We start from the raw sequence: 144,179 nt of genomic DNA, 5'->3' as shown, positions 1-144,179 counted from the left end.
TTCCCAATAAGGATCTAGAGGGCTGGCTCCTAAAATATTCAAACATTTGTATCTCAAAAATGATCAACAATTTTAAATAGGTGTAAGAACAAAAGTTGTCAGTATTCTTAAGACCTTTTCAAAGAAATCAAGAAAAATGGGCTGGCCCCTTAAATTAGGGGCCAGAGCACTCTTAAACTCTATTACAAATACCTTAAAAACGATAAAGATTTTGTAATGCATTATAGAAGCAAAGTTGTTGATCGTACCAATATCTATTAGAAAAAAAATATTGCCACGCCCATTTATTACGTAATTAGGGATTTTTAAGGGCCAAAGAACTTAAACTTTGACGCAATATAACTAGAGAAGTAGAAATATTTTGTTAGACATCATAGAAGAGAAAATGTTTGAATTAATTATTTAAATCGATTCCACATATCAAAACACGAATTTTCTGTTCCCATTAAGAATCTATAGGGCTGGCCCCTAAAATATTCAATCATTTGTGTCTCAAAATGATCAATAATTTTAGATGGGTGTAAGAACAATAAATGTTAGTATTTTTAAGACCTTTTCAAAGAAATCAAGAAAAAGGGGCTGACCCCTAAATAAGGGGCCAAGACACTCGTAAACTCTATTACAAATAACTTTAAAACAATAAAGATTTTGTAATGCATTATAGAAGCAAAGTTGTTGATCGTAACAATATCAGTTTGTAAAACTCATAGCCACACCCATTGATGACGTAATTAGGAATTTTTAGGGGATTAAAACATTAAATCTTTAATGTGTTGAATGTGAAATGTGAGTGGAAATTCTGAAATTTCATTGATATTTTAATGGTATCGTTTGAAAAATTGAACGGAAGACCTCCTCGTTACTCGTAACGAGATCGTATTTAGTTATTATTAAGGTCTTCCGTTTCCAACGGAAGACCTTATAGTTTTCGTACTGTTTCTTATTATTTTTTTTTTCCAAATTTTGTGCACGAGATTTCTCGAAAACTGTTCAACCGATTTCAACCATTTTTTCACAGAAGATGGGACTTGATGTAAACTTCATACATTTTTGAGATTTTTCCTGTCGTCACTTCCGGTACCGATTTATCGGCCATTTTGTACATTTTTACGACCTATTTTGTGCAGAGCTGATCTCAGAAACTATCAGAGATATGACTATGAAATTTTCAGGATAGGTAGTCTATAGTTTGAAGTTGTGCACTATTATGTTGTTTTACGCCAGTGGCGCCATTTCGTGGAGCTCGCCTGGGCACGAAAATTGGGTACGAATTTCTATTCAAATTTTTCATACGTTTTGATCTGTATCTTTTTATCAGTTGATATTTTGTTAAGACATATATAACAAAAGTGGTAGATAATTATAAGTTCTTTCCAACGAAATCAAGAAAAAGGGGCTGGCGCCTTTATTCAGGGGCCAAGACATTCGTAAACTCTATTACAAATAACTTAAAAACAATAAAAATGTTGTAATGCATTATAGAAGCAAAGTTGTTGATCGTAACAATATCTATCAGAAAAAATTATTGCCACGCCCATTTATTACGTAATTAGGAATTTTTAGGGGCCAAAGTACTTAAACTTGGACGCAAGTCTATTACAAATTACATAAAAACGATTAAGATTTCGTAATGCATTATAGAAGCAAAGTTGTTGATTGTAGCAATATCTATCTGGAAAACTCATTGCCACACCCATTTGAGTGTGTGGGGGAGATAATTCTGAAATTGTATCGATTATTCATGGTATGATTTAAAACAGAAATCGCAAGAAAGACCTACTCGTTACTCGTAACGAGATCGTATCTAGTTATTATTCTTTTTTTGTCTCACAAATTTTGTGCAGGCGATTTCTCAGAGATGGGACGATCGATTTCTCTCAAATTTTCAGGACTGAAGCCTCGTTATCTGAAATTTATACCGCTGAAACAGATTTTGAAAATTCACTTCCGGTCGGAAGTTATCGTCCGTTTACGATTTTAAAAAGTCAATTTTGTCGCTCAGGTTTTTCAAAAACGAGCAAAGATAGAGAGCTGAGAATTTCAGAGATGATAGATCTATCGATTTCCTGGTGCACCTCGGTATAGAGAATGTTCGCCGTCACTTCCGGTCGTCACCGGAAGCAATTTTAAAAAATGAAAATTTTCAACTTTTTATTTTTATATATTTTTTCCAATAAGATGATAGTGACCCTTTTACTGATTCAGAATATGTAATTTGTTTCAAAATCGATCAAGGCGTTCTCGAGAAATTAAGCGTCAAAGTCCTGAAGCGAGAGTCCGAGTAGCTCAGTCGATATAGTCGTGGACATGGCCCAGGCGACCCGGGTTCAAGCCTCGAGTGCCGCAAAATTTTTTTCTTCATTTTTTTTGCTTAGATCAACGATTTTATCTTTGAATTGATAAGTTTAATCTAATCTATTCAAAAATCGGACGGAAGACCCACTCGTTGCTCGCAACGAGATCGAATCTAGTTATTATTATTATTTTTTTCCACAAATTTTGTGCACGAGATTTCTCGAAAACTATTCGACCGATTTCGACCATTTTTTCAGAGAAGATGAGTCTTGATGTAAACTTCATACGTTTTTGAGATTTTTCCTGTCGGCACTTCCGGTACCGATTTATCGGCCATTTTGTTCATTTTTACGACCTATTTTGTGCAGAGCTGATCTCAGAAACTATCAGAGATATGACTATGAAATTTTCAGGATAGGTAGTCTATAGTCTGAAGTTGTGCACTATTATTTTGTTTTACGCCAGTGGCGCCATTTTTTGGAGCTCGCCTAGGCACGAAAATTGGGTACGAATTTTCATTCAAATTCTTCATACGTTTTCATCTGTATCTTTTTATCAGTTGATATTTTGTTAAGACATATATAACAAAAATAGTAGATTATTAAACGTTCTTTCCAACAAAATCAAGAAAAAGGGGCTGGCCCCTTAAATTAGGGGCCAAGACACTCGTAAACTCTATTGCAAATAACTTAAAAACGATCAAAATTTTGTAATGCAATATAGAAGCAAAGTTGTTGATTGTAGCAATATTTATCAGGTAAAATCATTTTCACACCCATTTATGACGTAATTAGGGATTTTAAGGGGCCAAAGTTCTTAAACTTTGATGCAATATATCTAGAGAAGGAGACATATTTTGTTAGGCAATGTAGAAAAGAAAATGTTTGCATTGATGATTCTAATCAATTCCACTAATCAAAACTCCAAAGACTGTCCCCATTAAGGATCTATAGGGCTGGCCCCTAAAATATTCAATCATTTGTATCTCAAAAATGAACAACAATTTTAGATGGGTGTAAGAACAAAAAATGTTAGTATTCGTGAGAACTTTCGATTGAACTCAAGAAAGAGGGGCTGGCCCCTTAAATGAGGAGCCAGGACACTCGTAAACTATATTACAGATAACTTGAAAACAAGCAAGATTTCAAATATCTTTGGTACTTAGCCTTTTTTACAAAATTGATACCAGCGAGATTTTAGTCACTGTAAGTGATTGAGACACAAACTTTTATAAATGATAGACAATCATTTGAAGATATATTTAACGGGTTTTCTTTTGTCAACCGTCACTTCCGGTACTCACCAGAAGAGTTCAAACAATTCATTTTTTTCACAAGTTTAACTGATTATCTTTGGTGTTTCATCTGCTATGATTAACAGTAGTGTACACTAAACATATGTATAAAAAACCCTAGCTTTTATTTTCATAAACCTCTATTGTTCGTCCGTTTTCGGTCTCGAGACAAAAAACCTAGATTCACCAAGATCGCAGATTTGGCAGAGAATATCGATATTTCATCGTATCATATGAAAACAAAATCGGACGGAAGACCTACTCGTTACTCGTAACGAGATCTAGTTAGGGTCTTCCGTTTTCAACGGAAGACCCTCTTGTTATTCTATTGTTTTTTTTATTAGGGTCTTCCGTCTTCAGCGGAAGACCCTTCTATTATTCTATTGTTTCTTTTTCACTTTTCTTATTGTTATTAGGGTCTTCCGTCTTCAGCGGAAGACCCTTCTATTATTCTTCGGTTTCTTTTTCAATTCTATTATTAAGGTCTTCCGTTTCCAACGGAAGACCTTATTGTTTTCGTACTGTTTCTTATTATTATTTTTTTCCACAAATTTTGTGCACGCGATTTCTCAGAGCCTATTCAGCCGATTTTGACCATTTTTTCACAAATGATTGCCAGAGGTCATAATTCTAGACGTTTTTTGAAATTTGGAAATCGTCATTTCCGGTACCGAGTTACGGCGGATTTTCTATTTTTTACGACCTTTTTTGTGCAGAGCTGATCTCAGAAAGTATTAGAGATATGAATACGAAATTTTTAGGATAGGTAGTCTATAGTTTGAAGTTGTGCACTATTATATTGTTTTACGCCAGTGGCGCAATTTCCTTTAGCTCGCCTAGGCACGAAAATTGGGTACGAATTTTCATTCAAAATTTTCATTCTTTTGATCTGTATCTTTTTATCAGTTGATATTTTGTTAAGATATATATAACAGAAGTGGTAGATAATCATAAGTTCTTTCCAACGAAATCAAGAAAAGGGGCCGGCCCCCTTTTTTAGGGGCCAAGAGACTCGTAAACTCTATTACAAATAACCTAAAAACGATAAAGATATTGTAATCCATTATAGAAGCAAAGTTGTTGATAATACCAATATCTATTAGAAAAAATTATTGCCACGCCCATTTATTACCTAATTATGGAATTTTAGGGGCCAATGAACTTAAACTTTGACGCAATATAACTAGAGAAGTAGACATATTTTTTTAGACATCATAGAAGAGAAAATGTTTGAATTTATGAATTAAATCGATTCCACTTATCAAAACACGAATTTCTGTCCCCATTAAGGATCTAGAGGGCTGGCCCCTAAAATATTCAATCATTTGTATCTCAAAAACGATCAACAATTCTAGATAAGTTTAACAACAAAAAATGTTAGTATTCGTGAGACCTTTCAAATGAACTCAAGAAAAAAGGAATGGCCCCTTAAATTAGGGGCCAAGACACCCGTAAACTCTATTACACATACCTTGAAAACGATCAAGATTTTGTAATGCATTATAGAAACAAAGTTGTTAATCGTAACAATAACAGTTTGTAAAACTCATTTCAACACCCATTGATGACGTAATAAGGGTACTAAAATCTTAAATCTTTAATGTGCTTTATGTGAAAAACCAAAACTCTTTGTTAAGCATTTTAAAGGATATTGACAATCGTATACATTTTTTGAAATGGAGTGGCTGAAGGGACTTCTGAAATTTCATTGTTATTTTAAACGAATCGTTTAAAAATTGAACGGAAGACCTACTCGTTACTCGTAACGAGATTGTATCTAGTTATTATTCTTTTTTTTTCTTACGCATTTTTGTGCACGCGAGTTCTCGGGAACGGCTTGGCTGATTTTAATGAAACTTTCAGAACTAACACATATTGATCTGAACCTTATTGGAAATTTTTTATATTGATGACGTCATTTCCGTTTTAGAGATATTGACGTTTTTACGATTTTTAGAGGGTCGGCTTGTCCGGTGATTTTCTCCTAAACGAAAACAGATATTTGATTCAAATTTTCAGGGTTTGTAGACCTATGTTTGTGGAGATGACAGAAGCATTTTCATTGTTCTGTGACAAAAAACACCGAAGCTCGCCTGAGCTTAAAAATTGAGATAAAAAGCGTCATGATTTTTTTGTGGTTTTCTTTGAATATTTTTTTTTCTCAAAAGTATTTTGTTAAGACTTATAGAACAAAAAAACTTTAAAAAGTCAAGAACTTTCATTTGACATTAGGGAAAAGGGGCTGGCCCTTTAAATTAAGGGTCGAAAGGGCTCTAAAGTATTCTAATAATATCTTTTTAATGTGAAATATTTTGTAATACTTTATAGAAGCAATTATGTTCATCGTAACGTTATGTACCTATACATGACAGTTGTTTACTCCTCTGTTACGTATTTAGGGATTTTAAGGGGCCAGCAGTCCGAAATTTTGATCTTATATATCTGAAAATGGAGAGAAATTTTGAAAAGCAATGTTGAACAAAAGATGCTCCAAATAATGTCGTTAACAATTTGCAACCATAATTTTTTTGTTATCCGGTCCCTAAAAGGAGTTATAGGGTCGGCCCTTAAAACGATCTCTTCCAGACATCTCGAGAACGGTACATAATTTCTACATACTTGTTGAACAAAATGTGTTTAAAATGACAAGAGCTTTCTTTTTATATCACGAAAAAGGGGCTGGCTATTCAAATTAGGAGCCGATAGAGTTCTAAAGTCTTTTAATCATAACTTTTAATTGTTAAATATTTTGTAATACATTACGGAAGCAATTATGTTAATCAAAATGTTATGTACCTATACATGAAAATTGTTTACTTCTATGTTATGTAAAAAGGGATTTTAAGGGGTCAAAAGTCCGAACTTATCATCAACGTCCCAAAATTAAAAAAGAGCAATTTTAAGGAGCAATATTGAACAAAATACGCTAAAAAATGTGATTAACAATCTGCAACCAAAACTTGTTTGTTATCCGTTCCCACGATCTCTTCCAGATAAATCAAGAACGGTTACAAATTTCAAAACTTTTTACACAAAATGTATCGAAATCAAAAGACCTCTTATTTGATATGAAATAAAATGTGGCTGGTCCCTAAATAAGGGATTCAACGGGGTGTATAATCCTTCATACATCGCTCTTTTAGATCACATCTGCATTTCCTGATATGTTTCGTTGATGAAGATAAAAGGCAATGTCATTTCCTCTTCTAAAAATCGGACGGAAGACCTCCTCGTTGCTCGCAACGAGATCGTGTCTAGTTATTATTATTATTATTATTCTTTTTTTCCTTACACATTTTGTGCAGAAGATTTCTCGGCGATTACTCGTTCGATTTCTTTTAAATTTTCAGTAAAGATGCCCCGCCGTCTGAAGTTTGTACCGCCGGAACTTTTTTTTAGAAATTCACTTCCGTTCGGAAGTTATCGTCATTTTACGATTTTTAAAAGTCAATTTTGTCTGACAGGTTTTTCAAAAATGAGTAAAGATATAAGGCTGAAATTTTCAGAGATGATAGACCTACTGTTTTTCTGGCGCAACACACTCAAGAAAATGTCCGCCGTCACTTCTTTTTCTCATTGGAAAAAAATGTAAAAAATTAAATTTTTCGACTATTTTATTTTTTAATATTTCTTTTTTATATTTTAACAGTTGATAGAGACCCTCTTACTGATTCAGAATATGTAATTTGTTTTAAAATCGATCAAGGCGTTCTCGAGAAATTAAGCGTCAAAGTCCTGAAGCGAGAGCCCGAGTAGCTCAGTTGATAGAGTCGTGGACATGGCCCAGGCGACCCGGGTTCAAGCCCCGAGTGCCGAAAAAAAATTTCCTATTTTTTTGGATAGATTGACAATTTCGTGTTAAAAGTCGTCTTCTCTACTCAAAAATCTCACGGAAGACCCACTCGTTGCTCGCAACGAGATCGAATCTAGTTATTATTATTATTCTTTTTTTTTCTTACCGATTTTGTGCAGACGATTTCTCGGAGATGGCTGGGTCGATTTCGCTCAAATTTTCAATATAAACGTGTTTTTATCTAAACCTGATACATAATTTTTATTTTTTGAAAACACACTTCCGGTCGGAAGTTATCGTCCGTTTACGATTTTAAAAAGTCAATTTTGTCTGTCGGGTTTCTCAAAAACGAGCAAAGATATAGAGCTGAAATTTTCAGAGATGATAGATCTAGCGTTTTTCTAATGTACCTCGGTCATGAGAATGTCCGCCGTCACTTCCGGTCGTCACCGGAAGGAAATTTTAAAAATTGAATTTTTCGACTTTTTTATTTTTTAATATTTTTCTTTGAAATTTTTACACCTTATAGTGACCCTTTTACTGATTAGGAATATGTAATTAGTTTTAAAATCGATTAAGGCATTCTCGAGAAATTAAGCGTCAAAGTTCTGAAGCGGAGTCCGAGTAGCTCAGTCGTTATAGTCGTGGACATGGCCCAAGCGACCCGGGTTCAAGCCTCGAGTGCCGCAAAATTTTTTTCTCTTTTTTTTCGCTTAGATCTACGATTTTATCTTTGAATTGATAAGTTTAATCATATCTATTCAAAAATTGGACGGAAGACCCACTCGTTGCTCGCAACGAGATCGAATCTAGTTATTATTATTCTTCTTGTTTTTCCTTCTGACTTCTTTTTTGCTTTATATCTCAAAAACTATTTAACCGATTTGCAAGAAATTTTCAGGGATTATGTTAAATAGTTGTCCCTTGACGACTTTAAACTTTCAGTCATTAAGTCACTTCCGTTTTCTAGTTACGTCATTTTTAAAAATTTCAAAAAGTGATTTTGTCCATGACTTTTCTCGTAAACGGTTGTTTATAAAGAATTGAAATTCTCTGTGATTGTAAATCTGCGGATTTACTTATGGCAAATTTACAAAAAATATTATTTTGTCACTTCCGGTCGAAACCGGAAGTGATTCTAATTTTTCGGAATTTTCATTTTTTTAAGCGAATAATAAAATTATATGCATGTTGTAGAGTTTGTAAAGCTAAATGCAAAACTGAAATTCGTTTTCAAATCGGATGATGCATTTCAGAGATATCGGGGTTTAAAAATTGATCTTTCCGGAAATTTAGATTCCGTGTTGTTGGTTTTAAAAATAGTGCAAATTTCAAACTGAAAGTAATTTCTACTGAAAACAATTCGTACTTATAATTAAACTATATATAAAACACAAAATTATATGCATTTTGTAGAGTTTGCAAAGCTTAATACAAAACTGAAATTCGTTTTCAAATTGGATGATGCATTGCAGAGATATCGGGGTTTAAATATTGATTTTTCCGGAAATTTTGATTCCGTGTTCTTGGTTTAAAAAATAGTGTAAAATTCACACTGAAAGTAACTCTTGCTGAAAACAATTCGTGCAGGTCATAAAACCGGACTCTGTTTTTTAATAGTTATTTAAAGTGTTTATCGATACAATTTCGTTATTTCGATCGATAATTACGTTGTAAGTTTTTATTAGTCTTATTAGTTTTAATCGAAATAATTATTGTACGATTCCCCATTTCAACTCGCCATGTTTTGACTGCGAACAAACAGCTGATAGCGGTGTGTCCACATTTTTAAAAGAAGCAAGGCCTGCAATACGTCGATAGTGGAAATTTCAGCTCAACTAACGTATGACATATTATAAAGGTATGTTTCAATACAGGATATGTCGTATTGACTTTTTCTTTTCAGAGTATTTGCACTTTTCAATCTAATCCAAGATTCCTCTGACTCTAACCTCCGCTTTTGAATTTATTTATTGCGCAGAAAAACGTGCGCTAGTTTTGGACTGATTTACCTTATTTTTACGCAAATTCTGTGAAAACAATTAGTACCATTAAATTCTTCATGCAATTTACTACTGATATCGCCTCTTAATTTGCCTCAGACTTTCTCCGAAACACGCTACCGACTTTGGAAAATCAAGTATGTTGAATTTACATCGAGATCGAGAGTCGCCATTTTTACATGTAAACAAAGTGGACCACATGAATTTACGGGACTGGTGATGGTGTTTAAAAGACTATCCGAGGCAAGTGAAGATAGGATATCAGTAGTAAATTGCATGAAGAATTTAAAATTAAAAGCGGTGGGAGTCCTAAGGTACACAAGAATAGAATGTTGTAATTAGAGTGCATGTTTGCATGATGATAAATTTACCCTAAATATTTAAATATAGCAGATCTTTACCATATCGCCTTTACTTAATTTATAAATTAAAAAAATTCAGGCTTGTGTTTAATTAAATAAATATATTTGACAAAGTAAATATTCAATCTAATTAAAATTAGACCTTTTGTCTCGCTCTCTGTTATATATGGTTATTGCTTGTGTAACAGGCATGTAAAACAGAGTGCGAGATGAAAAGTCGCAAATTTCATATTATATCAAGCTCAGAATTTAGAACAATGTTCCATGATATCTATTAAACAGTCTTCTCAAGATATAAGTATTTCACAGAATCATTGTAATTTGAGAGATTAGATTATCTTTTATACATATTGATTCATTTTAGGTAAGCTTTACATGCATATCACATCTACATAGTATGTAAATAATTTTTACTGCATGTGCCTCAGATAGATCTATCTCTCTCTCTCTCTCTCTCTCTCTCTCTCTCTCTCTCTCTCTCTCTCTCTCTCTCTCTCTCTCTTTTAATCTTGGCAAAGACTCATGAAACTGTCAGAGGGCAACTTAATTTTGTGACAAAAATATCTCGATCTTGTAAAAGAAATCCAAAGTGCATTGAATTTTAAAATGAGCATGTATTATTAATCCCTCATTTTTATGCGCATTATACATAGTATTGCTTTTAAAACATGTAATTCGTAAGAAAAAAAAAACCCTCGTTAAATTTATTCGCAATAAACCCCAGTAGAATTGACAAAACATGGTATACACGTAGCAGAAGCTTATACTTTGACACTGTTTGGATTGGTAATATTCCTTTGTAGTTTATGAATTGAAATATTGCTGTCGCACTTCAAGTAAAACAAAATCTCTCGCTCACTCCTGCTCTCGCTCTCTCTCAATCTGATATGTCTATACCCAAGAAATTATTTTAATGTTATGATATTATGACTTGATATGCACATTTTTGTTTTTGTACTGGCTAAATGTTAATGTCATATATTTGGATATGTCATACTTATAACACTGCATGGTCAGTGTATTTTTTCCAAAAATATTATGTATATGTTAATGTAAACACAGCTATTACAAGTACATGTATGCTAACACAGCTAATTTATTTTTTTTATTTCAGCTTAAAGCAGACTCTTGTTACCACATGGCTTTTACCTGTTGATTCTTGTGGTTTCAGCTCTTGAGGTTAACCTGTCACCTCTACCCACATGCATATTCCTTGCGTTCCAAAGACTATCTACCGGTAATTCAAATTAAATCGGATAATGCATGAACAATAATGGAACTTTAAGAAAGCATCATGCCCTATTGTGGTTTGTTCATGTTTGATAAGAAATTATGAAAAACAAAATTAAGGCTGTTTAAAGAAATATAATTGTTGTGAAAATTTGTTTTTCAATAAAAGTATGCAATTATGTTTCCTTCATTTTTTATTTTATAAAGATATTTAGATGTGTTTACATAGTTGAAAAATCACCCAACTCTTTCAAATTTTCTCCATAAGATTACATGTAGGATATGTAAATGTACATTTGACTTTTGAATAACACCAGCAATGATAATTACTTTTTAAATGAGCAAGAAACAATCTATTTTCACCCTTTTAAGGTATATATGCATAAAAAAGTAGAAAAAAACATGTCAAATTTGAACATTTTTAATGGAATTCTCCTCCGCCTCCAGCTACCCGGGTGTGTTTGAATTTAATTTTATTTAAGGCAGATGTTGAACTTGTTGATCTTACTGTTTTATCATGGTTAAAAAGAGACAAGAAACCAGAATAGATTAGATATTTAAAAAATATGATTGTTAGCTTACTTTTTTTCATGGAAAAAAGAAATCACATGCAGGAATACTTGTCTATTTAATTATTAAAATGCTACAAATCATTCAAGAAACATAAAAAGATCAAATTTTAGTATCATTGATGATTGTTTTCAAACATGTGTGAGAAATGACTCATAGAAATTGCCACAAGTTTCAGAAAATTAGGTAAAAGATTTCAAACCATGACTTTTTATGAAAATCAAAAGATAGGGGGTGGGTATACATGTAAGGGCATTTCTAAGTTATGTGATGCTTTTATCAAGATAATATCATGTAGATGTATGTTGTATTGAATAAGGTTTCTTATTAAAGGTGGTTGAACAACAATTGACCTCTAAAAGGTCAGGTAAAGATGTTTTACTATGGAGAACCCTGTAAAACTGTGTTGAGTAAAAGAAATTGGAAATGGTGGGTTCACTTAAATGGCCATATGTTTATTAAACCTCAATGGAATTGTCAATATGTGGTATACTTTTTTCTCAGAATTGCATTAGCTTTCTTATTCTAAGACAAAGACATCTGTTCATAAAATGTACTAAGTTAGGTAGCAAGGGACGATTCGGATAAAGTACCCGTTAATATTTTTGTAAAATTAAGGTACATCACTACACCTAGACTTATACTTTTTAAGACACTACTTCACAAGATGGCGATTTAAATATTTTGTTGAACTCTTAATATCGTTCGATTGGGTTGTACATACCGTAATAGCTTAATGGTTAAAGTATTGGGTTTCCAAAGCGTTTGAGTTTTAGTCCGCCTGGAGCTTTTGTTACTGTTTATTGAATTAAATTTTTGAAAATGTAATTGTTCATCCAAATTTGCACATTGTTTGCCTATTTGACTTAAACACTTCTTATCAATTATGATATCTATCATAATCAAGTAATTTTCTGCTGATTTGAGAAAATATTTCAAGGTGTTTTGAGCCACCTTAAGAGATGCTGCACTTGAAGGCTTATGAGTGTTGCTAAGATTCATAAAATGAATTTTAATGATCATCATTAGAGGGATCTCCCTTGTTGGAATTGGTATGCAATATGAAAACCCCTAATGTTTAATACGTACATGAGAATTGAATGGTGAAACTTGCGGCTAAGACTGTTGTGTTGACTTTACACTGTGAAATTGCAGGTTACAAATGGGAGGTTATATAACTCGAAATTTATGTGGATGGGACATTATATACCTATTCACTGGGTATGAGGATAATAGCAAGTTTATTGTCCTCCAAGACAGCCACTATTTCATGGGCGAAGCCAAGTGAAATAGTTGCTGTTGAGGGGGACAATAAACTGTCTGTCATCCTCACACAACACAACAGTCTTAGTCTGTCTTTCTGTCAGTAAATAGCTATAGATATCTTAATTATTATCCTGAAGAAAACTTTATTTGTTGGCGATGCAGAATTTCTTGATGATAAACAAATTAGAATTATCGGACTTTGAATTTAATGCTGTGATCGGATTATACCAGAGGTGTTCCGAGTTTAAAAATGGGAAATTGTATGCTGCTGGTGAAGACTTTCGTTGACTATTCATTATGGACAGATAGCATAGAAACTATTTCACAGTTAGATGGAATAGCATGTTTATTAATTGTAATTTTACATAGGAAATATTCACAGAAATATAATAAACTTTACATTGCTAAGTTTCTGACATTTGGTGGTGCAACAAGCACAGTTCGGAAGGTCAAAGGTGACATCTTTTGTATCTGACTCCTTTTCAGCTTTATAACTCAAAAAGTTTATAACCGATTGAGATGAAACTTTGAGAGATTATTTGCAACTATTATGCCTCTAAGATCCCAAAGTTTCTTTGAAAACGACCTTTCCGTTTTTACGTTACGTCATTTAAACAAAAAATTTTAAAAAGTCAATTTGTCCGCAGCGTTTCAAAAACGCTTTAAGATAGAGGCTTGAAATTTTCAATGGTTATGATTTTGTCATTTTACCTCTGTAATAAGCCTCGAAATGAAAATCTGTCACTTCCGGTCAAAACCGGAAGTGAATGAAATTTTTCGAAAAATTTAATTTTTTGATCAAGTCAAAAATGAATATCTGTTTTGTAGAGCTTATTCAGCTTAATCTAACACTGAAAGCCGTTTTTAAATCGGACGATGCATTAGAGATATCGGGGTTTAAAAATTGATATTTCCAGAAATTTTGATTCCGCGTATAGCATAATGTTCAAAGTAAAATTAACTTGTACCAAAAATAATTGTTAAGTCGTACTTGAAATTAGTAAGGTTTTTGTTAAGTCGTACTTAAAATCATTCGGATTTTGTTAAGTCGTACCAGGAATAATTCGATTTTTTTCATCTTTTTATTTTAGTTACTCTTGTTATTGGTTTAAGAGCTATGCTTCTTACATGAACTTCCAGCTTTACTTCCGACATTAACGGAAGACCCACTCGTTGCTTTGCAACGAGCTTTGCTCTAGTTTCTTCTTATTATTTTTTTCCACAAATTTTGTGCACGCGATTTCTCAGAAACTATTCGGCCGATTTTGACCATTTTCTCACAGATGATTGCCAGAGGTCATAATTCTAGACGTTTTTTGAAATTTTGAAATCGTCACTTCCGGTACCGAGTTACGGCGGATTTTCTATTTTTTTACGACCTATTTTGTGCAGAGCTGATCTCAGAAACTATTAGAGATATGAATACGAAATTTTCAGGATAGGTAGTCTATAGTTTGAAGTTGTGCACTATTGTATTGTTTTACGCCAGTGGCGCCATTTCTTTGAGCTCGCCTAGGAACGAAAATTGGGTACGAATTTTCATTCAAAATTTTACGACCTATTTTGTGAAGAGCTGATCTCAGAAACTATTAGAGATATGAATATAAAATTTTCAGGATAGGTAGACCATAGTTTGAAGTTGTGCACAATGTAGTTTTTTGGCGCCAGTGGCGCCATTTCTATGAGCTCGTCTAGGCTCGAAAATTAAGTACGAATTTCAAATCAAATTTTTCATACGTTTTGATCTGTATCTTGTTACGAGTTGATATTTTGTTAAAATATATATAACAAAAGTGGTAGAGCCCATTTATTACGTAATTAGATATTTTTAGGGGCGAAAGTACTGAAACTTTGACGCAATATATCTAGAGAAGGAGATATAGTTTGTTAAGCATTGTTGAAGAGAAAATGTTTGCATTGATGATTTTTATCGATTCCATTAATCAAAACACCAATGTCTGTCCCCTTTAAGGATCTAGAGGGCTGGCCCCTAAAATATTCAATCATTTGTATCTCAAAAATGAACAACAATTCTAGATAAGTGTAAGAACAAAAAATGTTACAAACCGTAAGACCTTTCGAATGAATTAAGGAAATAAGGGCTGGCCCCTTAAACTAGGGGCCAACACACTCGTTAACTCTATTACAAATAACTTTAAAACGATAAAGATTTTGTAATGCATTATAGAAGCAAAGTTGTTGATCATCACAATATCTATTAGAAAAAATTGTTGCCACGCCCCTTTATTACGTAATTAGGGATTTTTCGGGGCCAAAGTACTTAAACTTTGACGCAATATATCTAAAGAAGTAGACATATTTTGTTAAACATCATAGAAAAGAAAATGTTTGAATAAATGATTTAAATTGATTCCCCTTATCAAAACACGAATTTCTGTCCCCATTAAGGATCTAGAGGGCTGGCCCCTAAAATATTCAATCATTTGTATCTAAAAAATGATCAACAATTTTAGATAGGTGTAAGAACAAAAAATGTTAGTATTCATAAGACCTTTTCAAAGAAATCAAGAGAAAGGGGCTGGCCCCTTAAATTAGGGGCCAAGGCACTCTTAAACACTATTACAAATAACTTAAAAACGATAAAGATTTTGTAATGCATCATAGAAGCAAAGTTGTTGATCGTTACAATATCTATCAGGAAAAATCATTGCCACGCCCATTTATGACGTTATTAGGGATTTTTAGGGGCCAAAGTACTTAAACTTTGACGCAATATATCTAGAGAAGGAGACATATTTTGTTAAGCATAGTAGAAGAGAAAATGCTAACATTGATGATTCTCATCGATTCCATCAATCAAAATACCAATGTCTGTCCCCATTAAGGATCTAGAGGGCTGGCCCCTAAAATATTCAATCATCTGTATAAAAAAAATGAACAACAATTTTAGATACTTGTAAGAACAAAAATTGTTAGTATTTGTGAGACAATTTCAATGAACACAAGAAAAAGGGACTGGCCCCTTACATAAGGGGCTAAGTCACTCGTAAAGTCTTTTCACATACCTTAAAAACGATCAAGATTTTGTAATGCATTACAGAAACAAAGTTGTTGATCAAAACAATATCAGTTTGTAAAACTCATTTCTACACCCATTGATGACGTAATTATTGATTTTAGGGGACTAAACTCTTTAACCTTTAATATGCAAAATGTCAAAAAGCAAAACACTTTGTTACGGATTTTAAAGGATATTGACAATCGTAAATATTATCTGAAAGGGAGTGTTTGAAGTGGAATTCTGAAATGTTAATGATATTCAATCGTATCGTTTAAAAACTGAACGGAAGACCTACTCGTTACTCGTAACGAGATCGTATCTAGTTCTTTTTATTCTTTTTTTTCTTCTAGACGTTTTTTAAAACTCAAATATCTTGCTTGTTTGTTGTCCTATAAAGTTCAAATTTGCAGAGCTTATTGGTAGTTACTATTTCTCAATATCTATGGAAAATCGTTGATATCGACACTTCCGGTACCGAGTTATTCCCCTTTTCCCCCAAAATATAGGCATTCTTGTGCACGCAAAGGCTCTGAAACCGCTCACAGCCTGTGTTACAAAGTCACAAATCTTCAAAATAGAGAGTTTGAACGTTGTCCTCCGAGTTTTGTTTTTACAATTTTCCTCCTTTAAAGTTTCAAAAAATTAATTTGAATTTGTGTTTCAAAAAATGCTGATTTTTTGTTGTGTTTTTGTTATGTAGCTCTTTAGTTTAAAATTTTCTCTAAACACATATAGAACAAAATATGTGCAAAATGTCAAGGGCTTTCACTTGACACCATTGAAAAAGGGCTGGCCCCTTAAATTAGGGGTCTAGAGCACTTAAAAGTCTTCGCTTTATAACTCAAAAATGGTTAATATTTCGCTATAGCTCTCGATAGAAAAGTTGTTCATTATTGTGTTATCAATGTCGTTACAAAACTATTTTGTACCGGTAATGCGTATTATGAGTGTAAAAAGCTTGTCTTGTTAACATGTACCTGTATTCATTTGGCAAGTAAGCGAATCGTCTTCGTGCGAATAACGTACATATATTAACAGCTGAAAGTGTTCCAGCATATTCGGGATGCTTTGATTCATTTGAAAAAGTGTCTAAAAAGTATACGTGTACATGTTTTTCTTACAGCCTTTTTTTTTTGGAGTAACCTCTGTTTAGGTCCTATAGTGGACAACCGTTAAGAAAAACAAAAACGAGAAAATATAAACGTTCTTTTTCTTATCTAGTGAGATACATAAACTAGATTTTAAAAAAAGATAACTTCCATGAAATGGATTTGAGTCATTTTACTGCAAGCATTTCAAATCGACCTAAATTCCTAGTTGTGTGCGTCATTACATAACCCATCTCGCCCGCGGCCGAGAAATTCGATCGCCAAGGTCGCGGCTGGACTACCTAGCGGTCAGCGGTTATCTAATACACAAGAATCGCGTCTGTCATATGTGATTTTACTTAGCAGCAAACACAAGAATCGTACACAATGACATTAAGGCTTACTCTTCTTAATTTGAATTAAACGATAGAATAAGAGATCGTTCTGTTTAATCATAAACTCGAACTGAAGCAGTATCAGACAGATAGATCAACTGTGGGATTAAAGGGGAAAAAAACTTATATTAATTAGAGTTTATTCATCATACTGCAAACATTGTAAATCTTCCTGGGTTCTGAGCTTTTTATGTGTGTTTTAACTTTACGTAAGTTATCCGATCCCTCATCCGCGGCCGAGGAAATCGGTCGCGGCTGCACTACCTAGAGGTCAGCGGTTATCCAATAACAAGATATATATACAAGAACTGTTTCAATTTTATGTTCTTTTTGTTCACCTTTAATTTATTGAATGAAACATTAGAATGTGAATTGAGAAGCCCCTCTAAAAATTGATTAAAGCGATATTGTTCCAAATCAGAAACATCATCAGACATAAATCAATAGTGAATTTGTAATTCTAAAATGTTCTAAAAACTATACATGTACTAATAATGTTATAGATAAACAACGAAAAACCACAAAGATTAAACCTTCAAATGATCACCCCTAGAACATAGCCAAGGAGATCCCGCGCGAGTGGACAAGTGATCCGCGGTAGCTCGTGTTCTTCTGCATGTACTTGATCACACGTGCATGTTTATTGATATTTTGTACGATTCCAACTATTTGTTTATTCGAGATTTTGACCGGTACATGTAAGATTGACTTGTGTTTCAATTTAAGATTTTTTTTATTTACCAACGAATATTTCCGCTAGATACTGCTGAGAGGTTTTATAGATATCGTAGAAAGTAGTTGACGTCTTCATAAGGTTGCACATAAAATGAGAGAGAAGGAGAGAGAGAGAGCGCGCGCTCAAAATTGGAAGCATTATTTAGCCGAATTAAGAAAATGAAACAGTCTCCAAGCGTTCAAGGCAGGATAAAAAAAATCAAATATCAAATTAACACATGCGGTAGAGGCAATTGCAACTTCTCTGGCCTTTCTGGCAAGTTTGGAAAAACACCTCGAATGTATTAACATCACCGGATGTTAGAATATTATACAAAATGGAGTCGCTTCCCATTAAAATAAGTATCGGCAAGAAGTTTTGTATGTCGTTTCTGTGTTATATTTTAGTGTATATTGATACCTTTAATGAAATATAGCTCACATCTCAACAGATCATAAAATGTGTTGTAATTATATCAAGTTTAAAAAAAAGGGGGGTCGTCATGGACGCCTAGGTAATACATTCGAAGTGTTTTTCCGAGCTTGCCAGAAAGGCCCGAGAAGTTGCGATTGGCGGTAGAGGCTGACACGATAGAATTGAGGGATTTAGTGATTATTTTTAGAATGTTCACATGAGTTTTTAAACAAGATTTGTTTAGATTTTATCGGTTTCATGATCACAGTGCAAGGGATTTTTTTTTTCAAAATGTGGCGAAGACCCATTTTTGGCGACTGCTTAACATGTGTACATTTTTCTCCTCAATGTATGTCACCTTCCCACCCGTGTGTTTATTCGGTCAGTCTATGCTAAGTCAAATGAATCCGCTCCACGTGCGACCGAAAATCTCGTGTCGCGTCAGCGCACATAGCCTAGAATATTGCCCCTGGGCTGCAGATCAGCAATTGATAAATAATTGAGTAACATTTGGAAGGATGCTTTCAATGCAGCGGTCAATTGTTAAACAATAAGTGTTTAAATATTCGATGTCAATCAACCTCACATTAAAGGTGCGATATCGTAATCTGAGAATGTGGCTAAAAAATTAACCTGTTGAACACGCTAAACTTCTATAGTTATGAACAGAATAAAATATATATTATCAGAGACTTAAATAACTTAATAAGTTATTTATGTCTCTGGTTTTATAAGTTAACAGTTTTAAGTCAAATATTAAATAAAATTTGTTCTCAGGATTAAAAGTAATGATATACGACTACATTAATCAATAAAGTCGGTCGATCGTCATTAAATCATCAGAGTACTGCAAGTGTCGACAGTTTCTTATTTCTTTGAAATAATTGTAGTAGTTCAATTGACTTGCAGACTATAATATAGCGACTTTTCTGCCTCCCAAAAATGTATGCATTTAATTGCGATAGATATTTGTTCTTGGGGATTTTACTTATTGTTATATGCACATTGAAAAAAAAAATCATTGAAGTTGTGTAATATGAGGTTGTAATGCAGATTAAAACTCAGCTGAATATTTTATTTTTAATCTAGCTTGTCAAAATGGGAGATTGTTAACTTGTAGCTTGTTAACTCTGAAAAAGTCTAGAACAGAAGAAATAAAGTCTTTATAGCTTTCGCTACATCTTCTTATTTATGTGTACGCGTACATAAAGCTATTTTAGATTTTTTTTTACTGTATAAAAAAGTGTTGTTTTTCCTAACCTTAAATTTAAATCTATAGAAATTCAATATCTACATGTAACATCTCAATAGCTTTGATAGCTTATTACCGCTTGGAAATCATTTAGTGATGCAAATTGACAAATGCCCATGAAAAGACATTATTGGACCCCAAGGGTTTCTTATCCTTTCCGACGATGATGAGAAGAACTCAAATGTGCATACAAATCATACATTTACATGTATATTTATATGTGATATGATAGAAATAATTGAAAAATATAGGTCTTTTTTGTGCCGCACAAAACGGGCGAAAGAGATTTTTAAACCCCACGAAAAAAAATTGAGGGGGGGGGGGTTAAATAAAAATCACCTTGTCCGTCCGTACGTCGTGTCCGGTCTATATCTTTCTGATGGAGAAACACTGGAAGTGTTCTTACTTCATACAAATAATACTCATGCATTAACTGACGAAGCTTCAGGACCTAAACCCAAGGTCATTTGGACAAAGTAAAGGTCACTGGCAGGAAAAGTGCAAAATTTGTTTCCGGTCCACTTTGGAATTTCTTACTTCACACAAAGATTGCTTATGACCTGAGGGTGTGTAATGATTTGTTCCTAAGTAATTTAAGGAGAAACATTGGGAGTTTCTATTTCATGTAAAGATTCCTGATGACCGATGATGTGTCATGAACTTGACCCAGGGTCAGTTGCGCAAGTTCAAAGTCATATTAAACATGTGTCATGTCTTGTATTAATGGAAATGAGTAAAAGCTAGAGTTTGTCATAAAGATTACTTGTGACCTGTAAATATACCCTGCCTTGTCTGACTCACTAATTAAAGAAAACGAACCATCCATTATTCTCTAATACAGAAATACGTGAGTAATGACTTCTTTCTTAGCGGGGATATCATTTGTGAGCTTGCTAACAGTACCTTTTAGATGGTCCAGTGGGAGCAATGCCCCCTTTCTCTCAACCAAAATTTCCCTTAAGTTAACGCTTAGAAAATTGATTTTTGGGTCATTTCCCCCACCGCCACATCCACACTTTTATTATAATTAAATTAATTCTATACATGTACATAAATGATGTACTTTTTAAAGTTATCCTAAACTAGAAGTAAGTTAAACGAAGAACTTGCCTGGTATGAAAATAATACTTTGAAATTGAGTCTCGTTTTCGATTTCTTGAACTTACTATTATCATATTGATAATCCAGTATAATTAAAAACCATTTCCCTTCTCCTTACACTCGCCAGGTTCTGATAGACCTGTATCAATAACAGACTATACCCACTTGACCTCCACATTTGCATACAAATTTAATAAACACCTACTTAGCAAAGATATGCCTTTATCTGTTTGATGAGTAGTGCAATACTCAATCTAGAGGTTACATAGAAAACAGGTATGAATTAATTTTTTTTGTCTCCATTTGAAGAGTTCCAATCAATTTTCTAAAGCTCTAATTCGTAAGAAGAAATTGTCATGTAAAGATGACCTTTTATCAATACAGGGTCTGTCAGGCTCTGACAAGTGTCAGGAGAAGGAGGTATTTTAATGAGACTGATGGACAATCCTTTCGCGACACGAAGTTGCGACGGAAGACCTACTCGTTGCTTTGCAACGAGCTCGGCTCTAGTTTATTCTCAATAACTGTATTTATCTGTAAGGTATAAATTTGATTAATTATGTCAGCATGTAAGAAAATTATGTCTTCATCCAAGATAATTATGTCTACATGCAAGATAACTATGTTGACAAATCATTTAAGATAATCTAATAATAATAATGGTAAAATCAATCACTAACGTGGTATGTGACATCATAGATAAGGATGCAACATAATTTTGCAACATGCGACTTATAAGTGTTGACATGGAAGATGATTATCTAGATATACAACATATTTATGTCGACATGCGACTTAAATATTTCAGCTGACGACCTATTAAACATGCAAGATATTTATTTTGACGTGCGAGATAATTATAGTGACATGCCACTCATTTATGTCAACATGGGAGTTAATAATGTTAACATGAAAGATATCCATGTCAACATGCAAGTTATCTCGCATGTTGTTATAAATAACTTGCATGTAAACATAATTATCCCAGATGTTGACATAAATATCACCCATGTAACATAATTATCTTCCATGTTGACATAAATATGTACCATGTCAACATAATTATCTTCCATGTTGACATAAATATCTTATGTTACAAAAGGTTCAAAATGGTGATACATCTTTATTCCATTTACTTACATATACATTATTATTTAATATATCATTTAAGAGTAGTGTAGTTAAACTCTGCTATTCTTTTCTCATACATACTCTTTATTTTGTACACATATATACATTTTTCCATATATATATAACCATTCCTCAATGTTGAATATTCGCTTCCATTTATTTTCTTGAACCGATTTTTGAAATTTATATCAATGAATATTGAGTAGTAAAAATTGTTTTTGTAGATCTTCTTTGTTATAGATGTTGTAACATGATTTTTAAAAATAACATGTACATCATGCATGTTGACGTAATTTATCTGGCTTGTAGGGGCAAAAATATATCGCCATAATAAACAACTATTCTCTTTCTCTCTGTCTCTGTCCGTCTCTCTCTTTCCCTCCCAATCTCTCTCTTTTTCTGTGTTTATTTGTTTACTTTTATGTTTATCGCAAATTTAGTTTAAACATATTTTGTCGAATAAATTCAATAAGGATTGGACACTGGGATAGCCTATCCCTGTATAAGCAGATTATAAGTACAGATGTACTGTACTTAGTATGTTTACATCATAACATTCACACGTGTTGTAGTTGATTAACAGAAAATTTTCCAGAGATATGATCAATCATACCAAAATGTGTTCACTATAAAAAAGTAAACAACAGTAAATATATTAACCTTTAATCAACTGTTCAAGCTTGTTGTTAATAATTAATTAGATGTATATTCTGCTCCACTTATCAAATTCGAACATATTGTAGCGTTAAATCATTAAGTTCCCTGTTCATTGACAATATTGGGTTCTGTTATATCATCATGCATGTTTACAGCTGTTTAAGCTTAAAATGTATAACTTGGTCTGTCTTTTCTTTTAGTTTTAATAATATTTTGCTCTATTTAACAAGGATTATAATATCATAGAAAACCTAAGGAGTATTTTGCATCACTTTTTATTTTGTACAAAAGTTTAAACACTGTAATGACACTTCTAGTACATTATGAAGTTTGAAAACGAAAGTAATATTAATTATAATCTGTGTATCTACACATTAATAAAAGTCAATAATTCCTTATACAATTACTGAACATTTTTACAAACGAATACAAACGAACATTACTTAGAATGACTTGTAAATACTAGACAATCTTTCCATGCTATTTGTTTTCGGATTCAAATATTAAGTCATTGCATATCACATTAATTTTTTTTAATGATAATTCTTAGGCGATTTTAAAATGTTTAGGTTTTGTATGATATAATTCTTGTAGCCATCAACTGAATTTAATTTATTTCACCATATTTTGTATATCTGTTTTAGATAATCTAAGACCTAGTATAAATAATATATGCTTATGCTGTAAATATCTTTATTTTCAATTAAACATATTAACTAAATTTTAATCCTGACATATTTTCATTATTTTCACAAGTTCACATCTATTAAATAAAATATTAAATGATAGATGAAAGCAACATTGAGATTAAAAATTTGGTTTCAATCCAGGTTTTTCAATAATTGATTACATAAGCGGTTAGTGTGTACGGTAAAGGCTTTATCTCATGTAACCAAAACACGGACGCTTTGCAGAGACTCTACCTATGATGAATCGAAGTATTGAAAGTACTAGATGCTAGACTTGTTTGATGTGTGCCTATTTTAAAACTGGGTGACATATTATCTCTATTTTAAACTATCTTAGCGATTGTACTGTTAAACGAAGCAAGCGTTTTACTGAATTTTGAGTTGAGTAGGGAAACGACAAATCTAATGACAACAATTAAATCATTTACTGGATCAGCACTTTGAAAGAAAAAACATATTGACAAAGGGAACATGTCAGTACATTACAGACGTTTCAAAACATATAATCTTGACATTATTCATATTAGTGGATAAATGTAGTTTGAGCACAAAGGTATTTATGAGTATTGCAATATCAAGCGAAAAGTGTGGAAGCAAAAACTCGGGACAGAGTATAAAAAATATTTCTGAAAATCAAAATTGTAATTCTTTTATATTTTTTTAATCTTTGGTTAAAATTTAAAGAATACCATATGCTCACATATAGTACTTTCTAAACAATGATATTTTACAAAGAAATTGAAACGAAAATGCGAAATTTTAGAAAAATTGCTGTTTATCAAATTTAAACTGGTCCCGATTGAAAAAAAAATTGATCCCGATCAGATTATTTTAAAACTGAAATTTTACAAACACACTGCAGTTTATTCTGCGTAATTGATATGAATTATCAAGTAAATGAATGTCCAAACCATTTTACAGCTTCACAACCTGAAATGTTTGCAAAACATTCTAGCATTATATGATTTCGTTCGGGATCATTTTCATTACAGTCGGGATCGGTTCGATTTTATTTAATTTTTCTTTAATTTCACTATTTCGTTTCATTTCTTGTTGAAATATGATTGTACAGCACATGTTTAATGCGAGTAACTGTTTATTTGCATTTTTTTCATAGACTTAAAAAACATCTACAATTCTTGTTTTTTTTTAATTTCATTAATATTTTTTTTTAGAAAAATATTATAAAGTTTATATGGCCGTCTTCATAATGAATTTATAGATAATTGTATTGTGCATTAATTGATACCAAATTCTTAGCTGTAAGATATCCTGTTCGCAGCTAAAACGATGTTTCCGGTTTTTTATTTTAAAAAAAATCCGATATCAGTGTCATTTTTCTATGATCATTTCTCGAAAACGATTCTTCGTCGATCCATCAAATAACGCAATGGTGTGTCGAGCCACCTTAAGGAGAGAGAGAGAGAGAGAGAGAGAGAGAGAGAGAGAGAGAGAGAGAGAGAGAGAGAGAGAGAGAGAGAGAGAGATGCCCTTCATAACGTTAAAATCTAGATGCCAGGCTCGATGACAAATCATCAGCTGTATTATCTTTAGAAACATCAACGAGTTTTTCCAATCATACCATGCAATGAAGTTAACAGGATCATAACCAATTATCTCAGAGTCGATGTACTGTCTATAAGAATTGGTCCAGAAAAGTATATTAACCATCCTGCCGACCGGTAATCATTGTCTTTAAGTCAAATCTATTTTTTTAGCTTGCAATTTTACATTTCTGTCATCATAAGAAGAGTCCTTAAAAATATAATTTTTACAAAAAATATAACGGAAAAAATTAAATATTACAAGTAATGTAACTTTTTATTACTTGACAAAGAAATTGCCAGAATACACAGAGATATTGAAAGGTTATATACATTTAAACCAAAATAAAAGAACGATGAAGAAGATTGTCTACTATGTATTAAAGGGGCATGGTCACGATTTTGTTCAAAAATTAATTTTCCGATTTTAGTGTTTACAATGCTTCATCAAAGCATATTTTTTAAACTTTGAATGCTATTCGTTGAGATATAAGCACGTTACAGGGCTTACAATTCTTTGCTATGTAAACAAAGCGTTTGTTAACATTTTGAATGCTGAGGTAAAACTCCCAATTCAAGACCTAAAATAAATGTGTTAAACGTTAAGAACTGTTTATTTATGCCTAAAATAATATAAAGATAGACAATTGAGCTTGAAAAAAAAATTGTTACTGGTATATTGAACCTATGTAAACAAAAACAGGGCTTGAGTCTTGTTTACATAACAAAGAATTGCTAGCCCTGTATCTTGCTTATAACTCTTCGACTGACTATCAAATTTCATCTGATCATACGGAATGCATTTTTTAAACATTGTAAATAATAAAAACAGAGAAATAGAATTTGACAAAAATCGAGACCATGCCCCTGTAGCGTTTTCCGGGTTCGAAGATTCGGTTGCTCTGCCTGAGCAATTATAATACAAATCAAATTTTGCAATCAAAGCGTTAAATCAGTAATATGTACAATTCGCTCCTTTCTACTTGAGCGCTCGCGCTTCCTCAACAGAAATTATTCTGTTATCAGCCGACACAACACATACAATAAAACCTCGAAAGCCTTATGCAGGCACGTAAGGTATTTATTTTTGTTCTAGGTTTCACCCTATTAACTGCTTCGTTCGCACCTCGGCTGTCTGTTCAGAACTCCTCTGAGAACTCAGAAACTCTCCTTATATACCGTAAGTCAAGTGATACTTGGGGATCTAGAACAGGAAGTAGTACTCGACTAGTATTTCAAGCGAATATGATTTTGATTCCGACTTTCATTTCACCCCTTTAACGAATTATTCTAAGTATGGACAATAACCTACTTTCTTTGTAATTGTTTGTACAAGGTGAACTATAATTTTAAATACAGCTAGTAAAACACGGTTATAGCGAACACGCTTGTAATGAATTGACGCTAACAGCGATTTTCATTCCCCTTTAACTTTATTACATATTGTTAACTAGACGGATATAACAAATAACGCTTATAGCGAAATAAAATTGCCTGTCCCTGGCACTTCGTTATAAGCGTGTTTTACTGTAGATTTAAAATCAGAAAAGTACTAAACTTGCTCCTTTTCAATCATCAAATTGTCACTACACTGGTTAATAAATTGTGCAAAATATAAAAATGATGCAAACCTTTCATAATGTATTATAATCATTTGAAACAAAACAAAAGAAAAATATAATTATATATATATATATATATATATATATATATATATATATATATATATATATATATATATATATATATATATATATATATATATATATATATATATATATATATATATATATATATATGTGTGTGTGTGTGTGTGCGTTTGTATCATGCCGACACCTACGACATGTACTAGTTTACACACGTGCAACTTACTACATTTTCAAAACCTACGACACAAATCCGTGTAGTAAGTTTGCAGAACCCCGTAAATCGGGTTTTTCGACCATGATTTACCCAGAAAATACAAAATTATAAAAAGTGTGAGTTTCCGGTTTACACATGAATTTTGTTACACACGATATCGAGTCTTAATGGGGATGTTACACACTTTGCCCCCTTGCCACATTTGCGCATGCGCAAATTCAACTTCCTATGGAAATAATGGAAACGCAAAAGAAGGTACGATCACTTATTTCTTTCATGAAAAATTAATCTTTTGTTGATTTTTACACCAATGTTCTATCGAATATATAATTTTAGATCATTTGTTTAAATGCGACATCTGATTTTTCGTTATTCTGCAGCTAAATTGAGGAAAATTTACATGTCTTTGTGTGTGTCACCTCATAAAGTTGTAGATGGTTAAGATGGTTTTCTTTTACGTTTAACTGGGTTTAATTTCGGTAGTAGTCAAACACATGTAGTGTGTGCTTTTTTTAATTTGTGTTTTAAATAATCATTTATTTCATTACAATTTTAGTATACCATTGAAATTTTTGATAAACTCCCAAAAAGTTAGAATTTCCTCTAGACTTTAACAAGTTGCATGTAGCACAATCGAGAATTATGTGCCACCTGCATGTTCTTCTAAACATTTTAGGGTTTTAATTGTGAAAATGTGTTGTTATTAGTTCGGGTAATTAAAGAATAATGAAGAAAAAATTAACATTAACTTGGAACTTTTCAAATTTAGACTCTCTACAGTATATACTTTTTATCAAGAGGAGAAAAATATGGATTTCCTCAAGGGGGTCAACAATTTTTCATAGGCCTTAACTGGGGAATCTTTTAATTATATTCTCTTTTGGAATTCACAACAAACAATTAATCATGAAGAAATAAACAATATGTTTCTTAACTTTCAAATTTACACCCAACACATTTTATCCAAAATAAAGAAATATTTTCTGTTCAACGGCTTTAATTGTGGAGTTTCTTAGTAAAGTTCTCTTCAATCAATCAAGAAAAATTAGCAAATTGTTGCTCTATATTAATCACATATTAATTCTTTCATTAAATTACACCCTCATGAGAAAACTCTAAGTTTCAATTTAATGCCCCCCCCCCCCCAAAAAAAAATCAGTACGGTAAATCACTTATAAAAACCCTTTAATTTCATGAGCTTAATTTTTGCACCATAATTTACTCTTCCTTGCATTAAAACAAAGAAATGATTATTAGAATAATTATTAGGAAAAATCCTATTATTATTTACATAAACACCCATGGGGAAACCCAAACTTTTCATTTTAACGTTAAAAAATCAGTAATGTTAAACCCTAATTTATCCTTAATGACATTAATACAAAGTAATAATCAGTATTAGTTTAAGGGAAAGGCTCATTTACAAATTGCACCCCAAAGGAAAAACCGTGTTTTTCATTTTAATGTTAAAAATCAGTATTAAATTGAAAACCCCTTTTATCCTTTTTTTTTGAAAATCCTATTATCATAAACTATGACCCATATGAGGAAACACATTATTTTCTTTTTATCGTTGAAAGATCTGACAGGTATAGTTAAACATTTAGGAAACCACATGCATCTTTCAGGACCAGAATGTACACCCTAATTCCCCCTAATGACATTATTACAAACAAATAATCAGCATTAGTTTGAGGAAAACCCTTTTATTAAGAAATTACACCCCCATAAGAAACCAATAATTTTTAATTTAATGTTTAAAATTTAATACATGCAGTAAATCACTTAGAAAACTCTCTAAATTTTTTTTTTAATTATTATTTTTATCATTTGCACCCTTATTTATCTTTCATTACATTGATACAAAGAAATGATTCTAATAAGTTTAAGGAAAGATCCTATATGTAGATATATATATGAAGTTTGATCCCCATGAGGAAACTCATTTTTTTTTTCATTTTAAAATTTAATAAATCATTATAAAAACACCCCCCCCCCAAATCTTTCGGGATCAATTTTTACACCATATTCATCCTCATAATTAATGACATCAATGCAAACTTGTAAAACAAAAACAAAAAACCTACAAGAAAGCTAAATAAATACTGAATCTTGTAAACACTCTCCAAAAGTAAAAAAAATATTCTTTAACAAGGTAATTATTTAAACAATTTTACTCTGCTTCATTTTCAAATTCATTGAAGTTTACCTCTTTTTTTTTTTAAATTGAAGTTTATTGATTTGAGTGCCTGTAATACATATGAGAACAATTCTTTGTATACGAGTTGACCTGTATACGAATTGGTCTGTGTACGACTTGACCTGACAGTGTTACGACATATCCGGTAAAAAAAATGTCACAAAACAAACCCCTCCATCCTGCATGCTTTATACGAATTACTACAGCCCCCCAAAAAGGAAAGAAGCTACGTAAGAACTGTAAGTCGTTTGAATAATTAGTGACAATCTTGTAGGAAAAGTTGAACGTGTGAACAAGTGTAGAACCTCTCTGCGTTTCGTCAGCATGTGCATGTGTTTAACAGCTGCACTTGTAATGTAACGTGATCAAGTCCAGCACAATCTCCTAATTTAGCTACATAGCTTGGTTATAACACTTTTTTTTTTTTTAAATTGACATTTTAAATAACATGTCTTTTTTTCTTGTATTATTTTCATAAAATTATTTTGCTAAATAAATGAGAAATGTTTGGAACATATAAGTATGATTTTGATCAACGAAATCGATGCAATGCAATGATAAACAATAATTATTACGTAACCGTCGATTGACTAGATAGAATGGTCTTTTCTTAAAATGACACATGTCCAACTAACCCGGTTAAATGATAGAATTTGTGCCCTTTACTGTAATTCTTAGTAGCAAATGAAAAAAGAAATATCTCGGTTGTATCTTGCCTATATTTTCATTTGATTGGTCTCAAATACCTACAATGTTGCTCATTTATAATCCCATTTTACCACATTAACGGTTTTGGCAATGAAATCACTGGTCGCCATGTTAATGATAAAATCCGAGATATTTCGAGTGCAAAATGGCAGGCAAATTCAAACAGAGATACTTTTTGCCTCTGCTGGGGTTTGAACCAGGGTCCACTGGCACGCCAGTCAAGCACTCTACCGAGCGAGATAAAGGGTTAACCCACTAGCCAGAGCTAGTAGGAATGCAATATACCTGACTCTACCACAGATATATTAACAAAATGCCTTTGTATGACCCATTATATTAATAATGAATATTTTGTAGACTTAATTACATATGCATTTTCAAAAAGGTTTGTAATATAAATGCTGTGTTTTACCCCTGCAGATTGTTTTTAACAGACTTAAAGTCGATGCGAAGCAGATCCGCTTTGCAGCTGCTACATTGCAAGTATATGGGACAAATTCTTACTGTGACCTGAGCGTAGCCTGGTCACGGTAAGATTATTCTTTCTATAGATTGACCAGTACTGAATAGGGTATAGATTTGGCGGTGCTTTAAATGTTCCTGGGTGTTGTTTTGAAATCTTTTTTTTTCTTTGGATGATGTACGCTATATTATTGCTGATAGTAATGCAATATTGCTTTATTTAGAATTTTGTCCTAAAAACTTATATTGGAAGCCATTTTACCATTTACGAATAAATCAATAAGTTCTGAATAGCATAGCTGTTTCCATGGAAATCGAATGCAGATAAAAAGTTTTAGCCCTATTTAAACACCATCAATTGAACCTATTGAAAAAAAGGTTTGATGCATACCAACCAGCTATTGGCAATTCTTTTAACCTATACAGTTAATTTAATTTGCATGGATTTAACAAACAAGATCACTATAACAATACTTTAGACTACATGTAGTTTCTAAATTCTAATATCTTGTCGGAGTACAGTTGCCGCACCTCCATTTATCATTACTGTGGTTCAATATGATTTATTTAAGACTTAGTAAGAAAATTTAATGAATTCCAGAAGTAATTGTTTTAATCTATTTCTTCATATAATCCTGAAACAGACAAAAACAAATTGAGTTTTTGGAATTTGTAAAATGGCAGCTTAATAAGATTTTTCATCCTTCTGCATTTTTTAAAATTTATATCCTGCATGCTTATATGGGTATGTAAGAATAATACCAAAACAACTTTTGATAGAAGAAATCTTGTTACATGTGAAAATATAAGGTGTCAACAGACTATTTTATGCACATAATAACGTTGCAATGACCTGGCAAAGCAAAAGTTTAATATTGGTTGACTAATGTAAGACTGTAGTATTGAATACGTACATGTATATGACCGCAAAAAATGAAACTACTGCAAAATTTAAACAAGCATTATAAGTGTATTATATTAAAGGTAATGATTTTTTCTCCAACGTTTATTTCCATAACTATTTGCTATTCAACATATGAACTATTCGGAACTGGTCAACGACTGTATGAATAAAATTAAAGATTTACTATAAATTACAAAAGAGGTAGCCTAAGGGGACATTTACTTTTAAGTTGAAGTTTCTGACTAGCTTAATAATAATTCGGATGCTAAAAAGTTAAAGTCAAGTGAAGAAAAAGAGTAAAAATAGATATCAAAACAGTTTCTGTGGTTAAGGAATAAGGTGCACCATCCAGTCTTTAATCTATCTTTCTATAGACTATCAGATGATGAATCAAATTGCCTTAAAAATAAGCCCCTTTCTGAGTTTCACATCACTTTATAGCAAGATACAGGAATGCCTATTGGGGGCAGTCTGCAGAAATCCAACCCAGAATATTGGTAACAAAAAACACTAAATTCCTCTCTGACACAAACAAATAAAACTATTTCAGGGGGAGGGGATTGTAGCAGCTCATCTCATGACTTGAGGGTGGTACATTTAAAGGAAAAATTCAAATTCTAGATGGGGAGGGGGTGGTATATCTGGATGGAACAATGCATACCGGTATAAAAAATGGCAGGTGAATAAACAAGGATATTTTGCAAATAGGGCACATGTTGAAACATTAGATTGAAGTCATCATGGTAAATAATACATGTAATTCATGAATTGTTCATGTCTAGTTGTCTATTTCTTGAACACCCAGCTAGCTACATGTACATCATTTTGACTATGTCTGTGGTTATCTGAATCTAAGATCAAGCAAGAGGAGATTTGATATTACTATTGACCCAAATTGTTGTTTTAAAAATTACAAGAGCCTTTTTTATTTATATTACAGAGATAAAACAAATACATACATGTATGGAGAACTCTCTCGGTAGTGTGCGCATGATGTATGAGTTGTCTAATTGTATGGTTTAATTTCAATTTGGTTGGACTGACAATTTATGAATATGAGCATTTTTACTTTCTAATTTTCTGTCTAAAATGTTAATTAATTAAACCTTAAAATGAGTTGTTTAATCTGCGCAATTCTCATCTGGTTTAAGGTTGAGGCTGACTTTAGTTTGCATGGTTCATGTTTTTGTGCATTCTGATCGAGTAAAATACAGTGTATTTCAACCTTTTATGACTTTTATATAGATATAGACATTTATTAAATTGAACACAATAAACACATGATAAACAATTTTTTTTCAACAATTTTTCTGTGGTTTGGTAGGTGAGCATTGCCATTGATCTTGCTTTATCGTCGACGTTATGATAAAATGAAGCTTTGTAGGAGTATATAGGAAAAAAGAAAAAAGTAAAAATCGTAACCCTTTGAAATTGTATACACTAAATGATGGTATCTCCAGGGTTATTTTGCTTCATTTTGAATGAATCCATCATAGCAATTAATCTACATTTGTAATACATGTACCCAAAATACATGTATATAGCAAAATTTATCAACTGTTCATATTTTGAGATGACCCTTACTTAAACTAGATGGATGAATTTAGTATTTTTTACATATAAGGTACAAAATGATATTGCTAATCGCGATATCACAATTCAAAGAAAATCTCTATTGTAGTATTTTTTAAAATCTGCTACGAAGTGCGGAAAATGAAAATTCTCTAAATATTCCTATAGAAAAATATACCTGTATTTTGAGATTGCCCCCAAAAAGAACCAGATGGTTGCTTTTTCTTTTTTTTAAAACTAGAGCTGATGTAAATTACATATGGTTAAAAATAAAGAGGTTTTCTAATGGGTTTTTTTTTATGCACCCCCCCCCCCTTCCCCAATCGACCAGCTTAAATTATACTTGAGTTCAGGAAATCAGGGACATATACATGTATGTACACTCAGGTGCCAAAAGTAGGTCAATTTATTTTTTCTTCTCACCATATATTAATTGAAATTTTTTTTTTTTTAGAATTGTTAAAATGAAACCCTTTGACCATGTACATTGAAAAGACTTGGATTGATACATTAAGAATTTTTCTAGCTCTTTTTGCATCTTATTTGAATATTTTTCCAACCTTCTATTACTGAAATTTAATATAAACAGTTCAAAGTAAGATTTTTCGGCTCATACATTGCAAAAAATATATAGTAGAGCTCTTAAAAACTATCTCAGTGTTGTGTTTGAAATATTCAAATTTTACAAATGAGTTGTCAAAAACTAATGTACGACAACAAGTGGAAATTGAATCTACTATGCTGGAAATCAATATCAACTTCTTCAAAATCTGACCAATAATCTGACCTGAAAACCTTTTTAAAAAAAGTCTTGTTTTCGATGAAATATATAGGGAAAAACAAAAAATTGACATACTTTTGGCACATTAGTGGACAATCATGTAATAATGCCTGATATTCATGGTCTGTGTGTTGCCTCTTTACCAATCTTGTGCAGTAAGTTTCAATTGAATAACATATACATTATTTTATACATGTGAATCAACCCACCTTGTGTAATGAGTTTTCTTGCAACCAACATTTACCATGGTTGGTTGCATTGCCAACAATTTTATGTAATTCATATGCACATGTAGTGTCAATTTTCTTGCCAATGTAATGTATATTTCCTAGACACATATAGCAAGTTTCCCAATTACACCAGTATAAATTCACCTCACAGATGTAGTGAGTTTCATTGCCAATTAATGTACATTCCTACACACATGTAGTGAGTTTCTTGTCCATATTCATTTAAATTACCACACACATGTAGTGAGTTTCCTTGTCTATATTCATTTAAATTACCACACACATGTAGTGAGTTTCCTTGTCCATATTCATTTAAATTACCACACACATGTAGTGAGTTTCATTGCCAATATACAGGTAACTCTCAATGGCTCGAACTTTGATTGGATCGAAGTTCTTGATCGCTGGAAGTGAGTCTAGGGTCCCGATTTTTTCCCCTATATAACTAAGCAAATTTACTATTGATTTCTCAAACTCTTGATCTCTCGAAAACCCTAGCTTGATCTCTCTAAGTCAAACTGCAGTCCCGTTCATAATCTATAGTTTCTTACTCTCGATACCTCAAAGTCTCCGTGTATCTCCAAGCGCTATACCTAAATAACACCTTAGACGCGGGACTTGTGTCACGAGTTGTTTGTTCAGGCGGCACTTGTCCTGCAAGGTGATAATTGTTTGATGACTGACTATACCAATACCTAATCTATAATTATCACAACCGTTTTACGATAATTTGGAGACGCAATGAAAATGAGAAATTAATTGAGATGAAACGATAATATTGAGCCATGGTCAAATTTTAGAATTATAAAACTGTTATAAGTATGCTTATCAGCATCATTGTCATTGTAATGATTATATTGCTGAACAAGTTCTTACAGCTGGTGAAGGACCCTTACGGTGGGAACAATGGGTGATACTTAGTTATCACATTTATGACATGTTAATCGTCTCGCACTCCAGTAGTACTGAGCAATTTGGTCTTAATATGATGCATAAAATAAATAATTATATTATGAATTTATTCAATAGTTGTTTGAATTTAGTTTTAAAAACATCCAGTTCTGTATATTTTACTGAAAAGAAAACGTTGTTTAAGCATGAGCGTAAAGTTAGCACTAATTAAATGGCTTAATCATAACATCCGGTAAGACTAATTTTAAAACCCATTGGTCAACCCAGAAAATTCCGAACTCTTGAAAACTCGAACTCTTGAAACTTCAAAGTTTTTCCTTGGACCCATGGACTTCCAGCTATCGAGAGTTACCTGTACAATCCTACACACATGTAGTGAGTCTCCTTGTCCATATTCATTTAAATTACCACACACATGTAGTGAGTTTCATTGCAAATATACCTTTCCACACACATGTAGTGAGTCTCCTTGTCCATATTCATTTAAATTACCACACACATGTAGTGAGTTTCCTTGTCCATATACATTTCCACACACATCATGTACATGTATAGTGATTTTCACTGAATTGGATTTCATGTGATAAATCAATAGTCATCATGAGGTGATAATGATAATAATAATTAAGGTGAAAAGGTAATAATTATCCACCTTATATACATTTAGTATAATATCTCATAACTCACATTAATGAAGTATGGCATCTCATATAACTCACATTTTAATTTGTATTGGCATTCATGTACAACTTCTTCTTTTTTCTAGCTTATGTAAGTTATAAAGCAGTCAACTAAAAAGATGGCAGCTTATTCAAGGGGGAAAATTGCAGTAAGTGAAATTTTTAACATTGTACATACAGTTGAACTTTTAAGGTATATTTCAAACAACAGTACATGTGTATCGAATACCATTGATATGTTAAAGTTATTTGGGTGTGCATATCTCTCATTCTTTAAGTAAACATTTTACCGGTGATATCTCAAATTCTCATATTTAGATGTTTATTCTTGTTTTTGCTTAGTGTGACATATTGAAGTTTTCTATAATTGTCATACAGTCACAATATATGCTCAAATTGTTTTATCAGCAATTTGAACAAAATCAGTTGCTCGGTCTGTTTTGTTTGTAAGTGAAATTATCACAACAGAAAAGTGAATTAATCAATGGTTTTATCAAATTTATGATAATAAAAAAAACAATGCGACAGTATTAAGTATTACAGTCCCTTAAACCATCTACTTTCCCATTTTTTCGTGCATTCACCATGCGCTCACCATGCATTCACCGTGCGCTCACCGTGCACTCACAGTGCGTTCACTTGCACTCTTCACTCCGCTCCTTTTGTGCACACCATTCAGAAAGCGCTCATTGTGCGTTCACCTTTGTTCACTTATCGTTCACCGTTCACTTATCGTTCGAATTCAGTCCGTTTTCATTCATTTTCATTCGGAACTTCAAAAATGAAAGAATCGATCTCAGCAAAATGAGGAAAAAAACCTTGCGTTAAGGTGAAAGGAAACTAATATTACACATAAAGCATCATTTTAATTAGAATTTAATCCGTGGAATTTAAAGTACACATTCTTGAGCAGGTCTGTTTTTTGCTGTTGTTGTTTTTTATCACTCTCCTAAACAGGCATTTTTTTTGTTGATCCGAAAATGGCTTAAGTATGCAGTTACTGTGAAAATTTTATGTTACACAATACAGCGATAAATTGATACACAAATAATATTTAAGGATTCATTTTAAGATAGTCAGTCCAGTCATTTAAAAACAGAAGAATTCAATCAACTAACGATTCGACACATATATATATATATATATATAAATATAAGAAACAGACATTGTATTTGTGTATTTTTCACGATTCAAATAATAATTCCTTCGATTCCAAATCACAAACATTATATATATCCATGTTCGACAATAAACTGTCTTACTGAACAGATCAACTTAAGATAGTAAACATAAATGCGTGTTAATTTATAGATTAACAATGGTTTTATGTATTATTTAGACATTTTTATCATTACATTACTCGATTATCTGTTGATAAAATTAATATTATGGTCTTAAATTTGGTTTTATTTAACTGTTATTCCTAAACATGCATAAATGGTATGGTATAACTTTAAAGATAATACAGGATAGATATTATTTGCAGGATAGTCGATAGGATAGGACTGTTTTGTCAACTTTCAAGATAGCAGCACTGTACGTGTAGTTTATTAGCATGTTTTTCCTGATTTCCGTCAAAATACAATGTAAGGATAACCATCGAGACACTCCGAATAAATCGTTCATCTTGCGTTCACATATCGTTCACCGTTCATCGTTCAGAGCTTCATGTGCACTCTGCCTTCGCTCATCGTTCACCTTTCATTAGCGTTCACCAGATTCCGTTCAGCGTGTACGTAGAATGTTTCAGGGACTGTTTGTGTAAAATTAGCATTCTAATTTATGTATAAAATATATCTTTTTTATGTATGCACGGTGTCAGGGCTCTTCATTAACTTTTTTTCCTTCTTGTCCATTCGGACAAGTGATTATGACCGAGTAATATTAATGAAGTTTTTATTTTGATCTTGAAATAGTTGAAAAGGAGTTTGCAAACCAAAATGGAAGGCCTTAAGATAATTTGATTTTAAAATCAATGTGATAGTTTAAAAGACAAATTTTGCATATTTTGAAATAAAACTTTTTTCTAATGAGTAATTTATTTATGTGCTAGAAACAACGAATAAGCCCTAAAAGAGAGGCAGAATTTATGTGTCAGAATTTATGTGTTGTTCTGGACTGGACTGTGATGCATTAAAAGTTGAATTGATCAACAGAAGAATTGGTGAGTTGATACACATCTATTAGTACTATACATTAAAGTAAAAGACTCGAATTTTTGGGCTTTTATATCGAGAAATCAGAAGAGAACTGTCTTTTGTTCTTTATTTTTTAAACATCATTGGTATTTGAAGATTACCAGTTTGTTTTTATTTTTTCTCAATCAAGCTTCGCTTATTAATAATCAACGAAAATTCCTTATAAAAATTCGGAATCATCTGGATTTTTTTTATTCTACAATCTTGCGCATGTGCATTCCATTCACGCTAAATCACGGGAGGCTCTTTAGTTTATGTTTCCACAATATCACACTTGCATGGATAAACTCAGAAATGATAATACACATATGTTTAAATTTTCATTGAAAATTTGCTATATCCTGAGAGTTTGAATGTCGACATGTTGTGTAAATTCGAAGTGAGTAAAAAACATTGGTAAAAAAGTGTTGAATTCTTCATTAATATGAATTAAATTTTTAGAAGAAAGGTATTTACAGCCTCAAAATGGTTTGTTATGAATAATTTGACTGTTAATCACAATGCAGCTTCAATAATTTTCTCCAAAACCGTTTTGAAGCGATTATGCAATTTTTTGCTACATTACGGTTATATGAGAGGCATTTCAACTGTGGTGAAGGCCTGTCCCGAGACACAGTTAGATTATTCTAACTAAGCAGAGTGTAGTGAAATTAATAGCATTATTGTAGGCTTAAAGCTTGGTTATGTAAATATGGTGTGTCGATGTATCTATTTCGTGAATGTCCGATATCATATGCAATATGTCAAACCGTGCATGCACGGTCAGAGTCTAGTGTAATAGAAAATAATATCATTTCTTTGTTTTTATGTACCAATCTACTCAGTTTCACACATTTGTTTCCCTTGATTATGCAGATCCTTAAATGAAAAATGTCATTAGTTTCTGGAACAATTTTAGCCCCTTGCATTTGATAATCACAATTATACAAATAATTCCATAATAAAAGGCATTTATAAATAAATTAGGTTTTGTACATGATTTGTGAACGCACTGTACAATCATGTAATGCAAAATATTCACCAATATTTTTTTTCTTATTTTAAGGATATGGGGTTTTTGCAACTCAAAATTTTCCAAAAGGAAGCTTTTTGGTAGAATATGTTGGAGAGAGAATTGTGCCCAAGGAAGCAGAAGAAAGCGAAAAGAAGCGCAAAATAAAACATACTAGTTATATGTTTTACTTTAAGTGGAATGGTCTGAAGTGGTAAGCAAATATAATATATTTATTGTGATTGTTATGAGAGAGAGAGAGAGAGAGAGGGAGAGGGAGAGAGAGAGATACAATTGTTTTATTTACCTATTTTAGATTTCTTGTAATACAACTTTTTCTGGTTCTTATGAGAATGTGAAATTGATATCCATATACAGTTTACTAGATGCTGGGAATTGTACAATTTAGGTCAGATTTTGATGACAGAAAATTAATTAGAATTAAATTAATAAATAAAAATTGTGTTTGAATATTCTCACCACCCTGGCAATTTGTTTTTAGAAATTGCAGTGTTTGCGGCAGGTTATGAGTTCTGAGAATTGGCAAAAAACCATTGTTACGTACATTTCAACTAAATATGGAGATGAAAATGATATCCTGTATAACTATTTGCACTTTATAAAGGAAAGTAAAGTGAGCATGAGATAAAAAGTTTTATACAATGATTAGGTATTTTCTATTACCATCTATTACCATGATTACACTATAATTCAGTGATTAAATCATTCTGACATCTTTGCTTGATGACTAAAATAACACCATGCATACGTAACAGGATTGGAAATGTAATGACGGCCAAACAGAGATTTGAACCAGGACATCCAGAATCACTAGATATGTACTCTACCAACTGAGCTATATATAGCCACCGATGATCAAACCAGTCCCACTTTCACACATATATGTGTAAATTCATTTTCATTAAATACCGGGTGCAACCCTGCAAAAATCTATAAAATTGCTTTTTTTGTTTGTAGCATTGATGCAACTAACACTGAAAGAAAGGGGAAGTATATAAAGGACGAGGAAGTCGGAAGTCCGTTGAATAAATGTGTTATGCGCCTTTTGGTTACCGAGAATTATCCAAGGCTCTGCCTCTTTGCAAATAGAGATATTAAAGCTGGAGAAGAGTTAAGATATGATTATGGGGAAGCCAACCTACCTTGGCGACAAGTATGTGACAATTTTAATAATTGTTGATGTGTTAATGTGATTTAAATGTCAAAAGGATTTCAAAAAAAAAATGCACATGGTTTAACATTTCATATTGTTTTTTACAACAAGAATTAGTATAATCAGTGAATCAATTAATTTTTAACCTGTATAATATTGAGTTTACTGCGCGAGAGTACATGTAGTTCAGAACTGCACAGTAATAAATACTATATAATTTAATAATAAATTGTTACAACTATTGTTCTCTTTAAGATTCACCTGATGATAATCCATTTGATGATAACCCATTTGATGTCAACCAGGACAGTGAGGAGAACAATGAAGGTTACTTTTACTTAATGTTTCTAGTGTTCATTTTGATTTGATACATGTACATGTATTAAAATGTATTTAATATTTATGTGTAACATATGTCATAACAAATACTGGTACACATTTCCTGCACATGTGGTGAATTTCCTTTCCATTTTGAATGCATTTCCCACACATATGAGTGAATTTCTTCGCCAGTATACATTTACTACACATGTAGTGAGTTTCATTGTCCATATTCATTTAAATTACCACACACATGTAGTGAGTTTCATTGTCCATATTCATTTAAATTACCACACACATGTAGTGAGTTTCCTTGTCCATATTCATTTAAATTACCACACACATGTAGTGAGTTTCCTTGCCAATATACATTTCCACACACATGTAGTAAATTTCCTTGTCCATATTCATTTAAATTAACTTTTTCAGTGTTTTTGCTTGTGATAACATATGATAACACAATTGATTTTGTACTATACAGTCCATTAAATTCAAATAACGTATGATTTGGGCGCAAGCAGGGTTTGCTTATTTATATTCAAATATTTAATTGTACAACTGCTGGAAATTGTCAAATCCATCATAAAGCCCTCGAGCTTCATTGGATTTGATCATGCCCCGACCAAAATTATCACCCCATAATACATGTACTGAAAGAATGATTCCTTATTCCTTAATAACTACCACACACATGTAGTGAGTTTCCTTGCCAATATACATTATCTTCACACACGTAGTGAGTTTTCTTTTCAATATACATTAATCATGCACATTTAAAAAGCAGACTTTGATGAAATTGATTTCGCTGACAAAGGTGTGTTTATAAATCATGTTTTTATTTTCTGTCTATTCCCCAAGAATTTTCAAGGCTGTTTATTGATGTGTCTTTTCTTCAATATAGAAACTATTGATACTGAAACAGAGAGTGAAAAAGAAGTTGATGATGATTCCAACACTGCATCCCCTATGGAAGGTACTTTTCATTCAGTTGATTAGATCCAGATCTTTTTTAATATTCCAGAGTTAGGTAGCCTATTAAAGTAGAAGGTATTGCAACAAATGTTTCAAATATAAGTAGGGTGTGCACTGTTCAACCTGCCAACTGTGCAATCCGGTACACTGGACATTCTGACCTCATACTTGTATTTTATTCCCAAATTTTTTTTATAATGTATCTAGGTTAAAACACTACACTGTAAGTTTCATAACCTGAGGTTTTATTTGGTCAAAGTACTTTAAGTAATTCAACACATTACATAATGTACATGCACAGTAATTGCTTGTTGGCTAGGTTACCGGTACAAAGATGTCCTGTAAGGTTAAAAGTTATGGTCGTTTTAGAGCATAGTTAACTACATTTTCTAGTTAATAGTAAATAGTGTATACTGTGTAATTTCATACCTTTTGTGCTACTTGAGGTGAATTTTTATCGAGATGTAATTAACATTGTATATTGTATTGCAGTTCCATGTAAAAGTAAAAAGCTAAGCACAGAGAGATCATCATGCCCACCCCATGCAAAACCTGAGGCTCAAGGACAAGGTATTATCTTTGATTATATAAATTTAAAACTTTTTACGGACACCACCTGCCAGTTGCCATTAGTGACAGTAACTTAATTGCATATAAATTAGGTATTGTAGATTCTTCAAGTTTGTTCAAATTATGGTCCCTGGGGGTAGGGTGGGGCTACAATGGGGGATAAATTATATATAGAGAAAATCTTTAAAAATCTTTTTCTCAAAACTATTAAGCCAGAAATTCTCAAATTAAAATGGAAGCATCCTCAGGTAGTGTAGATCCAAGTTTGTTCAAATCATAGTCACTGGGGGGGGGGGGGGGTAGGGTGGGGCCACAATTGGAAGATCAAGTTTTTACATAGGAATATATAGAGAAAATCTTTAAAAATCTTCTTTTTTAAGACTATTAAAAGTATTTGGCCAGAAAGGCTTAAACTTGTGTAGAGGCATCCTTGGGTAACTATGTAAATTCAAGTTTGCGAAATCACAGTCCCTAGTGGTAGGGCGGGGCCGTGATGGCGGTTTGGATTTTTACATAGGAATATATAGAGAAAATCTTTAAAAATATTCTGGGAAAGTTTTCGGTCCTAAGTGTGAAAGCACGGGTTATGCAGATTTAAGTCTGATGAAACCCTGATTCCATAACGAAAAGTGGTGCCACAAAATGGGGGGGGGGGGGCTATTTAGGAATAAAGAAAAATCTTCTTACAAGTACAACAACAAAAGGGGCTTGGTATTTACCCAAAATAAAGAGGTGGATAAAAATTGGCAGATTTTCAAGTTTTTACTGTACTTAGTTGTCAAGATATTTTGATACTGTTATGCTAATTTGATCAGAATTAAGGCAATTGTTGCTCAGGTGAGCGATGTGGCCCCTGGGCCTCTTGTTTAAATTCTTGGATACAATGAATGAATGAATATCTTTTTACTATATTTCATACAGTTTTAACATTCAAAGGAAGGATACCAATTTTTGAATAAAGACTATACATTTGGGCTGAAGAACAAATAACCTTAATGACAAAAATATGATAAAGATACAGCAATTTTAAAATAATAAAATCTTATTTTTTTTCACAGCCAGTGTTCAACGTCACACATGGACTGCTGTAGAAAGGCATCCTTGGAGCGACAGTTTAATAACTTTATCAAACTAGGGAAAACTCCTGGTCAGCTTGACTGTTTAAACGCCATTAGGAAGGAAAAGGCATTATCAGGCTTCACTTGGCGCAATGTGAAGTTTGCTGTCAAAAACATAATACCTCTCGTCTGAGAAGTTGCAGAAAATGAAATTCCAGGTGGTCGCAACGTTAAATTTCTATGTGTTATAATTATGTTACCGTAATGAAGTTCGAATGCATACTGTTTGTGCTGTATTATCAATTTGTTAATAACATTATGCCAGTATCTAAATTTAATACAGGGTGCATGCATTTGTGACAAATGCTTATTGGCTTATACAAATGTACATTTATTTTTTTGTCTGTTATTCTACTTCCTATTCCATGAAACATTTTGAAATGGCAGAAATGGGTAGACATTATTTGATATTTTAATTGATAAAATATGATCAGAAATGTAAAGAAGGGCACGCATCATGCATGATAATGTCAATAATTGATTGAAATTATTTGAATTCATAAACAAAATTCCATATATCATGAATTACTATGAAATTATGTACTTTTAAATTTTAGCTTAAAGTTGTTTGATCCTAAAATAAAATGAATTATAATTAAGATTCTGCAGTTGATTTATGTTTTGTTTGAAGAAGTGTTCAAAGTCCACAGGTCTAGATTTTACAAAGCAAGTGGCAAATAGGAATTTATTTAATTTAAACAGTATATGTTTTTAAAGAAATGAAACACATGAAGACTTTTCAATTCAATTAGATTTTCTTATAAATTCAGTCTTGATAGGGTGTGTAAAAATTAGCAAGAAATCCTAATTATTTAAGTCATACAGTGATAGTGTAAAGTGTCTTTTATAGGCAAAACAGTTAATAAAAGCATACAAGTTGCAATGGTACTAGACTGTGCATGTCCTTTGACAAGAAATATTACTGTCTCGTATATGTTTCAAATTACAATACTTATAACATAAAATGTTGAATGAATTTACATAATTGAATTATATATGTAATTAACATAAGATTCTTTGTATCGAAGTAGGGTCTGGTGCTAAATATAATGTAATTTAAATAGAAAACATGCATATGTGGAGAAAAGTGTGAAATGCAGTCTAATCTTATTTATCCAGAATTCACTTAGTATATATTGTTCTCCACAAATTTGACAATATATGCATCTTGAGTATACCATAATGAATTGATTAGATTAGCCTGAGTATTAGAATTAGTATTAGAATAATTCGTCTTGCAGCTTGCTGAAATTATTAGATCTCTCTCTCTCTCTCTCTCTCTCTCTTTCTCTTTCTCTCTCTCTCTCTCTCTCTCTGTTCAGTAATAAATGGTTTATGTGGTAAATTTCCTTTGAATCTTCAATTGATCACATGACTAGCTAGATGTACTGACTTTGGGGTAAATTAGGAAGAAATACACACTGTAGTGAGTTTCTGGTGTGTATTCACAATGAGTCATGTGACCTCATGTAGTGACTATCAGGTATAAAATCATAAACTTTTACAAAGAGATTTTGCCTATTTCAAATAGCAGAATAGTAAAAAGATGTCTTATATTACTTAAAAATATTAATATATATTGAATAGCACAACTAGAACAGAGTGTAGTGAATTTCAGGTGTAAAGTCTGATGTAGTGAGTTTCGGCATAATGCAAGTATGTGTGTGTGTGTGTGTGTGTGTGTGTGTGTGTGTGTGTGTGTGTGTGTGTGTGTGTGTGTGTGTGTGTGTGTGCGTGTGTGTGTGTGTGTAAAGGTGTAAAAGAGTGCGATAAATTAAATCCAGAGAGAGAGAGAGAGAGAGAGAGAGAGAGAGAGAGAGAGAGAGCGAGCGAGTTGCCCTTCATAACGTTACAATTAACGTTAAATCTAGATGTCAGGCTCGAGGACGAATCATCAGCTGTATTGTTTTCAGAGACATCCACGAGTTTTTCCAGTGTAGCCATACTATGTAGTCATAACCATTTTTCTCAGAGTCGGTGTACTGTCCATTAGGGTTGGCGTAGCCACGGTTGCCGAACCAACATCCTGATCTGTACTTGCTGGCACAGTTTTCGCTCGACCCGTCGTTACCCTTGTCCGGTGTAGAGAACTTCATGTTATCGCTGTATGACAGGCTTTCCTCTACAATCACATTAGTTTTGATATGTGAGTTCATTATCATATATATAATAAAATTATTATACTTACATTGTATACATGAAGCTCATTTTAAAATATTGGTTTATGATGTATTGGTTCATATATATGTTGTACATTCTAAAATCTTAAGTTTTTAAAATAAAATTATAAACTTGGTCAATATCTATGTATTGTCATTTGTCAAGCAATTAGTCAAACAATACTCCAGTATCACATGTTTTTTGAAAAACTGAATAAGTAAAGAAAATGACATGAATTAAATTCAAAAACTGGACGTCTAGAACGTTTAGAAGTCTAAATAATCAAATGGCATGTGTATGGTTTTGTTCTGTTTTTACCTTTCTATAAAAATATCAATGAATGGCGAGTGCGTCACTGCTTTGTGTACAATGTGCTACCTACCTGCATTCCCACTGTACTCATTTATTATATCTATCGCGTTATCACATTAATATATTAATTTAGCACACATTTGCAACCTAATTACAATGAATTTTGATGAGAACGGCAAAAACGCCGAAAACAATTCTATACTTATAAATTAAAAATTCAATTGATTTTTTTACCACATTTAAATCAACATGAAAGCATGTTTTATATTATCATTATATAAATAGTGCCTGTTTGGGAGGGTAACAGTTGAAATTGACACCCCGAGAAAACCATTGTCAACCGACGCGAAGCGGAGGTTGACAATGGTTTTCGAGGGGTGTCAATTTCAACTGTTATCCTCCCAAACAGGCACTATTTATTTTGTTAAACTGAATGTCTTTTTTAAAATTTTTAAGAAAATTTTACTGCTTTTATATAGGAATAACGTGAATTCTACAGCGAACCGTACGCGCATAATTTTCGCGCATGTAACATTTTTTAATGTTACCCGTTGCCAAGTGCGTTGCTAACGCTGAGGGTAATAGTAAATATTATTAACTGCGTCTTAACCAATCAGATTTCAGTATTTAACATGAAAGTATAACAATAAAAAATGTTCCCTTTCGATTAGAAGTTTTCTGTCTCATCTGTTAATGTTAAGCCTCAATTGATATACCTTTAAGTCAACGTTTGAAAAAAAAAATGTTTTGTATTAGCTTATGAAAATGTCAATTGAAAAATTCCGTTTTTCGACTTATCGTCTGAAATTGATTGATCGTGCCCATTTTTATTTTTGAATGTAAAATTAGACCCCCCCCCCTCCTTTCCTTGTCAAAATAATTACATTCTCCCTCTATGACACCAAATTATTTATATTATAGTATTAAAACTTTTTTAACTTAACAAATATTCTTCTATTGTAATAATCTCGATTATAAAAAAGAGGCAATTACTGGGAACAAAAAAGCAAAAATGTATGAGTATTTATAAAGCTCAAATTAATAATGGTAAGTTTCGGTCTCACCGAGACGTAAAATCGGTGGGTGGGGCAAGGATAATTTTGTCCTATTTAACATAGACCATTGTTATATTCAGTAATATATTCTCACTATATAACTCTATATAGATGAATAGTCAATAATTGTAATATTAGCTCGTCCGAAAAGTATTGACCGGTCAATATTTTCTTGATATTGACCGGCTAGGAATAATATCTAGAGAACATTCCCTGTATTTCAAATAATCGCCTTTGATTTGTTGCCGTAAATAACTCTTCGCGACTCTTTGTTAAGCTGAGAAAATTACGGCGATCTGTTTTTAATTACTTTCCTAAATTTTGGTTTGTTTCTTCATATAACAAAACAAATATTGACTGGGGTTGAGGGCAACATTGATTGTATACATGAAGCTCATTTTTTAAAATATTGGTTTATGATGTTTATGTTTATGATGCTTCGCGTCGGGCAATATTTTGTCTCTCGGGAGCTAATATATTCAATGTTGCCCGAAAACAATTACTTTCCTAAATTTTGGTTCGTTTCTTCGTATAACAAAACAAATGTTGACTGTGTTTTCGGGCAACATTGAATATATTAGCCGCCTTGGGACGAAAATATTGCCCTCCGCTTCGCGTCAGGCAATATTTCGTCCCTCGGGAGCTAATATAATCAATGTTGCCCTCAACCCCAGTCAATATTTGTATAATATCGACTGAAGAAAATGTTGGCTGTTTGTGAAAGTAATACTGATATCAAGAACCGGGTTTTCTTAGCATCCTTGATAATTAGGCTTTGAATCTAAGGCTAGTCTAATAGCAATAGTTACATGAACCATGAAAGTCAAAGTTATTCCTGACAAGCATTTCCACCATTCAAACCTGCTTTGAGCTACCCAAAATACTTTACCTGCCCTAGCATCGATCTTTCCTTAAGCTTCTTAATCCAGCATCGAGAAACCTATGACTCAGATTCAGCAAATCGATTGCATTAAAATCACATGAAACAATTTAGAAGTTAGGGAAGCAACGTCTCTCAACATATTCAAGAAAAATATTACTGAAAGTATTCCTCAACCTCCGAAATATTTTTCATTCGGTAAACGCACTATCAATATTTTGCATACCAAATTGAGACACAGTTGTATTTTGAATTGTGATCTGTACAGAAGAAACATTATTGAATCACCTAATTGTATTTGTGGTCAAAAGGAGGATGTTTATCATTTTTTCTTTGTGTGCAAGAATTATGTAAATGCTAGAAACAATCTATTTAAACTACTTTGTAATATTATTTTTTCAGCAGTTCAAAACTTTATTAAAAATAGAGTCTGGAAGATTTAATAACTAATTTTTCTTGTTTATGCTATTTTATACTGCATATCAACACTATTTATCATATATTTGCAAATACTTTGTAAAGGCATGAATATGAATATTACTATTATAAAGTTAATAACTATAAGTAACATGTAATATCAAAATGATAATTGTGTATATTGTGTATATTATCATTTGGAAAGGAACACGTAAGTTGTAAGGACTTGTTTCCAATCCTCTTGTGTAATTACACAATAAAATATGTTCAAATCACATGAAACATCACCCATCCAAGTTTGGCAAAGATAGAGCCAATAACTTAAATATGGGTATGGCCATCAAATGGGCAACTGCTCCAAAAATTTAAAACTGTCCCCAAATCCATAGCCCAAGTTCAGCATTCAAGCCTGTTAAGTGTCCAAGTATAATAAGATGCACCATCCATGCAAGTTTGGTGATAGGAGTGGCAATAATTTAAATATAGCCTTCAAATGGCACCTGCTCCAAGAACCTTAATGCCACAGTGGCTATAGCTAATCTTTCCCAACTTCATCTCTGTTAGCTAAAAAAGGATAAAGGGGCCACTGATGTGTGTTATGGGGGCTCATCCTTAACGACTTTAATTTACATAAAAGTCTGTTCAGCCTAAGCATTTGGGAAGTGGTGCTCGGGTCTCTTGTTTTAAGTTATACTTATTTTACAATAGCACTCCGACTTTAAAAAATAAAGCAAAGTAAGCAAGTCTCTGCAAGTTTCTGCACCATTTATTCATTAACTTGATGAATCCAATCACAATTTTTCAACCTTTCCAAAGAGCAGAAAAACATCATCAAATGAATTTTTCAAAAAACTTTGTCATTAATACAAGGAATCTTATTATACATTTAGATTTTAGCCTAATGTTTAAAAAAAATCAAATTTACATTTGGTATATAAAAACATTCCATGTGTTTTCCAAAGCCCTGCTGAAAAGGCCCTAGAAATTGTGAATGGATTGGTGTCTTAAACAAATATAGAACTTACTGTACTATTGTACATCAGAATATATATCTAATAGCATCATAAAACAGATGTAAATTCTTGTGTACATATACAATATGAATCACAAAAAGCAATAAAAGCTGCATTACCTGAAGCAAAAAAATAAAATAAACATGCAATAAAAATGGATAATCTCTAAAACAAGTGAAAGCTGTGTGCTTCGATTGAAGTGCAGAAAAAGCATAATTTTCAACTGTGATAAAGATGAATATTTTTTAAATTTTTACCCACAAATAGATAATAACTATTTTTTTTCAATTTGATAAGATCTTCACCAATAGTTTTTTCCCTATTTCATTTTAGAACACTACCTGCCCACATAAGGTGAAAACCAAATTCATTCACAAATGACTCCTTTCATCATCTTGTATTTATTGTGAGCCAATAAATTTCTCCTCTACAGAGACATGTTCTTTTCAACAAAATTCTAATTATCAGAAATATTTTTCTAGAACAATTGCACATTACATCAAACCATGTTAATATTCATCTTAACTTAATGAAAGTCTAAGATCGGATGGTAAGAACTTTCAGATAGTAAACAGTACAACATAAAAACATTACACCATACACTAATAAAGCACAAAAATTCCAGACTTATGGATTAATACTAAATACTGTGTTCTACAGAACAATCAATTAAAATAACACTTTTTTATTCTCTTTTCCATCTGATATTCAAATAATACTGGTACATGATGTAGAATGAAAATAGCTTCACCAATCTTTGTATTCATTCTTTTTATTGCAAAAAACAACATCAGTATAGAAACACATAAAAACTTGTGGATTCTGTTTGCTCTTGCTAACAGAGTGTAAAAATGGTAACACCTAATTCTTGATGTACTCTATAAATGCCACGCTCTATATAAAACAAAAACATAAAATGTAAAATAAAATTATTTACTTAAAGGTATTACAAAAATTCCATAAATCTTGCACAACATCCAACATAAAGCCATCTCAGATAACAAAGTTTGTCATAAGTTTAATACTTCCTCTTAGGCAAGTAATAAATAATCAAATAGAGAAACATCTCCCTGAATTAGCCAGATGATTGGAGTCCCTAGTTTGGCTGAAGAGTAATTCTTTGGGGTTTCTACTGTGGAGAGAAGCCAGATGGACTGTTTGGGTCACTGTCAGGGCTCTGGGGGACAGATGCGGGGGAGAGGACATTGCGGAACTTGTTGTGTAGACTGTTGAGCCAGTACCTGTAATTGGAGTCGGCTTGGTTGACAGGCGTCACAGGGGGCGTGTCCCTGAGGGGTGGGCGGGGCCTGACGGGGGTCCCCCCGGGGGATCTATTAAATCAAACAGGTGAAATTTCTATACCAATGTAAATATCACATAAATCAAAATAACTGAAGGAGTGAATAGTTTACGTTTTCATGCAATCTGATTTTAAAATTTTAAATTTGGTAGAGGATCTAGAGAAGAACATCTCTATCTCCAAAACATAAACAGTCAATGTATCTCTCTATGTTATTATCTTACCTCTCATTGGTTGTTGTTTTCAGGAGTTTCATTGGATTATAGGACAATAGCTCTTGGTGAAGACTGCTTAAAGAGCCAATAGATGCCAGCGATGTAATGGAACTACAAAGGAATGACATATATATTGTAGTCTGTGCATTAAAATGGTGTATATGCTACAGTATTAGATAAAGTAAAGGTTGAGATGAGTCTTTCATTTACCATGTAACAAATAATTACCAATAAATATGTCCATAGCACATGAATGCCAAGGCTATATCCGAAAGAATAGTAAAACTGTATGTACTAGGTGTAGACTAAGGTCTTGGTTAGAATATCCTGTTATGAGTTACATTGTTCTCATTAATGTGTATCTCTGTATGAAGTTTAATTGAAACATTGTAGTTCATACAATAGTAGACACTTTGAAAACTAAGGTAAATGCAAACTGAGAAATCAAGAAGTCAAAGTCATGAGAAAAATCAAGGTCAGAAAACTGTGACACAGCAATATTGCTCTCTTAATAGATTCAAAACACTGGATACATTAAACATCACCGAAAAAGGGCACTGCAAAGGTAAAACATTGAACACATCACAGAAAGGAGACAATGCAAAGGTAATTTAAAAACACAAATTACCCACCCCATCTCAGTCTGTGGATCTTTCTTTTTCAAATTCAAAGGTGTAGTTACCTGGAAATCAGTGTAATTTATTTAGTTGTTGTAAGAAAAAATTCAAAACATATTAATAATCAATAAAAAAAAGGTTTCTTTTACAGAATTGATGAGACCAAAGGGTAAATATTCCATGAAGCATTATAATTCTCATACACACATGAATTAAGATGGTGGCAATGTCACCTAGATATTCTGATAGTGGCAATATTACTTGTATATTCAGATAGTGGCAAACTGGCAATGTTACCTGGATATTTGAGTGATTTAATTCCTTCAGCGGACCACTAGAAGCAGCCTTTCTCTCTGTCCTTGATCTCTCCAGGGGCAGACTTCTTTGTTGTGCAGGGGTTACTGGGGGTGGGGGTGGGGGTGGGGGAGGGGGTGGAGGAACTGCTACAGGGGCATCTTGTCCACTCTTCTGACACAGGGTCTCCGTTATGTTTGGGGCAGTGGTCTGTCTTTTCTTGGACTGCCTCCCTTTAACCTTTGGTGCTGCTGTATTTATTGAAGATTTTGACATCTGCCTTTTTTCTGCTAATCGCTTTGATTTCCTAAGACCTTTAGATTCTACAAACATAATGCATTTTTGTACATTGATGCCTTACTTAAAAGTCATAATTTCGATGTTGAGTCACTGCCTTGGTAAATCGATAGGACTTAAATCAGTCAGTCACTTAAGGAGGCCGGATGGTCAACTAATTAACCAGCAGATCTGCCTTTGTGTAAGTTTTAAATATTATACATTCTGGGCATTAAACTGTTATTTAATGAAGAAAAATTCAAGTATTTTTGTGTTAAATTTAAACATTTTGAAATTTTTATATCTTTATACAGAGCTCTTTGTTTTAGGAGGTACATATAGCCTAAAAATGGCCCTGGCCATCAAGGCCTCTTTATCAAATTGTTGAATACACACTTTACATAAGTTATGTCCCTTGGCTGTCATCTTTTAGGGGACGGGGGGAAACTATACATTTCTCACTGTAGCCTTTTAATAGTTGAGAGTTTTTTAACTTTGTAATTTGACATTAAAAATCCATTTTTGTCTTTATTTTGATCCATAGACTGAAGAATAATTCATAATAAAAGATTTTATCACAGAATGCACAAATATTTGGTAGCACAAAGAAAGTGAATTTTGCATGTTTTTTCTTCTGTTTTTGACCTTTGGTTAAACCTTGCAAAGGAAAACAACTTAATTCACTTTTGGCAAAGTGAGGATTGATCTATCTTCTGCTGTCTTTTACCAATGTTTGTTTCTTCTATCACCTTAATTACACTGAAGAGACATTACACTTTGGCAATACAGCTTTTCTTATTTCATCGTTACCAAGGTTATAGTCGAAGGCCTTGGACATTCCTGTTTTCAGCTCTTCCAGTCTTTGGTCACACTCCCTGTCTGACACAAAGGAAACGTTTTCTTCACCCTTAATCAATGTCATCATCTTAACCTGTAAAAAATAAAAGATAAATCTGATTTTTGGTTCTCATCATGATTGATTTTGTAGCCTTGCATTGTGAACTAATCTCCTGTCTTTACTTAGATCTGTACTCTAAGCATATATAATGTAGTTATAATACCGCTATCATCATCATCATCATAAGAAGAAGAAGAAGAAGAAGAAGAAGAAGAAAAAAGTCAATTGAACTTTGCATTCTGTTTGTCGAAAGCAAATCTGAGATACTGTAGATTTCTTATTATACGCGAGTACTTAATTCTGCGATTCAACCCTTTTGCATCAAATTGTGAGAATACAAAATCGTGAACGCCAAATTTTTTTCAGAGTTTTGTTTAGTTTACATCTGTCCAAAAAATTAAAAGCAAGATTATAAAATCAGCGAGATGTACTTTTCGCGATGTTATGCGAATATCAATTCCTCACGTTTAATTAGGAATCTACAGTTACAGTAGTCAAATGAAAAATCGAAGGAAATACTGCAGTGTGTGACTGTATCTAACAGGAATTAAAAAGGAACTTTGACTTTGTTAAACCAACATACAAATAAAAGCAAAAAATATCAGCATTAATTTATAAATGTTTATTTTTAACTTTATGTATGGCTTTGAGTAAAGTGTTTCTGGAAAAATAAATCTATAAACAAGTATAACAACAGTTGATAACATTTATTAAACTGTACCCAGACTCAGGCAGTCTCGTTCCTATGGCAACTACAAGAATTAATCCTAATCTTAATAAAGGTGAACATAATACACAATATTTCTCAAGCTTACTTTACAATTCCTTTAATATGGAGCCCCAATAAAAAAATATAAATGGTACTCACATAATTAAAGATATCATCAATTTATATATGTGTCTATCAATAAATATTCATTACATAACACTAGGGATGGGACGATCCACCGATGCACCGGTGCATCGCGGTATTTATTTTGACGATATTTGGATCGATACATTTACCATTAATACAACGATATCTTACCGAACTTTTTTTATTTTTCAAAAATATCCGAGCTTCATATATCGGCTATTTTTAGTCCGCGCGCCTAATATGAAAGTACAAAGATGGCGGAAAACCTCGTAAAGTTGTCAAAACTGTTAGGAAGCTAAATATGGAGTGTGGAAAACTTTTGGAGTACTTGTTTATGAAAAACTAGTGTACACGAGACTAAAGTAATTTGTAAATTGTGCAACGCTCATTATGAAGATAACAAAATAACTTTGGACATGCGGTAATACATCGGCAGGTTGAATAAATTTTAAACTTTTATTCATGTTTTCATTTAATTGCAATGTATCGTGATATGTATCGTATCGCATCTCATGTATCGTGATATGTACCGAATCGGCTCAGTACAGTATCGTCCCAGCCCTACATAACACATCAAATTGAATTAATGCCTTTAAAAAAAAGATAAATTGATAATTGCAGTATAGTAATTATACCCTAGCCTTTAATTAACATAGTGTTTGAGTTTCCGTCATCTCTGAAATAAAGCTCTAGCAGCAACATGAATCCAAATCATTACCTTCAGGAATGAAAAAGGGCCCTCATTTTCTTTTTCTTCTTTCATTTTCTTTTTCAGGATTTTTTTGTAGACCTGAGGGTTTTTCTCCATGTATGATATCAAATTCTAAAACAAACAATTCAAAAACTGGTTTGTCTTTTTATCACAATGTACATCATGTACTTACTCATAACTGTCAGGAACTTGCATCTCATTTTGAAATTGTGTATGTAATGGGAATGGGTAAACGATGTATATACATGTATATATATAAAAAATAGGTATGTCAGAAAATAAAAAATGTTATCAATAAACATGTAGGCGGATGTAGAATGTTTGCTACTGATGCAAAATGGTAATGTTTTGGTGTTTATGAAAGATTTCTTTAATGCATTAAACGTGGAGATGTTTTTCAAATATCAGTATGCTGTCTCCTGAATACAGCTAGCTAACGCATGTCGTTTGATGATTAAATTTATTCAAAAACATGGTGAAAAACTACAAGAAAAGAAAAAACAATAAATGTGATGTACAGAGCCAAAAAATAGATAATGTCATGAAAATGTGTAAATACGTATAATGAAGCTTAAATTTTATCAGTATATTAACATTACATGACTGAGAAGTTCACATATACCTAGTCTAAATGTATACATGAAAATGTAACAAACTCCCCTAACCTAAACCATAGAAATATGTATGAAAAAACTACTGTAAATTATCAAAATACATAGCCGAGAGTAAAAAATATAACCTAACAACAAAAGACTCAAAGATAATGACTTTCAGATACTTACATTGTTGGCAGACTAGAAAAACAGTGCATGACTGTGCAGACCTGAGGTAGGACGACGAGTGATCCAAAAAACCCGTGCAATATACAAGTTAGGAAATAGAAAGTAAACAATAAAAGAAAAAACCAAGCCGTACCGGATAAAAAATTTCCGGCTACAAGACGGCACACTCCTCGCCTGATATAGAAAATATCACTCTATATTAAACTTTTAAGCACCCTAAATATGACAAATTGTTAAGTTACATGTAATATAAATTGAAACACAGTCCATTTTCAAATTGAAACACAGTCCATAAATTGAAACACAGTCCATTTTCAAATTGAAACACAGTCCATTTTCAGTCAATTATAAGTAAGATTCACTAAACGATCACTATTCAAGAATTACGATAAGTTCAGTAATTGGTCGCACATAGTTTTTAGGTTCACCATTCACGATTACACGAACTGTCACTTTACGCACAAGTTCATCATCACTTGGTAAAGCCTTAGTAACTATACCGATTGGCCAAGAATTGCGGGAAAGTTCTTTGTCGCAGATTAAAACTACATCACCAGGCGATAGGTTTCTTTGATGTGAATTCCATTTACGGCGCATCTGTAGAGTGTTCAAATATTCATTCTTCCACCGTTTCCAGAAAATTGATGCAAGATGTTGAACTCTCCTCCACTGCGTCTGTAATAGCTCGTTTTTGTTTTCATGATCAGCGAATATCACATCCTTATTGCCTGTTTTCTGAGTAAGAAGAGTTGAAGGGGATAACACAAGGGGATTTTCAGGATCTGTAGACACTGGCACTAGAGGTCTTGAGTTGATAATGGAAGAGGCTTCCGCTAAAAATGTAGTGAGAACCTCATGAGTTAAACTCCTAGATCCATAATCAAGAAGGATCGCATCCAATATGCGTCTCGTAGTCCCGATCATGCGTTCCCACACTCCTCCCATGTGAGAGGAGTGGGGAGGGTTGAAGATCCAGGTCGTTCTCTGTTCGTTGAGAAAGGTATGAAGGTGTTCTTCTTCCACATTGATGACATTGACTTTCAGCTCCTTCGCAGCACCAATAAAATTTGTTCCCCTGTCTGAACGAAGGACTTGAACAGGTCCACGTATGGCGATAAACCGACGAAGCGCATTTATTTAATAAATGAGGAGGATGTCATTTTTTCCACAACTTCAATATGCACGGCCCTGGTAGTGAGGCAAGTGAATAGAGCGGCCCATCTTTTACTATTTGCTACACCACCTCTGGTACGTCGTGTAATGATGTTCCATGGTCCAAATATATCAACTCCAACAGAAGAGAATGGTGGTTGTCCAGGTATGAGACGATCCGCGGGCAAGTCGGACATTTTCTGATGTTCAGGTTTTTTCCGAAGTTTTCTGCAAGTGACGCACTTATGAAGAACAGATGAAATGAGTCTTTTACCTCCGACAATCCAAAATCCAGAAGAACGAATATGACCCTCTGTTATATGACGTCCTTGGTGTCTGACATCTTCATGAAGTTTTCTGACAATAAGAGTGGTAACATGATGTTTTGCAGGCAAAATGATTGGATTCTTGAATAAAGGATCATCATTGTATTTTTTCAAGCGACCACCAACACGCAAAATCCTTTCACTGTCGATGTAGGGGTCAAGTTTCTGAATAGGACTATTTCTCGACACAGGCTTAGAGTCTCTAATATTTTCAATTTCCTCTAAATAGAATTTTTTCTGAATGTCTCTAATTATAACTGTTTCAGCGTTGTGAAGAAGTTGAACATCACTCAATTTGCTCTTTGGGTTACGACAATTCTGAATGAAACCATAAACTTTAGCAACTACAGCAACCAGTTTGTTCCACTTTGAGAATCTTGTAAGGAGTTCATTGTCCAGACCCACAGCTGTTTTTGTTTCAATGTCAGTTTTATTACAGCGGATTTCTTTATCCTCTTCGGGGCTCACTAAAGGAAATTGTTCAATAGAGGGCACAATCTCCAGGTTTTCTATGTTTGAAAGCCATACACACTTTTCCATTTCATTTGGAAGAATTCCTCTTGTGCTCACATCTGCTGGATTCATTTCACTGCGAATATAGTACCATTGGGTTGGACTGCTGAGACTGTGGATATGAGCAATGCGGTTAGCTACATACACAAGGAAACGTTTTTTCGTGTTGTTAATATATCCTAATACAATACGACTGTCACTGAAGAACTTGATGTCGTCTATTTTCACTTTTAACTGTTCCTTGGCTATTTGTGCTATATCGGTAGCAAGTACTGCGGCACATAGTTCTAGTCTAGGAATTGTATGTCCACTAACAGGTGCCACTTTTGCTTTTCCTAGAACAAATCCTTGAGATGAAGAACCATCTGAATACTTTGCCTTTAAATAACAAACAGCAGCTATGGCTAGTTCAGACGCATCACAGTAAACTAGCAACTCCCTTCTAAGCGCTTCACACAATTTGGGAACAATCACACGAGGAATACGTAAGTTTTCCAAATCAGGTAAGTTATTTTTCCATTTTTCCCATTCTTTGAGCAAATGTTCAGGTGGGGCTTCATCCCAGCTGGAGGTGTTTGACACAACTTTACGCAGAATAATCTTGCCTTGTATAACAACAGGAGCAATGAATCCAAGTGGATCATAGAGACGATTCACAACTGAAAGTACACCTCTCCTTGTAGATGGTTTGTCTTCACTAGAAATTTTGAATCGTATGGTATCTGTTTGTAAATCCCATAGAAGGCCAAGACTGCTTTGAGTTAAGACATCCTTCTCAAAGTTAAGGTCCACAATATTCTTTGACAAATCATTCGAGTCATAAGCTTCCATTACTTCTTTTTCATTTGAAGCGAATTTATGAAGTCGCAATCCACCATACTCTTTCATGGCATCTTTAGTCTTCTGTAGAATGTTAATCGCTTCACGAGTAGTTGCACAAGATTTCAATCCGTCATCAACGTAGAAGTCATTCACGATAAAGTCTTTCACTTCCTGTCCATAACTTTCAGCAGCCAAATCACCAATACGACGTAATCCATACATTGCAACAGATGGGGAAGAACGATTGCCAAATACATGAACTTTCATTCGATAAGTAATAAGTGGTCTCTCAATGTCATTATCTCTGTGCCACATAAAACGTAAATAATCCCGATGGTCTTCATCAACCAGGAATGAATGAAACATGCTTTGGATGTCGGCAACTACAGCTACATTTTCTTTCCTAAATCGAATGAGAATTCCTAAGAGGTTGTTTATGAAGTCAGGTCCCTGTAACAATTGTTCATTTAATGACACACCCTTGAATTCAGCTGAGGAGTCGAAAACTCCGCGAATTTGATCTGGTTTACGAGGATGGTAGACTCCAAACAGGGGAAGATACCAATGTTCTTTGTCAGGTGGTATTATCGGAGCTAATTCTGCATGATCACAATCGAATATTTTCTGCATGAACGCAATAAAATGTTCTTTTTTTGTGTTGTTTTTTCTTAGAGAAGCATCAAGACATTTGGCCCGGAATAACGCTTGTGAGTAGTTGTCTGGAAGTTGTTCACGATTTTGCCGGAAGGGCAATGGCGCAGTCCATTTACCCTCAGTAGGATCAAGATGAAACTTGTTGTCCATAATATTCAGAAAAGTGTGGTCTTCAATCGAGAGACCAACTTTGTTGTCATCTGATGTTTTCGTGAAGACGTCTGTTTTCTCAATTACGGTCTTATTCGAGGTGATAACAGTGTTTTTAATGTTTAACATCTGTGTACATGGTTCCAACATTGTAGGTCGACCACTTCTGTCTACGTAGGTTCTGCTGACCTGTAATGGTGGAATGTGTTTTCCAGCCAAACAAATGTCTCCAATTATAGTCCATCCTAAGGGAGATTGTTGAGCAAAGGGAAATCGTGATGGTCCTAATCGCTGATCAATGACGTGATGGGCTTCTGGAAGATCCCGTCCAATTAGCAAGAGGATCTCCATAGATGGATCCAATGGATGTAGATCTCGAGCAATATCCTGCAAATGTGGATAATGAAGAGCGATATCCGGAGTTGGTATCTCTGCCTGACTATTGGGTATACTATCACACTCCAACACAGGTGGTAACTTTAATTGTCATTGATCGATTCTACGATTAGGTTGTCAACAATGCGTCCTCGTGTTGCAATCTTGCCTGAACATGATTGCATAGTATAGTCCACTGCCATGGTCTTGATACACAAAGCGTCGAAAAGGTAACTTTTACCGAGAGTTCTGTTGCTTTGGTCGTCCAACATGGCGTAAGTGAGTATCGATGATTCAGGTTGACCTTGAACAAACACCCGCACTGGTACAATCCTTGCACACGACTTTCCACTGAATTCACAACAAATATCGGTACACTTGGTAGTGACGGACTGGTTCACAATTCCAGAAGAGAAGTTTTCCTCCTCGCCATGGGTTTGTGGTGAAGGAAAGTTCCTCGACATTTGACGGTAACTAACATCTTCATGAAGAGCGGTACAATGATAGTTACTTTTACACACATCACACAAAATTCTAGCTTTGCAACGATTAGCGAAGTGGTCTGATGTTTCACAGCAACGAAAGCAAATGTTATGATCACGTAAAATATGTTTACGGTCCTCGATACTTTTGGTTCTGAAAGCTTTACACTTGTTTATGGTATGTTTGGATCCTTTGTGAATCAAACATATATGTCCAACGTTTGCTGTTTCAGATGAAATGTCAGTTTTGTGAGTAAACACAGTTTTGACTTTTGTATCTTTGTGGTCAAATCGAGGTTGTTTAGAAGTATCAAACATCAATCCAGGATCATTTTTGATGATGCTCATCTCACCAATAAAAGACACAAATTCACCAAAAGGAGGGAAGGCTGTTGAATGTTCTTTTTTGTAATTGACCACACGATTGATCCACTTATCCTGGAGAAAACGAGGAAGTTGTTGAATTGTAGGTTTCAATCCTAAGGATGAATCAAGGTAAGAAAACATGACACTGTATTCTGGAATGCTTTTTACGGCTTGTATCTCACAAAGTAAGTCATGGAGTTCATACAACTTCTTTGGGTCTGTGAAATTCGTAAAAGCCTGTAGTCTAGATTTCAATGATGATTCAAGTAATTCTGGAGAGCCAAATCTTTCATCCATACGTTTCCAAATGTTCACTAAACATAACTTTGGATCACTTGCATAGGACGCTCTAAGGCTCATGATCAATCTGTGAGCTTCTGAGTTTTTGTTCGTACAGTTTGTCAAAAGAGTCATTTCTTCTAACGGAGAACAGCAGATTTCTGACACCATTGTCTTAAACTGTGATTTCCACACCACATATCTATCTGATTTGTCATCAAAACGTTGTTGCTGAAAACTTTCCAACAATAAGTTTTTCTTGAGAAGATAATTTGAGGAATTTGAATTGTTCTGTAAAGGTAAATTCAAAGCAGTTTGTAGTGGAGTACGGTTATCGTTGTCTCTGCTTTGTTGATCATGATGACAGACATCTGAAGTATGTACAGGATGATTTTCTTTGTCTGAATCAGGAATCGCTTCCTGCTGATAATTAGTACGAACTCTACGACCAGAAGGTTTCACATCTTGGTTTAATGTAAGATTATCAACAAAGTTTCTTGTCTTCTGATCACCAGATATACTTGGAATAGTGGGCATGTTGGGTCCTAGATCTTCATGTTTGATACTTTCTATCTCCGCTTCAAGTTCGAATTCCAGCTGCATATTTGCCAGTTCGAGTTCTGCTTGTTTTTGAAGTAGATCTAATTCTGTATCCAGATCTTCCTGTTGTTGTTGACTTTGTGCTAAGTGAATTTTCTCTTCTACGGCGATTTTTGATTTCTGTTTTTTAAGTTGAGCAGATTGCTCAGCAATTTTCAGACGAGTTTCTGCTTCTTTTGCTTTTTGTAGGGAACGCACTGAGCGTCGGTTAAGTGATGTAGATTTGGAAGTATTGTGGGATGTACTCGAATAAGTTTCCAATTGCACAAAATCAATGTCATCTTGTAATTTTACTAAAGCGTTTTTAAATTTCTTATCTATGTTCAGAAAGTCTCTCTCAACAGAAGCCAACTTTTCAATACTTTCTTTAGTGTATGTATTAGACAGGAATTCACTAAATTCTTGATAAATGTCTTGATAGCGTTTATGGCTATTTTCAAGGTCGGTTTTTGATGATGTTAAGACCTTTATTTCTTTACTGCAGGATGCTATATCCATTAAAATATTCTTTATTTCATCAATGCAACGTGAAATTATGAATTCATATCTGTTCACTTTATCCAGATAAACTTCTTGTGCTTTAGGTGTGAGTGTTCTTACTCTTCTTGATGTATTTTCTGGAGTAGAAGTTTCTCCCTTCTGAGCCATGGTTGATTTCTGTATTCTGCAATTTTTTCACTATGCTGTCTCCTGAATACAGCTAGCTAACGCATGTCGTTTGATGATTAAATTTATTCAAAAACATGGTGAAAAACTACAAGAAAAGAAAAAACAATAAATGTGATGTACAGAGCCAAAAAATAGATAATGTCATGAAAATGTGTAAATACGTATAATGAAGCTTAAATTTTATCAGTATATTAACATTACATGACTGAGAAGTTCACATATACCTAGTCTAAATGTATACATGAAAATGTAACAAACTCCCCTAACCTAAACCATAGAAATATGTATGAAAAAACTACTGTAAATTATCAAAATACATAGCCGAGAGTAAAAAATATAACCTAACAACAAAAGACTCAAAGATAATGACTTTCAGATACTTACATTGTTGGCAGACTAGAAAAACAGTGCATGACTGTGCAGACCTGAGGTAGGACGACGAGTGATCCAAAAAACCCGTGCAATATACAAGTTAGGAAATAGAAAGTAAACAATAAAAGAAAAAACCAAGCCGTACCGGATAAAAAATTTCCGGCTACAAGACGGCACAATCAGTTACGGACTGTTAAAATTAAAGTTAGTTAAAATACCCAGTAAATGGTTTATTTTGACAGTAGGTAGCCAATTATATAACTGAACAATAAAACGGTTGTTGATGACTGCGGGAGTTGTGGATGAACAAGTTATGTTACCTCCAGGGCTCTCTCCGTCTCGGATACCGTCTGTTTCTCATAGTCTTCCTCCCCCAGCTGATTACAGAAGACAGCAGTCATGTGACACGGCGCATCAAATTCATCCATGTTTTCTATTCCTGCCATTTTTAAGCTGTCAGAAAACAATACATTCCAGAATCAATACTTGTTTAATTACTTCAAAGAAAGCATGTCATATTTATAGCTATGATACGTACAATACAAACAAAATAAAGCCTCAGATGCCATCAGTTCTTTGTATTGACCACACACAACTTTTCATGATCTATTTTCTTCTCAATTTTCGCTTACCTCTATCCCAGAAAATTATACTGATGTGTGGGTATGTAATTTTTTTATGTTTTATACATGATACCAGAGACATAAATAACAGAGATTGGCACAACTGATCGAAATCTTGCGGTCCCTATTGTAAAGTATTCCCAGTCTAAATCGGTATATATCTTTCTAATAAATAATCATATTGAAATATAAACAGCTATTAAAACCTATTACCAAAACATTCAAAATATCGTATTTTCATGAGTTTCTGTCATATAAACCATATTAAATGAGGAGTTTTAGGAGGCAGTTGGCTACCCGTCATCCGATATATATTCTATATATTAATCTTATTTTTGTTTCAAAAATGCATAAAACCTATGCACATTTTTCATAAAAACAATATATTTTTGGTTTAAGATCATTAATAATTGTCTCAGTTTACTATTATGTTGTTCTCAAAGTAGGGTGCAAGGTCCCGTAACATTTTTCAACAACAAAACACCCTAATGGAGGAGTTGCCAATTAATCTGTTATTTATGTCTCTCAAGTTCAATTTATTATCCTTGAGCTTTACAACTCATCGGAATACAAATTATAATACATATAAAATTATATACAAATGTGCAATGTGCAGTAAGTGAGTGGACATATTAAGACAATATAATCATGTACAAATGTCTCTGATGTTACATATAGTTTTTAATGCTTGTTATAAAGAAATGGATTTTTTGTAGTTATACAAAGATCCTAATAATAGTGCTCTAATCCTGGAGCCTAATTACAGTAATTAGTGTCCTAATATTGGAGCCTAATGGATGCCCTAGATGCATTAGGTGTCTTGACATCTAGAGAGAATGTGGGGTAGCAGATATTGACAGCCAGTGGATTAACTGTAGAATGTACTTGTATTTCTTGTTCTTTTAAAACAACTGTTACAAAAGAATTAACTAAGTGTGTTAGTCTTCATTAGATTTATAAAGATCTACCACTGGATTCTGAATAAAACAGAGAATTCACAATATTTTGTGATGCTGGAACAAGGATCAAAGGTCCCTAAGCATTGACCCAGGTTCCTATAGCAGAAAACCATTGCAGGTATATTTTAGTAGACCTATACATGATGCTGGACTAAAAATGTAAACATATAGAGCATAATGAGTCTATATGGTTAAACCATGTGGGGGGGGGGGCTAATTTATAATTACTGTCTCTGTGAATTGCAAATTTTAAAGTACAAATAGAAGTCCCTACCTCCTACCCCCCCCCCCCTTTCTTGCTCTGCGCATGCAAATTTATTTAACAAGTTAAAAGTTCCTATTGAAATAAAAAAACAACAACAATATCATTATTCCACCTCCCAACCACATCTCATGTACTCCCCAGCTGTTGATTCTCGCTGAGATTAGCTTAAAAGACACATCAAACTCTGATCTCCTGTATAACTAACATGGTATTCAATAGAATGATTATTCATATTGACTGTAAACCATACTCGCCTGTGTTTTACTTTTCCTACACTTCAAATATTGCGCCTTTTCCTGCTTCCTTCGATTCTACTTTGATCATGTGACAGTCTGCATCCGGGCTTTCTGTCATGTTCATGGGCGCTCGTCGCCATATAAAGTTGTAAGTTGCAGTCGAAAGATTGCGATTTTTGCCATTAGAAAGGGCAAGGGAACTTTTGTTTTGGGGGCAAGAAACCCCCAAAGTTTTCAGAACTCTAACTATCTAACTTTTTATCTGATTTAACAACATTTGTGTCGAATAACTTTATTCTTAATTTTGGTCGGTAATCATGGAGTTGTAAAGATGTCGTCGCTCGTAGTCTGCGTCTCTCCTATTCACGAAGGAGCGGCCTTTGGGTCTGGTGTTATTTCATTTAATTGGGGGGTTTATGTTGGAGGAAAATTGCAACACAATGGACAAGAAAAACAATCGCCAACTGTCAACAGCTGCTCAGAAACAGGGCAATGGTAACGACTCGAAAAGATTACAAAATAATGGTGAGCATCTGTGCACAATTCTCTCCGGTTCATATCCCTTCTATTCCTCAGTACTGCATTTAATTTTAAAAAATGGGAGGTGACAGATCATCAGACGAGCATGGCTTTGATTTGCATGCTCCACTGGCATTGTTAATTTTGGGCCTATTTTGCTTTTAGGCTTAGTTATGACATTATGCATCATAGCAACCATATTTTTAAAATGGCGTTTAACTTATTAGTAAACTTACTGTAAATAAATGTAACCTGTAGGAGTTTGTTTCATTTTCAGGGGATGGCTCAGCTCTTCGTCAATTTGGTCGTGGGGGGAGAAGAAAAGAATATAATGGGAAAAACCTGTCAGAAAGCAGTCCACGTAGACCCACCCCTCAAAAGAGTCGCAACATGTTTGACAAGCGGCCTCGCTCACGGGGAGGCCAATACAGTCAGGGAGCTGAAACAGCCAGAGAAGACGTAAGAAATTTGAAATCTAAGGGAGGCAATTCCAGATTTAGGAAAATTGCACAACACCTTGAAATAGACCCCAAATCTGCAGAAGTTTACCATTTTAAAATATTATAGACTGGACTGGAATTTTATTCTGTGTCACAAAGAAATAGTGAATGAAATGGACCTGTTTAATCAATTTTGTTGCAGACAATGTAATTTTTTGATGGAAGATTTAATGGTATTTTATGATGTGTGGAGTGAGAGTCAACATTGTTTATAGAGACTGAATGTCACTACTTGTTAATATTTCGGGTATGATTAAAAAGTGTGCACAACATTTGAATAGTTTTAAATATTTTTAAAAAGTCTAAGATTGTGGTGTAACAATTCTTTTATATCATGAGGTGTTGGCACTGGAAGAGATTTATTTATCTATAGGTCAGTGAGTTGTAGAAAAACTAGGACTTTGCTTATAGCTACATGTATGACCCAATTCTTATTTACAGCTGACAGAGGACTTTTCTCCTGAACTGGATTTAATTTCTGGAAGAAAAGCCAATTTAAATCATCTGCTGAACTTCACATACAGCAGACACAGTGGTAGTGAGAAAACAAGAGGCCGTCCTGCATGGCACTTTGACAGTCATAGTTATGGTAGAAAAAAGGGATCAACTAAAAAGTCATTATACAACAAAGAGCAGTACCTGCAAGCCAAGTAAGAACTTCCCAAGTTTGTCATAAAAGAATTGTCAGGTGTACATTAAAGCTGAACACAACTTATAAATACTATTTCTTTTTCTTTACTGTATAAGGCTAATATAGGAGCTTTAAGTATATTGGACAGGAAAGCCATACATGGCTGACAATGCCATGTATGAGTCATGTTCACGTTTAAGTTATAATGCTAAAGCTGTGTTGCAGTGGCAGCTGATTGTATCTTTATTCTTTTTTTTTCAACCAGTCGATGAATTTAAGTGTTTTGATGTGGATTAATCACAGATGATAAGCTCTGACGTGTTTCGTGTTTTAGTTACCAGTTTGTTGTGAAGGATGATGGTGACTACTCTATACACTCTGTGGACCCTGATGTTCTGGTAGACTGGGATGCCATAGAATTGATTGTATGTGTCTTTGCAAATCTGATACATGTATATTATAAGCAGAGGGAAATTTTGCATAAAATGTTGAGATCCATCAAGCTTTCATGAATCATGATAGAGATTTAAAACTGTTTTAACTCAATTGTAGCGCGTCTTTGGCCATGAAGTAACTCCTTGTCCAATATGTCTGGAACAACCCATTGCAGGTAATTGAGTGATTAGGTTTATACAATGCAGAATGTATCATAAAAAAAAGACTATACCTTTAAATTTAATTTCTGCAGTTCTCTGAGTGCAGTATAAAGTTGAAGGAATTTCAGCTATTGTGATGATTTGTGGGTTTGTACCTTGTATTGTTAATTTCTAATGATGAGTTCAGATAATTTGTGTACCATGTATTGTTTACAGCCAAGATGACGCGATGCGGTCACATCTACTGCTGGCCTTGTATCCTACATTACTTGGCCCTCGGAGAACAAACATGGAGAAAGTGTCCAATCTGTTACGAGGCTGTGCATGAAAAAGACTTGAAGAGGTTAGCTAATGCAACACAAACACTGACAACTTTAAAATGTTGTAAATAGGTTTATAAGTATTTGAAAATAAGATTGTGCATTGGTATCATTATTAACTTTTGATCTTTCTTTTTAAGACTATTACGGCTTATAAGCACACATGATAATTTTCTTGACTTTTAAATGGTATTGAATATGAGAATAGGAATTTCAAACATCAATTTTATCTGAAAAAAGTGGCATATGGGAGAAGTTATTATTTTTGGCAAAAAGAATTTCAAAAAATTCAATAATAACATGAATGTTGATCAAACATATAACATAAATAGATGTATACTATGGACTATAGTTTGGGTGGCCTGTGGCTAATAGGTTGAGCTATCAAAACACAATGGAAATGTTAAAGATTTTTGAAAATTTAAACTCACTTGTCAAGTTTTACTTTGGCAGAGCATAACTCTGTTGATAGATAGAAATCTACCTTAATTGAAAGTTTCTTTTTGTCTTCTCATTTACCATGGGCTTGTAGAATTGCTTTGTGAGTCCTTGCTATTTCAAGAAAAAATTTTACCGTTCCATATGTTTGTGATATATTTACTTGTACATGTTGTAGTACACGCACAGAGAAGGTGCCTTCGTATGCTGTAGGACAGACGATCACCATGCAACTAATGAAAAAGGAGAGAGGAACTATATACGCCATGCCAAAAAGTCTCTGGGAGAAGAGAGAGGGCATCATGATGAGAATAAATGGTGCGTAGTAGCAAGCAGTGAATGTGAATGACACAAGGATTTGGGGGCTGGGGTGGGGTGGGGTGGGGGTCAGGCAACTGATATCTTGTGTGAATCAAGAGTATTGCATCACATTTCTGAAATAGTAGGGATATTTCACATTCTACATATTTCCATTACAAAAGTAACCATCTTCTACTTGTTGCTTTAATTTTGACCTGTATTGAAAGAGTAAAATGAATGTTTCTGTAATCATTAGATGATGCCAGGAAGTGTTCAGGGATGAAAATACTAACAGCAGACGGGGGCTATATAAAGAGTCAAATCACTGACGTGGAACGCTCTGAATTAGAGCGCAAGAATAGAGAGGCAGAGGTACAGTACATGTATTTTTATCTCATTCAGAGGTTTATAACTTTCTGATTAACATAGTATTGCAAGTGCTTCACATCAGTATTGCTGAGAATTGCAATCTCTGATGATGTAGGGACTTCCACAAGGGGAGGTAAAAGGCAATTTTTCACTGTCTGAATGGTCAAAATAAGCTGCTTCAAATTTCATACTAAGCAAAAAAACTACTTGAAGTTATTCTTAAAAAAGCTTTTTTTTTTTAAAAAAAGCTTTACTTCAAAGTTATTGAAAACTCTGTGTTTTACATGTTTGTTTTATTTAGAACATAATTAATCATTTATGTCTGTATTGTATTTTCAGACTTCGGAGGTGGCCTTTATTGACTCAGCACTTCATCATTTAAAGGTTAGAGATAATCTCTTGTTAATGTTCAGCATTGTACATTATTTTAAGTACTGTAAAACGAGAAAATTTGGCGCATACGTATTTTAGCGCAAACGCAAGTGCCAGTACATTAGCGCAATTATATTTTAGCGCATGCATCTTTTCTTCAAAAAATAATACAAAAAACGTTGTTGTTTGATAAACGATCACGCCCAAAATTTAGTTCTGTGTTCATTCAAGCACGCGAACACAACGACTTTGATTTCTATCTCGCATGCACAGTAAACTGTCGTTGAGAACAATACACTTACTTTTGTGTAAATCGTCAGTAGATAGATATGAAAACTTCATTTATTATCGATGATGTGTAATTTTTGTTGGTAAACAAATTTGAGTTATTGTACTTTGAATTTAACGTGTCGACTTGGATAACACTAGAAGAGTCCGAAACTAAATGCGAAATCGAATGCTACATTTACCATGAGTTTCGATCACCATGAGAGAATCTTTTTCACAGTAATTTTACATTTAAAAAACACAAAAAATAGGTATTGTCTTGATATCTTTATATCCACTAATCAGAGATCAAAGCCATTATGACCAATCATATATTGTCAGCGTTCACGATCGCCACGCTTAATCACATTTTCACCTCGAGGCGCTAAATTGAAGTGGCATGGGGAGAAGCCCGATTTTTAAAGTGCTAATGAGAGATATTAAAAAGCAATTAAAACTAAATTAACTAATCCATGTGTATGCACTTATACCCGATAAGCCATACCGTTTACCTGTGTAATTGTTTAAACAAACAGAACCGACAGCATCTGATATTTAAATGAACACTTCTATATAGCCTTAAAAATGGACTGACGTTATTGTTTTGCAACTTGCAGAAATTTAATACATATGGAAATCGTTGGCGCACTATTAATTTTAGCGCTCAGAGGCAGTTGCGCCAAAGGCGCTAAAATTTGTAGTGCGCCATATTTTCTCGTTTTACAGTAATTGCATGTTCTGAGACTAATTGGAATCCTGCACTTTTAAATAGTTTGTGTGAGGCTAATTGGGATCCTGTACTTGTGAATAGTTTTGTTTATCTTAGACTTATTAGGATCCTGCACTTTTGAATAAAATTGCTCATAAGTTGGTTCTTTGTTCAACTCCTGTACTTTGTTGACAGGCTAGAGAGGAGAACCTGATGAGGAGACATTCCTCTTCATCATCCGTGAGTGAACCTCTTCCACAGTCAGAAATCTCCAGCCCCCCACCCACACAGGTCTTTACTCCCACACAGGTAACTACTGTACATATACTAGATGTATCAGTAATTTGCGTGAAATTCTAGTAAAAAATTCCTCTCCCCCCCTTACCCAGGTCTATTCTCCCATACGGGTAATAAGCTGAAATGTACATTCAAGTTAAGATATGTATAAATCATATATGTATAAATCTTCTATCAGAAATCTTTCACTCCCTACCAACCCAGACACCTGTTAGAACAAGTGCTCTTGAACATTCTTTCAATCCTATACTTATCAAGGGAATGTTGGCAAGCACCTGCTCTGCAGGCCCCTTGGTCTATACTCTCATATAGGTAAATCTTCTTGGATGTATACAGTGATGGGCCAGTTATCGGCAACAATCGAAAGTTGATCGCTTAATTTCTCCCAATGTCGATTATCAACAACAATTTTCACAATCAATTAGATTGAACAAAATAAAACTGACATGAAAAAACCTTTTGCGCAATGTGGGGGGATCTTAATGATAATTGATAATGACAGGGCAACCTGCAGGATTTGATTCCGTATTCTTATAACATTAGTAAGTCACATTATGGAACTATTTAGGCTTCCACAAGAAGAAAATGTCTAACAACCAAAGCAAACCCTGATTATTTCTGATAATCGATTCTGAAAATTTTCCCAATATCCCATCACTATGTACATACAATATACAAATAAGTAGTTGCCTCATGTAAATCCATGGTGTGTCTTGATAAGGAACATAACATTCTAACATTCTAGCCATGCAAAATTAACCGACAACTGCATTCTCAAAACCTAGGCAGGAATTGTTTTTATCTTACATATTCTTTCTTTGCTAAAATTAGCAAAATAAATACCATAGATTTAGTTAAGTTCATAGGCTTTTTGATTTGTGCATAGAATGTTACCCAGTATGCCTGTGCCTTTGCTGATGAAGAGGTGACTGAAAGCTGGCCTGATGTTGAAGTAGAGACAGACACGTCTACTGACATCTGTTCTGATGACATGGCAGGGGTGGATCAGGCTGGGGCGAATCAGGCGGGGGTGGATCAGGCAGGAGCAAATCAGGCTGGGGTAGAGTCCTTGATGCCAGAGGACGCCCTGCCCCTGGAGGAAGCCGCAGAGAACCTGGAAATCCCCCACCTGGATGGGGACACCCCTCGACACATCAACAATGCGTTCTACTTCTACCAAGGTAGGAGCCTTTAAACCAAGTTCTGGAGTCTGTACTGATTTTTCTAATTGGAAATTCCCTGTACTCTATGACTTACCTGTTGGTCGGTACACATCGGATTTATTATGAAGGTTAAGATTCACTGTTCAAAATTAAAAGTAATTGATTTGATTTTGACTTTGTAAGAAGCATGCTTTTATCTTTATAGCTGAGGATGGACAAAGGATTTTTCTGCATGCCTTGAATGCCAGGTGTTTGGTGAAAGAATATGGTGGACTAGAACATGGCCCTCAGACCATCACTGCTAAAATAGTAGAAATGGAGAGTGTGTTTATGACAGAGGTAGGTCAGCGGTAGCACTCTGTAATGGATATGTATACATGTATAACAATAAAAACTGAAAAGCTACACTTCCTTCTTTCCTTGTGTGTTCTTAAGTAATACCTTTATGTATGCAGGAATTAAGGAAGAGGTTAAGGTACCTGTCCCATCTCCCACTGACCAGCGAGTTCCTGGTGGCTGAACTCGACCTTCGACCTCCGGTCCTTTCTAGAGACACCTTGACATGTTTTGCTGGTAAGACAGTCACGTGGAACTGTAACTGATTTATATACGGTATATTTTTTTGTATTAAATACAAGTCATTTTAAAAATTGTATTATGTTATAATGTATTGAATCAAAATTGTTAATTTTTCGTGTATCAGTCATACATGTACATAGAAAATAAGTTCCTATTGACCTGCATAAAATCCTCTTGAAATTGTGGAAGGGGTTTTTGTCCTTTAATTTGTCATTAGTATTTCTATGATACGTGTAGCACATGAATATCTTAATTTTTTTCTGGTTTGGATAACGATCTATATTGCAATGAATTATGGTTAAACGATATATGTTTTCATCTGTTTTACAGTTATAATGTCTTATTTACAATATTTCCACATTCTTTTTAGATGACATAGAATATAGAAAACGTCTTCGACAGAAGAAGATGCGATTAGAAAAACGATGGAGTAAAAAGATACAGGATGAGGAGAGGCGTCGCCTGGGAATAAGTCCGGGAATGAAGATAGTAAAAAGCGCCCTCTGTCCACAAGTTGTGTCAGAAAATCGACCCTCGTCTCCAGCGGCAACAAGTGACAGCAGTGAGCAGAGTTTACCATCCATTTCTTCTCCCATAGGAAGTCCTCTAGGTAATTAGCTTTAGTAAAAGCACATTTTTCATGAATACTCTGAGAAAAGGACAGAAATCTTAGATGTATTGATAGTAATCTACACAGGCTAATGTTAAGTTGAGATGATAATACATGTACGTATGTAGTACATTTGTACTAGGATTTACCAAATGGCCTCGAACGTCCTTGATATTGTTAGAGTTGTTGGCTGACACTGCCATCTATTTTATACATCCTGACTATACTGTGACTGTATTTTTTCCTTTATACAGATACTGTAGGTGTTGGATCTCCTCTAGAAGAAGATGAGGGACAACAGACATCCTTGTCGTTTGCTCAGGTAAAAAAAAAAAAGATGAAAATTTTAAATAAGAAATTGACACTATATGGAGAAGCCACTTTAATATTGAGAAGCCACTTTAATACATAAGATTCACCTTTTCTCTTTGTGTTCTGTAGATGTTAAGAGGTGGATTGAAGAAAACGCCAACATGGCCAAAAGTCTCTGAACCAAAACCAGACATGAAATCAGTGGGCCGTGACAGTGAGGGCAGTGATGAGGAACAGTCCGCTGCACCTGTCTTTCAGAATTCTTTTGGGGCTGCCATTCAGGCTGCTTTTGAAAATCTGGAGAGTGGAAAAGGTCAGTGATTTTTTTTTATATAAACTCTAAAATTGTCCTGCAGTGCAAGTACTTGCGATTGTTTGTGCTACAGAAAATAAAAATTCTGGCAAGCACTTGTAAGTTATAAATTTGATTTCATCTTTTTTCCAGTATTCTGTTTTGAAATTGTTCTTTTATTAGGGCCCCGCAAGGATTTGCGGGTGCCCTATAGTAATCACTCTGTCCGTCCGTCCTTCTGTCCGTCCGTCTGTCACTCTTCCGTCCACAAATTTCCTGATTTTTTCTAATAACTTTTTTTATGGTTGCCCAATCAAGTTCAAATTTGGTATGGTAGTTCAGTAGGCAGAAATACATATTTTGATGCTAAGTTTGGTTCTCTATGTCTTCTGGTTTGGAGCTGGGGTGGTGGGGTAGATTCCTAACTATGCATAAGAATGAATGGGCAAAGAGAGATAACTGCTGAGAATGTTACCATTGTATACATGGAAGGCTTTGCAATATTTGTCCTTTGGGATTAATTAACCTTCCACAGGAAGAAAATCCTAAGCTTTATCTTTATCTGTCACATTGAGATTAATTACTGCAATCTAAGGTCTGTCTTTTATCTGTTATATGTATTACCGTACACATGTGTCTGCAAGTGATGTTTATTTGAAGTTGAGGCAAAGCCTAGGTATCATTGCATTGGTATCAATTCTTTGTTTTTTTAACAAATTTTATTTCATCCCATGTTAACCCCCTTTATCCCGTGGATATGACTCATTGGATATTTTTTTGATTTCCCACAGTTGTGACTTTACAATGGGATTTGCGTAGGCATAATGAAGTAAAATAATGTGGAGTGTTATAAACAGTGTAAACATTGATTGTGGTGTATAAAACATGGGATAAATAGAATCTCGTATGATTTGTAGCATAATATGATTTTTATCCAACTTGTGTGTTTTATCCCCTCACTAAGGCTCAAGAAAAAGAACACTTTAATTGTTGGATGAAAATCATATCCAACTACAAATCACGAGATCCTATATATTCCAGTTCTTTACATCTTCTGCCGGGCATTTATTTTTCATCATTGTTTATATAAAGAGGATGGAATTCAAAGATTTTTTTCACTTCTCTATATTAATTGTCATAGCGGGGCCCTTCCTGACTGGTCAGTTTTCTAGTTTATTAAGTTGTTGGAAGTTGAGCATTTGCATTTAAGGTGGTATGGGACATCTGTCAATATTTATGTGGATTTAAGTACATTATAATTAAAATACTTTCACCTATTTAAAATTTTCAAATTTTACAATATATCGCCAAAAAACACATTAATTTTTAAAAAATTTTGGAAAGGTAAAAAATTTTAAATCCCAAGAAAGATACGAACTCATTATTTACAGATTCGTAGTGAAAACTTATAACCCTCTGTGCTATGAAGCTAGGTGACAATTTATGGGAAAGAAACTATTTAAAAGATTAATTTTTATTTCATTGTATATTTTTAAGTAAAACCTCTTAAACCAAGAATTGCAGTAATTGTATTTATTTATTTTTTTTAGCTCAAGACAAAAGTGAGGAAAGTGGCTTTAAGATGGAGAAACTGCCAGGGAAGAAAAAGAAAAAACAGCAGAAACTTTTGTTTGCAACATCTATGGCCCGAGGAGGAAAATAAAACACAATGCTAATTGTTGTAGAACTAGGGGATGGGTTTTTTATGTTTTTGAAAAATTATTTCTAAAATGAAATCATCCAATGTTGAATAAACCAAGTCTCTAATATAACATGAAAACTTGCATCATTATAATATCATTTTTCCTTCTAGATAAAAAAAGAATTGTGTTTTATATGCTATTTGTGAAACCATTGTAATATGTTCTGTATTTACGATCATTCAACATTTTCTTTCTACAGAATATTAGTCATATAGATGTATTTCTACGAGTTTGAGTAGAAAATGGTTATGATTTACTACATGTACTTTATATTTGTGAGTTTCAACAAATACTGTTCTGTTATTGGAGAATAAATGTTTGCCTTTTTTCCTTAAAGAGTTGTCTTTCCTTTATCATGCTCTTTTAATACAGAAGGTAGAAATATTGAGCCAATTGTAAACACATGGTATGGCAATGTTAAATGTTGAAATTTCAAAACAGCTCCTTATGTTAACTATAGCAGTTTCATTTCACTGAACTAGCCTTGTGCCACATGATGTGGTGCTTTGGAAGCCAAGCTAAAGAATTTTAATGTTCCATCTGACATAAATGGGTGTCAATATATGAAGATGTTGCTGACAGTTTTAAATAGATATGTTAATGTAAGGATATTTTGTGGTAATACAACTAAAGAAGAACTCTGGGAGGTGCTTGGTGTGAGGTGTCTGCATGTAAGGCTGTATGGGTCTCACAAAGGAAAAGATCTTCCTGAATACAATTATAGACTGCCAGGCCTTGGCAAGAAGTCACCCAAGTAAGTTCTCTTTTGGGGAGAGGAGGAGGCTACATTTATGACAGAAATCCTCAAAGTTTTATTCAAATTCAATATACCTCTTTAAAAATTGTATAAGTTGCCTGATCAAATAATTTTGTCAATGTATGTGGCTACTCAATAGTATTATAATTTACTATTTGCTGGCACTGCATGTATGTTACTTTAATGCAGTGACAGCTAGTGTGTGTTTATATGTAAGTTAAGCTTTTAATATTAAGTGTCGGAAATGATTTTGATTATATGTAGGTCTTTTAGTCACGAAAACATGAGCATAGATGTTAACGGTGAGGTATTGTTTGGAATTCACCCAGTCTCCCTCGCACTGCGAGCAAACAAACGGAAATTTTATAAACTCTTTATGAAAGAAAACACTAAATGTAAAGAAGAGGGGAAAAGGATAATAGAACAAGCTGAGAAACTCAATGTTCCAGTTGTGACAGTGACGAAAAATGATTTAGACAAGCTGAGTGGATCCAGGCCCAACCAGGGGATATGTTTGGATGTGTCGGGGCTCCCGGTCTCTGTGGCGTCTACCTCAATATGGTAATATCTTTATCTAATGTTTGTAATATATCTATGGCTAATTAATGTATGTAAAATATCTACAGCTACTGTATGTATAATATCTTCATCATTGTTTGTAAAGCATGTACTGCATGTAGGTGCTGAAAAAAATCAACATTGAACAACTGCAATTTGTGATAAATAACAATATTTAATTATTGGCGCCGACACATAATTGTCATAGCTAGCCCAACATACACTGTATCAAGAACACATGTTCATGTTTTATTTAAAGATATTTATTGTAACTGTAACTTGACAACTTTGAGTCTTGAACTTGACGTACATGAACTGTACAGTACGTATTATTTTTTGGCAGCTGGACAGAAATCAAGTCCAGGTGGAGATACCCTGTGTGGCTGATGCCGTACAATGTACAGGTACATGATGTAGAAATTAATACTTATTAATTACTAACCCCCCCCCCCCCAATAAAAATACAAACAAAAACCAAGAAAAAATAACTAAATTGGTATCTAGACATTAAAACATGACAAAATCTTTCTGTGTAAGAAAAACTGTACACAATATTAATTTTATACTCATTCCGAGACAGCTGATTAAATCATTGTAACTGTATGCTTGTAAAGTTGAACAACTACATTTCAGGACCCCATGAACTTTGGAGCAATTCTTCGAACGTCATTCTTTCTAGGTGTAGATCGGGTTCTTACCCCAGAGAAAAACAGGTAAGAAATCCTTAATGATTTTATTCAGTAATATAATGACATTGATAACAAATTATGTTATGCCCCTGAAGTTTTAGGGTAATGTGTTTTTGGTCGAAGTGAGATTTGGTGTGGGACATTAGCACTGCTTGCCTTGGTTACAGCTGTCGCCTGAGTCCTGTGGTAAGCAAGGCCAGCTCGGGGTCCCTGGAGGTGATGGAGGGACTGGCCGGACTGAGGGAGGAACGAGACATTGTAGAGATACTTCAGGTCAGTCACGGCTCGCTCATTATCTCAGACAATATCCTCTATAAACAGCTTCCTGTACTTTTTCCAGTTGAAAGAAAATAGCCAATTATATCAGAGAGGCTGATCTGAAGATTTTGGTTTCTGTTGAGTTGTTTGATTATAATGTAGTTAAATTGACGTTTTGTTGATGTCATCAAGAACTGGAAGGAGGCGGGGGGACAAGTAGTAGGGGCGTCTACGGACCGCAGTGCCCGGATCCCAATGACGCCTTTACAGGATCTAGCGGTGAATGCACCCGTCTTTATTGTCGTAGGTGAGTTCATCCTTTCTTGATCCTTCTTTCTGACTTTCTTTTCCTAATTAAAGTAAATCACCTAACACTTGTTTGAAATATTTCATATAGTTCACAACTTTCAGACAAGCAGAACTTAAAAATTCAGGAGATAAAGCGATATTACACATAACTATATAAATTCCTCACATTCAATTAAAATTCATGAGATTGAGTGATATAACACATACAGATGTAATTAAATATTAAATTCATTGCATTAATTAGAAATTTTAATTACAATGGTGTATTTTAAAGAAGTATTTACTCATTCAAGTTTGTTGATAATCAAGTTTGTATACATGTAAAATGTTTTGGTGTCAAAACAGCTAGATGTTAATAAAAACACCATCAGAAATAATGATAAGTCATTGATAAATAACTGTATAGAGTATCGTATATAGTCCTTGTCACAAAAAGTTGTCCTGCTAGTTAAAATTAAAAAATTGATGTTAATTAATGACTCGTATGATTGCAACAATACAGTTAAATATTGATAATTCTAAAATTTAATAAAATTAAAAACCTTTGATTAATAGCACATACACAGTAACTTTATTTATATAAATTGAATTAAAAACTCCAGGATCTGCTATTGTTACATATTAAAAGTATGTTTTTTTGTATTGATAAAATGCATCATTTTGCAAGGTCTTTGAAAAGATATTTATTGATTTTTGTAGGTAACGAGGAGCGAGGGATCAGTAGTGCTGTGATGGGACAGTGCAGTAGAGCTGTGTTTGTTCCTGGAGCTGACACTGGATTGGTCAATTCATCTGGAGCTGACACTGGATTGGTCAATTCATCTGGTGCTGACACTGGATTGGTCAATTCATCTGGTGCTGACACTGGATTGGTCAATTCATCTGGTGATGACACTGTATTGGTTGATTCACCCACTGCTGACACTGGATTGGTTGATTCACTCAACGTCTCGGTGGCTACTGGTATCATCATTTACCATGTCGTATCAAACAATGAAAGAATAAAATAGTGACCACCTCATGGAAAGATGAACACATTAAAGTTGGATTTATTTGTTTGATTTACTTGTATTTCATTTAGTATGCTCAGATGATAAATGTACCTTTCATTCATGTGTAAGTGTAAATAAAGTCTATAAAGCTATTTCAGAGTGTTATTCCATGAATTTTTACAAATCACGCAGTATTTAATTAGAATGATATTGAAAAATATCTGTCTGCTGAGTTTAGTACACTTACTGGTACCGGTACATTGCTAACGGAGAACTACTTTAAATATAGGTTGTCAGATTACAAAGGTAATGGAGACACTATATTACCAGTGCATGGCTAATGGAGAACTACTTTAAAACATAGGTTGTCAGATTACAAAGTTAATGGAGACACTAGTACTGGTACATTGCTAATGGAGAACTACTTTAAAACAAAGGTTGTCAGATTACAAAGGTAATGGAGACACTAGTACTGGTACATTGCTAATGGAGAACTACTTTAAAACAAAGGTTGTCAGATTACAAAGGTAATGGAGACACTAGTACCGGTACACTGCTAATAGAGAACTACTTTAAAACATTAGGTTGTCAGATTACAAAGGAAATGGAGATGAGACACCACCCACGTGAGACCACAATTATCATATATCAAAATCATAGTTTATGATCTATTTAAACAAATTATAAAATCAATGCTTTTTTTTCATAGAAGATGATATATTTGATTTAGCTATATTCGTTCTTTCATATCACATACCGGGGTAATTTAAAATTATAATCTGATTAGAATTTATCTCATGAAATTTTGTTACATATGTTGATTTAAAAGCAATCAAATATGATACAGCATGATAAATTATCATATTTATCGTAAGAGATGATTTTATATCAAGATATAATATTTTATATTAACATGGTATGATCGATATTGCATCATGCATATGTATAACCATAAATAATTGTAACAAGATACAATATAACTTTATATCATGTAAATATACATTGTATCATATCTGAATATAATACAATATTTGAAGCTAGCTCTGTACTTCATAGTTATATAGAGAATAATACAGATTACCCTTTTCTATATCCCAGCCAGTACTATCAGCCCAAGACTCCAATATATCAGCCCGAGGGATGATATTGGTCGAGGGCCGATACTGGCCGTGATATATGGAAAAAGGGTATTTAAGAAATGAACTCGATGTCTACCTAAGTTATACGAGTATAACCTGGGTTAGGGCAACTTACACTTTATAATCCGCAAAGCAGATAAAGGTTGGTGCATTGTAACGTGTCTAGTGACGTGCAAACCAGGTTAAACAAAGAAAGTGAGCGCACAAGATTGTAAGTTTGCAGGAATCCTCGACACGAATCAATTGGGATTTAAATGTCTATAACCTCGAAAGGCTATGTACAGGTTTCAACAAAAATATATTATGTTGAGAGTCGAAGTACATGGCTATTCCGGTTATTAAAAAACTCACAAAGCTTTCAAAAAATGGCAATGAGAGGTAAACCGATAACTAGTTGGAAATGTTAATGAAAACATTATTTAATGACGTTATATTGTGTTATCCTAAAAAACTAGTAATAAGAAAAGAATTTTTTTATAGTGTTCATACAGCAGATCTAGAAATCAATAAAAACAAATTAAAATATACCGGTATATTATATTTCAACATCATGTTATAAGAACATACATTTAAAACAAAAAAGTTTAATTTTTTTTAAAAAGACCACCAGTTGGATTTGAACCCAAAACACTGAATGTATGTATTCACTAAATCCAGGACGAAACCACTGAGCCACGGAGACTTGTCAATATATGCTCTATAAAGTACTGTTTGAAACACCACTGTCATATCAATGGACTTTGTTTTTTATCCTTCCAAAAATAATTTGAAAAGTACATAATTAGTCATCTCTGGGTCATCTCTCCATCTTTTTTTAAAATGCGACATTTTTAATGTTGAAATATGTTACCTTTACACGTTTCAAATTTGTGGAGAGAAGACCCAGAGACAACAAAATCATTTAAAAACAGTTGTAAATAAGTAGGATTTTGCATGAATTGCATCGTGTTGCTATATTTAGACCCATATTATAATAAAACCTTTTGCATTTCAAATATTTTCCCACTCATTCCACATCCAACAGAAACCAAATAACAGTTATAATTCGAAAAATATTCAAAATTAATTGATGAAATTTTCACTCTCCTTGTGCGCCCAGATTCCTGCCGAATCTACATCTTAAGCGCCCACATTCTTTAACTTAATATATTCTATCCAATCAAATGCTGTGTTACAACCAGAATTAAATTATTTATTATTATATTTATTACATACTTAGTAATAAATTTTTTTTTATAAAATCACAAACTTGAATAAATTGAAGTTAAAAATTATTTAAAAGTATTGTGTACATGTATTGAATAAAGATATGACATCTAATTGTTTTTACAAACAGTCATGTAGCTACATGCAGAACTGGAATTTTCTCAGGTTTTAAAAGTTGACTGCTACAAAACATTTGTTAGCATTTGAAGTTTTCAACTACACTTAAAAATATAACAAATGTTTTATTTTCTTCTGTAAACATGCAGAAATGCTGAAACGAAAAAAGGCAGAGGACTTCCACAAGTGGCGTTATATGGATCCGTATCAGCCCTTTAGAGAGCTGATAACCTGTATCAGCCCCTGAGGCCGATACAAGTTTTGTGATGGCATGCATGTTTGAATAATTTAAGGATCAGTGTTTACATGTACCTAGTAACCTGTGACCAGCTACAACAACTTAAACCTGATCCCGAAACATTAATCCCCTCCAGCATGTGAAAGTTAAGCATATAGCATCCAAACTTGTCAAGTCATCAGTATCACAAGATGCATCATCAACAAGTTTAGTGAAGGTAGGACCAGTGATAACTAAGATAGGGCCATCAAAGGGCACCTGCTCCAAAAAATCTTAACCTGCTCCGTAAGCCTTTACCCCTGCTTGCATCTGAAATTTATAACTCCAATTCGGCATTTAGGCTAATAAGCCCTCAAGTATCCCCAGACGCTCCACCCACGCAATTTTGTGACATTAGGACCAGTAATAACTCAGATATTGGACCTGCTCCAAAATCTCAATCAGATGTTGATACCGAGGTATAGCATAAGCTCCCCCGTCTTTGTCTTGCAAGGCAACAATTTTCTTTTTGCAGAGTCATCTCTAGTAAAAATATTCTTGCACCACCATGGGGCTCTGGCTTCTATAATTGTAATACTGTACCATCTTCCAAAATGTCAGAAAAAAAAATTGGGGAGGAAAACATTAAATTCTTAAGTACAGAAAGTATTTCATAATCAGCCTCAACAGATCTTAAACAACAGAACAATGTTGAAAAAAAAAACTGTTTTATTTACACTAAAGATGGGTGCAAACTCGCTTACAGTTTAAAACAACAGTAAACAACAACAATATTAATTTGGCTTAAAACTCAAAGTGAGAAAATGAATGATAATTAAAATCTATCAAAAACTTGGAGAGAATGATTAAAAATTTGTCAAAAGTTAAAAAGCAGTTCACTTATAAAATATTACAGATTATATCATGCACATCAAGACATGATATGCCAAAAAGTTTCTCAAAGTAACAAAGTGTCACAAATGTTATACTGCCAATATAAATTGTGACTTGTCAATGTATCACAGTAACTGTGAAAGACCACAGACCCAGGACGGAGTGAAGCATCAAGTTAACAAGATACAGAACTCTCTGTAAATAACACAGCTTCTTCTCTGTTTTAAAAATAAACATACAATAATAACATAAAAGTCATGATTGAAAATAAATAGAGATTCACTCTATCATGAAATCAACACACATTCACATTTCATTTATAGGCATCAGAGCTACACTTGGTCCCCTAGATCCCAAGTCTTCAACATACACAAAATAAAAACAACTGATACAAGGAACACAACACAGTACAAAATATTTGGCAAACGTGACAAGTTTCAGTTCATTTCGGAACTTCTTGATTCATGGGCGTGGGTGGCCCACTTCTGCTCCTTTGTGGGCATGTGATCCACAGCAATCACTTGCACCTCCTGCGAGATTTCCACATGTTTTTTGCGATGAGAGGGTTGTACAACTTTTTGGAACATGACATGGCGTTCATTAGTGGCAGCTTTAATAGGGGGGAGTGTTGGGAGTTTGCGTTCACGAATTTCTGGCTCAACTTCATCTCGTTCAATAAAAGACCTGGCAGCCTCCAGAACCGGTGAATCGGACCTGGACGTACTCCCAGACCCAGTGCGGACAGGATGGATTTCTTCAGGCTCCGGTTTGCGCATCCCTCGATGACCTCGCCTTATTCCTGACATCCTCTCCTTGGGAAGGCCTGGAGGGGCGGGAACCAGGCCATGAGCATTAGCTATGTAAGTCTGTTTTGAAGCACTTTCTAACTGTAATCTTTTGAGCTTATGTAGTTCTGTTGTCAAGTAGGCTACCTGATTAGACTTGGATTCCAGATCGGCTCGTAACTTATCCTCCCACTCGCTCCGCTTACGCAGCTCCTCCTGGTGCTTGATTTTTGTACGCTTGACATCGGTCTCCAGGTGTTTGATTTGCTTGTCCTTTCTCTGCAGCTCCTGACAATACTCCGCCCTTTCTTTTATTTGATCTTGGATTTCTTTCTTCAATTCTTCTATTTGAGCACTTTGAGTACCTATCAACAAAATTATTGTTATTTAGAAAAATTTAATGTACTACTTGGTAAAATAATTCAAACAAGTGAAACAGATAGAACGGTAATGCAATAGTTTTCTTTAATATTAAATGCACTAAAGTTAAGTTTGAACTATAAATTTAACAAGCTGTGATTACCAAGTAATTCATAATCAACAGCCCAATTACTGTATTCTTTCATCTCATCAAAATTATCTTGGTGAAATGCTAACAACAGATAACATTGAATTTCATACTCACCCGGAGAATCATCGCCTATACCTTGCATATTCAGTTGGAATGTTAGGTCTACAACAGAAAATTTGACCGTTTTCAATGGAGTCAACAATGTACAAGTACCTGCAGGTTGAAGATACAATCTTGGTGCAATTAAATTAAAGTAAGCGCACACTTTCCAGATGGCCAAATATAACCTAAAAGTCAAAACTGATGTGGGCAGGTACAACTTCTGATTTTTACAGTAACTACTGGTTCATATGACCGATGGAATTTATCGCATTGCATGCCAGATATAATTTCATTATTCTATGATGCTTATTTATGCTTGCTTATGTTTGATATTCTGTCACGGCCGTAGCGCATTCCTTTTGCAGTTGAGGCAAAAAGTACCTGTTTTTCAGTATAAGACTATAGTAATCATTTCGAACAAGAAATTAGGGAGAGTAGTTCTATTTATAAGCAAGAAAATAACCTAGAGGGCAAACAAAGTAAAACAAGAATAGAATTCCTGGATCCCCCGCCAGTCAAGCAGTATACTAGTATCGACCAAGGCTGATTTAGGAACTTGACCAAGGTATTAGTGGTATAAACATTTGGTATAAATTTAATGAAAATCTGTCAAAATTTGTAGGCATGAGAGCGCTTGCAAGGTCAATTTTTGGATAAATCGGAGTCATTATTGTGGTCAAAGTCCCATAACTCCAACAAAAAGTATCGACCAATGCTGATTTTCGAACTTGACCAAAGTATTAGTAGTATAAACATTTGGTATAAATTTAATGAAAGTCCGTCAAAATTTGTAGGCATGAGAGCGCTTACAAGGTCAATTTTTTAATAAAACAGAGTTATTATTGTGGTCAAAGTCCCATAACTCCTACAAAAAGTATCGATCAATGCTGATTTTCGAACTTGACCAAGGTAATAGTGGTATAAACATTTGGTATAAATTTAATGAAAATCCGTCAAAATTTGTAGATATGAGAGCGCTTACAAAAAAGTGTGACGGACGGAAACACGGACACACTCCCGGCATTTCTATGTCCCCGCTCCGCTACAGAGAGGGCTACAACTCCATAGGATCTCCATAATGATGCAAGTGCGGGTGATTAACTCCCGCAACGATTTTGGCTCAAATTGTACATAAATGACAATAACATTTGCATTTCCTACCTGAACTCATTGTATAAATGCATAAATCAATCCAAAAAAAACCATATATCGGTTATTTTTTGTGTATATCAACAACCCAAGTTAAATTTGTCCCTCATGTTTACTGACCTTGATCGGTTTTATTTTGGGACAGCCAATGAGAATTCAGGAGTGGATCTTGAACTGAATGTAGGAATTTCCCTATTTTAAACATAATTAACGCGGTAAATTTGAATTTTCCATTATATACCATTTTCTTAAAGGATGTTTTAGTGAAAGAACGAGGTAAGATCACTTATTTACCCTGACATTCACGTTATCAAACCCATCAAAACTCCCAAGCATAAATAGACTACTGGTAAACATGCTGATGTGTTTTATCTGGTTTTGCATTATATACGGTTAGTTTGTTCAACCTGAATTAAAAAATCATTTTATCTAAAGGAAGTCGAATATAAAAATGATCTTTTTAGACCAAAGTCAGTCGCAGGAAAAAATTAATTTTGTACCATTACAGAGATCCTATGGAATTGTAGCCCTCCCCAGTAAATATCAGATAGAAAAAACCATAGAGGGCTACATTATTGCAGCTAATGGGTTAAAGGGAATTGTCTGTGTGACAAAACATGTTACTTAATATTTTTTTGGTGCGATCCATAATGGAACTAGCAAATATGTCCGTGTAAGTGCTGTACTTGAACAAAGTTTCGTTAGTATAAATGTTCTTGGATAGGGTTACGTACTATTTTCTATTTTCTTTGTATTGCAAAATGGTTTCCCTGTATTTTGTGGTTGTCTCATAAATTGCCTTTTGCACTGTGTGGGCTTTGTAGCCTCGGACACACAGATGTGATTTCAATATGTTGCCCTGTTCTTTAAGACACCTCTTAAGGAAGGGGAAGAGTAGCAGTTTGATGGTTTAAAGTAGGTATGAGAGTAAGTGAGTTTAATATAGATCATTATGTCATCGTCTTCAAGATATTATATATATTTTCTGAATTTAATTTTGTTAAAAAAATTGATTGTCGTTTCAAATGTAACGCATTTGCCTCGACTGCACAAAAATACAGCTTACTCCACTTATATTGAACTCGCTTATTTTGAAATTCCGCTTATTTTGAAATAGAAATAAATCCCCAGTTTTTGCCTCTCATATTCTTTGCATTGATTTAACGAATATAATGAAATCGGCTATTTTGAAATATCGCTTATATTGAAGCCACTGATCGGTCACCAAAGGTGATAATTAGTTGTTTTTACAACGGATATATTGAAGTTCTCCTTGGCGGCTGTCGTCACGGTTGGAGACAGTAATTATGCCAGACTGACCGGTTGATATACAAAGGTGTGAATTGATAAGTTCTCTTCATGTGTGTTTTTATACTTCTATTGAAAAGTAAAATTTATTCACTGTTTAATTTTTTATTTTTACGAATACGGATGTATTGAGGATAAATACAAACTAGTTATGGCTATTGATGAAAGGACAAAGCCTAAATTCGAAATTTGAGATTTTGAGATTATCGCGGGTACACGTACGATGATATACAAGCAGCGTTCAGCAGTACTTGAAGCGTTTGAGTCTGGTGATTTTTCTCTAACGTTTTTCTAAATTGTAAAAGAATGCGATCCGATATTATAATGAGGTTTTAGATAGTAACAAAATGAAACTTACAAAACTTTCGGATATAATTTTAATCAAACTTTCAAGGACTAATGTTCAATGTAGTCCGTTTATTGTAATAGATAAATGATGACCAAATAATTTGTTCGGGTTTGGTTTTCTATGCTTACATCGGGATTGAACTTTCAAAAATGACGGCTTCACGTCAGTCAATTTCGCTTATATTGAAATACGGATATATTGAAATTATTTGCATGGTCCCCTGAATTTCAATATATCCGGAGTAGGCTGTATATATGATTCAAATTATGTTAACTGTTGGGGCGCCAGTGGGGTTTACATGATGATATTAAAGTAAATACATGTAAAGTAGAGAATCATTCTTGACTTTTATCAAATTGACTATGAGGGGATATCAATTACTGTGGTTTCATTAATATTCAAGGGTATCAATTTTTGTGGATAGAGTGAAAATGTTTCAAGGATACATAAATTCTTGGCCAATGACCCTATCAATAGTTCAATACTAAATATCAGTAGAAATTGCAGTTCAATGAATATTTAATTTCAAGGATAAACTTAATAACGAAATCAACGAAAATTGGTATTCAACAAATATTGATGAAACCACAGTATGAGTGGTACAAAATCAAATCATAATGCCGATTTTGATCACGGCCAAACTGTAATTAATCAATCCCCTCATAACAGTCAATGAAATTGTTTTAGTATCATTATTATAAAGGATGTATCAAATGTACAGCAGAAAGATATGTTGGCATGTCTCAGCGTCCAAGATCTATAAATTGTTGAGTGTAACAGCTGTGCATGGTTAGAAAGCTTGTTTTTTGTCAGTTACCTGAGCATTTTTTCTGGAGGTTCTTGATTTCTTCATGGAGACCCTTTAGTGTTTGAGCATGCTCAGTCTGCATGAAGAGGATGGAACTCTCAAGGTTGCGTTTATGAACTGCTGCTTGTGTTGCCATGGTAATAATTTTGTGGTGGCCAATGTCCTGTAATAGGAACACATATATACTGCACAGATGATACTTTAATAGTGTATAACAGTGACTTCTTAACAACTTAACAACTTAAATGCTCTTAACAAAGATCAGAGCTTCTGTTAGTAATTGGACTGAACTATATTTCTTTTACAACGATTATGACGATGAACGTATAAAAGTTCTACAACTAATTTTTTTTTTACTTATATGAATATCTCTCTTTCGCAAAGATTTAAGTGTGAGGGGATAGAAAGCAAGTCAGAGTGCCAAGAAAAACCCCACATATGTCCAAATGGGCGACCACATACCCTTTCACATACAACCACTACGATCACAGGGATCACACTTGCCCGGGTTGCACCAGTGATTAATAATTAAGGAGCATCCAATATCCTAAAACATGGTAAATTTCCCTTTTAAAAGTACTTTGATTCAAATGATTTGATAGTGGGTTAGTGTTGAATTTTTGAGTTATATGCATGAATTTATGTATAAAATGTGGAAATTACAGGTTTATGGAGTCGAAACATGGGTCAAAGCATAGACCGTCTTCAGTTGCGACATTTACATATTTTCCAGAATCAAAATATGAAGGCTTGTGAAGAGAAGTGGATGTAGGCTATGCCTGTCAACTTTTCAAAGGAGAATACAGTGGAATTAGCAATATCAATATGACCAGGGACGTATATATATATACGTCCCTGATCTGACCAGTGCAAGTAATGCAGACAAATTCAACGATTGCAAAGCACAAATGGGCAAACGTGAATATTTCATTGACTAAAGAATATAGTGAACACATGTAGTTTAATTCTGCAAACCAATTTCTATAAAATTCTGCACAAAATTCTCATTTAATTCCAAAACTAAAAAAAACTTTGGACAAAGAAATCAACTCACAACAAAACCTAATTATTGTCAACTTACATGTGAAATTAACGACAGTTTTCTGATGGTTTGGTTGGCATTGTTTACGTTGAAATGCAATAGAACAATGCCAGCTCTCTAAACCTCCAGGCAAAATTCAGAATGTCTTTCTCAGTTTTCCTTCGCTACAAGGAATGCCCCGTGCATTGTGGGTAATGAGTTATTTCCGGTATATATATATTTTTTATATTAGAAAATATAACCAGAAAATACAAGACTTAAAGAAAGATTTAATACGTTATTGATGAAAATGGTATTTTACAATTTTACCAAAAAATATCAGATCTCGATAAAACGCGATGTAAATAATTTTTCGGAACTCTCTAAGATCTCTCGGAAATCATCGGTCTTGTACATTAAGAAGGAGGGAAAATAAAATGACAGCCTCCTCGAAATCTGTCGTGGTTTGGGAATGGATGAATGAATATGGTCGATGGCGACCTTATGAATCTCACATAGCAAATTTCATCGAATCTAGTCACAGGAAAAACCCATCAGTTCAAGTGAATTTGGGGAAAGTGGCTCCAAACATGGGAATATATTCCATAGATTTTTTAACCATGTGCCAGATTCGGTTTGGAACAGGTATGATTTATTATCTGATCTCTTCAACTCTTTAAATTGATAAAGGGAACAGAGTTGCGTGCAAGTGGAGGACCTTTGTTGATTTTTGTCATTTACTCCATATCATAGAGTTTTTTCGTCGTACCCATGTATTAGGGTTATAAATGAAGGGTCCTCATAGAGAACTCCGTTTCCAGGTATACTAGGTACCATTTCTCCAAGATAACTTGTACTCTTGAGAACCTTGAGAATCTGTACCTAGTTCATAGAGGAACAGTCTTCGTTAAGAGAACTCTTATCTTGGTAAAGATTCAGCTTGGCTTGATATTTGGACTGACAGCTTCATCGAATTTCAGGACAGTTCTTTATATAATAATTCATGTCTGTAAATCCTACCCAAACTTTGGTTGACCAAAGGTTAATCTGAGTATTTAGATGTCCCGCCGCTTCAGTATTGCAGCTTAAACATCCTTTTTAGGATTTATCTAATTTATATCCTATCCTTACATGGTGATAATTCTCCCTCAATCAATTTAAACCGCTGGTATCTTTTATTGAATTTGTGTCCATTTTCTCTCATCATCTTCTTGAAATTGATGCTGGTGTGCGGAAGTGCAAGTTTTTGCTTTTTTCATATATCAGATGTATTAATCAAATGAGCTTGTGTTGCTTGCCAGTGCCTTATATGTTTCTGGGCTACAATATTGCTATAATTGTTAGAATATTATTTTGTTGTCTTTATGCAGCTGTTAGCCTCTTTCAGTAATGCAATAGATTGAAAGTGACGGGTCAATGTTATTGCACCACCGAAGCTCCACCAGGTGGAATATGTAATAAATTTGTGGCTTTATTAAAACTTGCTGAAAGTAGTGAAAGCTAGGTAACTAAATTGTGCATTTTCTGATAATAGTGTATAACGGGAAACATTAAGCCAAAATTAATATTGCTATTCACCCAAGTTCATTCTGGTTACTATAAATTCCTTATTTTACGCAAGTACTTAATTCCACGATTCTGCTGTTTTGTATCAAATCGCAAGAATATATAATTGCGATCACCAATATTTTGTTATGATTTCCTATAGTTTGAAACTGTTTGAAAAATGAAAGCGAGACTTTAAAATCTGTGGGGGTTGCATCTCGCAATTTTACGCAGAAAATAATTCCTCGCATTTAATTAGGAATCTACAGTATATCTGTTATATATATTTGATATGAATTTTTGCACCCCTGATACAAACAAAGGCACAAGCCTCAATCACATCCCCTGTATCATCACCCTTCATTACACCTTAAGTTTTCAAATTTAAACAACTTTGTACTTTTTATCCAGAGTGCTTCTGATCTCTTTCTCTTTAAATTTTTTTGGTGCATACCTGAAGTCGAAACTGATGTAATGACATGTACATTTTATGAAAATTATGTCAAAATGCATTTGAACATAAACAATTTTGAGGTAGGAAAACCAAGATAAACCAGGATATTGAGGATAAGTTTCTTACATGAAGATAAAAACAATTTATGATATCTAATCAAATTAATAATATAAACTACAATAAATGTCAAAATATGTATTACATTCAAATAAATGCTTGACCAATATCAGCCCTTTGGCCTAAGGCCTTCAGGTTGATATGGAATGGGATACAGATTTCACGATGTATTGTTCTTTAAATATTATACAAAGCAATATATAAATTTGGGTGTTGGTTCTCTAGGGTTTAGTTGGAGATCTCTCTCCATGGAATGAGTTCTCTAAGAGAACCCTACAGCATTGGTGTGTGTTCTCCAGGATACAAGTTCTCTAGCATTCATGCAATATATCTTTTAGCTGTGTCACTGAATATAGTCTTGTAAGTGTATTTTATTGAAAAAATCTTTATATCTTTAAATCTAAATTGCTTTATACTGTTATTTTTATTGATATATATATGTTGACAGGGACAGCTAGGCCTGTGCGACGTCAGTTGTTGGCAGATTCCAGCCCCCCAGGAAAGGGAATTATTTGGCAGTGGGAGGGGGATGTTCGTGGCCAGTGGAACACGTTTGATATGGAGGTCGCCTGCCTTCTGGAGGATCACTTTTCAAACCCTTCTACTCAGAACACTGAGCTGAACCTCTCCAAAACTGCTGTCAAATTACCTTACATCATGGATTTAAGTAAAATGACTCAGAAAAGAATTGAGACAGGGCGCTTACGAATGATACGTCGTGAGCTCTTGGCCATGCCATATATGAAGTGTATTCCGTCTGACAATAGCTCCACAGGCTCTGGGTCAACTACTGCTCAGTCTAACACACAGTCTGCAAACAATGGTGCTGTGAATGGAGGGAGTTGTGTAAAGAAACAGAGACTGTCAGGAAGAGGACAGATGTCATCTAATTCTTTATCCAGTGGGACATTTCAAAACTCTGCTGTAATGCTTCAGAACTCTAAAAGTGCAATGCCAAACAACTCTCATGTACAATCCCAAAACTCTAATTCATCATTTTACAACTTGACCACATCGTCTCACAGTTCAAATACAACATCTCACAACCTTAACATAACATCTCACAGTTCAAATACAACATCTCACAACCTTAACATAACATCTCACAGCTTAAATGCAGCAGTTTATAATCCGAATGCAACAGCTCACAACTTAAATGCAATGTCTCACAACTTTCATGCAACATCTCACAACTCAAATACAGCTTCTCAGAATTCAAATACACCCCAAAATTTGAATGCACCATCTCACAACTTAAATGCAACATCTCATGCACCAACTCACATCTCGGGGGTCCTGACTAGAAAGAGATTATACACTCAAATGGCTTTGAGTTCTTCCCTGCCTACCTCAGTCCACATCAACGCGGGGACTCCACCTGTGTCTCATCAAGCAGCCAGTCAGAATGCCCAGTTATTTCATCAAGCACATTCGCAGTCCCCGAGTAACCCACCGCCAGCCTCTGGAATCTCGACAGTGGGATTCATTCCACATGCTAACATGTTCCACAGAGCTGCCAATTATTTTCCTGGAAATATAGGACACAGTTCCACTCGGCCCATCCATCCTTCAGTCAGAAGTGGGCTGGTCGGGGGCAGTTATGGCAACTTTACTTATCACAAGTGAGTTTACTTCAGGTGCACTAAGTATACCGGTAATTATGGTATGAAAGGTATTGTAGTTAAATGATACAGCTTAGATCTATACAAATCAGCACCTTGCTGGAAGTGTGCCAGTAGTCATGATAGTTTAGCATGTCTGTCACAGACCTGTAGAAAAGCATTATTACCAAGTAACTTCTGAAAGTGATATTAAAAGTGACTGAAAATTAAATGAAAATCAAGTTGATTTTTTCTGGCTTGCTGTGACACCAGTCACCAATCTGTCTGTCATTTTATTGATTAGTACAGCCACCATAGATCAGTTTGTAGGCAGCAGATGAATGTTTGATTCCATGTTGTTTTTTTTCCAGTTTCAACAACCACCAAATGAGTGGCCCTGTAGTCAGGTCAGGTGTTTCAGGTGAGTCACCAGGTGCTGTAATCTCAGGTAAAGAGGACACACAGAAGCCACCAATTGTCCTCATAACCAATAAGTCTTTTTCTTACCACCACTGGTTACATTTATTACTCCATACTGAGGTATACAGCAGATATTAGATATAATATATCAATTCCAGTACAATATTATTTAAGAATGCAGAGAACTATTATTAAAAGCAACATTGTTTTGGGTTGGGGTTTTTTTTCCGTTGAGTTACAATAATTATTACATATATGGAGACTTATTTGCTTTTACTAATTGTAATGTTTCTTAACATTCCAAATTAAAAAAATACTTTAATTATGAGCTAAATTATTAAAAGTTAAAAAACATAATGCTAATAAATAAAGTGCCAAGATGTCAACTGCACATAAAAGCATATGCTAGTAGTTGCTTTAAATTAGGATATTGATCAGCCAAAATGTTACCAGTCAATTACCGGTATATTGTGGAATTTCTTATTTCTATGTTTTAAGGTGCTGTGAACCCTGTGGGGTCTGGTGCTGTGAACCCTGTGGGGTCTGGTGCCCATTCTTTAGCTGGTACCCAGCTCTCTACATCAAATGGTGCTACAGGAGGAGGAGGAGGAGGGGCCACTGGTTTCTACCTACCTTCTGAGGATAAGATTCCTAATAATGTATCCAAAATGAACACTCACTCCTCTGGTAAAAACAATCACTAATGTTTTATAATCATTTAATCATATTAAAAGTTAGCTGGATGTCTGTAGCTCCCAGTCTGAAAAAAATTGGATGGATGACTTAGGAAGCAAGAGAATATGTGCCTCAGTTTGTGATAACAGTTTTGAGATATGACTGCATGTAGAGATCTGACTGCCTAAATGATCTAGTGATGGTCTATTTTTCAGGTACCTGGGCTGGCTGTGAAGTATTTGAGAACTATGTGTCAATCCTGGACAACCCTCCAGATGATGAGGTACACACTGCATTATTAAGGAATATAGGATTGGAATATAGAATCCTATTACAGAAACTCAGAGTTACGAATTGAGCTTTAATTAAAAATTTGCAGAAAATCTGGCCTTTGCGTCTGTTGGATTCACTGACTTTTGCGTCTGTTGGATTCACTGACTTTTGCGTCTGTTGGATTCATCTGGCCATTGTGGATGTAGGGTCAAGTCAACCATAATTTTGTATTTAACCAGATCAGAGTACCTTTTAGATGGAGTGGGGTCAAGTCAACCATAATTTAGTATATAACCAGATCACAGTACCTTTTAGATGGAGTGGGGTTAATTCAACCATAATTTAGTATATAACTAGATCAGAGTACCTTTTAGATGGAGTGGGGTTAAGTCAACCATAATTTAGTATATAACCAGATCAGTACCTTTTAGATGGAGTGGGGTTAAGTCAACCATAATTTAGTATATAACTAGATCAGAGTACCTTTTAGATGGAGTGGGGTCAAGTCAACCATAATTTAGTATATAACCAGATCAGTACCTTTTAGATGGAGTGGGGTTAAGTCAACCATAATTTAGTATATAACTAGATCAGAGTACCGTTTAGATGGAGTGGGGTTAAGTCAACCATAATTTAGTATATAACCAGATCAGTACCTTTTAGATGGAGTGGGGTTAAGTCAACCATAATTTAGTATATAACTAGATCAGAGTACCTTTTAGATGGAGTGGGGTTAAGTCAACCATAATTTAGTATATAACTAGATCAGAGTACCGTTTAGATGGAGTGGGGTTAAGTCAACCATAATTTAGTATATAACCAGATCAGTACCTTTTATATGGAGTGGGGTTAAGTCAACCATAATTTAGTATATAACCAGATCAGTACCTTTTAGATGGAGTTGGGTTAAGTCAACCATAATTTAGTATATAACTAGATCAGAGTACTTTTTAGATGGAGTGGGGTCAAGTCAACCATAATTTAGTATATAACCAGATCAGTACCTTTTAGATGGAGTTGGGTTAAGTCAACCATAATTTAGTATATAACTAGATCAGAGTACCTTTTAGATGGCAAATGAATCTTGCACCATTTCTTTCTCTTCAGGACTGCTGTATATGTTGTGAGAAGCTCACCCATGCCTCCGGGTATGGAGAGGGTAAAAAGGACGAGAAAGTTGTCTTCAAGCTCAACAGATGTAGCCATATGTTCCATAAGCTGTGTATTTTGGCCATGTATGAAAGCACCACAAAAGTAAGTCTGGGAAAAGAGCAGTAACAAAAGAGAGATAACTGGTATATATCTATTGTAATATATTGTGACCTTCTTTCTTGAATTTTCACCATGTTCTGCATTGTATCTGAATTTGGAGAATTTTCAAATTTATTTAAATGACGTTTTTTATTTATTTAATGTACAAGTAAGTTAAATGTAAGTTTGGCAAATATCTTTGAAAAATGCATAAAGCAAAACTGTATAGTTTATGAATACCGGTACAAGTGCAGTTATTGATTCAGAATTGTTGTTTGTTTTTATAGAATGGGTCCGTCCAATGCCCTACTTGTAAGACGATTTATGGAGAAAAGCATGGAAACTGTCCGGACGGGGTTATGGAGTATCTGACAGTCCCCCACTCCCTCCCAGGCAATGAAGGTCACCAAACCAAGGTCATCATTTATCACATTTCCCCAGGGATCCAGGGACCAGAACATCCCCACCCTGGCAAACGCTTCTCCTGCAGAGGGTTCCCTCGAGTTTGTTACATTCCAGACAATGATAAAGGCAGAAAGGTACTAGTACAATGTGCAAGTCTTTCATCTTATAGGTTGTTCCTTATTGCTTTGATAACAGATTTCATAGATGCAATGTCAAACTTTGTAAATAGTGTGTGGTATTGGGACATCCAGTTGATTGGTAGCAAATACAGGTAGTAAGATAAGTTTAGCTATACTGTATAAAGCGAAATGTTCATCCCTCTTTTTAGTCCCCTTCGCCCTGATTTAAAGTGGGTGAAGACTTTAAAAAAAAAGAAAAATTCAGTCATTAGTTTAATGTCCAATTAACATGGTAATATTTTTCAGTGGTGTAAGTCTGTGTCCTCTTTTTTGTTCATCTTGACAGTAATAAGTTTAGATCCTATCAGTAATAAGTCAGGCATTTGGTTTTCCAAGTTTAGGTCCTGTCAGTAATAAATCAGACATTTGGTTTTCCACTTTTAGGTCCTGTCAGTAATAAGTCAAACATTCAGTTTCCCGTGTTTAGGTCCTATTAGACATTTGGTTATTGTGTTTAGGTCCTGTCAGTAATAAGTCAGACATTTGGTTTCCCGTGTTTAGGTCCTGTCAGTAATAAATCAGACAATTTGTTTCCCGTGTTTAGGTCCTGTCAGTTATAAATCAGACATTTAGTTGTCCTTGTTTAGGTCCTGTCAGTAATAAATCAGTTATTTTGTTTCCCGTGTTTAGGTCCTGTCAGTAATAAGTCAGACATTTGGTTTCCTTGTTTAGGTCCTGTCAGTTATAAATCAGACAGTTGGTTTCCCATGTTTAGGTCCTGTCAGTAATAAATGAGACACTTTGTTTCCTGTGTTGAGGTCCTGTCAGTATTAAATCAGACATTTGGTTGTCCTTGTTTAGGTCCTGAAGTTGTTAACGGTGGCTTGGAGAAGGAGGTTGACGTTCACTATTGGTCAGTCAAGCACGACCGGAGAATCGGACACCGTGACATGGAACGAAATCCACCACAAAACCGAGTCAGGAAGGAATGACTCGGGGCATGGTTACCCTGACGACAAGTACCTAGACAACGTGTTGATGGAACTCAGTGTGCAAGGTGTCACAGAGGCTGACTTGTCCTCGTAAAAACAGTAAACATTGACAGACATATTGGCTTACTCATGCAGTTTGTGTTAGGTCTATATCTATGTGTTATAAACATAAAGGAAAAATTCTCCTACTTGCAACTTAATATGAAATCCACTAAATTTCAATGTTCTTTATAGATTACATATTTGATAATAATCACCAGTGTCAGCTATTGCCATAAAATGAAGAAAGTGACACAATTGCTTGTACATGTATATCATTTGCAATTGACTATATATTGTCATGACTTGGTGAATATAGGCCTACATATCATATATGATATGTGTGGATGATAAATGATAAAAAAGTAATGAGCCATCACAGGTGTTGATACTATTTATAGAAATTCTTTGGATGACAAGGAAAATATTAACATGGTATCTTTGATGTGCAGTCCCCTATATTGATTTACCACAATTTCAATTGATTTACATTGTTAAATCAATAATTATGCAAATTGGACACTATTTACACTTTTACTTTCAAATTGTTAAAACATTTCTGGGTTTTTTTAATTTATGCAAGGTAGGCATGATTTCTGTTCTATAAGTTTCTGATCTGATAACATGTTCACATGTTTTACCATTTACTGCATGTTTGTTGTGTATAGCTGAGAAAAACTCACTGTTTCCTCAGATAATGGGCGAACACTAGGTGCCATTATCTCCTATCATGGAACTTTATTTAACAGACCCAATAAACAGTTACCATGGTTGCAAAGTCATCAGCAAGCCTTAGTTTATAGTTTTTGTTTCAGTCATGTTATACAAATAAAAGTTAACATTGATAACATCAATGTTATTCTAATAAAGTGACACTGATAAAGTTCATGTTATACTAATTGACATTGATAAAGTACATGTTATACTAATTAAGTGACATTGATAAAGTACATGTTATACTAATTAAGTGACACTGATAAAGTAAATGTTATACTAATTAAGTGACACTGATAAAGTAAATGTTTTTCTAATTAAGTGACATTGATAAAGTACATGTTATACTATTTAAATGACTTTAATAAAGGCCATGTTATACTAATTAAATGACATTGATAAGTCCATGTTATTCTAATTAAGTGACACTGATAAAGTTCATGTTATACTAATTAAGTGACATTGATAAAGTCCATGTCATACTAATTAAATTACATTGATAAGTCCATGTGCCATATATTAGCTGTAACAAAAATGATGCAAAATTTTAAACATTTTTGTTAAATATGAAGTTTTTAATATATAAATGCAGTAAACCTTTTGATTGATTATTTCCTGATTACTCTTGCTATATTTCTGAGGCATAATTGCATTACAATGTAAGGTAGAATATACAGCAGAAGGGTTCATATTGAAACTCTTCACTTTGGAAACACCCTACATGTGTTCTAAGACCCAAAATGCCGACTTTGTGTTTGAATTAAGCAGCCAGTTGTTGGCTAGCTGCATAAGACTTGCTGATTTGACGCATGGAAAAAGCTCTATACACAAAATTGGAATCTCCTTAAGGCATATCAATTTACAATGAAGCTGTTGCTGTGAACACGTGGCTGTGATTTGTTTGTGTTGTTGTGTGTGTCTGTTCTTCCTTGGGATTGTTGTTGTTATTGTTTGGGGGGGGGGGGGGGGCACATTAACACTGTCGTATATTACCATGAACTAAATGAAAATCTTGGTCTGGAATATCTATTTGTATATCCATTACTATAATGATTCAATTTCTTAGCATTTTTAATTAATTCATACATTTACATTTTTACATGCATGCATTAATTGTTGAGTTATAAGAAGAACTTTTTCAGAATATTGTTCTTTTTGTGTTTAATAATTTTACACCAATTTAGATACAAATTTTTCATGTAACTTGAATGTTCATTGTTTATTTACAGCGACTCTGTATATGACTGACATAAACATTTTTGTAAGATTTCCTTGAGTTTCATGTATATTGGTCAAAAGTGGTTTTAAAATCACTGGCAATCAAAGAACATAAAAACTGTTCTGACATTTGTGGAATCCCTGACTTATATCTACTGGGGTTCTGTCTTTGGAACAATGTCCGGTGTTGTCAACTTCCATTCAGTATATGTGATCATAAGATAAATTCCATCATATATAGTTTACTAAATGTATAGCATAAAATGATATATGATTGTTTTATATTGTTATTAAGTTTGCTTCTGAATCAGTTTTATGAATTTTTTTTCTATACTAGACTTACAGGTGCTTTTTGTGAAAAATGTTCAACCCTTTCTTGTAAGACTTGTGTATATTATCGGCAACTCGGACACATCTCTTTTTTGAGTAAAGTAAGAAATAAAAGTCTCAATATCTGTAGTTTGTCTATCTACATATTATTGTTATTAGCTGCTTGTTTGAATGTATGAGTTTAAGACTGAGCTGTGTAATTAAGAGTAGTATTGTTGTATAATTATACAAAGTCTTCAAAATTAAATTAAATCGAGATGTATATAGATTGAAAGATAAGTTACTGTTTATGGTATACAGGTACATACCATTTTGTAAGATAGAGATTTATATAGATGAGTATAGTTTATGTGTATACATCCCATTGTATATTATGATCATCATGTTAGCTTGTTTGTAAATTTTGTATCTTGTACAAAACATATATACTGTACATGACGTCTGTTTTATTCCTTTATGATTACCATGTGGTCATGGTGCCCTAGTTGTGTGTAACTAAAGGCCAGTGTCATATTTATAGTCATCTAAATCACAATTTGTTTTTGAAAATAAACCCTATTCCAAGTTCACTGATTTTTTGTTTGAATGACTGCATGACTTTTAGGATTTCACAAAATGATTTCCCTAACCTTATTTACATATTTAGATTCTTATGGTATTCTAACACATAATGTTTCACAGGATAGTAAAATTTATTATTGGTAATATCAGTTCTATCGAAGACTGTGACAAGGAAGCTTAATTAAGGTGGTATGGGACATCTGTCGATATTAATGTGGATTAAAGTACTATATAATTGAAAAACTTTCACCGGTTATGAATTTTCAAATTTTACAATATATTTAACCAAAAAATAGCTTTAAATATATTTGAAAAGGTAACAATTGTAAAACCCAGCGGGATTCAAACTCATAACTTACAGGTTTGTAGTAAACCCTCTAACCCACTGCGCTACGGAGTTAAGTAACCATTTTTGGAAAGAAACTACTTATATAATTACACTTTATTTTTAATTATTGTCTATTTCGATGAACAATACGTCACAACATGGAAGTGTCCCATACCACCTTAAGATCATCTTTTAAATTTTTAATGTATTACCATAATATTTTTTTTTTTTTTCATTTATTAAATAAATTGATTGTCAAAAAAACATGTACTGTCCGACATTGAATCAGCTAGATTTCCAATGATTTAATAAGACTCTTTTTTTTAAAATGTACAGGTATATACATAAGTTTTATATAAATATAAAAGGACATAATAGTTGTGTCAAATGAATTATTTTACAGTATAAAGCTTGGTATGTTTGAATGTCATATACATGTATATATGATGTTCTTTTTTTTTGCTAATATGATTTCCTGACATATTACAATAGTCAACTACTGATCGATACAGTCTACACACAAATCATACATTTTTGTTTAAAATAGTTTTTCATAATCTACGGGTAATTTTTGCTATAATCACATTCACTTTTAAATAAAGAAAAACAAGATATCTGTGAGCCAATGCTCACTAGTGATACCCCCACTCTGATGTGAATATGCAAAATAAGCAAAGTCGATGTTTAACAGGAAGTTGGCATCCGATTGTTACAAAAACATATCCCACGATATGGCATGCCTAAACAAATAGTGTGTTTTAAAAAATTTAAAGCATCCGCGATAAATAGCTAGTTGCTGAGAAATCTCTGACGAAAATTTGTTTGAAAATATAGGCTAAAAATAAACAAACTCGTCATTAAACAGGAAGTTGACGTCCAATTGGTACAAAATATATCCCAAGAATGACAAATGGCATGCCTAAATAAATAATGTTAAAATTTCAAGCATCTGCGATAAATAGTTTCTGAGAAAAAAGCGACAGAAATTTTTGTTACAGATGGACAGACTGAAGGACAGACGGACACACAAGGGTAAAACAGTATACCCCCTACTCCTTTGAAGCGGTGGTATAAAAACCCAAACAAACAGAAATTACGTTGGATATTGTGTAATACAATTTTTTTGTATTTTATTCATAAAAATTGACTCAAGCAAACAGAGAAGATAAGATTAACTTCATTTTTACAAAATTTACAACATGCCAGAAAAATGAAGATATACAATAAATAACTCAAAGCTGGCAGTATGCAGGTACATGTACAAATATTTTAAGTATTCATAATGTCACATGGAGCTGTATAAAATTAAGGGTTGTGGATTCAGTGGACTACTTGAGGTCCAGGCAGATCAATGTCTGAGAGAAAGAATGACAAGACCATCACTGGTCCACAGGTGACTGAATCTGTCATATAACTTCATCACACTGTACCATAGTGTACAGCTAGCTGTAATACATGTATCAATTGAAATGTTTATTTGGTTGCCAGCAGCATCACCAAGTCATACTAACGTCCTTGTGACTATCAGCAACTCTCTTACAGTTGTCAACAATGAGACCCACTACACTTATACCCAATGATCAAGCAATGTCGATTTTCATCACATATTAGTCATGCAATATTGACTCCTTGGAAAACTATTTCCGTGGTAACAGTCCAGGAATTTTAGAGGATTGACTTGGCATGGAAAAGAAACTGCTATTGTACATATCCGTCATGGTTTTAAAAAACTATTGTACATATCCGTCATGGTTTTAAGAAACATTCCCTGATGGACCATTTGTTTTATCATAATGGTAACAAATGATTCGATATTACACACAAAAAGAAATGCTTTCTAAAACATGGTTTTCTGTCGGTAGCTTATCAGAGGTTCCGACTCGCTGCCTGTGCTCAGTCCAGAGTGAGCCGACAGGCCGGAACGGTTGATGATGCTGCTTCCACTGGAACTACCATATCCGACTTCCGATTGGCTGAAAATGTTCAGACGAAGTTGATTGGTGTTCGGGAGTCCCCAGAAGACCAGGGCGGCTAGGACTGCCTGTAGAGGGTTGGACACTGCCTGGAAACACAGAAAATCAGGATCGGTCAGTGTGTGAAAATCAACAGTATACAGACAAGAATGGAAACAAAGGCCTCAGTAAATATTCAATTAACACATTTTGAATTAAAGTAGCCTAGTGAATTTTGTGGAAAGATAAACATTTTTATTTCCCATGAAGCTTGTGACACAAGATTTGATTGGCTAATTAGCCAGGTGTAAATTTTCCTATAGTAAGTATAAAGAAGGATGAACCTTACCAAAAGTATAAAGAAGGATGAACCTTAAGTTACCAAAAGTATAAAGAAGGGTGAACCTTAAGTTACCAAAAGTATAAAGAAGGGTGAACCTTAAGTTACCAAAAGTATAAAGAAGGGTGAACCTTAAGTTACCAAAAGTATAAAGAAGGGTGAACCTTAAGTTACCAAAAGTATAAAGAAGGGTGAACCTTAAGTTACCAAAAGTATAAAGAAGGATGAACCTTAAGTTACCAAAAGTATAAAGAAGGGTGAACCTTAAGTTACCAAAAGTATAAAGAAGGATGAACCTTAAGTTACCAAAAGTATAAAGAAGGATGAACCTTACCATGAGTATAAAAAAGGCCAGTATACTGTTGTCATCAGGAATAAATGATGAAGCGGCCGACTTAGATCTCAACAGAAGGCCAGCGTTCACGAGATTCGGAATCCAACTGTCAGGACAAAAACATACAGGCACTTTATGGATGCACGTGCTTAATAACTAAATTCTAGTTCAATTTGGATCATGATGAGCATGATTATATTCTCTGTTTATTAAGCATTTATTGAAGGACTTTGAAGTTCAAGTAGGCAGTTTATACTTATTATTTTTTTCAACATGACTGTCACATTTATTTTGCAAACAAAAGCAAGGATAGTTAATTCAATGTGTGTACTGTTATATACATTGTACTACTCACCACAAAAAATAAATTACAAGGATCAGATAGAATTTGGTGTGAATCGCGTCCACAAGCTTCCTCTCCGACGATGTGTAACGACCATAGTGCCAGATCAGTGCCCGTTTAGCTACAAAAATAATCAAGTACTACAGAATACAACAAAAATACTACAGAAGTACAACACCTTTCTAACAAGAATAATCAGATCCATCCAAAATGCAACAAAATATAACCACTTTCAGTCAAGGATAATGATTTCAGAATTCAACAGAATACACATTGCTTTCAATTCAATACAATTTCAATAGCCTTGAGAAAAAATAGAATAATCAAACTCAACAATTTAATAGTTTCACTGAGAGGAAATATTTCAAAATGAAAATTTTAGGAGTTGATTGCGTACCTGACTTTCCAGCTTGATAGAAAATAATTGGGTTGGCCAGCATTACTATGACAACAGGACACAGGAACAGAATGTACACAATATAGGACTTGGGAGTAGTCAGAGAAAAACATCTGAAATATCCAAATACAGGTAAATGATTAAAAATATGATGATGTAAACGCATGCAAATACAAGAATTTTCTGATTTAAATGATTCTATAATTTTCTTAACCAAGGTGAATTTGATCATCAGCTCTCACCACAAAAGAAGACTTACAAGTTGAAGCCCTGATAGTAGACCACTACAGCGGCAGACGCTGTCAGAAAGATAGGGATGAACCAACCAACAAAGACCTTAAGGCCGGTGTTCCTACAACAGTACAGGCACACAGTTATCCAAGAATATATATATATAATATATATGATTATAGGGATCAACCCTTGGCTTTCAAGAGGATGTAAACAAAGATTGGTTGAGTGATCAAATCCAATAAAGTCAAAAACTTAAAAGGTTATTCTTCTTTAAAATTTTAAAATGCATGTACAATTTAAGAAAAACACAGTTACAGTGCGCAAAGCATCTAGGACGAGCAATTTTGATTTGCTATAAAAGAACTTTGTTATTTCCAGTAAGTAATTTCTTTAAAATTTTCAAAATGCATGTACAATCCAAGAAAATTTTAAGCCTCAATGACGAGCAATTATGATTTGCAATAAACATGATAAAATAACTTTGCTATATCCAGTAAGTTAATAAAACATTTTTTTTTAAAATTGGGAGAATGAAACTAGCTTCACCGTAAGTGTGAATTTGAAGTTGTAAGCATTTTGCAAAACCTAATTGGTTACCACTATATAGTATACCACTTACAGCTCTTTGTTATTGGATACCATGTAAGCTTCTATTGCATAAACCAGATGCCAAAAATGATTGCAGGTGAAAAAAAACAAGATCCACATCTACAAAAAAGTTCAATTTATCAGTCATATGTAATTCTAATTCTTGTGATGATAAAAGTAGGTGCATCTGATGCTATATTATAATAATCATCTTGAAGAAATACGATTGCAAACGACCATTTGATAAAATTTGAATAACTCAGATTGTCAATTACGTAAGAGTTATAATTAGGTTGGTCTTATATTTGCTCTAACATGGATTCATTGAATTTCCGGAATAAATAAATCATCATGAAACAAGTGCAATGACAGATTAAGACAAACTATGGCTGATGAAACAAGGGCTTTGAGTGGATCAAATTGGCTAAAATGAATGAGGTGCAGGTAATTGAGTTGCATGTGATGCAATAGATACAGCTAATTATGACTTACATTGCTAACGAGACAGAAGTAATGGTTGGCATCCATACATTTCTTTTTTGTGTCAGGAAAGGCATGATCTAACCAAACAGCAGATCTTACCAGCAACCCTAAAACACAACAAACTTACAATACAATATCCAGTCATTGTTTACAATCATCCCTAAAACAAGACGTTGTTACATTATACATGTGTTAAAGTTTCTAATCATTGTAATCAACAATCCTAAATCACAACATTGCTACAATATGTACAATATTAGTTCCAAGTCATGATCCATAAAACATAGAATAGTTCTATTACTGTCATAATAAAACCATCAACACTAAAACAAAAAATGGTTACATTAAAGTTCCCAGTCATGGTCATTAACAATCCTATAAAACGGCATTGTTACATTACAGTCAGCAGTCACTGTAACCAACAACCCAATAACACAACATTGTTACATTACAGTCACCGTAATCAACCACCAAAAACACAACATTGTTACATTACAGTCAGCAGTCACTGAAATCAGCAACCCAAAACACAACATTGTTACATTCAGTCACCAGTCACTGTAATCAACAAACCAAAACACGACATTGTTACATTCAGTCACCAGTCACTGTAATCAACAACCAAAAACACAACATTGTTACATTTCAGTCACCAGTCACTGTAATCAACAACCCAAAACACAACATTGTTACATTACAGTCAGCAGTCACTGAAATCAGCAACCCAAAACACAACATTGTTACATTCAGTCACCAGTCACTGTAATCAACAAACCAAAACACAACATTGTTACATTCAGTCACCAGTCACTGTAATCAACAACCAAAAACACAACATTGTTACATTTCAGTCACCAGTCACTGTAATCAACAACCCAAAACACAACATTGTTACATTACAGTCAGCAGTCACTGTAATCAACAACCCAAAACACAACATTGTTACATTACAGTCATCAGTCACTGTAATCAACAACCAAAACACAACATTGTTACATTCAGTCACCAGTCACTGTAATCAACAACCAAAAACACAACATTGTTACATTCAGTCACCAGTCACTGTAATCAACAAACCAACACACAACATTATAACTTCAGTCACCAGTCACTGTAATCAACAACCAAAAACACAACATTGTTACATTTCAGTCACCAGTCAGTGTAATCACAAACACAAAACACAACATTGTTACATTACAGTCATCAGTCACTGTAATCAACAAACCAAAACACAACATTGTAACTTCAGTCAGCAGTCACTGTAATCAACAAACCAAAACACAACATTATAACTTCAGTCAGCAGTCACTGTAATCAACAAACCAAAACACAACATTATAACTTCAGTCAGCAGTCACTGTAATCAACAAACCAAAACACAACATTGTTACATTTCAGTCACCAGTCAGTGTAATCACAAACACAAAACACAACATTGTTACATTACAGTCAGCAGTCACTGTAATCAACAAACCAAAACACAACATTGTTACATTCAGTCACCAGTCACTGTAATCAACAACCAAAAACACAACATTGTTACATTTCAGTCATCAGTCACTGTAATCAACAAACCAAAACACGACATTGTTACATTCAGTCACCAGTCACTGTAATCAACAAACCAAAACACAACATTATTACATTACAGTCAGCAGTCACTGTAATCAACAACCCAAAACACAACATTGTTACATTACAGTCATCAGTCACTGTAATCAACAACCAAAAACACAACATTGTTACATTTCAGTCACCAGTCAGTGTAATCACAAACACAAAACACAACATTGTTACATTTCATATACAAGTTACTGTAATGAACAACCCGAAACATAACATTGTTACATTACAGTCACTAGCCACTGTAATCAACAACCTAAAACCCAACATTGTTACATTTCAGTCACCAGTCACTCTAATCAACAACCAAAAACACAACATTGTTACATTACAGTAATTGTATTAATCAACAATCCTAAAACACAACATTGTTACATTAGTATGCAGTCAATGTAATCACCAACACTCAAACAAGATATTTTTACATTTCACTCTCCTATTAATGTAATAATCAACCCTAAAACAAGTTATAGTTTCAATACAATCACCAGTCACTGTAATCAACAACACTAAAACACAACATTGTTACATTACAGTCTCAAGTCATTGTATTCATTAAGCACACAACAATGTTACATTACATGCCTTAGTCATTGTTTTCATTTACATTAACACAGGATAGTTAGTATTACACAACAGTCTCCAGTCAGTGTAATCATCAACACTAAAACACAGCGTTCTTTAACCATAACACAGGATTGTTACATAACAGTCTTCAGTCATTGTAATGATCAACTCTATAAGATAACATTGTTACATTACAGGTCCATGTCACTGTCTTCACGAACCATAACACAGCATTGTTACATAAAAGTATTCAGTCATTGTATTCAACAACCATTAGACACAACATTGTTACACAACATTTTTCAGTCATTGTGTTCAACAACCCTGAAGCACAACATTGTTATTCATTAGTCTGCAGTCATTGTATCCAACAACCCTAAAATGAAGCATTGTTACACAACAGTCTTCTGTTGTTGTATTCAACATTAATCAACAACTTTTAAATGCAGCATTGCAATACATGCCCTAGTCATTGTATTCATCAACCCTTAAACAAAGCATTGTTTAGGGTAATTACAGTCTTCGGTCATTTATTTTTTCAACAATAAAACACAGAATTGTTACATTAATAAAACTAATAAATTACAAATCATTTGTGTGCCCCAATATGCTATGGATATATATCACTATTGTAATAAATTGTAGTCACTTATAATAATTGCAATATGACATCATAACGGATTTTTACACCCACTATTGAAATGATATTAGATTATATTTTGCATCAGAACCTTCCTTTTAAAAATATTCTAGCTTGCTAAATTTTTAGCATTTTGCTTTTATAAGTCTAAAGAATGGTGAAAAGGGACAACATGGATAAGTTTGCTATACCCAGTGAGATAGACAGAACCTACAACTAACCGGTACTTATAATTTTTCATATTAATGATACTCTTCCTCTCTCTCTCTTTAAAAAAAACCCCACATTTTACTCATGTTTATAAGAAAGATATACTGTGGAATCATTTAAAATCATGCGGGCCAATTTTCGTGGATTGTTGGTTTTTTGCTTATTCGTGGGACATAATTTCGTGGATGTGTTGGTTTTCAGTTTTAGTATGAAAATTTACTCTTTCAAAACTTGTTTTCGTGGAGGACATAAATTCGTGGGGGAGGGCTACCCACGAAAACCACGAAAATTGAACCACCACGAATTTTAATGATTCCACAATATTGTCAGATTGTGATGTTGACGTCCGAAAAAAAAAATTGAAAAAGCCTAGCAAATCAGGATTTACACATACCAGTATAATTATTGAAATGGGAGTGAAACATGTGATAAAAATAATCTCTTTTGATTTGAAGTGGTTATTATATACCATGTATATGATTTTATCTCACAGGTAGTCTGTTTTCATTCCCTAGCCTAGGCTTGGGATCGATTTATACATATATAAAAATCATATACCACCACAAATCATAAGAGATCCTATGTCAATGCTACACGTAGTTTTGTTACCTATCACTGCCAGCACATTCACTGCCACCAGACTCTTGATGATGCTGTTGAGATTCGGTCCAACTAAGATTCGGTTTTTACTCTGGAACACCTCCGAGTTTCCCTCCTTCCGAGGCCAGACAAGAAATAGCACACTTGACAGACTGATGGAACAAAACACAATGGACAAAATGTTTATAACTTCACCAATTTTTCTTCCCTCTAGTTCTGTTGAATTTGAAACATTGGCTGCTATGCAGCACTTAGATAAAAATCCTGGTGATGCCATGGCTTTTGGTTGTATTGCGATAGCTTGAAATGGACCAGGAGAATTTCAGTATTTTGTGATTACATGGTTCCAGTTTCCATTGGATTGATGTTGTCATGAAATCTTCTGACTAGGAATAACACGACACCACATGACCATGCATGCTAGTAGATCTGATTAAGGATGACTTATAAATTAAGTAATGCCTCAATGTATAGTACCCTCGTCAGTATTTCAATGACCAGAAGGAAGTCTTTGAACCAACGTTTTCCTGAAAAAGAATGAAACAAAAATTTGATGTAATGTCATCAACAAATTTAGAACATTTCTTCATCAACAGCTGATCCAAGCAATGTGCAATGGTTACAATCATATTATTAATAATAGAACCTGAATTAAGACCGCCTCTACCTTACCGTTAAATATCCTTCTTTAATTCACTTCAATTAGTGCGTCTTTTGCAATACATGTCATGTACGAAATTCGCTGTCTCGAGACTGCCGGATTCTTTACCTTGATCAGGGACACTCGACTCAAGGCAGTTCAGCAGGTGCCCGTCATGTGACGATCGATTCGCTTGGTCAGTCTCCAAAACTCCACTACTTAATAACTTGCTACGTTAGGGAATCCTCATATTCTGACCTTCCTTAATTCTGGCAAGCAAATAACTTTCAAACTGAAAAAATCGCTGTTTCACACTTAGTTTTAGTTAGTATATAACACTACATTATTACATACAGGAACTAAAATACAAACAATACTTGTATTTCGATCCCGAACTATAAAAAATAAATCATCAGGGTTTTTTTTAAAAAGCGTATCGGATCCCAAAAGTGAATTAACGTAGAGTTGACCGCCACCTTTTGTCAAGGTTTTCTTTGGATGAGTCTGCTTCCATTCCCCTTTTCAAAAACGTTGCTACATACCTACAATTTCAATGAAAAGGTAGCTATTCTGATTCAAATAGTAACAATTAACGCTACCATGATATTTTCCAGCTCTAATATTAAACGTGAAAATGGGAATGGAACCAACCGATACAAATATGACACGCCAAATTCACAAAAATCAACTTTATAGAAACGTTTCAGTCACAGTTAATAACCAATACGATTATCGGCTGTAAAATATATAGTTTATATAATTATATGAACCGTAAAATATATAATAATTAATTAACGATTAGTTTAGTTACTATGGTTTTCATCTAGAGCCATATTTGACGGTCGGTTGTCACTATAGTTTAAAATTGATCACCTAAGTTTATCTGTATGCGATTTGCTGATTATAGATTCACAAACAAACAAAAACTAAACAGTTTCACAGTTGATACTTGATAAATTAGATTCATTAAAAATAACTATAGTTTTTATCTGTAAAACTATATATATTTAACGGGTGTAATCTATAGTTTACTAAAGATAATCTAAGTTTATCTGTCTGAATATAACGTAAACAATAAATTTTGCAGATATATATACAGATTCACATCTGTAAAATATAATTTACATTCGTTAACTATAGTTAAAGGGACTTGGACACGATTTGAGATCAAAAATTTTATTTTTATTTTTTATGTATAAAATGGTTAACTGGTGCATTTTAAATGAATTACCAAAATATTGGATGTTAAAGCCAAGTTACAAGCAAGATACAAAGGTAAGAATTGGTTGTTATGTAAACAAAGCTCGAGTCTTATAGTTGTTTACAGAATATGTAATGTAAAGAATTACCATTTCTTAGACAAAATGACATGTAAAAAACAACTTAAACAACTCATTATCTTCATAAATACTAGTATCAACAAAAGAAAGATACATTTGATTCAAACTTACACCAATACAACACGTGTAAAAATAACAATATTCGAGCTTTGTTTACAAAACAAAGAATTATGAACTCTGTATCTTGCTAATAAATTGATATTTGACTTTCAAATTTTGACATAGCTTTAAAAACTTCTATATTTATCAGTATAAACATTGAAAATGGAAAAATAAAATTTGAAAATTTTCAGTCAAATTGTGTCCAAGTCCCTTTAAGAGTTGTTAATCATAGTTTACATTCGTTAACTATAGTTAAGAGTTGTTAATCATAGTTTCACAATCGTGATTTCGATCGACGCTACATTTATCAAATAAACCATGTTTTACAATTGCATGTGGTTGTTTTCAGCGATGATTGTAGTTTTGCACTTCTGAAACATACGGATGATTGCGTTTATTATGGTTTACATATATGAGATATATAGATTAGGATTAGGGTTATGTATTTTACATTTAATAAAATAGAGCTGGAAAATATATCATGGTAGCGTTACATGCATAGTAGTAGTTGTTACTATTGTGAGAAGCTACAAGTAGCCACCTTTTCATTGAATTACAGGCACTAGTGTAGCATTGTTTTTGAAACAGGGGATGGGGCAGACTCATCCAAAAAATCCCGACAAAAAGTGGGGGTCAACTAACCCTTATTCGTTAACTATAGTTTCTCAGGCGATAAACTAAGTTTATTGACTATAAACTATATAGACGAACACTAAACTATAATTAGCGGTTAACTATAGTTTACCAACCGTACACTATAGTTATAGATTCATTCGTTTATAATAGTTAATGATTCGTTTACTATATATAGTTTTTATCTGTAAAACTATATTTAACGGTTGTAAACTATAGTTCACGAATGAGTATCTAATTAGTTTATCCGTCTGCAAATAAAAGTGAATAACATAAGATATCAATAGATTTTGCAGATAAGTATAGATTCACACATGTAAACTATAATTAACATTCCTTAATAATAGTTGCGAGTTGTTAATCAAAGTTTAACTATATTTATCAGAAAAACTACATGTTTCGCAATCGCAAATGGTTGTTTTCACTATCATGACAATGTTAATTATAGTTTATAGAAGACCGCGTTAACTATAGTTTTATGTCCTGAATCTATGGTTTATAACCGTTTAACCTAGTTTATCGACTTTGAAACTATGATTAGCTTATTTTAATGAATTTGGCGTGCCGTATATATGGTAGATTTATAAACTATATTTGACATAACTTCAACTCTCAGAGAAGGAAGGGAATTGGAAGAACAGTCCGCAAGCACCTGTATATTGAAAGGATGGTATTCAGCATATCAGCTACATGTATTTCTTATATACAGATAATTCTATATTGCTCTCTCGGTCGTCTTGTCTGTCTTGTGGGTCTCAGGTTAGCAAAACATCCAATGACCATATACCATCGGGTTCGGACTACAAGTTGTCACGTGACTTACGTTCAATTTACGTGCGACGCCATTACGGCGAGAATGGATTCTGTGAACACGTTTAACACGCTTTGAGTTAAAAGACAGTAAAACTAAAAGGTAATGTTAATAACTTTGGATGATATGCATGTTTAAAACCATGTTTAACACAGATTGATTGAAATAAATCATACATCATAGCAAAATATTGAAACCTTTGTTAAGCATAACAAAACCAGACCGGTGCAAGTCGAAAATAAAACGAAGTCAAAACAAAATACACATGTGCGATTTGATTTAGATGTCAGCAGTACTTCTGTCAAAATGACACAATTCTTTAAAATGATGATGGCATCTATTTTGATTGTTTTGTTTTTAACATTCAAAACAAAAATCTTGACAAACTTTGATATCCTTTCATTTTTGGTGTAGAGTATCATGGCTTTCCCGTATTTAATTGGGCCGGGAGGCCAGCCCTTCATCATACAGCAAGTACCCTTGATTCAGCAGCAGGTGTCGGTGATTCCCCAGCAGCAGGTGCTTCCCCAGCAGACCCAGTCTGTACCCTCCAAAGTCCCAGACTACATGTCAGAGGAAAAACTCCAAGAAAAGGGTACACACTGTGACATATCCCAGCTTTGTGGGGATATAAGTTTGGTTGTTTCTTTATTAACCTCTCTGAACACAGTTTTTAAATTTATACTTTGGTAACTCAATATATTGATCGACATAATGACAATTGTTGTACAAGAGTACTATTTTGTTATAAAAGGAATTCGTCATTTTAGAGAGCATTAACTAATAAAGTTTTTGTATAAAATATAACCATACACAAAAACATTATTATGTGATTATTCATTTTCTTCTTTAGTTAGAAAATGGCAGCAGTTGCAGTCAAAGAGATACAGTGAAAAAAGAAAGTTTGGATTTGTTGATGCTCAGAAAGATGATATGCCACCAGAGCATGTAAGAAAAATCGTCCGTGACCATGGAGACATGACAAATAGGAAATTCAGACATGATAAGAGAGTTTATCTTGGGTAAGCGTCTCCTACCTTCACTGTATGTTATGCTTGGGTGGTAATCTTTTATTTTATAAGAAAAGATCTTCTGTTAATTGGTAAAAAACATTTTTTTGCTACATTATTTATTGTTGTTATGTTAATCCCGAAACTTGAATATGAATTTGATCAATAAGCATAATCCAGTCTATGTTCCCTTTCAGAGCCCTGAAGTATATGCCACATGCAGTGTTGAAATTAATGGAGAATATGCCCATGCCCTGGGAACAGATCCGAGATGTCAAAGTACTGTACCACCTCACGGGAGCCATCACGTTTGTCAACGAGATTCCCTGGGTCATAGAACCAGTGTACATTGCTCAGTGGGGGTAAGTTATCAAAGCATTGGAGAATGTCATACTGCCCAGACAGTCCGTCACTTTGGTTTCAAGAAAGAGTTTTTACTTTAAAAATGCTCTCTTTTGGATGACTCTAAGGTGATTTCTTTCTGAATCAAAAAAGGGAACCTTCATTACATGTAATTTTATTTTCTTATTTATTTCCTCTTCCAAATGTAAATTGAGAATATACCGCATAGTCAGATCTTTATTTTCAGAACAATGTGGATTATGATGAGGAGAGAAAAGAGAGATCGTCGCCACTTTAAGAGAATGAGGTTTCCTCCTTTTGACGATGAAGAGCCCCCCTTAGACTATGCTGACAATGTGTTAGATGTGGAGCCTTTGGAAGCCATTCAAATGGAGCTTGACCTAGAGGAAGACAAGCCCGTCATGGAATGGTTCTACGATCACAAACCACTCACTGACTCCAAGTATGTCATCAAGAAGAAATCAAAATAAATGTGTGCATAAAAGTTTGATGTAAACTGAAAAAGTTTTTTAAAAAAATCACAGTTTTTATCGTGTAAAGGTTGAAAAGTTGATCTACATGTGTTGTACATCTATACAATCATGTACATGTATATCATGTATATTTATTTTTAGGTATGTGAATGGGAGCACATACAGAAAGTGGAATCTGTCTTTGCCTATCATGTCTGTCCTCTATCGGCTTGGTAACCAGCTACTGACAGACCTGGTGGATGAGAACTATTTCTACTTGTTTGACTTAAAGTCCTTTTTCACCGCCAAAGCTCTCAATATGGCCATCCCTGGGGGACCCAAGTTTGAGCCGTTGGTGAAGGACAAAGAGCTACAGTAAGTCTCTAGAGTCCAGGCAAAAGTTTGTCAAAACAAGCTCTGTTACAAAACAATAATACAGTTGTCCTCTGTTTAATTACAGTTTTAAATTGAATACATTTATATTGTGTTTCAGTTTGTTGTTATATGATTGTTACAGGTTTACATTCTGACCCTTACTTCTCTTAATAAATTCAAGATGCATTATGTCATGAAAATATTCTGGGTTTTGACCTTGTAATGAATTTTTCCAGGGATGAGGACTGGAATGAATTTAATGACATCAATAAGATCATCATTCGTCAACCAATCAGAACAGAGTATCGCATTGCCTTTCCGTATTTGTACAACAGTCTGCCCTACAAGGTCCACTTGTCATGGTAAGATGAATTGGAAGTCAAGTTTTCTTAAAGGATTTTGCAAATAGATAGTTGTAGAATTAGTGGAAGTTGTATAATTGATGCTCATGTTCTCGAGAAAACAGGAACAGTATAGACAAAGTTCATGAAGGAGAGAGCATGATATAGAATTGATAGAGACCAGATATTACCTCAGATCGTACTGGACTGAAGGAGCTAAGGTCTCTGACAGCTTCTGGGGGGAGGTTACTGTGTTCCTACACACTTCAGGGCCCTCAAACTCTGGTGTGTACTAGTGCGTGTACTCTTCGATACCTCTGACAATGGTCGTATATTTCAGGTACCACACCCCAAATGTTGTGTACATCAAGACGGAGGACCCTGACCTGCCGGCCTTCTACTTTGACCCTCTCATCAATCCCATCTCCCACAGACATGTTACTAAGGTAACCTATGAAGTGATTGTATTGTTACCTGTTTGGTATTGTTGATATTATATCAGTTAACTTGCTCTCATTGTCAATATTTGAATTTTAATTATTCTACAATTGTTTACATGTAGTAACAATACTCTATTAAAATTTAACTGACTTTCCCGTCATGAGATGATTTATTATAATTTATCTCAAAAGTTCTGGGTCTGATGATTGATTCGGATTTATCTGTTAAGTTTCGAGCTTGATAATTTATTCTGATTTATCTGTTGAGTTCTAAGCCTGACTATTCAATCTGATTTATCTGTAGAGTTTGGAGCCTGACAATTTATTTTGAAATATCGGTAGAGTTCAGAGTCTGATGATTGATTCTGATTTGTCTGTAGAGTTTAGAGTCTGATGATTAATTCTGATTTATCTGTAGAGTTCTAAGCTTGATTATTCAATCTGATTAATCTGTAGAGTTCCGAGTCTGACAGTTTATTCTGATTTATCTGTAGAGTTCAGAGCCTCTCCCGGACGATGATGAGGACTTTGAGTTGCCTGATTATGTCCAGCCATTCCTACAGGACACACCCCTCTACTCTGACAATACAGCCAATGGCATCGCTCTGATGTTTGCTCCACGACCTTTCAACCTGAGGTCAGGGCGCTGTAGAAGGGCTATTGATGTTCCACTTGTGAAAACATGGTAGGTGAAACATTTTGGAGTGAAGATGTAATTTTAGAGCAGCTGAAATAGAATTGTTATGTGGAATAAGTAACTTTCAATTTATTTATTTGGATATTATGTCTTTCTAAATTATGTCCAGTATATTTTTTGCTGTTACATATTTCCATCCAATGTACTTTATGCTCTTATGTCTTCCTTTTCAGTATACTTTATGATCCTAGATCTTAATTTTCTGTTTGCTTCATGCTTTTACAACAACATATCAAGTATACTTTATGCCGTGACAACAACATATCAAGTATACTTTATGCCGTGACATCTTTCTCTCTGACAGGTACAGAGAGCACTGCCCAGCAGGGATGCCAGTGAAAGTGAGGGTCTCTTACCAGAAGCTCCTCAAGTACTTTGTGCTGAATGCACTCAAACACAGACCACCCAAAGCTCAGAAGAAACGGTAAGACAATAAGTGGACCATAAAGATGAACAGTTTTGTCTTTTATATGAAATATGTGTGCATGTGGTGTTCATTTTTAAGACCTTCAAAGTATTGTGTTGATTTTGTAGATATCTGTTCAAGTCCTTCAAAGCCACCAAGTTTTTCCAGAGTACTCAGCTGGACTGGGTAGAAGTAGGTCTACAGGTGTGTCGCCAAGGTTACAACATGCTCAACCTTCTGATCCACCGTAAAAATCTCAACTACCTTCATCTGGACTACAACTTTAACCTGAAGCCAGTCAAGACCCTGACAACAAAGGTAAGACCCTGACAACATAGCAAAAACACTGACAACAAAGGTAAGACCCTGACAACAAAGGTAAGACCCTGACAACATAGCAAAAACACTGACAACAAAGGTAAGACCCTGACAACATAGCAAAAACACTGACAACAAAGGTAAGACACTGACAACAGATAGAATCTGACAACATAGATAGACTCTGACAACATAGCAGAAGCACTGACAACAAAGGTAAGACACTGATATCTCATAGGTAAGATACAAACAACATAGATAGACACTAACAACAAAGGGTAAGACATTGGCAGCATAGGTTAGAAATTGACAACAAACTGATTTTTCTGCAGACAGCTTACATATGAAGATACACATATATATATATATATATATATATATATATATATATATATATATATATATATATATATATATATATATATATATATATATATATATATATATATATATATATATATATATATATATATATATACCATATGTTTTTGTTTGATTTGCCATAAAAAGATGTTTTATTTTGTTATCTGTAGGAAAGAAAGAAGTCCCGGTTTGGTAATGCTTTTCATCTTTGTCGTGAGATTCTACGGCTGACTAAACTTATTGTGGACAGCCATGTTCAGTACAGACTGGGAAACGTTGATGCCTTCCAGGTAAGGAAGACCATTATGTAGAAACAGGTACCATAATGATAGAACTGCTAAGTTAAGAATTTTTAATAATTGATAGTAAGAATACATGTATGTGTATATTGACTATTTACAGCTTGCTGATGGAATTCAGTACGTGTTTGCACACGTGGGTCAGCTGACAGGAATGTACAGATACAAGTACAAGTTGATGCGACAGATCAGGATGTGCAAGGATCTGAAACATGTTATCTACTACAGATTCAACACGGTGAGTCTATTCCCCACACCCAACTGTGTGCTTGTGTGTGGAGGTAGAAATTTTATCAAAACTAAGAAATCCATAAAGCGAGTTCAGGTAAACAACAAAGAGTACATAATTATGTGTGTGTGAGTTGCAGAAAAGGGATAGTTTTCAGTAAGATAACATTTGTGTTGTGTTTGCAGGGCCCTGTGGGTAAGGGCCCAGGCTGTGGTTTCTGGGCCCCAGGTTGGAGAGTGTGGCTCTTCTTTATGAGGGGAATCACCCCCCTGTTAGAACGCTGGCTGGGGAACCTCCTGTCTCGACAGTTTGAGGGCAGACACTCTAAAGGAGTGGCCAAGACAGTCACCAAGCAGAGAGTTGAGAGTCACTATGACCTGGAGCTGAGAGCAGCGGTAAGATCATGGTTCTATGATACTTGGAAACTGTAAATTACATTTGTTTGAAAGGCGTTATGAGTGCTAAATTACATTCTGTATTTGAACTGATCAGGTGATGCACGACATTTTGGACATGATGCCGGATGGAATCAAGCAGAACAAGGCTAGGACAATCCTGCAGCACCTGAGTGAGGCCTGGAGGTGTTGGAAGGCCAACATCCCCTGGAAGGTACCAGGCCTTCCCATCCCTATAGAGAACATGATCCTTCGCTACGTCAAAGCCAAGGCCGACTGGTGGACCAATACCGCCCACTATAACAGAGAGAGGATCAGAAGGGGGGCCACGGTAAGGGGGTAGAAAGTGTTTGTTATAGGATTCACTGCCTGCTATAACAGAGAGAGGATCTGAAGGGGGGCCACGGTAAGGGGGTAGAGAGTGTTAGGTATAGGACTCAGTGTTTGGTATAGGACTCATTTCCCACTATAACAGAGAGAGGATCCGAAGGGGGCCACGGTAAGGGGGTAGAGAGTGTTTGGTATAGAACTCACTGCCTGCTATAACAGAGAGAGGATCTGAAGGGGGGCCACGGTAAGGGGGTAGAGAGTATTAGGTATAGGTCTTACTGCCTGCTATAACAGAGAGAGGATCCGAAGGGGGGCCACAGTAAGGGGGTAGAGAGTGTTAGGTATAGGTCTTACTGCCTGCTATAACAGAGAGAGGATCCGAAGGGGGGCCACAGTAAGGGGGTAGAGAGTGTTAGGTATAGGTCTTACTGCCCACATTAACAAAGAGAGAATCTGAAGGGGCCCCCAGAAAGGGGGAGGACATGTTTGGTTACACAATCACTATATAGCTGGAGTCACATAATGGGATGCTTAAGAGTACTGCTTTAAAGAATCTGAGCAAATCTGACTGGGCAAAATGAAAAAAATTAAGTATAAGTAGAGGAGTAAATTAGAAGCCTACAACTATGCAGTAGTAAGCAAGTAACTGAACCGTCCAAACATTTACGGAGATTAAAGATTAATAAAATTGTTATTCAGTACAGTAATGGTAAGGTGTTTGTCTAATATATTTTCCCATTTATACACCAAATTAACTTATAAAAGCAAAGTTTTTCCATTACAATATTAAATTGACTTATTTAACACTTTCACTTTTGATTAGGTGGACAAGACAGTATGCAAGAAGAACTTGGGTCGTCTGACACGTCTATACCTGAAGGCTGAGCAGGAGCGTCAGCACAATTACCTGAAGGTAGGTACTTTCTTATTTCAGTATTATTACTTGAAGGTAGGTACTTTTTAATCTCAACACAATTACCTGAAGGTAAGTACTTTCTAATCTCAACACAATTACCTGAAGTTATAAACTTTTTAATGTCAGTATTATAATTGGAGGTAGGTACTTTTTAATGTCAGCACAATTACTTGAGGATAGGCACTTTTTAATCTCAACACAATTACATGTATTTGAAAAAAGGTTTTTTGTGTTATCTGCACAATTACCTTGAGGAATGTTCATCTTAATTTCAACACAATTACCTGAGAGTAGGTACTTTTTAATGTCAACACTAATACCTGAACGTAAATACATCTTGCAGTTTATTGGAAATTGCCATTGTTGATACTTCACTCTGATAATGTAATAAGCTTATTGTAAAGTACATTGGACGTACAACTTGAGCACTGATATTACAGGACGGACCCTACATCACAGCCGAGGAAGCGGTGGCTATTTACACCACCACGGTGCACTGGCTTGAGAGCCGCAGATTCTCACCCATCCCCTTCCCACCCTTGTCCTACAAACACGACACTAAACTTCTTATCCTGGCCCTGGAGAGACTGAAGGAGGCCTACAGGTAAATATTTTATGTTGTTGAAGTGAGTTTAAGTAGGCCTGCAATGCATGACGAGATTAGTGTGGTGATTGTCATGTTCTGTATTTCAGTGTCAAGAGTCGTCTGAACCAGTCACAGAGGGAAGAGCTTGGCCTGATAGAACAGGCGTACGACAATCCCCACGAAGCTCTGTCTCGAATCAAACGTCACCTGCTGACCCAGAGAGCCTTTAAAGAGGTAAAGGAATTAGGTGAAGAAGGATTCAATATGAAATAGCGATATTGTGTTGTTAGATTCTCTACCAAATAGTGAGCTTGTACCTGGTGCTACATGTAATCGGTAACCTTATTTACAGGTCGGGATTGAGTTCATGGACCTGTACAGTCACCTGATTCCTGTATATGACGTAGAACCTCTGGAGAAAATCACAGACGCCTACCTGGACCAGTACCTGTGGTATGAGGCAGATAAGAGGAGACTTTTCCCGCCATGGATCAAGCCAGCGGACTCAGAACCACCGCCTGTCCTTGTGTACAAGTGGTGTCAAGGTCAGTACGGGGAAAGCACGTGTGGTTAAAGTCATAGCAATTAAAAAAGATAAATATATATTTACTTGATTTGATAGTTGTGTGTCTTGTCTTTCTGTTGTTCAGTTGAAGGGGAAGTTGACTGATCATGATTTGGTCAGTATATAAAGATAACAAACACCAGATTAGTGTTAACTTATGAAATAGAGAGTTTTGATGGTCTAGGCAAGCAAGTAAATCAGTAGAACTGTAAAGGGTGACTTTTGTTGCCACACAGGAATCAACAATCTACAGGACGTCTGGGAGACTGGGGAGGGCGAGTGTAATGTCATGATGGAAACCAAGTACGAGAAAATGTACGAGAAAATCGATCTGACGTTACTCAACAGATTACTCCGTCTGATAGTGGATCACAACATTGCTGATTACATGACAGCAAAGAACAATGTAGTCATCAACTACAAGGTCAGTACACATTATAGGCTCCACCAATCAAAAGAAAGGTTAAAACTACACATTATAGGCTCCACTAATCAAAAGAAAGGTTAAAACTACAAGGTCAGTACACATTACAGGCTAGACCAATCAAAAAAAGGTTACTTGTTATCATAGCCATGATGTACAATAGGTTCCATCTTGTTTTGATTGGCGTTTCTATTCTAATATAAGTACTAAGTGACTTATTTTGTAGAAGAGATGTCTTATTTTACTCTGTTATAATTTTTTGATGTATTTTATTTGTTCTAGGACATGAACCACACCAATTCGTACGGAATCATTCGAGGGCTGCAGTTCGCCTCGTTCATTGTCCAGTACTACGGGCTGGTGTTAGATCTGTTGGTTCTGGGTCTACACAGGGCCAGTGAAATGGCAGGACCCCCACAAATGCCCAACGATTTCCTGACCTTCCAGGTACTGTGTGTGGGGAGGGGGGGGGGGGGGGGTTTGACATTGAATTACCTGTGTCCTTAATGTGATTTTATTACTTCATTATAAATGTTGGGTTTGTTGGGGGGGGGGGGGGTTGACATAGAATTACCTGTGTCCTTAATGTGATTTTATTACTTCATTATAAACGTTTGGTTTGTTTCGTCTGTTGTAGGATGTGGAGACGGAGAGTGCCCACCCCATCCGCCTATACTCCAGATACGTGGACAGGATTCACATCTTCTTCAGGTACCAGAAACAAACTATTGAACATACCGATATACATGTTTATCTGGACAACGACAGAATCATAACACAGTGTGAATCATTAAGACTAAAAAAAAATCAACATTGGCAAGTTCTAGGTAACAAATGAATAATCTAACACATGAAGGGTCAAAAAATAGACATTGGCATGTTCTATGTAACTGTATACATGAATCATGGAAGGTTCAGATATTAGACCTTTACACTATTGTGGTATAAATCTGTACAAAGTATCTGACATCTACTTTCATGATAGAATCAGAACAATGTGACATTTGTTGTTCAAGCTCTGATAGTCAAGAAATGGTTTATGGTGTCAGGTCTAATACTATCTTGAGTGTTTTTATCGGAAAGATAAACTCATATTTGTCATTTTGACAGATTCTCAGCTGACGATGCTCGGGACTTGATTCAGAGATACCTGACAGAACACCCAGATCCGAACAACGAGAACATTGTGGGCTACAACAACAAGAAATGCTGGCCTCGAGATTCCAGGATGAGGCTAATGAAGCACGATGTAAATCTGTAAGTCTACCAGATAGTGTAGTATCCATATACCATATAAAGATAGTGTAGTATCCATATACTGTTAAAAGATAGTGTAGTGCCCATATACCGTAAAAAGATAGTGAAGGGTCCATATACCGTAAAAAGATAGTGTAGGGTCCATATACTGTATAAAGATAGTGTAGTATCCATATACCATATAAAGATAGTGTAGTATCCATATACCGTATAAAGATAGTGTAGTATCCATATACCATATAAAGATAGTGTAGTATCCATATACGGTATAAAGATTGTGTAGTATCCATATACCGTATAAAGATAGTGTAGGGTCAATATACTGTAAAAAGATAGTGTAGTATCCATATACCGTAAAAAGATAGTGTAGGGTCCATATACTGTAAAAAGATAGTGTAGGGTCCATATACCGTCAAAAGATAGTGTAGTATCCATATACTGTAAAAAGATAGTGTAGGGTCCATATACCGTAAAAAGATAGTGTAGTATCCATATACCATTTATATAATAGTGTTGTGTTGTGTTGTATCAAACCCTGACTACTATTTAGGCATAGTACATGCACAACACAACACTATTGTTATTATTATGCCGACTGTTAAATATACTGACGTGCTTTGCTATAAGTAGCTCTGACGTTCGAGTGTTGACAAGTCCCTTAAAATAATCACCGGAAAAGCAAGCGTTTGTTGTTGTTTTTCAAATTACGTGTAATCAATTGATTTGATTGTTTATTTAATCAACAAGTTGTTGTACAATAAAAAGTCAACAAAGGTTTATGTTCTTTTCAAGAAATAGAGAGACGTTTGGCCTTACCGAGAAAACTCGAAATGTTTAGCAGACGAAATCTCAGTGAATTTTTTTTCTTGAACATTCTTTATCAAGCGTCATTTAAAAAAGCGTTTTTGTGATTCTCATGTAGAATTTCTTTGAAAAATGTTCAATCAATTTGTTCAAAAGTTTATAGGAAACTTTGACTTTATAATTACCGTCAATAATGAAGTTTTTTTTTGGAAAAATGAATAATTTTAATTGCTTGATGTCAGTCGTATATATCTACGTTTTATATACCTAATTACCGATGTTCATAATAACAGATAATTTAGCGTAGCGGTAACGCGTTGGACTTAATGCCAGAATCAATGATTTTAGCGTCGTGAGTTCGAATCCCGCTGTCGGCGCTTGACAGATTTTCGTTGAAAATATTCGCCGTGCTCTATTTCGACATAGTATGCTTACGCTATATAAATCCTTTGATACTATGCGAAAATAGATGAGTATTGAATATATAGTGACAAACTGACAGAAGGCATAATAAATAAAGATAGTGTAGTATCCATATACCATATAAAGATAGTGTAGTATCCATATACCATATAAAGATAGTGTAGTATCCATATACCGTATAAAGATAGTGTAGTATCCATATACGGTATAAAGATTGTGTAGTATCCATATACCGTAAAAAGATAGTGTAGTATCCATATACCGTAAAAAGATAGTGTAGGGTCCATATACTGTAAAAAGATAGTGTAGGGTCCATATACCGTCAAAAGATAGTGTAGGGTCCATATACCGTCAAAAGATAGTGTAGGGTCAATATACTGTAAAAAAGAGAGTGTAGAGTGGATGTGATCTGTGTAAGTCCACAAGGAAGTGTAGGGTCCATACACTGTAAAAAATATTGTAGGGTCCATATACAGTAAAAAGATAGTGTAAAGTGGACCTAAGTCTACTGGAAAGTGTAGATCCATCTAGGAAAATAGTTTAGAGTCAATATGATTTGTGTTAGTCCACAAGAAAGTGAAGGGTCTGTATAAGAAAATATATGATTTGTGTTAGTCCACAAGAAAGTGAAGGGTCTGTATAAGAAAATAGAGTTGATATGATCTGTGTAAGTCTACAAGAAGTGTAGGGTCCATATCTGTAAGAAAATAGTGAAGGATCAAAATAATCTGTATCATTGATTCAGTGCGTGTGTACTGGAAAGTGAATCTTAAAAGCATTGTTTAATATTCCAAGTTTATTTCAAGGATGTAATGGACGATAAGAATTATCTAGTAGATATTGTGATTTTGATTGAATTAATAATTTACATGTTTTAAAGTTTAGTACAAAAAGATTTATGAAAACCAAAAAACTCCCTTTTCTAGAGAAAATATAATTGATTATTTCCTTGTTGAAGTGTTTGCACTTTGAATTGTGATACATGTGTTGTACCTTACAGGGGTCGGGCTGTGTTCTGGGACATTAAGAACCGACTGCCTCGGTCAGTGACCTCTATTCTATGGGAGGAGAGTTTTGTCTCTGTGTACAGCAAGGACAACCCCAACCTTCTTTTCAACATGTGCGGCTTTGAGTGTCGAATTCTGCCCAAGTGTCGAACCACTCACGAAGAGTTTACCCACAAAGATGGAGTCTGGAATCTCCAGAACGAGGTCAGAATTTGTCCATGTCCTACATTTTCTCTCACTGGTAGTGGTGAATTGCTTCAAGAACATCGTGTTAATCGCTGTAGATAGGTTAAGGTTCTGATACTCACACTCTGATAATTTCCTGTGTAGGTGACCAAGGAGAGGACAGCCCAGTGTTTCCTGAGGGTGGATGATGAGTCCATGTCCAGATTCCACAACCGAGTCCGACAGATTCTGATGGCCTCCGGATCCACCACATTCACAAAGGTACTAACTTTTACCACAGTATAAACAGACAGAACTTAAAGGTCATAGTGACAAAGGGGGTGTTATTACAAGTAAATAGAAAGATATAGGGAATATATTTGGTTCATTCTTGATAAATACATGATGGTTTAGTTTTCTGATGTATATTTTTATAACAGATAGCATGTATATTAAGTAGACTAAAATGAAAACAAGTCTACCCCTGTATTGTATTATTTTTCAACAAACTAATTGTGGTGATGAGATGTTCATGTAACATGATCCTCATTCTTGCTGATTTTTAGTGTTGTTTTTCTACAGATTGTATTCTTGTTGAATTTTAGTGTTGTTTTGCTACAGATTGTAAATAAATGGAACACGGCCCTAATTGGGCTGATGACCTACTTCCGAGAGGCTGTGGTCAACACCCAGGAGTTACTGGACTTGTTGGTAAAGTGCGAGAACAAGATTCAGACTCGAATCAAGATTGGACTGAACTCTAAGATGCCCAGTAGGTTTCCCCCTGTTGTGTTTTACACCCCCAAGGAGCTGGGGGGCCTGGGGATGTTATCCATGGGACATGTACTGATTCCACAGTCGGATCTACGCTGGTCCAAACAGACCGATGTTGGAATCACTCACTTCAGATCTGGCATGAGTCACGACGAGGATCAACTCATCCCTAACTTGTACAGGTCAGGGGCCGTCCTATAAATATCATAATGCTTCTCTTTTCTTCTTAAAGTTTGTAAAAATCTGTGTATTTAAAACGAACCAAAGTGGTTAAAAGAGATAAAAAAGAGTTTGTTTGAAGAAAACACTTCACATGTATGTATCTATGTATCAGTGCATTATTTAATTCATCGACAGGTACATCATGCCATGGGAGAGCGAGTTCATTGATTCACAGAGAGTGTGGGCTGAATATGCTTTAAAACGACAGGAGGCCAATGCTCAAAACAGGTACTGTACATACATGAAAAACTAAAGGAAATTTATACAAAACAACCTTTACGTGTATGCCTATTTTAATGTACATGTACATGAGTACTAAAGGCTTTACTTGTGTCTATTTCTGGGCTGTATTTAATGATGCGATTTGTAATGTATGTGACTGTTATTGGGATATATTTCTGGGCTATTTAATGATTTGGTTTGTCTATGTAGGAGGCTGACCCTGGAAGATCTAGAGGACAGCTGGGACCGAGGAGTCCCCAGAATCAACACCTTGTTCCAGAAGGACAGACACACCCTGGCCTACGACAAGGGATGGAGGGTGCGAACAGAATTCAAAGCCTTCCAGGTAAACACTTGTCTGCATAGTAATATACACTTTAGTGTGGGACAAGGGATGAAGGGTGCAGAAAGTTCAATGCCTTTATTGTACATCAATGTGATCAACAGTAGTAAGAATGTATCGCACAGAAACCAAGGTGTTTATATCACAGAACAGTTACCAGGTATCACACAGTGATTTACAAATGTAAGGTGTATATATCACAGAACAGTTACTAGGCATCACACAGTGATTTACAAATGTAGAAATGATAGAGGTGATTTCTGAAAGAGATGTAATGTTTGGATTGTATTTCAGGTGTTGAAGCAGAACCCGTTTTGGTGGACCCATCAGAGGCATGATGGGAAGCTGTGGAATCTGAACAACTATCGGACGGACATGATCCAGGCCCTGGGGGGCGTGGAGGGAATCCTGGAACACACCCTGTTCAAGGGGACCTACTTCCCAACCTGGGAGGGTCTCTTCTGGTGAGTGTCCAACAAAACATACACTGACAGCCAGAAATTCAATATCTGTTTGTAATACTCTAATTCATTGGCTTGCATTATAAACTGTATCAGTGTACAGTAAGTTTGTTTAAAATGTGTTTAATATATTATTATAGTGTATAACTTGTTGTAATTTCTGTACTGGATGGTAGAGAATTGAATTATAAAGAATTTATTCAATAGCCTTAGAATTTATATTCCTGTAAAATGGGTGGAAAAGTTTAAGCTAGTGGTTTAAAAAGTGTGAACTTTCCAACCAAGTCAATATGGGCATAAAATCTGTGGCTATTCAATTTATTCCTATAATATTAGTACACAGAATCAACATATCAACAAATGGCAGTTCTTTGTAATGTCTAGAATCAAGATGCACCCAAATATCATTGCTCTGCATACATGTATGCTCATGGAGAATGGTTTTGTTTCAGGGAGAGAGCTAGTGGTTTTGAGGAATCCATGAAGTACAAGAAACTGACCAATGCCCAGCGGTCAGGTCTGAATCAGATCCCGAACCGTCGCTTCACCCTGTGGTGGTCCCCCACCATCAACAGAGCCAACGTATGTACAGGGGAAACATGTATCAACAGTTATATAAGGAAAAGTTAATGGTCCAAAAATACCTTTTAAAAATGCTGTTGAGGCTTGTTTATATGATACAGTGTCTGAATGAATAACATTTATTGCAGGTTTATGTGGGTTTCCAAGTACAACTGGATTTGACAGGAATCTTCATGCATGGAAAAATCCCCACCCTGAAGATTTCCCTCATTCAGATCTTTAGGGCTCACTTGTGGCAGAAAATCCACGAGAGTGTGGTCATGGACCTATGTCAGGTATATGAGTCAGAGTAATTATATGTTATACAGTGTATATATTCATATGTAACAATCGGTAACACTTAATGATCCCTGTCTGTCTGTCTGTGTAGGTGTTTGACCAGGAGTTGGACGCCCTGGAGATTGAGACGGTTCAGAAGGAGACCATCCACCCACGTAAGTCTTACAAGATGAACAGTTCCTGTGCCGACATTCTGCTGTTTGCTGCGTACAAGTGGAATGTGTCAAAGCCGTCTCTGTTGGCTGACTCTAAGTAAGCATAACCTTTAACTGGATATTATCCCTACAATTCCTCTAACTGGATGATATCCCTACAATTCCTTTAACTGGATGATATCCCTACAATTCCTTTAACTGGATACTCTTTCTATCCTTGTCCTTCAATTTGCCTGCAGAGATTTTCAACAAGGATAATCTTGAGTTTTCACAACCCTAGCTAAAATGTTGAAAAAAAGAGATAATTAATAGTAGTTGACTGCTTTTTTTCACAAGTAAATTCTGATTGTAGGGACGTGATGGACAACACAACTACACAGAAGTACTGGATAGACATCCAGCTCAGATGGGGGGACTACGACTCTCATGACATCGAGCGTTACGCTCGAGCCAAGTTCCTGGATTACACCACAGACAACATGAGTATCTACCCCTCCCCCACCGGCCTGCTGATTGGTATAGATCTGGCATACAACCTGCACAGGTAAGGAAAGTCTGAGAAATGAAGAAGTAACATGATATCCAGAGAATGCCATCCATCATTTACTGTTAATCAGTTCCCTGTTTATTGTCCCCTCTTTGACTAGTTGACTGGTCCCCGTTGATTGTTTCTCTCTCTCTTGTGTTTCAGTGGCTATGGTAACTGGTTCCCGGGATGTAAGCCCCTGGTCCAGCAGGCTATGGCTAAGATCATGAAGGCTAACCCTGCTCTGTACGTCCTGAGGGAGAGGATCCGTAAAGGTCTCCAACTGTACTCCTCCGAGCCTACTGAACCGTATCTGTCCTCCCAGAACTACGGCGAGCTCTTCTCCAATCAAATCATCTGGTTTGTGGACGACACAAATGTCTATCGAGTCACCATACACAAGGTCAGTTTTGTTATAAAGATAACTTTAGTGTATTCAGATCACAGAATACATTGCTTTCAGTTAATTTATGCATTTGAGAATAGATTTTATGCAGTGTTTCTGATTCTTTGCAGACATTTGAAGGCAACTTGACAACCAAGCCAATCAATGGAGCCATCTTCATCTTCAACCCGAGAACTGGACAGCTCTTCCTGAAGATCATCCACACATCTGTGTGGGCAGGACAGAAACGTCTGGGACAGGTGAGTTCTTGGTTATTTATAGACAGACAGAAGATCAGGATAAAAGAAATCCCACTTTAACAAACAGCTACAGGTTTTTTACTAACACTGAGTTTTTTTTTCCGTGTTTTATGTTTTAACGCTGAGTTTTCTCTCCAATTTTATGTCTTCACACGGGTTGTTTTCTGTAGCTGGCCAAGTGGAAGACAGCTGAGGAGGTGGCAGCTTTGATTCGGTCCCTGCCCGTGGAGGAGCAGCCCAAGCAGATCATCGTCACCAGGAAGGGCATGCTCGACCCCCTGGAGGTCCATCTGCTGGACTTCCCCAACATTGTCATCAAGGGCAGTGAACTCCAGCTACCATTCCAGGCCTGTCTTAAGGTATGTCTGATTATTGAAGTCAGTCAGACTGTCCAATGATTGCATTCAGTGAAGAGTTGTCAAACAATAAGAGCAGGCAAGAATTTAATTTTAATATCATTTAGATACAGTAATGTAATGGATTGGGGGAATTAACAACATGATGATTATGAAAATAATGTAATTGTGTGAAGACTAAAATACTGTATGTTGACATCTCGGAAACACTGTGATGATACAAACGATTAGTTTAATGAATTTGATGAAGCCTTGAATATGTACATGTATATATGTGTTAACACATCCATTGACAGGTGGAGAAGTTCGGAGATCTGATTCTGAAGGCCACAGAACCCCAGATGGTGTTGTTCAATCTATATGATGATTGGCTGAAGACCATTTCATCTTACACAGTAAGTTCTTTACTAGAGTCCCTTTGTGATTACAGATGTATATTTATGTGATGACTACACAGTTAATCTTTCTCTCCTGACAGGCATTCTCTCGATTAATCCTGATCCTGAGAGCGTTGCACGTGAACAACGACAGAACCAAGGTGGTTCTGAAACCGGACAAGACGACAATCACTGAGGCCCACCACATCTGGCCGAGTCTGTCGGACGAGGAGTGGATGAAGATTGAGAACCAGCTCAAGGACCTCATCATGGCTGACTACGGCAAGAAAAACAAGTACGTCTTTGTTGGATTATTGAATTGTAAATTGAGATTTTGTGTAATGCCAGGTATTATTTCTCTGAGGTTGGTTGTAAATTTAGAATGTGAATAGTTGATGTGTTTGATTTTAGTGTAAACGTGGCTTCTCTCACACAATCCGAGATCAGAGACATCATCCTAGGAATGGAAATCTCGGCTCCTTCAGCTCAGCGAGTTCAGATAGCTGAGATTGAGAAACAGACAAAGGAGCAGTCTCAACTGACGGCCACCACGACTCGGACGGTCAACAAACACGGGGACGAGATCATCACCTCCACCACCAGTAACTATGAGACGTCAACATTCGCCTCGAAGACCGAGTGGCGAGTGCGAGCTATTTCGGCCACGAACCTCCATCTCAGAACAAATCACATCTATGTGTCCTCGGACGACATCAAGGAGACAGGGTACACCTACATCCTACCCAAGAACGTGCTGAAGAAGTTCATTATTATCTCGGACCTGAGGGCCCAGGTAAGAGCTGAATTAGGTATCAGTTTATACACTATGTCTGGCAATAAGAGCACTGAGTGAGCCACAGACAACCAATCCACTGATGATTTGTGGTGATTTATTTCTCTACATATATTATTAAACATATTTTTAGTCTGCTATTAAAAATAGTGTATGTGATACACATGTAGAGCACATTGCATTTTTATTTTAAGATTGCGGGCTACTTGTATGGAGTGAGCCCCCCTGACAACCCCCAGGTGAAAGAGATCAGGTGTATAGTGTTACCTCCACAGTGGGGGACACATCAGACGGTTCACCTCCCGAATATCCTCCCCAACCATGAGTACCTTAAGGTAAGGCGTCTGTCATAATTAGCTGCCATGTCAAGAAGATTAACATCATTCTCAATATTGTTTAAAGATACCATTGAAAGCCTCGTTATGTTAACAGGAGATGGAGCCATTGGGATGGATCCACACTCAGCCAAACGAGTTGCCCCAGCTGTCTCCACAGGACATCACGACCCACGCCAGAGTGATGGCCGACAACCAATCATGGGACGGGGAGAAAACGGTCATCATCACATGCAGGTAAGGGGATAACACAGGGTTCATGTCTGTAGTGGGAGTAAAGGGCTGTACAAGTTTGGGTTTCTCTTGTTTATTGTTCGCAGTGTGTACAGGTTTGATGATCTCTTGTTTAATATGATTTGATTAGACTGTTACTGTCTGTTCCAGTTTCACCCCTGGATCATGTTCCCTGACTGCTTACAAACTGACCCCTACGGGCTGTGAGTGGGGACGTCAGAACACTGACACAGGCAACAACCCCAAGGGTTACCTCCCCTCTCACTACGAACGTGTCCAGATGCTGCTCTCTGACCGGTTCCTGGGATTCTTCATGACACCGTCCGAGAGTTCATGGAACTACAACTTCATGGGTCAGTACCAGAATAATCATCCTAAATGTAGATTTATTTCTAGCTTACAATACCATAATAGCATTCTACCTCCACAGGTATATAATGATCATTTGCCTGATTTTTATCTTGTGTTAAAGTTCTGTCAATGTAAATTCATGATATTTGATTAGGAATTGATCACATTAAAAACAGTTTTTCTTCAACACCTATCAGTTTATTACAAAGATGTTTGTTTATTATAAATATAAATTCGAATTTTTAACCTACATTGGACCAGAAAACAGAATAACTTAGAACACAAAACAGTATGACGAAAGAAAATGTGATATTTTACCTGGTTTCAATGAGGACTCTGTCCTCTGATCTTGACAACTGTTGATGTTGACCATGACCCTTTCAGGTGTGCGACATGACCCCAACATGAAGTATGAGCTCCAGCTGTCGAACCCCAAGGAGTTCTACCATGAGATCCACCGTCCCTCCCACTTCCTTAACTTCAGCTCCATGGACGAGGCAGAGCTCCCCGGCACTGACCAGGAGGATCTCTACACATGAGTCTCGTCTCGAGACACCCAAGTCTTGACTTGCAGGGCAGATCTCAACAAATGATAACAATTAAAGTGTTTCTTCTTGACTGAAATAGTGGCCGTGTGTGTGAATCAGTCGGTGAAATCGGAACTTTAAACTGACAAATAAATAAACTCTTATGTTGGTTATCGTAGGACAATGTAAAGATTTGGGGTGTTTTATTCAAACAGTAACTGCGTCACTTGTGCTTTACAAGAATGTTCATATATATATATCTCTGTACATGTATTGAATTTGACTGATCATTGAAAAAAGATTACTTATCATTACAATGTAAATATCATATTTCTTGTCATGTGCAACATTTCAGAAAATGTTCCTTCTTAAAAGAGGTTTACACCAAATAAATTTTATCTTAAATTACTCTTTGATGTTTCTAGTTATGAATTTTCTTTTTGTATATTAAAATTTTATAGGGACGATTTAATTCCTGAGTCATTCCTCAGGGCTTTAATTAAGATCTATATAGTCTTTGTTCTTTTTTATCTTTATCCCATCTCAGTTGCATACCCCCCGGTATATAGATTGAAACCAGACTGCGGTAAAGTTTTTCCCACAGAGGACAGTCAAGTTGAAAAGAGTCGGTCAGTTTACATCTTGCAAACTTCAGTCACTCAACAGTTAACACAATCATGGTCATTTGGATTGAGTGAAAATTCTCTCCAGGAATAATCATCAACCCAAATCAGACTGCCGTGAAGATCTTCCCACAGAGGACGGAGAAAGTGGACAACATCACACGGTTGGTATCAGATGTAGAACGATTATCCTTTCCACGCTTTGTTTAGCTGAAACTGATGCAGTTAGCTAAATGTCAAGTTGGATGCACACGCTACTCGGAAATTGGTCAGTTCAATCTAGCAAACCTTTGTCACACAACAGTTATTTACTCTTTCACCCTGCTCAGCCAAACAAATTATTTCCTGTTCAATTATCTATAAGTGAAACTAACACATAAAGAAGGAGGTGACTACATTAGCCAAATTTATTATCGTTTTTAAATACAAGTAAAATCGATATCGGATTGGTTTCATTCATGCAACAGTCAGCCCGGAATCTTGATTATCCATCACACCAAGAACTTCATCTTTAAAAGATATTCTTTCCGAAACCAGGACATCGGAATCAGCAATACTTACAAAAACGAGAGAGACAAAATCAGCATTTATTGCAACTAACTGGTCTTAGAGAAGTTGTCAATGGCAACAGAGCTCGGGTCCAGGGTTTATATATATCACAAGAACCGTACTCTTTACAAAAAAATGGTTCCCAGCTATAGTATTAACTTCATGTTAAAATGCGATATTAATTTAACTCCAAGTAGCTAAGAAAATTTATGCTCAGCATGCTAAACCCGAAGGCACCAGGATTGAACCACACATGCACAAATAAATTTTTGAATTTTATATGGAAACAAAGAAATATATTTACCACAGTCATGGTCATTTAGTTCCAGTGAAACTTTTCTCCAGAAATAATCATCAACCAGATTTATTGTCTTTTTTGTAACTCATTGATTTAAATTTAATAAACTTTTCAGGGTTTAGCTCACCAGAGCTGGAAGCTCAAGTGAGCTTTTCTGATTACTTTTTGTTTGGCGTCCGTCTGTCCGTCCGTCCGTCCTTACGTAAACTCTTTACTTTTTCGACTTCTTCTCATGAATCACTTGGCCGATTTCAACCAAACTTGGCACAGAGCATTGAGTGGAGGAGATTCAAATTTGTTGACATGAAGGGCCACGCCCTCATTGAAGGGAGATAATTAGCAATTATATTGAAAAATAGTTGGAATTTTTCCAAAATATTCTCAAAAACTATTTGTCCATAAAAGCTGAAACTTGTGGTGTGGTATGGTAGATTCAAATTTGTTCAAATCATGAATCCTGTAAGTAGTGTGGGGCCACAATGAGCGATCACATTTTTACATACAAATAATAGAAAAAAATGAAAAATCTTCTCAAAAACCATTTGGCCAGAAGAGCTGCAAAATTAGTGGAAGCAAACTTAGTTGATGTATATTCAAGTTTGCTCAAATCATTATCCCTTGGGGTAAGGGGGGCGGCAAAATTTTGCATAGAAATATTTTGAGAAAATGTGTTCTTCTCAAAAACCATTTGGCTAAGAATGATGTGACATGTATGGAAGCATCCTCGGGAGGTGCATAGATTCAAGTTTGTTAAAATCATGACCCCCGGGGTAGGGTGAGGCCACAATAGAGGGGGGTCAATAAAAGCAAATTTTTGCTTTTTACTTTAAATGAGCCCTGGGGTAGGTTGGCGCCCACAATTGAGGGGGGGGGGGCATTTTCAATAGTAATATAAATTATAGAGAAAATCTTTTTAAAAATCTTCTTTAAAACCATTTGGCTGAAAAAGGTGCTTGCGTGGAAACTTCTTCAGGAAGGATGGATTCATTTGTTCAAATCATGATTCCTTGGGGAAGGACAAGGCCACAATGGGGCGTCAAATTTTTACATAGGAATATCGAAAGAAAAATCTTTTTAAAATTCTCCATCTCCAAAACCAATCAGCCAATAAAGCTGTTACTATAGCAAAAGCAACCTCATATAGTGTAGATTCAAGTTTGTCAAAATCATGTTCTTCAGGGGTAGGGTAGGGCCACATTAAGGGGTTCAATTTTACAGAGGATAACATTTAAATTATTTAAAAATAACTTCAATGATATGATGTATGGTATTGTATACAATAATCTTGACATAGTTGTTTCTTAATCGTTTAGACTATGGGCCCTGGACAATTCATGGGCCCTGCAAGGGGTTAAAAGTTTGATATAGGGATATATTTTAGTAAGATCTTGTGATATAACTTTGATATCGCCCTGATATTTTTAATATGACTTCATAAATCTGATTTTATTATGGCTTATGTCGCTGAGGTAAGCGATAAAGCCCATGGGTCTCTTGTTAAAAAAACGATATAGCTCCCGACAAAGTACCCTGATAATGCCATACGTTCGCATTTTCAACACAGTCTTTGAAATAGTTACATGCGTCTGCAAATCACATTCATAAAGTATGAAGAGGCAACAGGTTCGTGGTTGGCAATGTTTCGACACCGTGATATTAATCATTATTGGATGATATATATTGCCTCACGACCATGTTTAGAAAAGTAATCTAAAAAAAAAGATTTACAAATGTCCTCGGCATAACACTGAATGTTTGTGCTAGCATGCTATATACTTACAGAATTTAAAAAGTGTTTCATAGATATTCCCTATTCTATATGAAAAAGACGGAATATATGAAATAATAAGAAAAACTAGACGCTCGTTGCGAGCAACGAAAGGTCTTCCGTTTGAGTGCACTATAAAGTAGACTATAGGGATAGTTGTTCTTTTTTATCATTTCCTTACACTTCATCAAATTCCATTTAACCCTCTATTAAAATTTCAACAGACATATAATTATACTTAAATTATACTGTAAAAAGCCCCTATTATTGTGATTTTTGATGAAATAAAGATGGAAATAAAAAATATATATATATAAAATCGTAAATCTTTACACAATTTAGGAAGAACAAATATTCGACACTCGGGGACTGAACCTGGGTTGCCTGGGCACAAGTCCACCACTCTAACAACTGAGCTTCGCGAACTCTCTCTTCGGGTTTTTGGAGCCGAAAATCTCGTGAATGCTTGGATCGATTTGAAAACAAATTTCATACTCGGAAGTTTTGAGAGCGTCTCTATCGAATAAGAACGTAAAAAATCAAAGTAAAGAAAACTGGAAAATTAAGGTTTTTCATTTCCTTCCGGTGACGACCGGAAGTGACGGCCGACGTTTGGTTATGCGAGAGACACTGCGGCTAAAGACTCTTTGCCATCCCTGAAAATTTGAAATTTCTATCTACAACACTTTTGGAGAAAAATCGTGAACAAGCAAAAAGATAATATTATAAATATCTCGGGACCGGAAGTGACGACCAAAAAAATTGATCGATAAATTTCTCACAAATTTTGTGTTTAAAAAGATCTGAAAGTTCCATTAAAATCGCAGTCGAAGCGTTTTTGAGAAAACGTCAGAGAAAAAAAATGATAGGGGAAAAGAAACAAAGCAATAACAACAAGCATTCTGAGAGTATTGCATAAGCAATACACGTCCCCTACCGGTTTGTAGAAATTTGTGAAAACAATATATCATTCTTATCGTCTTCTGTACCCCGAATCAACAGACCAACCCGATAACGAACCCAATTGTATTTATACAAAAAACCAAGTCGATTAAATTAACAACACAATGCTTGAAACTATTTTATAGAACTTATTTGTTTGTTAGAAACAATAAAAGGAATGGTCCAAGTAATGTACAATATTATTACTGACTACATACTTTCCTCGTTTATTCAATACACACCCAAACCCGATACCGAACTCGAACATTAAAAAATTGGAATATAAAAAATTAATTTTCTCGAAAATATGTCAACCAGACGCTACAAAAATGTAAACTTGATCTGTAGTTTGACATTTTGAAGCTGTTCAGCAAATTTCATGTTATTCCTCACATGCATAAAGAAAAAAAGCGTGGAAAACTGAAGTGGGACAGACAGACGGACGGACAGACGGACTGACGGACGCAGAGGAAAGCTATAGTCCCCTCCGGTGAAACCGGTAGGGGACTATTAAGGTCTTACATTGGAAATTAATAGCATGACAGGGACTTTGGGAAAAAAGGTACATAAAACAATTAAAAATATAAATGACTTTGAAGAGAACTCAGATAGCATGGCAAACTAAATTACCAATTACCCATCGTTGATAGAACGAGTTTACATTAATTTTAACAAACGTTAAGTAAAAAACCAACTTGCAGCTGACATCCCGACACAGCTGATAACATACACTAATATAACATCAAGCATAGACTATTTTCAAAATTCAAAATGCTCAGTTGGCAATTATCAACTCTTTCAGCAAAAGGACATTAATACAACACAACTGCAGTCTCGAACAATTTAAACCAAATGTGAAAATGGCATGCACCCCAGGTAATAAGTATCGTCGTCTTATTTTGAGAAAAATCTACATTATTCCTCATTGTTGATGGAAGTAATTGGACTAAATGACCACCGTATTTAAAAGCACCCTGCAGTTAACATTCCGGCGGCCCGATTATATTTGTCATTACATCTATCAAGTAAAGTTCAAAATTCGAAATGCTAACAAGATAATCAGTTCATTATTTTCTAATGTACAATACCACAAACCTGGACAATTCGTTGACATTTCAGAATAAAAGAGGCCCTGGTGGGCAGCATGCATCTTCTGGTCACCAGAATGACACACAGTTTGTTCTTTGTTGTTTTATCGCAAATCTAACTTGAGTGTACACGCTACGGCTGATGAAGCATTGCCTTGAGTGATGACACTTTCTAATCAGTGCGAATTTCAATTGCGATTGGCAACAAAGATTCTGATTGAGAACACGATGCTAACACGTGGGAAAAATGTCGAAAAAAACACCTTGTGAAGATGTACTCGCAAGTTAAAAAAATATATATTCAGATTTATTTTGAGAACAAACAGGGCGACATTTACGTACATGTGTACATAATTTAAGTCCCCCCCCCCCCCCCAAAAAAAAAAAAAAACCACGGAAAAAGTTCTCTTAAGGCAGGGACAAGCGCAGATAGATTGAACTTGTACTTCGCCCATCAAATGACGTTATAAGTTTATTGTGAAGAAATTCGTCAGAAACTGTTTAGTGAACAAATGTATTTTACGTTACCGTGTATAATGTATCATATTTGTGAAATGATCGATTGGGTTGAACAGACTGTTTTTCCTCACAAAAAGCTTGCTGCACAATGGAAAAATTCGGGTGGACACGCCGTGAAATCCACCATTAGACGTTTTACAGCATATATCTTCACTATATGTTCTGAAAAGCTCTTAAACATCGTCAGCAGCTTCGTAAAATGAGGAAATGTTTGGTTTGTTTATATACATGTAAAATATAAAAAATGGCGACTCAATCTGCACGTGAATTTTACAACCCAAGTTCGATTAGTGTGTTTGAAAGAAAATCAGCGGCAAGTAAGGCGTCAGCATCAGTGGTGAACATTGTCTGATGAATATTGTGGTACATGTAATAAAATTGAGGTTTAACCCATTAGTCCAAAGTTGAACACGTTTGTGTCGTACATTTCAAGTTTTGTGTATGTTTGAAATGAAAGCACATGCACACTTGTAAAAGTGTGTCATTGATCGGTTGAGTTAAATAAATACTGCCTCAGATTACATTGATGCGTTAAAAATGATTGAATTTCTCGGTGAAACATAATACTGAAAAATAAATTGGGGAACCCGTTTAAAAAAAAGTGTGTTTTGTTTACACCATAATAACAAGAGGCGATTGTTGTGAGAACGATTAGTCAATTATTGCAGTGATTTAGTTTTTGCAGTCCTGATACAGAGTTTTGAAACGACACTGCCAGCAGTTGGTGCATAAATTATCAACACCACGTAAGCAGGTTAGAGTGGACGGGCACTATTTCGAACGGCCAATGAAAATGCATGTTTTATAAACTGCAACTTACGATTCAAATTGTCAACCTGTTACACCCAATAGTGTCGTCACCCAACGCACCAGTCCATCGGTCGCAGCGTATACATCCATGTTGGATTTGCGATAACCAGTATATATATACTAATTTATTTTATATATATATATATATATATATATATATATATATATATATATATATATATATATATATATATATATATATATATATATAAACTAGTACCCTTTTATTGGTAACCGATACTTATCCAACATATACTAACCATGCGTATTTAGTTTAATTGAGAGGAGGGTGAATGATGGAAGGTTAATGATAATTAACCCGTTGCCTGAATATGTTCATGTTATAATTTCTATGTAACAATTTGAACAGAGAAATAATTACCTCTTAAAGGAAATAAGTATTAATACCCCAGAACGGAGGAAAATGATGACATTAAATGAGCCATGTATGTGAAAGGGCACCCTGCGGCTAGCATTCCCTCATTACATCTATCATCATATAGCAAATGTTTAAATTTCGAAATGCTAACTAGATATTTGTGATGTATGATTATATATAAAACCACAGACCTCGACAGTTTGTTGACATTCCGGAGTGAACATGGCAGTTAGCAACTTCCTTCTGGTACTGAGTCTCTCTTGTGTTGGCTTGACCTTCTCTGTCAGTATTATCCAAAACGAGGTATGATCAGATATTTTTTTCAAACTTGTGCATATATATCCCAGTTAAAATTAAAAAAAATTGTTTACCACAAATAACTGGTAATAATTATAACTGTATATATTTTCGGACCCTTTTTATGTTTGCCCTTGTAAACTTGCTAACGGTTTTGCTCCGTTTTGAAGTCGCCATGACACACTTAGACAGATACTCTAACAGTTATGTTAAAAAAAGTAAATTCATCCACTGACAATGGGGGAAACTGGGCGAATATTTCCGTGAATACAATATCATTTAAATATATTGGTCGTCAGATTTTACTTCGTGTACATGAAGTACAAATATATTCTTTTTTTTTTTTAATGAAGGTCCTTTGAAATAAATCACTCTTAAACCTAGTTAGGTTTTTCAAATTGAGCTATCATGAAATAACTGGCTACTTGTCTACCACATAAGCATCATTGTATTTCACTGAGTTACGTTATGTGTATTTCCACTGGGGCTTATAATACCCTTGCATCTCTCGTATTACGTTTCAAAAGCAGCAAAAATTATTAGATTTGAAAATTTTCGGCTCAAATGATAAGTATTCCGCGGAAAATTATACATTTTAGACCATGCCTTTATTTATAAAACACCATGCTTTTCTTTAGCTGCAATTTCTTTGATGAGACATGAATTCACAGAACTGATCCCGTGATTTTATTCCTCAGTTCCAAGATTTGAAGAATGGACAAGAAGAAATAAAAAAATTGTTAAAGGAGGTTTTATATCAGTTCAACAAAACAGAAAATACCACACAAACGCCGAAAAAATCTCTGGTAAGCATTGAGAGTAAACATGCGTTGGGAATCTAGCTTCATTTGAGAATAAAACCTAGTGTTAGCAAATCAAAAAGACAAATCTTTTTGTTATAATGTGAAAATATATAAAGAATGAATTCTAATAACGTGTTCAAATAATATTCAAAGGGGAATAACAAGGTAATTTTACACGGAATTGAAATATATTGGGTGAGAACTATTTATAATGCTACAAATTTATTGCATACCCGACCATAATATGTCCATGTTTAGTATTTTAAAAATGGCATTTTTCTATTTTGGGTAGAATTGGAGTCAGTTTGGAAGCACTTTGTTGTCCGTAAATAAGTTGACATTCAAGGATCAAGAAAAAGTTTTGGTGGAAGTGGAACTTTCACACACCCGGCAAACCGAGGTGGGGTGGATTGTGGACTCAACAATTATTGGAGGTAAACACTCTAAATGTTAATTAATGATATCCAAACAATTACCATTGGGGGTAAACACTAGATATGATAATTAATCATATCTAAACAATAATCATAGGAGGTAAACACTCTAGATGTTAATTAATCATATATAAACAATAATCATTTGGGGTAAACACTCTAAATGTTAATTAATCATATCTAAACAATAATCATAGGAGGTAAACACTCTAGATGTTAATTAATCATATCTAAACAATTATCATTAGGGGTAAAAATTCTAAATGTTAATTAATCATATCTTAACAATAATCATAGGAGGTAAACACTCTGGATGTTAATTAATCTTATCTAAACAATCATCTTTTGGGGTAAACACTTTTAATGTTAATTAATCATATCTAAACAATAATCATAGGAGGTAAACACTCTAGATGTTAATTAATCATATATAAACAATAATCATTTGAGGTACACATTCTAAATGTTAATTAATCATATCTAAACAATAATCATTTGAGGTAAACACTCTAAATCTTAATTAATCATATATAAACAATAATCAACACTTTAAATGTTAATTAATCATATCTAAACAATAATCATTGGGGGTAAATACTCTAAATGTTAATTAATCATATCTAAACAATCATCACTGGGGGTACACATTCTAAATGTTAATTAATCATATCTAAACAATAATCATAGGAGGTAAACACTCTAAATGTTAATTAATCGTATCTAAACAATAATCATTTGAGGTAAACACTCTAAATGTTAATTAATCATATCTAAACAATAATCATAGGAGGTAAATACTCTAAATGTTAATTCATCATATTTAAACAATAATCATTTTGAGGTAAACACTCTAAATTTTAATTAATCATATCTAAACAATAATCATTTGAAGTAAACACTCTAAATGTTAGTTAATCATATCTAAACAATTATCTTTTGGGGTAAACACTCTTTATGTTAATTAATCATATATAAACAATAATCATAGGAGGTAAACACTCTAGATGTTAATTAATCATATATAAACAATTATCATTGGGGGTAAACACTCTAAATGTTAATTAATCATATCTTAACAATAATCATTTGAGGTAAACACTCTAAATGTTAATTAATCATATCTTAACAATAATCATTGGAGGTAAACACTCTAAATGTTAATTAATCATATCTTAACAATAATCATTTGAGGAAAACACTCTAAATGTTAATTAATCATATCTAAACAATAATCATTGGGGGTAAACACTCTTAATTTTGATTAATCATAATAAATCTGATTAATTCAGGAGTAAAATAAAGAAATCATTTTTTATTTTGTTACTTAAAAACATAGATAAAAGTGGATAAACAATTTATTTTGTAAATAGAAAAACTGACTGAAATGTTTGCATTTTAGTGACACAGATAAAATTTTTAGCATGTTTTAATTTGCTTTTAAGACACACACACACACACACACACACACACACACACACACACACACACACACACACACACATATATATATATATATATATATATATATATATATATATATATATATGTTTTTAGTAGGCGATAATACAATAATCCATTTCTCTCAAATTTAATCCAGAGCGCTTTCGCCTGATCGGCTCTTTAGTGGATACACACACACACACACACATACACACACACACACACACACACACACATATATATACATATATATATATATATATATATATATATATATATATATATATATATATATATATATATATATATATATACTGGATTTATATGTAAAGTGACGTGAATGCATATTTCCGTTAATGGACTTCTAAATAGAAATAGCTCTGTGGGGCTATCTTTTCATTTTTTTGCGTCTAAAATAGTTTTATTCAGCCAAACATGGTAAAACACACCCTTTTATAATGTGGACACTAAGCGTGTCCAAATGGAAGGCTAGGTTGCTTTATTTTTATCTTTATTCTAGAATTTTTTGGATGAAAATAGTGTTCCAGTGCGAAAAACTAGTATTATCAAATTTATTCCATTAGCTTTCTTTTTTTTAATAATAAGTTTAAAAAATGCATATCCCCTAGGGTTCAGGAGTGGCTGCTAAAATAAGAATTTTAACATACATAATGTTAAGGAGGATGGACAGTAAATTAATTATAAGATAAACCTTTAATTTGTCGATTCAAAATTTGAATGGATTCCAGTTTCAGAGAAATACAAGCTAAAAATGGCTGCGGTGTTTTGCATTTAATTCAATGGTTTATTGACGTCACCATGTTGGCATACAATCAAAATGAAATCAAATGACAGACCAAAGAAAATTATGATATAAAGGCTACAGCATGCAAGACAGTTTTAAACAATTTTTCATAGTCCCTGGAACTGTTTTCTCTACATAAAACATTTATCCAGGTAGATACATAGACGTTTTGTAGTATAATAATCACATGGATTAACAATTTCTTTTATGGGATAAATACCACAATAAAATTTATCATTGAAAATATCACAATAATGAAATCGAAGATTGTCCTACACAGGACAGTAAAGTACAAAATGTTTTTCATTTTCGTCTAATAATTTACAAGCATAGCATACACGTTTTACATTTGAGATAATTGGTTGACAATATCTACCTGTTTTAATGAACAGTGAATGTGCACTAATTCTTAATCTTGTTAGCTGGGATCTTTCATGCTTTTTCTAGGAAAACTTTAATCTTGCAACTTGTACTCGTTAGTATTTAATATTTTACTGTAAAAATGAAGTTTTCCTGAGTTAGAGGATGAGATTTTGTTCAATTGCTCAAAGATCATATGAACAAAAAACTTATTTAACTTAAACCTCAAATCCTTATGAGAAATACCTAGAGATGTTAGTTTTTGTTGGAGATTAAAAATCTTGTTTTGCCATGAAGTATAACTCTTTTTCGAAGCTAACTCTCTATCATCCTTAAAAGCTGATACTAAAAGTGCATTATTATATGTTGTATTTGATTCCATATTTCTTAGTGTAATATAGTATTTAAACATGTTTTCATAACAAAAATAGTAAAGTGGATAAGAACCTAGTTCAGCATTGACTGCAAAATTTCACGCTTTTCTATGTACACCTAGAATATCTTTGAATATATGATTTTGAATTTCTTCAAACGGTGACATCTTGAGGATTTTATATTTAGTTTATAGTCTGAAATCCATATTTCAGATCCATATGTTATAATTGGTACAATCATTTAATGGTATAGTTTAAGTAATACATGAACTAAAAGGTTATTATTTCCAGGTATACTTGATTTTAGTTCATAATGTGCCTTTTTAGCTCGTTCTGAAAGTTGTTTAGAAGCAAACTTAAGTTTTCCATTTGATGTAAACGCTAGTCCTAAGTATTTATATTGATCTGTTATAGGTACAATATTATGCTTAAAATAAAGACCATACATATCTTTCACTGTTGTTTTTCTAGAGAAAATCATTGCATTGGTTTAATCCATATTAACTTGTAACTGCAAATCAGTACAATATTTTTCCAAAGCATTCAGACAATGTTGGAGCCCAGATGGAGATTCAGAAATTTATATTATTGCATTAAATAGACAAGCAGTATATAAAAATGGATGTCTTTTTTTTATATTGAGGGTATTCTACCGTTATACTTATGGTCGGAGTATTCTTATTCACTTAAGCATTAACTTGATGTTATGTCAGAATATTGTTAACGGCTTATTTACTTTTATGTTCACTTTTTTTAGCAAATGAATATAATTTCGGCACCACGAGCACAGGGAAGGAAAACAGTACCTTATATACAATTTGGTGTTCAACGTCTGTGGAGTTTCTTGAGCTGATATCACTAAGCACCGACAACTTTATCACCAGATATAATATCGATGTACATGTAAATGCACTAAACGCAAAAAAATATTATCAGAGTGTTTGTCAGGGAGCAATTGATGACATCAACAGCACCTCCGTTGCTGCCTATTTCCGCTGTTTACCGGAATTAGATTCGAAAGATTCCTGGTACCAAAGAATGGCGATTTATGCTAAATATGAAGAAGAAAATGAAATCATATTTAAATTTTTGGAAAGTGAGCCAAATCCATACGTTAACGTGACGTACGAGCGAAATTCAACTGCGACCGGAACAGTGGTATTTTCTAACCGAGCTTTAGAAAAATTTAAAACTTTTCTGTTTTTGGACAGCCAATTGACCTTGAACTTGAACGACGTGGTGAGATCCATAACGTATAGATATTTACAGGATATCAGTCCAGAAAAAACAAACGACGAATTTGGGTTCTTAGAAAGTATTCCAAATCAAGAACCTCTAGAAGGTGAAAGGGTAACAATATCTTGTGACGTTCTAGGAAGAAACAATCCTCCCGTTAGAGTTGAGAGAGATGGGATGACAATATCAGAAACAGGTGATGTTTACATTACCAGCAGTAGGTCCACACTTTGGACAACATCCTATGTAACATACCTTCACGCATCAAAAGAAATTGAGGGGAACTACACGTGCGTCGCAGACGGCAAGAGCAGAGAAGTGTTTCCATTATATAATATTGAATTAAAACCTAGAGTCAGATGGGATCTCATGTATGACGCCAACGTCACAGACGAGGTATGCTGTCTATTTACAGTATCTATTAGATTTTAATTGAACTTAACGTTATTCAGCAATTTGTTTTTGTTTGAAAATGATTTGTTACCAGGGACCTTGTGGCTTTTCTTACTCAGTAATTGTAAGCATCGAGTATCAAGGTTTCCTTTTAATGATTCATTAATGCATATTTAGATAACAATGTATACAATACCCACGTATTTTTATAATAACAAACGAATATATTTGCCATTATACGTAAAAGAAGCTGCCATTTTGAGGATCGATGGAAAACCACACAAAAACAGTCCTTTACAATTACCATTCCCCAACAGTCGGAAATTAATTGTAGAGTTCTTTTTTATTTAGAGCAAACATCTTGTGCTAGAAGGATCTGAAGGTCTGGATGTATCATGCTCCAATTTTGACAACGATACCGTTGTTGTTTTTGACAAAGGTCAACGGATGACTTTGACAAAAAGAACTGAACGGTTGGAGGTCTGGATCCCACGATCATCACAAGAGTTGGAACCTTACAGTATGTGGCACATCAGTTGTACGGCGACTGATAAAAATGGGGAAAATACTTTTGAATTGTATTTGTGAACCTAAATTTTGAAAATCCAGAAACATTTCAATAAAGTAAATGTGCATAATAATCATTTTCCTACTGTCGAATTTTTAAATATTTCTAACATTATCAACACAAGTGAGGATTCTGGACGTGGTTCCAAATAACAATACAGAGGTATATCATCGATCACATCTTGGTGTATTGCATTTGTTAGCTTCTTTGAGCTGGATGATTTATTGAAATATATGTAAAATAGATCAAATCAGCCTGAGCAAAAGTTACCCCTCTACCTCCAACGTAATAAACCATTCAATGACTAAACATAGTAGCTTCATGGAAACGTGTGGTCACTGATACTTGTTTCTGAGAATTTGTTTTGGACAGATGATTAAATAAACAATTATTAAAACGGATTTAAAAATACCAATCCGCTTTTACATTATGATGTATCACAGATAGTCTCAAATCAACGAATATTAACGAGAATCTATCAGTATTGACTTTTAAAACGCTATCATAAAAGCATTACTAGTAAATGAAAAATAGTATTTCATAACTTATCTTTATTTGGTAAATGACGCAAAGACTTGAAAAACGGTTAGTGTATTAATATGGTGGTTATTAAGTATCTGATTTTATTATGGCTTACGTTGCTGTGTTGAGCGATATGGCCCATGGGCCTCTTGATTTGGTTCAACCAGACAAAATGTGTAGAATCGTAGCCCCCAACAAAGTGCCCTAATATTGCCATACGTTTGTATTTTCTACACAGTCTATGAAATAGTTACATGTGTCTGCAAATCACATTCATAAAAGGCAATATACTTGTATGAAGAGGCAACATGTGCGTGGTTGGCAATGTTTGGACACCGTGATATTAATCATTATTAGGTGATATATATTGCCTCACGACCATGTTAAGAAAAGTAATCTCAAAAAAGATTTACAAATGTCATCGGCATAACACTGAATGTTTGTACTAGCATGCTATATACCTAGAAAATTTAGAAAGTGTTTCATAGATATTCTATGTGATAGTACCAAACATATTTCTATATGTATTTATTCGTTTTATCCATTTTATTATCCGTTTTTGTTAAACACAGTCTTAAATTTTAAATAACCGCCAGTTACACTGCGCAACTGGATTGAGTTGGCTGAGTAAAGTCTTTCGTATTTCATTGGTTCTCTAATTTCATTGGTCTTTCTTATTTTCATTATCCAATAAATTTAATTCTCTATTTGATATAAGTAACCGTTTAAACTAAGTAAAATTAGGCAGTATTTCATTTTCAACATCATTGGTCAATCAAGCGTGTATCTGCTGCATCTTGTGGTTTGTTAATATTATATTTACTTATATATTTCTTTACTACCATGTTAATGATTTGGGCATTTTATTTTAATTGCAAAGTTTATACTTTAGCGTATTTTTGCAGTTAAACTAGTCATAGTAATTTCTAAAACTTGTTTGTAAGTTCAAATGTAAAAATGTTACAAAACATGTTTTTATATTATAGATGAATACTGGAGTAACGGTAGCTTATTGTCAAAGACATATTAAATGTACATGTAAAACTCTATTTTATGTCTAATGTACTATTTCTTTGTTTATAGGTCAATGCTTTATTTATCTCCTTAGTAAATCGACTGAAATCACCATCTGCCTCCTTTCTGCTCGGTTACATCTATATGAAAGACGGAATGTATGAAATTGAAAAAAAATTATACCATGACAGGGAAAAAATGTACATAAAACACTTAAAAATATAAATGACTGAAAAGAACTGTTAAGTGAAAAACAAACCTGCAGCTGACATCCCGACACAGCTGATAACATCCAATATTACATCGTCAAGAATAGACTATTTTCAAAATTCAAAATGCTCAGTTGGCAATTATGAACTCTTTCAGCAAAATGGCATTAATACAACACAACTACAGTCTCGAACAATTTAAACCAAATGTGAAAATGGCACTCCAGGTAATAAGTATCGTCGTCTTATTTTGAGAAAAATCTACA

The 144,179-nt window shown here is 34.4% G+C and overlaps 11 protein-coding genes and 1 long non-coding RNA gene across 18 annotated transcripts; 7 read left to right on the top strand and 5 right to left on the bottom strand.

Annotated features, from left to right (window-relative positions):
• The first annotated feature begins 8,212 nt into the window (after positions 1–8,212).
• Positions 8,213–11,925, top strand: LOC136273488 (uncharacterized). Of its 2 annotated transcripts, none has more exons than XR_010711650.1 (2): positions 8,213–9,243; positions 10,862–11,925. It is a non-coding gene; the product is annotated as an uncharacterized lncRNA (long non-coding RNA). The 2 variants fall into 2 exon arrangements; XR_010711651.1 differs by lacking the exon at positions 8,213–9,243 and adding an exon at positions 9,250–9,628.
• A 14,706-nt stretch (positions 11,926–26,631) lies between these two features.
• LOC117692865 (N-lysine methyltransferase KMT5A-like) lies at positions 26,632–43,078 on the top strand. 3 transcript variants are annotated; one of them, XM_066077935.1, is made up of 9 exons: positions 26,640–26,939; positions 35,220–35,282; positions 37,187–37,297; positions 38,377–38,536; positions 39,301–39,496; positions 39,752–39,823; positions 40,719–40,790; positions 41,282–41,359; positions 42,418–43,078. In XM_066077935.1, the coding sequence occupies exons 3-8, from the start codon at positions 37,237–37,239 to the stop codon at positions 41,303–41,305; spliced, it is 585 nt and encodes a 194-aa protein (XP_065934007.1). In that variant the 5' UTR covers positions 26,640–26,939; positions 35,220–35,282; positions 37,187–37,236; the 3' UTR covers positions 41,306–41,359; positions 42,418–43,078. The 3 variants fall into 3 exon arrangements, with proteins under 3 accessions (XP_065934010.1, XP_065934007.1, XP_065934009.1); XM_066077937.1 differs by lacking the exon at positions 26,640–26,939 and adding an exon at positions 28,935–29,123; XM_066077938.1 differs by lacking the exon at positions 39,752–39,823 and having other exon boundaries at positions 26,632–26,939.
• A 4,971-nt stretch (positions 43,079–48,049) lies between these two features.
• Positions 48,050–63,211, bottom strand: LOC105327478 (proline-rich protein 11). Of its 2 annotated transcripts, none has more exons than XM_034482155.2 (8): positions 63,126–63,211; positions 61,345–61,477; positions 53,489–53,593; positions 51,827–51,947; positions 50,744–51,063; positions 50,462–50,511; positions 49,839–49,940; positions 48,050–49,645 (listed from the first exon to the last, which is right to left on the bottom strand). In XM_034482155.2, exons 2-8 carry the CDS (start codon positions 61,468–61,470, stop codon positions 49,444–49,446), a joined length of 1,026 nt encoding a protein of 341 aa, XP_034338046.2. In that variant the 5' UTR covers positions 61,471–61,477; positions 63,126–63,211; the 3' UTR covers positions 48,050–49,443. The 2 variants fall into 2 exon arrangements, with proteins under 2 accessions (XP_034338046.2, XP_065934006.1); XM_066077934.1 differs by having other exon boundaries at positions 48,050–49,555.
• LOC136273486 (uncharacterized) lies at positions 53,657–58,359 on the bottom strand. Its single transcript, XM_066077933.1, has 2 exons — positions 54,265–58,359; positions 53,657–53,965 (listed from the first exon to the last, which is right to left on the bottom strand). The coding sequence occupies exon 1, from the start codon at positions 58,230–58,232 to the stop codon at positions 55,398–55,400; it is 2,835 nt and encodes a 944-aa protein (XP_065934005.1). The 5' UTR covers positions 58,233–58,359; the 3' UTR covers positions 53,657–53,965; positions 54,265–55,397.
• LOC117685832 (uncharacterized) lies at positions 58,361–61,204 on the bottom strand. The gene is made up of 2 exons (XM_066079694.1): positions 61,037–61,204; positions 58,361–60,737 (listed from the first exon to the last, which is right to left on the bottom strand). The coding sequence occupies exon 2, from the start codon at positions 60,629–60,631 to the stop codon at positions 58,361–58,363; it is 2,271 nt and encodes a 756-aa protein (XP_065935766.1). The 5' UTR covers positions 60,632–60,737; positions 61,037–61,204.
• A 166-nt stretch (positions 63,212–63,377) lies between the features above and the next one.
• LOC105324392 (E3 ubiquitin-protein ligase RNF10) lies at positions 63,378–73,420 on the top strand. Of its 2 annotated transcripts, XM_034482104.2 has the most exons (18): positions 63,378–63,632; positions 63,904–64,085; positions 64,568–64,776; positions 65,092–65,182; positions 65,310–65,367; positions 65,570–65,696; positions 66,290–66,429; positions 66,668–66,783; positions 67,120–67,164; positions 68,324–68,437; positions 69,312–69,434; positions 69,465–69,606; positions 69,794–69,927; positions 70,044–70,161; positions 70,538–70,777; positions 71,032–71,099; positions 71,219–71,402; positions 72,932–73,420. In XM_034482104.2, exons 1-18 carry the CDS (start codon positions 63,524–63,526, stop codon positions 73,042–73,044), a joined length of 2,313 nt encoding a protein of 770 aa, XP_034337995.2. In that variant the 5' UTR covers positions 63,378–63,523; the 3' UTR covers positions 73,045–73,420. The 2 variants fall into 2 exon arrangements, with proteins under 2 accessions (XP_034337995.2, XP_011421757.3); XM_011423455.4 differs by having other exon boundaries at positions 69,312–69,606.
• Positions 73,421–73,493: 73 nt separating this feature from the next.
• Positions 73,494–76,812, top strand: LOC105324393 (rRNA methyltransferase 1, mitochondrial). The gene is made up of 7 exons (XM_034482147.2): positions 73,494–73,838; positions 74,106–74,402; positions 74,743–74,803; positions 75,033–75,112; positions 75,256–75,361; positions 75,539–75,653; positions 76,355–76,812. Exons 1-7 carry the CDS (start codon positions 73,648–73,650, stop codon positions 76,663–76,665), a joined length of 1,161 nt encoding a protein of 386 aa, XP_034338038.2. The 5' UTR covers positions 73,494–73,647; the 3' UTR covers positions 76,666–76,812.
• Positions 76,813–80,037: 3,225 nt separating this feature from the next.
• On the bottom strand, positions 80,038–86,473 carry LOC105325724 (coiled-coil domain-containing protein 92). Its single transcript, XM_011425409.4, has 4 exons — positions 86,314–86,473; positions 85,242–85,395; positions 81,631–81,678; positions 80,038–81,370 (listed from the first exon to the last, which is right to left on the bottom strand). Exons 2-4 carry the CDS (start codon positions 85,366–85,368, stop codon positions 80,658–80,660), a joined length of 888 nt encoding a protein of 295 aa, XP_011423711.2. The 5' UTR covers positions 85,369–85,395; positions 86,314–86,473; the 3' UTR covers positions 80,038–80,657.
• A 172-nt stretch (positions 86,474–86,645) lies between these two features.
• LOC105325723 (E3 ubiquitin-protein ligase DTX4) lies at positions 86,646–94,762 on the top strand. The gene is made up of 8 exons (XM_011425405.4): positions 86,646–86,898; positions 88,818–89,991; positions 90,342–90,391; positions 90,889–91,077; positions 91,281–91,348; positions 92,446–92,592; positions 92,877–93,128; positions 93,975–94,762. The coding sequence occupies exons 1-8, from the start codon at positions 86,691–86,693 to the stop codon at positions 94,197–94,199; spliced, it is 2,313 nt and encodes a 770-aa protein (XP_011423707.3). The 5' UTR covers positions 86,646–86,690; the 3' UTR covers positions 94,200–94,762.
• Positions 94,763–96,510: 1,748 nt separating this feature from the next.
• Positions 96,511–106,630, bottom strand: LOC105325721 (G-protein coupled receptor 143). Of its 2 annotated transcripts, none has more exons than XM_011425403.4 (9): positions 106,282–106,630; positions 105,619–106,136; positions 101,976–102,073; positions 101,515–101,603; positions 100,921–101,013; positions 100,662–100,774; positions 100,277–100,385; positions 99,922–100,027; positions 96,511–99,357 (listed from the first exon to the last, which is right to left on the bottom strand). In XM_011425403.4, the coding sequence occupies exons 2-9, from the start codon at positions 105,884–105,886 to the stop codon at positions 99,133–99,135; spliced, it is 1,101 nt and encodes a 366-aa protein (XP_011423705.3). In that variant the 5' UTR covers positions 105,887–106,136; positions 106,282–106,630; the 3' UTR covers positions 96,511–99,132. The 2 variants fall into 2 exon arrangements, with proteins under 2 accessions (XP_011423705.3, XP_011423706.3); XM_011425404.4 differs by having other exon boundaries at positions 106,379–106,630.
• Positions 106,631–109,078: 2,448 nt separating this feature from the next.
• On the top strand, positions 109,079–128,891 carry LOC105332548 (pre-mRNA-processing-splicing factor 8). Its single transcript, XM_066077932.1, has 43 exons — positions 109,079–109,237; positions 109,550–109,730; positions 109,989–110,157; positions 110,343–110,507; positions 110,735–110,950; positions 111,123–111,335; positions 111,572–111,697; positions 112,017–112,122; positions 112,611–112,801; positions 113,118–113,237; positions 113,348–113,537; positions 114,071–114,190; positions 114,303–114,437; positions 114,614–114,823; positions 114,921–115,154; positions 115,977–116,066; positions 116,510–116,673; positions 116,763–116,889; positions 117,008–117,200; positions 117,457–117,644; positions 117,927–118,091; positions 118,282–118,355; positions 118,755–118,901; positions 121,129–121,339; positions 121,466–121,582; positions 121,922–122,256; positions 122,432–122,524; positions 122,729–122,864; positions 123,156–123,325; positions 123,775–123,904; positions 124,033–124,179; positions 124,275–124,435; positions 124,691–124,882; positions 125,030–125,267; positions 125,381–125,509; positions 125,680–125,868; positions 126,162–126,260; positions 126,344–126,537; positions 126,654–127,035; positions 127,230–127,370; positions 127,468–127,607; positions 127,755–127,957; positions 128,340–128,891. Exons 2-43 carry the CDS (start codon positions 109,556–109,558, stop codon positions 128,492–128,494), a joined length of 7,080 nt encoding a protein of 2,359 aa, XP_065934004.1. The 5' UTR covers positions 109,079–109,237; positions 109,550–109,555; the 3' UTR covers positions 128,495–128,891.
• Positions 128,892–135,601: 6,710 nt separating this feature from the next.
• On the top strand, positions 135,602–142,268 carry LOC136269500 (uncharacterized). Its single transcript, XM_066077931.1, has 5 exons — positions 135,602–135,761; positions 136,454–136,561; positions 136,851–136,992; positions 140,729–141,603; positions 141,952–142,268. The coding sequence occupies exons 1-5, from the start codon at positions 135,681–135,683 to the stop codon at positions 142,186–142,188; spliced, it is 1,443 nt and encodes a 480-aa protein (XP_065934003.1). The 5' UTR covers positions 135,602–135,680; the 3' UTR covers positions 142,189–142,268.
• Positions 142,269–144,179: the final 1,911 nt, after the last annotated feature.

This window comes from Magallana gigas, chromosome 3, assembly GCF_963853765.1.
Source record: "Magallana gigas chromosome 3, xbMagGiga1.1, whole genome shotgun sequence".
NCBI lineage: Eukaryota > Metazoa > Mollusca > Bivalvia > Ostreida > Ostreidae > Magallana > Magallana gigas.
The sequence above is the reverse complement of the archived record's forward strand: the minus strand, read 5'-3'. Positions and strand labels throughout refer to the sequence as shown.

What these genes read in the sequence shown, in the direction of transcription:
- LOC117692865 (XM_066077935.1), top strand. Translation starts at nt 37,237, where the DNA reads ATGTGTTGTTCTGGACTGGACTGTGATGCATTAAAAGTTGAATTGATC. An exon ending in ATTGATCAACAGAAGAATTG is followed by an intron (nt 37,298 to 38,376) that starts GTGAGTTGATAC and finishes TCTTATTTTAAG; the next exon opens with GATATGGGGTTTTTGCAACT. An exon ending in CAGTGAGGAGAACAATGAAG is followed by an intron (nt 39,824 to 40,718) that starts GTTACTTTTACT and finishes TCTTCAATATAG; the next exon opens with AAACTATTGATACTGAAACA.
- LOC136273486 (XM_066077933.1), bottom strand. Translation starts at nt 58,232, where the DNA reads ATGGAGATCCTCTTGCTAATTGGACGGGATCTTCCAGAAGCCCATCAC.
- LOC117685832 (XM_066079694.1), bottom strand. Translation starts at nt 60,631, where the DNA reads ATGGCTCAGAAGGGAGAAACTTCTACTCCAGAAAATACATCAAGAAGA.
- LOC105327478 (XM_034482155.2), bottom strand. Translation starts at nt 61,470, where the DNA reads ATGGCAGGAATAGAAAACATGGATGAATTTGATGCGCCGTGTCACATG. An exon ending in GGCCTTCGACTATAACCTTG is followed by an intron (nt 51,064 to 51,826) that starts GTAACGATGAAA and finishes TTATGTTTGTAG; the next exon opens with AATCTAAAGGTCTTAGGAAA. An exon ending in TAAATCACTCAAATATCCAG is followed by an intron (nt 50,512 to 50,743) that starts GTAACATTGCCA and finishes ACTGATTTCCAG; the next exon opens with GTAACTACACCTTTGAATTT.
- LOC105324392 (XM_011423455.4), top strand. Translation starts at nt 63,524, where the DNA reads ATGTTGGAGGAAAATTGCAACACAATGGACAAGAAAAACAATCGCCAA. An exon ending in CTGAAACAGCCAGAGAAGAC is followed by an intron (nt 64,086 to 64,567) that starts GTAAGAAATTTG and finishes TCTTATTTACAG; the next exon opens with CTGACAGAGGACTTTTCTCC. An exon ending in TGCGTTCTACTTCTACCAAG is followed by an intron (nt 69,607 to 69,793) that starts GTAGGAGCCTTT and finishes TTATCTTTATAG; the next exon opens with CTGAGGATGGACAAAGGATT.
- LOC105324393 (XM_034482147.2), top strand. Translation starts at nt 73,648, where the DNA reads ATGAAGATGTTGCTGACAGTTTTAAATAGATATGTTAATGTAAGGATA. An exon ending in GTGGCGTCTACCTCAATATG is followed by an intron (nt 74,403 to 74,742) that starts GTAATATCTTTA and finishes ATTTTTTGGCAG; the next exon opens with CTGGACAGAAATCAAGTCCA. An exon ending in CTTACCCCAGAGAAAAACAG is followed by an intron (nt 75,113 to 75,255) that starts GTAAGAAATCCT and finishes CCTTGGTTACAG; the next exon opens with CTGTCGCCTGAGTCCTGTGG.
- LOC105325724 (XM_011425409.4), bottom strand. Translation starts at nt 85,368, where the DNA reads ATGGCAACACAAGCAGCAGTTCATAAACGCAACCTTGAGAGTTCCATC. An exon ending in CCTCCAGAAAAAATGCTCAG is followed by an intron (nt 81,679 to 85,241) that starts GTAACTGACAAA and finishes TTTCTGTTGTAG; the next exon opens with ACCTAACATTCCAACTGAAT. An exon ending in TATAGGCGATGATTCTCCGG is followed by an intron (nt 81,371 to 81,630) that starts GTGAGTATGAAA and finishes TTTTGTTGATAG; the next exon opens with GTACTCAAAGTGCTCAAATA.
- LOC105325723 (XM_011425405.4), top strand. Translation starts at nt 86,691, where the DNA reads ATGACAGCCTCCTCGAAATCTGTCGTGGTTTGGGAATGGATGAATGAA. An exon ending in GGCAACTTTACTTATCACAA is followed by an intron (nt 89,992 to 90,341) that starts GTGAGTTTACTT and finishes TTTTTTTTCCAG; the next exon opens with TTTCAACAACCACCAAATGA. An exon ending in TGTATGAAAGCACCACAAAA is followed by an intron (nt 92,593 to 92,876) that starts GTAAGTCTGGGA and finishes TTGTTTTTATAG; the next exon opens with AATGGGTCCGTCCAATGCCC.
- LOC105325721 (XM_011425403.4), bottom strand. Translation starts at nt 105,886, where the DNA reads ATGGCATCACCAGGATTTTTATCTAAGTGCTGCATAGCAGCCAATGTT. An exon ending in ACTTCTGTCTCGTTAGCAAT is followed by an intron (nt 101,604 to 101,975) that starts GTAAGTCATAAT and finishes ACTTTTTTGTAG; the next exon opens with ATGTGGATCTTGTTTTTTTT. An exon ending in TACTATCAGGGCTTCAACTT is followed by an intron (nt 100,775 to 100,920) that starts GTAAGTCTTCTT and finishes TGGATATTTCAG; the next exon opens with ATGTTTTTCTCTGACTACTC.
- LOC105332548 (XM_066077932.1), top strand. Translation starts at nt 109,556, where the DNA reads ATGGCTTTCCCGTATTTAATTGGGCCGGGAGGCCAGCCCTTCATCATA. An exon ending in TACAAGGTCCACTTGTCATG is followed by an intron (nt 111,698 to 112,016) that starts GTAAGATGAATT and finishes CGTATATTTCAG; the next exon opens with GTACCACACCCCAAATGTTG. An exon ending in CTCATCCCTAACTTGTACAG is followed by an intron (nt 122,257 to 122,431) that starts GTCAGGGGCCGT and finishes ATTCATCGACAG; the next exon opens with GTACATCATGCCATGGGAGA.
- LOC136269500 (XM_066077931.1), top strand. Translation starts at nt 135,681, where the DNA reads ATGGCAGTTAGCAACTTCCTTCTGGTACTGAGTCTCTCTTGTGTTGGC. An exon ending in AAACGCCGAAAAAATCTCTG is followed by an intron (nt 136,562 to 136,850) that starts GTAAGCATTGAG and finishes TATTTTGGGTAG; the next exon opens with AATTGGAGTCAGTTTGGAAG. An exon ending in GGACTCAACAATTATTGGAG is followed by an intron (nt 136,993 to 140,728) that starts GTAAACACTCTA and finishes CACTTTTTTTAG; the next exon opens with CAAATGAATATAATTTCGGC.